Source organism: Ctenocephalides felis, unplaced genomic scaffold, assembly GCF_003426905.1.
Source record: "Ctenocephalides felis isolate EL2017-DRISC unplaced genomic scaffold, ASM342690v1 CF-g0.4_SCAFFOLD_01886, whole genome shotgun sequence".
Classification (NCBI taxonomy): Eukaryota; Metazoa; Arthropoda; class Insecta; order Siphonaptera; family Pulicidae; genus Ctenocephalides; species Ctenocephalides felis.
The window spans coordinates 69,088,881-69,216,676 of NW_020538040.1; the positions used below are offsets into that span (position 1 = coordinate 69,088,881).

At 28.6% G+C, this 127,796-nt stretch overlaps 11 protein-coding genes across 14 annotated transcripts in view; 3 read left to right on the plus strand and 8 right to left on the minus strand.

Moving 5' to 3' along the window:
• LOC113377220 (putative transcription factor SOX-14) overlaps positions 1–3,432 on the minus strand; it is a 40,914-nt gene extending 37,482 nt beyond the window's left edge. The window contains exons 1-2 of one of the 2 annotated variants that reach the window (XM_026617456.1): positions 3,287–3,432; positions 2,732–3,040 (exon numbers count right to left, since the gene is read on the minus strand). In XM_026617456.1, the coding sequence (XP_026473241.1) occupies positions 2,732–2,836 (105 nt within the window). In that variant the 5' untranslated portion in view covers positions 2,837–3,040; positions 3,287–3,432. Of the gene's footprint in view, positions 1–2,731; positions 3,041–3,206 lie in introns of both variants that reach the window. The other variant, XM_026617455.1, reaches the window with a different exon arrangement.
• Positions 3,433–12,156: 8,724 nt separating this feature from the next.
• Positions 12,157–14,015, minus strand: LOC113377942 (glucosidase 2 subunit beta). Its single transcript, XM_026618405.1, has one exon. It carries the CDS (start codon positions 13,829–13,831, stop codon positions 12,323–12,325), a length of 1,509 nt encoding a protein of 502 aa, XP_026474190.1. The 5' UTR covers positions 13,832–14,015; the 3' UTR covers positions 12,157–12,322.
• A 1,596-nt stretch (positions 14,016–15,611) lies between these two features.
• LOC113376944 (pre-mRNA-splicing regulator female-lethal(2)D) lies at positions 15,612–24,101 on the minus strand. Of its 3 annotated transcripts, XM_026617069.1 has the most exons (6): positions 23,584–23,705; positions 23,296–23,494; positions 22,160–22,327; positions 19,412–19,536; positions 17,378–17,711; positions 15,612–16,785 (listed from the first exon to the last, which is right to left on the minus strand). In XM_026617069.1, the coding sequence occupies exons 4-6, from the start codon at positions 19,424–19,426 to the stop codon at positions 16,193–16,195; spliced, it is 942 nt and encodes a 313-aa protein (XP_026472854.1). In that variant the 5' UTR covers positions 19,427–19,536; positions 22,160–22,327; positions 23,296–23,494; positions 23,584–23,705; the 3' UTR covers positions 15,612–16,192. The 3 variants fall into 3 exon arrangements, with proteins under 3 accessions (XP_026472854.1, XP_026472852.1, XP_026472853.1); XM_026617067.1 differs by lacking the exons at positions 22,160–22,327; positions 23,296–23,494 and adding an exon at positions 23,888–24,101; XM_026617068.1 differs by lacking the exon at positions 23,296–23,494 and having other exon boundaries at positions 23,584–23,688.
• Positions 24,102–27,546: 3,445 nt separating this feature from the next.
• On the minus strand, positions 27,547–32,081 carry LOC113377044 (mitochondrial 2-oxoglutarate/malate carrier protein-like). The gene is made up of 7 exons (XM_026617211.1): positions 31,933–32,081; positions 31,751–31,862; positions 29,496–29,738; positions 29,131–29,324; positions 28,902–28,987; positions 28,594–28,785; positions 27,547–27,830 (listed from the first exon to the last, which is right to left on the minus strand). Exons 2-7 carry the CDS (start codon positions 31,810–31,812, stop codon positions 27,699–27,701), a joined length of 909 nt encoding a protein of 302 aa, XP_026472996.1. The 5' UTR covers positions 31,813–31,862; positions 31,933–32,081; the 3' UTR covers positions 27,547–27,698.
• A 4,614-nt stretch (positions 32,082–36,695) lies between these two features.
• LOC113377473 (nuclear receptor coactivator 5-like) lies at positions 36,696–40,315 on the minus strand. Its single transcript, XM_026617806.1, has 6 exons — positions 39,684–40,315; positions 39,375–39,476; positions 39,207–39,315; positions 38,628–38,827; positions 37,468–37,669; positions 36,696–37,026 (listed from the first exon to the last, which is right to left on the minus strand). The coding sequence occupies exons 1-6, from the start codon at positions 40,156–40,158 to the stop codon at positions 36,711–36,713; spliced, it is 1,404 nt and encodes a 467-aa protein (XP_026473591.1). The 5' UTR covers positions 40,159–40,315; the 3' UTR covers positions 36,696–36,710.
• A 3,710-nt stretch (positions 40,316–44,025) lies between these two features.
• LOC113375271 (ejaculatory bulb-specific protein 3-like) lies at positions 44,026–45,465 on the plus strand. The gene is made up of 2 exons (XM_026615213.1): positions 44,026–44,224; positions 45,228–45,465. The coding sequence occupies exons 1-2, from the start codon at positions 44,026–44,028 to the stop codon at positions 45,431–45,433; spliced, it is 405 nt and encodes a 134-aa protein (XP_026470998.1). The 3' UTR covers positions 45,434–45,465.
• Positions 45,466–46,725: 1,260 nt separating this feature from the next.
• On the minus strand, positions 46,726–55,013 carry LOC113377465 (sentrin-specific protease 6-like). Its single transcript, XM_026617793.1, has 10 exons — positions 54,909–55,013; positions 54,736–54,836; positions 54,472–54,676; positions 54,216–54,405; positions 51,043–51,276; positions 49,855–50,069; positions 49,631–49,790; positions 48,383–48,608; positions 47,867–48,035; positions 46,726–47,101 (listed from the first exon to the last, which is right to left on the minus strand). The coding sequence occupies exons 1-10, from the start codon at positions 54,946–54,948 to the stop codon at positions 46,827–46,829; spliced, it is 1,815 nt and encodes a 604-aa protein (XP_026473578.1). The 5' UTR covers positions 54,949–55,013; the 3' UTR covers positions 46,726–46,826.
• Positions 55,014–56,140: 1,127 nt separating this feature from the next.
• Positions 56,141–57,457, plus strand: LOC113377034 (nuclear migration protein nudC). The gene is made up of 2 exons (XM_026617197.1): positions 56,141–56,251; positions 56,389–57,457. Exon 2 carries the CDS (start codon positions 56,397–56,399, stop codon positions 57,357–57,359), a length of 963 nt encoding a protein of 320 aa, XP_026472982.1. The 5' UTR covers positions 56,141–56,251; positions 56,389–56,396; the 3' UTR covers positions 57,360–57,457.
• Positions 57,458–58,352: 895 nt separating this feature from the next.
• Positions 58,353–59,962, plus strand: LOC113377463 (SH3 domain-containing protein Dlish). Its single transcript, XM_026617791.1, has 3 exons — positions 58,353–58,441; positions 58,504–59,330; positions 59,770–59,962. Exons 1-3 carry the CDS (start codon positions 58,393–58,395, stop codon positions 59,932–59,934), a joined length of 1,041 nt encoding a protein of 346 aa, XP_026473576.1. The 5' UTR covers positions 58,353–58,392; the 3' UTR covers positions 59,935–59,962.
• Positions 59,963–61,483: 1,521 nt separating this feature from the next.
• On the minus strand, positions 61,484–66,471 carry LOC113377788 (28S ribosomal protein S15, mitochondrial). Its single transcript, XM_026618208.1, has 5 exons — positions 66,219–66,471; positions 66,002–66,135; positions 63,346–63,419; positions 63,156–63,277; positions 61,484–61,809 (listed from the first exon to the last, which is right to left on the minus strand). Exons 1-5 carry the CDS (start codon positions 66,437–66,439, stop codon positions 61,530–61,532), a joined length of 831 nt encoding a protein of 276 aa, XP_026473993.1. The 5' UTR covers positions 66,440–66,471; the 3' UTR covers positions 61,484–61,529.
• On the minus strand, positions 66,455–121,641 carry LOC113375273 (DNA N6-methyl adenine demethylase-like). Its single transcript, XM_026615214.1, has 23 exons — positions 121,539–121,641; positions 120,812–121,029; positions 120,403–120,484; positions 120,119–120,330; positions 119,737–120,051; positions 119,471–119,611; positions 101,866–101,940; positions 95,077–95,445; positions 91,350–91,520; positions 88,343–88,575; positions 87,371–88,102; positions 86,801–87,120; positions 86,265–86,633; positions 85,486–85,765; positions 84,040–84,306; positions 82,458–82,677; positions 80,658–81,998; positions 76,239–76,325; positions 75,455–75,625; positions 71,273–71,341; positions 70,778–70,904; positions 68,729–68,787; positions 66,455–66,499 (listed from the first exon to the last, which is right to left on the minus strand). The coding sequence occupies exons 1-23, from the start codon at positions 121,633–121,635 to the stop codon at positions 66,455–66,457; spliced, it is 6,000 nt and encodes a 1,999-aa protein (XP_026470999.1). The 5' UTR covers positions 121,636–121,641.
• Between the last annotated feature and the right edge of the window lie 6,155 nt (positions 121,642–127,796).

Here is a 127,796-nt window from a genome sequence, read left to right on the forward strand (position 1 = left end):
AAAAAAAAAAAAAAATTTAACTATGAACAAAAAAAACATTTTAAACATTTTTGAAATTTTTGAAAAAAATTTACTTTTTTCAAAAACAAATTTTTTTGTTTGAATTTTTTCGAATATTTTGAATTTTTTTAAAAGTAATTGTGCTGTGTAGCTATTTTAGAGTTGTAGTAATATAGAAGTGCGTAAGCGCCGCCTCGCAGTCTATCGAATAAACATTGGTACAAAACCCATACAAATATAAAAAAAAAAATTGCTATTAAAATCTCTACAAAAGATCTGATAATTTGATATGCACGTGTCTAATGATTATTTTTGATCGACAAATGGCTTTTTTTTATTGGATCTGTGAAACCACTGGGCCTGCCTTCCCAAATTTTTGTTCAGTTTTTCGCTTTATCAATACAAATAAAATGTTTTTGAGTCACTTTTTCCACCGTAGTTTCGAAACGACTGGACTTGCCTTTGCCTAATCAGCACGTCTCACAATCGAATGTTTTTTTAATTATTCAAAGCGGTTGATGTGTCGACGAAAATTTGTATCCGCACACACAGATACACACATACATCATTTTTTTCTAAGGTACGCCAAAATGTTCAGAAACGTTTGAAACGTAAAGAAATATATACATTCTCATTTTCGATTTTTTTGCTACTACTATAACACCCTACGGAAAATTAATTAATAATGTTTTGTTAATTCGCTATAATAACAATATGATAAAATTTATTACCAGCAAAATTCGATATGCGTATTATAAATAAAATGATCAAATAACAGTCTCCCAGTCACATTATTTTTAAGATGACTCTAGAGTTTTATGAAATCAAATGTAATTATGATTTTCAAATCGAGTTTGTCTAAAAATAAATAAAATAATAAAACTAATAAACTAACTAATAAAACAAAATTTCTTAAACGTAAATAATTCCATTTACACTATACATAACAAAATATAATTAATTTTAATAGGCTGTGAAGTCAAATATTATTGCCAACCTGTTTTTTTTTAATCTAAAAAAAAATTGATAAATAATCGTATGATTTAAAAAAAAAAACAACGATACTGCTAACGATGAATTGTGAAGAAATAGCTCTTGCGGAACAATATACTTAATAATATACTTGATTCTCATAAGTTTGAAACTAAAACAATATATATATATATATATATATATATATATATATATATATATATTAATGTTAAAAAGTACTCAGTAGGGTGAAGAAGTATTTTCTCGATGTATATTCAAATATAGTTTTTAATGCATTTCGACGATTGGTGAGTTTGAAATTAAAAATGTTGCAGAAATCTTGATATCTTTATTCATTTATGTTATTATTTCTTACTTCATTTTATTATTTTCCTTTAGTTTCTTAATTGCTGTTACTTATTATGTATATTGTATACTTTATTTGATTGTTCTTTTTATTACCTAGGCAAACAGTTTTGTATTATAAGACTCTGTAAGTCTTGATTGCCAAAATAATAAATAAAAAAAATCTAGCAACATTATTAACATACACTAAATTATATATAAATTTATTTATAATAGTAAGGTTAATTTATAAGCAGATGAAACAAAAAATCCATCGCCACATAAGAAAAATTTAAAAAGGAAAATGTATGTTTCGATACTAAGATCCTGAAGAAGGGGACATCCCCGAAACTTTGAATAAAAGAATTGAAAAATTGAACAGAAGAATTGAAGATAAAGGTGTTAAAGATAAAGCTCTTAGTTCAAAAGTTTAACAATCATTATTAATAATAATACAGAAAAACAAACATATTATATATATATATATATATATATATATATATATATAAAACATTGGAAACATTGAAAACGAGTTTTCTAATTCTAGGACAATTTTCTAGATTTGTTGGTCGTATAATAAAATTTGTATGATCCAATTAAACATATTGCATTGAGATGGGTTCAGAATTTTCTAAAAGAGTCATATAGAAAAGTTTATATGTATGGCGGAAATATTATTTGCATGCAAATATAATTGCACACACATTTATATATAAATACACACACGCACACAAACGTATATATATATATATATATATATATATATATATATATATATATACATCAATGTCAAATAACGCCCAGGGACAGTTTTACAGAGACGCACTGTTGTCAATGATATTTGTATATTTAAATATTCCTATAAAAGTGCAGATATGTATGAATATATGAATATATATATATATATATATATATATATATATATATGCATATTATGTATGTATTCATAAAGACCTAATTGTAAGTTATGCATCTATATTGAAATAATTACAATGTAAATAATTTATATAAACATATAAGTCTTATATATATATATATATATATATATATATGTGTGTGTGTGGTGTGTGTGTGTGTGTGTTTGTAGATAATATATTACATATGGGTACTAAATTGCAGAGGAAACGAAATACGTTTAAAATAATTCTTCGCCAACAAATAACGAAGATTGCTGAAATTATATCGATACGCAGGTCATAACCGAAGTGTATTTATAAATACAAAGTTAACAATTTTTAATAAATATACCATTTTCAAATTGTGCTCTGAAATCTTTAATGTTGCCTTAAGACGATTTTCTTTTTAATTTCTTATCATTTAGCATTTTAAACAAACTTTTTTAATGGTAGGGCTTTTAAACAAAATTATATAATGAAATAATATATAAAATGAAAATATAAAATAATGAAAATACCTGTGTGGCATCAGTGTAAGGAGTTGATGATTTTTTATCCACAAGTTGAGATCCAAATACAGAAACTCCACTAGAAGCTGTTTTGCCAATTTTTGTCGAAAACATAATTGTATAATTTATAAAAATTCTAAACAAGTTTTAAGTTATAGTCCTTTTGCGTGTTAGCATTGATTTAATTTTTCATTTAATACTAGAGTTTATGTTTTTTATACTATTCAATATAGAATCAAATAAAATTTAGTAATCGTAAAAAATAATGTTATGCGATGATTCGACATATTTAGCTATATAAATCGCAGTTTCGCTAAGCTAAGGAATAAAAATGAAAAATGCAATATATATATATATATATATATATATATAAATTATTCACTTTAACATTGTTTAACCATATTAGACACATTAAGTTTTATAAACAATTATCATCTTATATCATTTTAAATCTGGGTTTATCTGGGCTAAAATTTTTATATACCTTTAATGCGTATTACTTTTAAGATTAACAATTGATAAATTCACAATAAACGATTAAAAATGCGTAAAATTCACATTAACCATTAAACATTTTTGATCACAGTATAAAAAGTTTTATCGTGGGACGTTTTGCAAAACTTCACTTGCCAAGATATAGAGTATGACTAGCGCGAACGTGAGTCGAGTTTAAGGTGTAGTAATAAGCAGTCAGCTGTTTGATTCTCGAAATATGCAGCTCGTTTATTCTCTTGTAAACAAAAACAACATGAATCATCGCTGCACGTCGAGTTCGAGACATGCGCACCGCAGACGAACGATAACAGGAGTACGAAACCTTTTGCGTCCGCGCATATCTACGTTCTAAACTCTCCGTCCCACGAAGCTTCGACTAAGCAGTTGCAGACGCCTAAACCTATTATTATTATTAACTCCCCATAGGGTAGTTATAGCAATCGCAAAAAAATCGAAAATTAATTTTTTTATATATCTTTACGTTTCAAGCGTTTCTGAACATTTTCGCATACCTTAGAAGAAATTGATGTTTATGTGTATGTGTGCGTGTGTGTATGTTTGGATACAATTTTTCGTCCACGATTTTGGTCGCACAAAGAGATTCGAATGATTCGAAAACATTTGATTTGTATTGACGGGGAGACGTGCGGATTGGTCTTTTGCAAAGGCAGGTTAGGCCGTTTCAAAGATACGGGGCAAAAAGTGCCCAAAATGGTAATTCAGTTTTTGAGAAAATGAAGAGTCCGATTTGAATAATTTAAAGAAACATTTCACTTGTAATGATAAACTGAACAACTGATTAAATTTTTGGAAAGTCAGGTCCGGCGATTGTGGAGATAAAATATATATATATATATATATATATATATACATATATATATTTAAAATGCCATTTGTCGGATTTGCTTATATCCATTTATCAGGTAATTTATAAAAAAAATTAATATATAGTACAAATTTCGTTCTCATTTATATGAGTTCTTATATAGCGTGCGCAAGCAATTCAAATATAAAAATAATACAAAGAGCGCGATCTAAAATATTAAGGTGCATTGTGAACGGTATATTACAAATGACACTCTACATAAACACTTGAAAATAAAAACTATTAATGAGGTAATAAAAGAAAGAAGTTAAAAAAACACGAAAAATTTTCAATACCAGTATTTCCTAAACAAATATTTAAAAGAAATGAGTGAAGAATCTACTACTCAAAGATTGTAAAAACTAGTGGGGCGCATGGCATCGTGCCTTAAGGCAAATTGCTGGAACTTTCCATACCGTTATTGATAATTAAGAAATCTTTTCAAAATTTTGAAATTTTTTTAGAAGTTTGAAAATATTTAGATTTAAAAAAATAAGTTTTTTCTAATTTTTTTCAGAATTTGGAAATTTTTGATTTTTTTTTTCAAAGAAAAATTTTTTTTTTAATTTTGATATTTTTTGAAATTTTTTAAAATTCAGTTTTTTTTTGAAAATTATGAAAAATTTCGATAATTTGATTTTTTTTGAAAAATTTGAATTTCTTTTTTGAAAATTTTCAAAATCACGATTTTTTTTGTAAAAGCATAAAACTGCATAACCGTTTTTACCCCCTTCGCGCTCCATACCTCCGAAACGGCAAAATTGCCTTTTGCAAAAACGCCTCGCGATCGAGTACAAAAAGAAATGACTTTTCAATCAAACTGTCGAAAATATCGAGGACATTTGTTTGAACCGTATACGTGAATTTTAAAATTAAAAATCTTGGTACAGTACCCAAAAAAATTGACACAAAATGTGTACACAGTATTAAAATGTCTTTAAAATATCTGATAACTTAATGTGCATTTGTCTAATGATCATTTTCGAACGCCGAATGGCATTTTTTTATATTTTTTTCATTGAAACTCCATAACCGCTGAACCTTCCTTTCCAAAAATTTTAACAGTTTTTCGTTTAGTCAATATAAATAAAATGTTTTTTTGAAATATTCAAATCGGACGCTTCGTTCTCTCAAAAACTGAATTACCATTTTTGGTTCTTCGAAACGGCTAGACAACAAATCGAATGATTTTTAAATTATTCAAATCGGTTGATCCGTGTTCCCGAAATCGTCGACGACAATTTGTATACGCGCGCACACACACGCACGCACGCACACACACACACATACATCCATTTTTTCTAAGGTATGCCAAAATATTTAAAAACCTTTGAAACGTAAAGATATATAAAAAATGTTATTTTTAATTTTTTGCGATTACTATAACTTATCCTACGGGAAGTGAAAAATGCCATACGATCTTATGTCAAAAAGGAAAAAAGGGAGGTTTATCTCATTGAAGACAACCAGCATACTGTCTTAAAAAATTATATTATTTTGATCGGCAATAAATATATGCATAAAAAATATTTTATGGGTTTCGTACCAAGATTTATAATAGTTAACCGTCGACTGCAACACAGCGCTTACGCGCTTCCATATTTCGTCTTTAAAATAGCCATGCAGCGCGATCGCTTCGAAAAAAGATAAAAAATCCAATTGTTTTAAAATATGTTAGAAACAAATCATAACTTTCAAAAGACTCGAAATTACCAATAATTTTTTTCAAAAATTTTAAAGTTTTTAAAAATTCCAAAGTACGGTATGGAAAGTTCCAGCAATTTGCCTTGAGGCACGATGCCATGAACCACTAGTTTAATAAATAAATTTGTTGTTATATAATTTAAAACATTTCATATATTATGCTAATAGTTGCAAGTCCCTGGCAGAAACAACTAAACTTGAATCTGCTATATGTACATGCATTCAGTTGATAATTTAATACGTATCTCTAGATTTTTTAATTAAAGATTAATAACGTAAATTGCTTGAACAGATTACTTTCATCACAAATCATAAAAAACTAGTTGAAAGTGGCATTTTGCCTTAAGTCAAGTTGCAAAAACTTCCCGATAGGTGCAATAATTGACTTAACACTATTCCTAGATTCCTACCGACATTTCATGTTTACTATTCCTACCGCGACCGGTCAAATGACCGGTCATGCAAAATCTGTATTTTTCAGTATTGAATGAAGAGTTAATGCTAGTTTAAGAGTTTATAAATACAAATACAAAATATTTCTTTTATTTTAGAATGCGAAATCAACATTTTATTCTGTTTTATCCATTTTTTTACGATTTTTTTCTTAAAGTGTATTTTCGCACACGCATTTTTTACGTTTTTGGCTGATTTTGTTCGCTCTATCATCTTTCTAAAACATTATCTGGAATATTTTCTTTTAGGGAATATGTTTTGTACTTGTACTTAGTTGATTTTTTTATGAATTCTTGTTGGAACTATTCGGCAAGTTAATTGGAATAGAAAGTTCCTGCCTTGTACATCGTCTTCCCGTAATTTCTTTATGTGAAAACAATGAATTTATCCTGAATAAATACAAAATAATGTAAATCCTTGATAAATTCTCTCAAAAATTCATATTTTACTGAATGATTTCTGACTATTTTATGAATGACATATTTTATTCTATGAATGACATCTACACCAGTCCCGACGCTAATACCAATTGAATTGACTCCTGTATTAGTGAAATTTTTTCAACATATGTGTATGTAAGCGAAAATTAGAACCTTCTTTTTTAGCTTCCAAAATTGTAAATATTATTTGAGCGAAGTCCTTGATTTTTAGTTCTACCAGTACTTGTAGCTGTTATATTGCTTCAATTGTACCTACCATCACAGTTTTTTTTACTAACAGTTTAGCTATAAGTAGGATGGTGAAAACTTTTAAATTTTTTACATCTTACTAGCGATTTTGATAATACTGATTCATTGGTTATAAATCTTCAAAGAAATTCTTAGTTTTCTACGTATACTCAAAACGTACTCAATACGTATATATCAAAATTTTACACCCTATTTGTGCGGTTTGCTGCGCATAATTATATTTACTTCGTATATTGAGCAGTTTTCCTGAATATTATTGAACATGTGTTGAATAAATTTACACCTTACCTTTATTGAAAATCTATGTTCGTCGATAGTAATACGTGGTCTTTTACAACAATTTTGATTGCTGTCAATGTAGTTGAACCAACCTTTGAATTCAAAACAAAACCTATCAATTTGTTGTTTGGATCCCTTTGTAAAAATCTGTTTATACGTAGACATTGAGCAAAAATGAGAAAACCCACTTTGTACACAGTATAAGTGCAATATTTATACCCCTTGCCTCATTTGCGCTGCGTGCATACAGAATTGAAAAAAATGCATATAAATTTGCAGAAGGCAGCTTTTACCACTCTAAATTATTCTGATTTTACATTTTCTTGTAAGGTCGATCATATTCTTAACAATTACTACAAAAAATGCCGACCGAACATCGTCTTTGTACTACCGGTCAAATGACCGGTCGCGGTAGGTAAGACAGTATAAAATTTTTTTTTCCAAAAATAAAAATTGAAAAAACAAATTTACATTGAAAAATGTATCATACTCACATATTAGGAAAAGTCTTAAAGTTTGATGACAATTCAATTACGTTTAATATGAAAAATACTAATAAAAAAATCAAAAACGGTCATTTGACCGGTCTCGGTAGGAATAGTGTTAATCAAACGATACTGAGATTTGAATATTTGATAATAAAATTTTCGCTTTCATTAAAAGTTAAACATTTTGATTTCCAGTTTATATCTCTCAACACACCTTTTCAATCACATTTTTTCAAACTTTGATGAATTTTTACAACTAAACCACTTATCGTAGGATCGTAAATTTTAGTATGTTTTATAAGACTATAATATCTATCTATTTTATCAAAATTGTCGAATTTTTTCACAAAAACTAATTAGTACAATTCCCAACCAATACCTTTCGAACAGTTTTCGAATTTTTAAGATCGATTCAGGATTGCGGACTAAAATGTGAACTAAGAATTTTTCACTTTTTTAATTCTAATCACTTGCTAATTAAAAAAACTGTCTTGGTCAATCATTGTGCAAAACTAATAAACGCGAGTCCTTATTGAGATATATTGAATGGCTTTTAAATTTTTGAAATAGGTTCAGCCATTTACGAGAAAACGCGGATGAAAGATCGAAAAATCGACTCACATACTCCCAAACAATAACACATTCCAAATACTTATTCCAAATTTGACCTCAATCGCTTCCGAAGGACTTGAAACGTCGAGAAAAAAAATTAGCGAATCGTTTTTTTTTTTGCGAAAACAGAAGCTTCTATTCTCCTTTGAAAAACTGAAAGAATTTCGGACGACGAACAGATATATCGTCGTCGATTAATACGTCGATTAATACTTTTTAAATTTAATATATATATATAAATATATATATATATATATATATATATATATATATACATAATAATGGGTAGTACTGCCCAAGCAGGTCCATGAGCTGAGATAAACCCCAACTTGATTCAGGGAAGAATAGTGTGAGAGATTTTCTATTACCATTTTACACCGCAGTGTCCGAGATGAGCTTATTTTCAAATGCAAACATATTTTTAATCTTTATTTACAAGTGAAAAAGGACATCGCTAGTGCACGGTATCAGGTCTTCCAGAGCGCGGACTCGAACTCGCGAACAGAATTGTTGACGAACAGATTTGTTAGAACTCTGAAAAAATCGATCTTTGAGATTTTTTAAATTTTTGGAAAAAAATTACCTTTTTAACATTTTTTTATACTTTGAAATATTTTGGAAATTTTGAACTTCTTTTCAAAGTAATCGCAATACGTTAGCTGGTTAGAAACGAAATATGGAAGCGCGTAGGCGCCGCGTCGCAATATAACAGATAAAGATTGGTACGGAACCCATAGATATGTACACATAATTTATTCTTATTATTAAGATATCGAAAAAATATGTGATAATTTGATGTGCATATGTCTATAATGATCATTTTTGTCTTCCAAATGGCTCTTTTTTCACTTTTTTCATTGGATCTCCGAAACCGCTAAACCTGCCTTCCCAAAAAGTTCATCAGTTATTTATTTCGTCAATATAAATAAAATGTTTTTTGAATCATTCAAATCGGACGCCTTGTTCTCTCAAAAATTGAATTACCATTCTTGGCACTTTTTGTCCCGTATCTTCGGAACGGCTCAACCTGCTTATGCCAAAAACTAATCAGCATGTCTCCTTATCAATACGAATCGAACACTTTTTGAATTATTCAAATCGGTTGATTCATGTTCCCAAAATCGTTGACAAAAATTTGTACTCGCACACGCGCATACACATACATGTATTTTTTCTAAGGTATGCCAAAATATTCAGAAACCTTTCGTAAAGATATATAAAAAAAATCATTTTCGATTTTTTGCGATTACTATAACTTACCTTACGGGAAGTTAAAAATATATTAATATTTTTGCTATGAAAATTAATAAAAGGTTAATCTTAAAGCATTGTGTGATTGTACGAACCCTTCAAAATGCCTTCAAATTCAATAAGCATTGAACAAATGGCTGTCAACTTTGAACAGAGCATTTATATAAGCATATAAGCGCGCAAAGTTCCGAAATTGGCGCCAGATAGTCTACCATAGATATATAAGCAGTCTTCACCATAGATAAACAAGTATGGTCTTCACCATAGATAATAATAGATAAACAAGTATGGTCTTCACCATAGATCTTCACATTGACTATGACATTTTATCTAAGAGAAACAAATTTTCATATTTAATACTGTGGAGTTAATCAAATTTTATAAAAAAAAATCTTAGCGTTTTGTTATTCAAACTATTCAAAAATTATATAAGTGCATACTTTATTAAAAATATAATTAATTTTTCATAACTCACACGTGTAACCGCTTATCTAGGTATTATGCTTATTTATCTAGGCGTGTAACATTTTATGAACGTATATGTATATTGTATAGGGTCGTAATGCCACTTAAAGATCGCATATGAATATAGTTACCTAGTTACCAGTTACCGCCATAGATAAACGAAGAGTATAAACATAGATAAGTAACCATGGGCATAAACATAGATAAATAAGCATAAAATATATAAAAGTAGAGTGGTTACCACTTCGCTAAAACTTAATAGATTTTGAATCTGCGTAGTTTTATATTATCGTAATTTATTCGTAAATAAAAGTATTGTACTGTTTTGTTTAAATAACTAATCATATACTCTTCTTTTATCTATGTAACTAATGAACAACATATAATTTATAGATGGACGTTGTGTTTGAATTAATCTGCATCTAAAAAATTCAAAAATAAATTTGATTTATTTTTACGATTTTACAAGTTTGAATTACTTAAATATCTTATCTTGATATCAAGAATTGAAAATTAGTCCTTTTTGAGAAATAACATAAATAATGGATGATTATAAATAATAGAGCATGAACTGACCAGAACTGACGAACTTCAGACGTTTGAATGAATCGGCATCAGTTTTGATCGTTTTGTGTTCGGATGTGCAAGTCGGAAAAAAGTACACAATACGAATTGAGTGATATTCGAGCAGAATTCAACACAATTTTGTGAGAGCTTTTAGTTTTATTTAAATTAATTCGCGTAATAAACATGTATTATAATACTGTTTTTCTTGTAAGCTTAGTTCACTACCAAGGGTTGTGGTTACTAATAAATAGGAATCACCCGACCAAGGATCAAGGTCCTTGGCTAGCCAATTTATGGTTTTGGGCAGCTACGCTGGTCGTCGTTTTTGACGCAAAACTTTATCCGGAGGCGTTCAGGATTCTCGGGTTCGTTCCCCTCTTAATGTATGAGTTTGTTCTTGTTAAATTGATCGTCGAAGTGACGGAGAGCTTAATATGGGGCTCCATAGTTCACTTCAGCTTCGACGTATTACCCGATCTCCTGGACATGATACCCCTTGCAGACGAGATTTGTATATCTCAAGTGCTATATGGCGGACGTTGCGTGCGGCGGATATATGACGTTCTAGGAGGATCTATTTTGTCGGACACCATCGTCTATTTACTGGTCTTATTATACTTCGTACTTGGACTGGTATTCCGAGCTTATGCATCGGGAATTCTTAACAAAGCACGAGTCGCTGTTCGGGCTATCATCAGAGCCGCGAACAAAATCATTTTGGCGCCCATCAATTTTGGATTAGCGATGTTCGGACCGAGAGAAGATAACAACATTAACCCAAATTAACTACTAGAATAAGTTTAATTATTACTATATTAAGGTGTTTCTTGAATGTTTTGTTCACCACAAAGTGTTTTAATTATATGAAAATAAAAAATTGATAGCTGTCTGTCGAGTACATTTTAATCAATATTTGTCCGTATATTTACAATTTGAGATTTTTGATCGATGGATATGAAAATGTGGTTGTGGACATCTAGCATAAAAATAACACTTTGTTTTTATTAATTAAGGTAAAATGTATACTTCTATAACCATTTATAAATCACGAAGATATAAATAACATTTGACATTTATAAGTCAAAAAAATTCATTTACATTTTGATAAATTACTGCAAGTTACATGCGTTTTAGACATTTGCAACAAAATGTAAATGTGCTTCAAACATTTAATTAACCATTACATTAAAATGAAATCAAACACTTGTATTCAAGTCTTTATACGTTTGTATCAAAAGCTCTGAGCATGCTTTTAAAATCAATAATTGCTACCTTTCAATTATATTTTGATTACCTCTGTATTGAAGTTTGAATTGTCTTCAACTAAAATCAGTTAATAATAGTGCAAGATTTTTATTTCACACACAAGTGTCCACATGGGCTATTTTAAATTGGAAACATATATCTAATCTGTATTTTTCAAGCAGAAGCTGATATCACTGTATGATATCTGTTTTTGCGCAGAGTAGACAAAAGTGATAACTGAATAACCTGTTGATATAAATTTAACACAAATATTACTAAAGATTTCATAAAGGTCAGATTTGAATATATTTACATGGGTGCTTCATTGAGTATATTCTAGACATTGGTCAAAAAAAAATATTTTAACATTTATAAAGTTTTGTAAAATTAATTTATTTGTATAATTGATTACAAAAGTGAACGAAGGAATGTACATTAAAAATTGCAACAGTCTTCCAGAACTGACGTACATACATATACTATTGATTTATAATTCATCATGTCCATTGGTATCTTCGCTTCGCTCAGAAAAACTGCATGCTGCTGGTGATTCCATAAAAAATTTGTACTCACAACGATTAGGTTCAGACACCGAGACCAACTTTGTTTCAAGACCGCAGACAATATCTACAGTGGTCGATCTCTGAGGGCCATTCCAGCATGCTGCCCCTTGAGTGTAAGACATTGCAGAATATTTATTACCTTCTGTGCCAGACCAATTACTCCATGTGCCTAATCTTGTTTCTGATCCGCTATTCCTTGATTTTTGAGTAACTTTATCAAAAAGGCATATTTTGTATATATATTCTCTATCCTCAAATTCGAAGCATTCTTCATTCAGTGTAGCAAACTCTTCTTGGGGACCAAAATCTTTGTTTAGGATTTCTTTTACATTAGATATTTCTCGTTCTATGGATTGCACTTCATGCTCTGCGTTATTGTAATTGTTTCTAGCCTCAGTAGCTAAGTCTATTAATTTTTGAGTCTCTTCATCATATGTAGGTTGTGTTGCCTCTTCATTTTGCTTATTCTGTTCATCATCATTTTTATCATCATCCCCAAATTTCTCTTCATTATCATTAGTGCTGTCTTCTCCTTCAATATCAATATTTTCATTTTCAGGTGGTTTAAAAAGTCCAGCACTTTTCATATGAAAAGGTTTAATTCTAGGCCATGCCTCCTCTAGAAACGTATCCAAGTCCATTTCATCCTTGTCATTTAAAAAAAACTTTGCTTCTTCCAAAGATACTATGCCATCACTATTTCTATCCAAAGGCAAATGAGCCTGTAACTCTATTACTTCAACTTTTTGATTATTATTTGTATCCATCAAGTTAAAAATATCATATGGTTCATTTTCATCATTTTCAGCTTCTTTAGTTTCTTCGATCTCCTGTACTTGATACTGCTGTAAAGCAGAACTTTCTAAGAGCTCAGCTTCAGTTTTAAGTGCCAATCGTTCTTCCTTGAGTTGATTTGCTTCGACTATTGACTTTTCGAGCATTTGCAGTTTCTCTTGTTGCTTACTCTTAAATAATTTGCCTTTCTGAATTAATTCATTACGAAGTTGATTACCTCGTCTTGACAACTCGGCCCTCTTTTCGGCTTCTCTCAATGCTTCTCTACCCAGTTCATGGCAAGTATTGACACAAACTGCAGAGCTATTATATTCATCGGACATATCACAGCAATCACAAATTCCATCATTAACACGAGATGAGGGAATCGCTATTGACTTATAGCCCGCATTATTACAAAAAAAGATGCCATTGGGGCATGCGGAAGTCCCTGGTTCATCGCTACCGTCTTCACAGTCACAATAATCATCGTTCACTTGAGAAAACGGTATTGACGTAACCCCATCTAAACATGTAAATGATGCTTCATTCGCGTATAGCGAAGCTCTCGATAATGGAACTCCGCGAGGTCGGCTAGGTTTTGCACAACTGCAAGTATGTAAACTAACAAGTGTCAATAATATTAATATAATGTTCATTGTTGTTAACTGGGTTTCTATGAAATTATAAATTATCACATAAAATTATCTATGTACCTTTCACAGTATTCACGAATTTTATTTTATTTTATATCGATCTTAAGCTAATTATCACAATAAATCATTGCTAAAATTTATGGGCCCATGGTTTTTGACGTGTATTGTGTTATGTGTAGATTAGAAATCGCCGGTTTTCCATAGATAATTTATCGTAACTTTGCTCGGAGTGGCGTGAAGTTTTTGTGATCTCTGTTCGCTTTGCGGCGATGGCGACCCATGGCGGCGACCCTAGAAACTATTAGATTCATTAGCTTATTTATCTAGGTTCATTAGAATCATATTAGAATAATAGTAATATATATATATATATATATATATATATATATATATATGTGTATATATTTCTAAATATAATATAATAATAAATATATAATATATTCATATGGCGGCGACATAGCGGAATTGGCCGAAAAACTCGGCTTGTAGATAAATAAGCGATAAAATACGATATAAACCGAAATCCTCTAGCTAATAAATTTTCCAAATCTATGCTTATTTTGAACAACCATTTATCCCATTTATCCACATCAATTATTTATAGATTTAATTTGATTTATTGAATTAATTTTATAAGCTTAATCGTTGCCAAATAATTTTATATACTTATTCAAAAAACTTAATCTTAAATAATTCAAATCAGAATTTCAAAAAAAATTCTAATAATGCTTTTATTCTATTTATGATGTAATAAATTGATAACCAAAAACAGAAACTCGGTTATAAAAATATTGATGTTAAACTATCTAGTCGAGTATAATACAGCTGCTAACTCATTTTATGTTAAAGATGAAATAAGAATAATATCCCTAAACGAGAGAACTTCACAAAAATATACGCCTTATCAATTCAAAAAAAGAAAATTGCTCATTTGAATTTTGTCAATTGATAAAATTTGTATATTTTCACAAATTGTACAAAAAGTTAATAATGAAAGAAAATAAAATATTTCAAATAATTATAAATATTTAAATTTTTGATTATTCTTTTTTTTATTTGTATTTTAAATTTACTATAAGTAAAAAATTAAATACAATTGAATCAAAATTACTTTTTATTTCATTATCTATTTTATAATTTACAATAAATGATATTTTATACAAAACTGTGAACATATGAAAATAGTTTGTGCAAATGATGTAAAACATTCAGTGAAAATGATAAAATAAGAGAAATAAGATACAATTATGTAAATGAAATAATATTCTATTTTACAGAAGAATTATCTATCAGCTTTTGATGTTGAACATGTAAAATTATCAAATATTTCATAAACTTTAGCATTTTGTGGCTACATTTTGTTGTAGACATCCATTCTCATATTTGTTTACTAAAACATTTTTGAACAATAATTATCACTCCGAATATGTCAAAGCACACAAAGTTATTAGAGACATTGTAAAACAGTAGCAACCATAAACTCAAACTAGGTCCAAACTTTTTATTTTGGATTAATTTATATGTTCTGTTTTATGAATTTCCAAAAACCTGAAGTAAAGTTCAATTATTACAATTTTTATATTGAAATGACTCCATAGTCTAGTACGGAACACTCATTGAAAATTAAGTTTAAATACTTTTATTGAAATAATTGAATATTGATTCAAAAAAAAAATCAAGAAGCATAATATTTCTGCATTTGAATAAAGAAAAAATTTCAAATCAAACTGTTCAAATTTCAATGAAATGTACTCGTATATAAAATCACAAAATATCTGAGATGAAAAATATAAACCTTAATTTAAGCCAGTTTAGTTATGCTATATGAAATCATGCTAAAACAGAAATTATGAATGTTTACAACAGGTTTATGGTATTTTATACATATTGTGTATTATTATATTTACACATAAATCAACATTTTAGAAATAACAAGAACTATAGATCAGATATACATTGTTTTACAATTGTTAAAGCTCTATAAACAAGTTTTTTTTTCGCATATAACCATGTATGTCAAACTAATTATATTTTAGTACTTTCCAATCAATGGCATGGACCCACTTGTGATGAAAAAAGATATCATAGACAAGTATGAACTGCAATTTTAAGTTAGCTCTCACACTTGGACGTAATAATAATCTAATGTACTGATTAATTGATTTAAGACCAATTAACTTAATTCTATTATAACAAATTTCAACATAATTTGTATTTGTAGTATACTTTGTGTTAAAATTAAAATATAATGCTCATTAAAACAATATGAGTTAAATAATGAAGTTCACATAGTAAATTTAAGATTAATTCAGAAATTTGTGTATTTTAATTAACTATAATTTGAAAAGCCATGATGTAACTTAATCATTCTCCATCTGAAATGTTTGTTTCACCATTTGTTGATATCACTAATGCATCATCTTCCAAGTCATTGTAGTCCAATGACAGTACAGAAGACCTTCTAACTTTTTTAACACCTTTTGTCCTTTCAATGCTATAATCACTTGAATCACTGTCATAATTACGTTTCTTTTTAAATTCCAACCTATTTGTTTTTGAAGTCCTATCTACAATAGTGCTACCAACACCATTGTTATCTTTAGTTCTTGTGATCAGTTCACTTTTTGTCCGAATTTCACAATTATCCTTCTCTTGTTCATCATCAAAATCACTGATTGTTTTCATCAGATCCTGTTCAGTAACTTTTATGATCAACTCAGGCTCAGAATCACTAGAATCCTTAGCAGATGTCGATAATCTAACAACTTCGTGCTTGGCTTTGCTAGTGTCACCGTTTAAGTGATTATGTAAATTTTGGGAATCTTTGAGTTTCTTATTTTCTGCTTCAAGGGAAGAAACCATTTCTTTAGTTGCTAGCAGCTCTTGCTGCAAGAAGTATATTGTACTTTGCATTCCTTCTACATCTTCATCCAATTCTTGTAAAAAATCATCTAATTCTGAAACCAGTATGCTTTTAGATTCACAATTTCTTTAAAGTAAAATTTAGAACTATACCTAAATATAGCAAAAAAAACAATTTTTTTTTTCATAAATCAAAGTTTCTGATTTGATTATTTTCTAATTTTTTATTAATAATAAGTGACAGTTTCCGTGGCACACAGTTTTTATGTCACAATAAATAACCTTTTTTTTAAATATTAGTCGAATCAAGACAACTTGTTTTTTTTCCCCAAACTTTTTTTCAATACCCACTGTAGCAAAAATTGAAGATTTTGTCTGATTGCTATAAAATAAAAACTAGTAGCCGAAGGGGTCTAAAAATTCAGTGACAATTTATTAAAGTCATATTAAATGATCTTTTTAAATATTAGTCAAATCAGAGAAACTTGTTTTTTTTTCCAAAAACTTTCTCAATAACCCCCTGATAAGCAAATTGAAGATTTTGTCTGATTGCTATAAAATAAGAATTAGTAGTCGGAGAGGTCTAAAAATTCAGTGACTACAGAATTTAACTGAAGAATATGAATCAGTATTTTTGTTTCAAAATCTAGAAAAATTCAAATTTGAAAATTGAAACCTGATACTAACCTGATTGGGATTTTTTCACTTCATCACTGAAGCTTTTTTGCAATGCAAGATCGCCTTCAAGCTTGGCTAACCTCCCATTGGAAGTCATTTTACCCAATTCTTCATTTTCTTGATAAAGCAAACGGCACTTTGCCATGAGTCTTTTGCCTGTATTTGAGTCAGGTGTGAATTTCCACGCCGATAGTTCATTCTGAGTCTCTTCCAATCTTGCTTTTGTAGCAGATAGTTCAGACTTTAATTTTTGAAGTATTATGTTTACAGCTGGGTCTAGCAAAGCGGATCGAAGCGCACTTGCACTGGGTACCTGATTGACTTTTAGTTCCGCGATCTGACTCTGCAATTAAATTTAAATCAAATGATATCATGCTGCTTTCATTATAATTATGTATCCAAATAAAAAAGGTAATATGAAATTTTAAAATAACAAATACTATTTAATAATTCAATAAAAATCCGTCTTTTTTAAATGAGTATTTTTTTTTAAATCAGAATTGCTGTCTTTATTATTCAATTATATGTTATATTTTATCTTATATTTTTGGATTTATATCAGCTTCTAAATTTATTATAAAATTTTGTTCAATTTTCTTCATAATTATTTAAAAATAATTAGCACATTCATTTGCATTATTTCAGGCAGTCAAAAAGTTCAATTTTAAATTTTTGTTAATTTTAGTAAAATTGACAATAAATTTCAAAATTATGAATGTGAGAGTGTTTTTTTAACCCGCCTTTCTCATATTAAGCATACTAGTATACATAACATTTTCAGATATTTAATGGGTAGTTGTAATTGTATTATAAAGTAAGAGCAAAGACCAATTTAGACCTATAATTTTCGAAAACCCTGAACAATCCGGGACAAAAATTGCTTTCAGGAAAATTCGGGATACAAAGTGCAAATTCGGGACTGTCCCGACCAAACCGGGACGTATGGTCACCTTATTTATTACTGGACAATCAGGCGACCAGCAAATATCTAAATAAATATCAATAACATAATATTTTGTAAGATTTTACTAATAAATGTCGGGTTGTAGACTTTTTTTAGTCGACTAGGCAATCTACTTCCTCAATTTCTTGCGGTGTTGTTGACCAAAGAAAAAACCGAAAACTTGAGAGTTAATAATAAATATGACAATAAATTTTATATTTCGTCAATTAAAGGAATAAACGTTCACACCTGTTGATTAAACAGATATTTCAAATTCCAAAATATTTTTATAGTTCTTCAGAATATTTAAAAATATTTGATTATTAATTTTAATAGGTATTGTAAAAACATGTATATGATTTTGTTGAAAATATATTCTATATTTAAAATATTCGGGTTTACTTGATGAATATATATATATATATATATATATATATATATATATATATAAACCTTAAATAAAATATACCATAGTGGTAAATTGATGTGCTACAAAAGCTTAGCGCCCCTAAGAATGAATAAATTAAGCTAATGGCAAATCGGCCAATCTATATCGATGATAAAAATCTATTATTATTCTATAGTATATTTTATTTACGGTACTTATTGTTTGTAACAATTTCATTGGGTCTCTGAGCCAGCATTAACAATTATAGCAATATGCTATCAATACCAAAAAATAAACTAATTTCACTATTAAAGACATGAAATTAATGAAAAAAAATTCTTTGATAAAATTTTCAATTTCATATATGAAATTATTTTCAATATTAATTTTCAAAAATAAATTAGTTTCTTATAACGCATCCTTTTCTTATAGCCAATATATCAAAAAATTGTCCAAGGAGTGCTTCAATAAATTGAATTTATCAAATTATATAAAAAACTGTTTTCGATCTTTTAGCCAATTCCGATACTGCACACTAGTTTACATAAGATAAATTAGAATAAAAAGCTATTTAAGTAAAAAACAACTACATTCATCAATTTCAGATTTAAGTCTTTTGATTTTTGTGAACAGTTAATATGTGAGTACTAACAAATATCACACAAATAGAAAAAAATAAATTTATAAAACATAAAATATTAATAAAATTTACCAGTAGAACTTGCATTTCCTGCTCTTTAGAAGCCAGCCTTCGAACTAATACTTTTTCTCGCTTCTGCGATTCTAAATGTTGTTGTTTCAACCTCGATTCATTATCCCTCAGAGCTGCTATTTCATCTGAAATTGAAAATAAAAAGAACTTAGTTCAATAAATTAACTTTAACATTAAAAGATTATAATATGATGATAATTCTCCATAAGTCAGGTTTGATAGGCCTTAAACCCTATATAGTCATTAAATTTATTGTCATTTGGAATTCATATTATATATATATATATATATATATATATATATATATTAGATTAAAAAATTATAAACCTGTTCCAAATTTGTTAATCTAATATAATTTTATAAATAAGACAAAACATTTTTCTTAACAAAAAAAAATTTAATTACTATATAATAACTCGAGTCATGAACAATATTTTTTTGTAAGAAATATTCAATTAACCTCTAGAATGAAATAATTCTACAATTCGATTTTAGCGATAATCTCATATAAATTTACTCGTTGGAAATCTTATATTGCCATAAAAAGCTAAAAGGTCGAAAATTTAAAAACTATGATAATTATAAAACTATGTCTCAAAACGATTATACAATCTAAACTAAGAGAAAAAACGTTTAGAAAAAGAATATAATTTCAACATTCAATTTTATTTATTCGTTTACCCTTTTTGATTAGAGCAATGAAATATAAATAATCCTTGAGATTATTAAAACAACCAAATCTAAAAACTAAACCATAGTTTAACTAAATGGCAATGACATTTTCAAAAGATACAATGTTCATAATATTTTATATGAAGTAGATTAACCTGGTTCAATCATGTTCAATCCATTTTATATCCAGATTCAAATAGTAAAAACTTCAATAGGATAATATAAAATTAGTGCAAATAGAAACAATAATCTATACTTCAAGCTCTTAGGTACATTTGAATTAAAATTTGAGAACTCAAAACTTTTAAAAATATTTGAGATATTTCAAACACTATGAACATATATTTTAATTTTAAGAATTGCTTGGTAACCATTTCACAAACTCCTAAATATTTTTTAAAAAAAAAATAGGGTAATAATATTCCTGGTTATAGCATCTTATAAATGAAACTATGAGTAAAATAATATTTTCATTATGAAAAAATAAACACTTTTTCTCATTCTGTATTTCCTCTATACACAATTGAATCACACGCAATTAAATTATTTTTTTTTAATGAAAATATATTTTATAGAAAGTTTATTTTGAGAAATTTTTTATTTCAGTACTAAAAAGTCCCATAACCTATTAAATTGCCAATTTTAAATAGGAATCATGGAAAAAATTGTGATCAAAGTTCATAAATGTAACACAACATTCTAAGAAAATTTCTTAAATGCACTGACTTCCCTATATAAAAAAATCGGGATTAAAATTAAAGAAATGTTGGACAAGGCTGCAATAAAATATCCATTCTTAATAAAAAGAAAAAAAACAATTCATGTTGTGTGAATATACAATGCTGTTATAAACCTAGTTATTTCATTTTAATAAACATTGCATTCAGTGGATTTAGGTAGGTGTCCTATATCAAAATATTCTCATCCTTAAATGTAAAAATGCAAAGAATTATTTTAATCTACATAGCCCTATAAGTCTTGAATTAAATGATATTGGAAAATATATTATTGTATTAATTTGTTGAAAAACAAAAACATATGTTTCTCCATTTAACATATACTAAAAGAAAGTTTTGATTTTCAAGTGTAATATAAAAGAACAACAATTCACTTAATATATAGATAACATAAAACAATATCCGAACCATTTTATGTGAAAAAATAAATTATCATTGTAATAATAATTCTTTTTATTTTAACATATTTTTTTGATTCATAAAGTGAGTACATATGTCAAAGTGAGAAGTTCATACCTTGTGATAGCTTTAATGTCAATGGAAATTAAAATTGTCTTCAAAATCTGTCTAATTTCGTTCATAGTAAAAATTGAATGTATGATTATTGGAATTATCGAGATTATGCCCAGCTAAACCAGTAACTTATTTGATCACACGTTTGACACTACCCATATCAGCACTGTGTCTTGCATCATAAATTGATGATATTTTCACATAACAACATAATAATGTAAACGTTTCAAATGCTATATAATCACCATAAAGTCCACATTATTAAAAAATAAAATTAAACATCAACAGACGCAGTATTCAGAATTATAGACATTCGACTCAACAGACTACACAATAACTATACATTCAATTTTGCTTGAGATATCTAATATGAATAAACTTAGTGTAGACAAGTTAGTGCTTAAACAATTTTTACAAGCATCATAGACTACATAGACATGAAACCCACACTTTATATGACATATAAACGTACGTAACAAATTAATATTGCTATGACAAAATTCAAAATTATGGCATTTGGCGCATTATTTATGTGAAAAAAAATCGTTAACCAAATTATATATATATATATATATATATATATATATATATATATATTAAAAATATTAGCAGCCAATTTGTTAAAAACAAATATTTATTTTCAACAACTTGACTGCTAACATATCAAGAATATGTTTCAGAGCCGAACAAAAGAATCTTACAAAAATATTATATGCATATATATATATATATATATATATATATATATATATATATAGATAGATAGATATTTAAGTATATATAGGTGAAACCATAGAGTACAATTCACTGTATTATCATGCCATACCGAGATTATAAAAATTGACTCTTGCATCTTCAAATCAAGGCCTGCCTCACCATCATGGAAACAAGACCCCACTATGTCCAGTTTTTTATGTACACTATTAATTTAGTTTAATGCTCAAATGTAACACTAATTCTAAAATCACAATCAATTATCACCACAACACTGAAACTTTAAATAACATCACTTGCATTTAAAATCTCCATAATATTCAATAAAATAAATACATTGTACATGTAGTTATCAACATTTATGATAGCTACAAAAAACATTTAACAATTTGTTTTTAGCCTATAACTTTTACTAATATAAAAATGTGTTGATAAATAAATTACATACTTGTACATGCTTAAAATAATTTTTAAATATAAAAATTTCAATTAAATTAATGAAAAGCTTATGTTGACGATAAAGCAACAAGTAACTACTTATTTATTAACACTAATAATTGAGGAATAATAGGAATAAATGGCCTCAGTACATACCACATTTTAAAATATGAACTAATATTTGTTTCCGATTTGTACTATAAACTCTATTTTAAATGAACATACAGATTTTTTTTGTATGGTAAATTATTAAAATTAGCATTAAAGTAAAATAATTGATAAAAAGCATGTAACTGTTGTAACAGCATCAGTTTTGTCATAGTTATTATTTGAGCTTTAATGTAAGAAAGTGGTCAAATATAGTATTAAAATTTTATGATTGTGAAAATGAATTAACATTATATTAACAACCATTTTATGTACATGATTGTCATTTTATCTATATCAACATTATCTTCCTTTGTCATATCACTTACAAGCATCGAAATGTTCTCTTCCCCTTAATTGAATGCAATTTGATACAATTTCACTATTCTGTTATTTAAAATCTGAGCGACAACTATATAGAGAGATTGCAGAGTGATTTATAGAACTATTAACGCATAAAATCAGGATGTGCAAATTGAGAGTATAATTACATATAAATAAAAAGAATAGTTTATAAACATATGTATATATATTTATGTCAATCAAAATACTTTAAATCGCTATGAAATTAAAAAGATACTGTTAATGTCATTATATACATATTTTTATATACTTAATAGAGTCATAAGACATAAAAATGCATCAAATATGATAATAATAGACCTCATTGAAAATTTTATATCCAACTTTTGACAAAATAACCACTTTTTCAACATTCTAATAGAATCTGATCACATAATATCTGGCATGAAACACTGATTAATTAACCCTATTTGCACTTTCACCAGCTTTGAAATAAAGTAAAACAAAAATCACGAATGATGGTTAATCACTTCACTTTTGAAGACCCATGTAAAAAACACTAAATTAAAATTTATGACTCTGGTTAAGAAAATTTGCACTATAAAATAAATTGCATATATGAATTTTGACGTGTTTTGATGCGCGTACCTTCCAGCATACGGCGACTGTGTTCCGAAGTCTCGGAGGTCGCTCCCGAAGAAACCGCCCCTTGGAAGCCTACACTCGCACTCTCCGACATAGCGCTACTACCAGCCGACCACCTTAATTACCTGTAACCAATGAAAAGTTCAAATTATTTGTTCAATCTCCTCCCAAATAAACATCAGTTAAAAAAAATATTCTCTATATATTAGAATATAGAAAAACTACCAACTGAAAGCTGTTACGTGAATAAGTAAAAAATTCATATGGTTCTTAGAAGCATTTTTACAAATTTGCAATAATTACTTACTTGATATCTTAATGAGTTGTACATCAAACACACACTTGACAACAGTATTGATTTTCTTAATTTGTAACATGATTATTCAAACTAAGCAAATTACATTTAACACGCGCAACGCACAATAAAATACCAAATATTAATTATTTTCATTTACAAAACTCGGCCATTTTTAGGCATATTTAACCATAGATCAATTTGTCATCGTATAACGAATGCAGCCATTTTGAAATATATTTAACATAGATAACTGATTATAATAAAATTAGAGCGCATGATATTTATTGTAATGTGGTCAGCGCGTAGCGGTGCAGGGCGAAAGTACTTCTTTATCTATGGCAAGCTCCATTGCACGAATCCGTACGGCGAATCTGTTCGCAGACTAAATTATTGCAAGTGAAGGCGCATCCACACCTAACGAACGAACACAAACGAACATAAATGAACGTACCAGAACGAACGGCAACAGCACAGTGTGGCGCCACAACGATCGCGAACGAACATAAACAAACATGGCTAGCAATGTTCCGCAACTTGTCGGTACATCAAAGGAAATTGTTTTTCATGTTTTAACTTGTATGTGCAGAGTGGACGCTACCACGAATGTATACACACATTTTCCTTTTTTGATGTTATAATGTGCAGTCCTGCATTAGTCTATGTTGTGTTTATTATAAGATATTGCTGTTATTGACAAATTTTGTAAATTTGATGACTTTAAATAATTTTGCTCTTTTCTGCCACTTTAAATAATAAATCTGACGTTTCGCGGTACATCCTCAGACACAGACGTAACTGTATGCATGTGTAATTGAATGAATGCGCAACCAAGCGTATTTTCACAGTGCCCACAGAGGCCTCAAGTTTGTTCAAGTATTTGCGCAAGCATATCACAAATGTCAACTGAGAAACGTCAAAACGTAACCTAAAAATATATCTTTTTTATTAATTTATATATTCGCAGCATTAGAAGCGAATTCAAAGTGTTCAGAGAGCTAATTTAATAACTTTGAATTGTCGATAACTTCATAAACTTTTATTAAAATGCGCCACACCTAGCGAACGAACACGAACGAACATGATGAATAATATGCGCAGATTAAAAATTTCTAAAAAAGCGAACCACGCGCATGTCAAAATCCATGTTCTTCGTGCTCGTTCGCTAGGTGTGGTCGCACTTTCGCTATAAAGTAAAATAAGTAAAATAAAAACGGGACATGTGCTGCCATAGGCGGCCAACGAATGTACTTGCCGACTTGAATGATTGCGCAATTAAAATAATCGAAAAGTGCTCATGTCTGCTCGCTTGCACCAGTCTGTCAAGTTGCGCAAAAAACACCCCACAGACGCTACAGAACACATGTGCAAGTCACAGGTTGCGCTGTTGCCGGCTTTATGGTATCAACGTAACCATAGATAAGGAAAATGGCTCGCTCCATTGCACGAATCCGTACGGCGAATCTGTTCGCAATGTGCGCAGACTAAATTATTGCAAGCAAAAGCAAACCACGAGCATGTAGAAAACAGGATTCGTCGTAAAAAAACATCGAAAATATAAAACTTATATTTGCAATTTTATTATCGATTTTATTTTTACTTAGGTTTTCCCAACATGATTTGATCGAGTCAGGTACATCTCGGGGCGCTGAGTTTGAAAATGCTATCCATATGCTATCCATTTTGATATGTCCTTTATCCCATCAAAAATATATCGGATCATTTTTTCGTGTATTGTAAAATTTTAGTGAAAAATTGCTTTTTTCTACTTTTAATTCCAAATGCACGTCATTTTTGAATTTGGTTTTCTATAAATTTCTCATTATAAATTCAAATATCTGTTTAGTCATAAACACGCATGTAATATGGTACATATAAAAATATATATTTCCAAAAATAACAACATGTATGTGAACAAACATTCAATTATAATAATTTAAATATACTATACGATATTTGTAAAATATGTTTACTAACATGAATAAAAATTTCAAATTCATATCAATGTCATCTTGAAATTTTTTAGAACTATTTTAAATCAATTAAAACTTATGAAAATATTTGATATATATATATATACATATATATACATATACACATAAAATTTAGTTCTAATTTAAAAATGCATAGATCATTTAAAATTATGTTAACGGATGTGTTATAAATCATTATCTATAAAATTATATAAAAAATTTATAAACCATTTTGATATATAATATGTGTAAAGTGTTTAGAACCATTTTTTTGCAAATATAAGAGATCATTTAGCTATGATTTATTATATGTTATATGTTTATATAATATGCAAAATATAGATGAATGTAAGTAAATTAATATGCGATTTTAATTTATGAACATTCATGTACCGGCAAGTTAGATTAACAAAAAAATAAATAAATACAATCTGATAGAATACTTCCAAACATAGCTGTAAAATGATATTGTGATTCATAGATAAATGATAATTTTAATGCCATTTAATTTTAAAACTTTAATGTAGAATTATAGTGCCCCCATGTAAACAATTACTTTACTAAAATTGAAATATTGGTAGTAAATGTTCATTAAAAAAAAAAATGACCCTTTCAACTCGGATGCCGCCGGGCTATACATTAACTATATTTAAAAGCAAAATTACCGCATTTAAAAAAAAAATCCGATACAAAAAAACTCCGAGTTGAGAGATATGAGAGCACTATAATATACCGAGCGCAGCGTACCAACGATTCATTGTAATTGTAAATTAAAAAAAAAAAATAGAATTCCAAACAATCAGCTAACTGCCAGTTATAACTGCCTTGTATTGAAGAAACTTACAAAAAAAAAGTATGAAATCAACTCAGCTAATTGTGATCAAGATATTATTGTTATTACCAATTATCAACATATAAAATATAGGCAAATAAAATCAAATGCAAAAAGAGATTTTTAACATCAGAAATCTTTGTTATCATATAATATCAAACAAAAATTGAAGATTGTCATTCATTTATGACAAACTGGGATGAAATGAAAGCTTTTTAATGTGACAAACATTAAAATAAAATAATTAAAATATTGCATAAAAAATGTAAGCTATGGCTCATATAGTCCATTGACTATAAAGGTATACATTAGTTTTATATCCAATTAACTAAAATGAGCAAATAAACTTATATGTTCCAATTTTAGTACATAGATTTTCTCATGCAAACATTTGCTGCTACCAGAAGAGTTTTTTATTTATCATGTGTTAAACATTTATCACACATAGCTGGTTACCTCAAATATTATACAAATCATTTTTATAAAATTTAATATATAAAATCTAATTTTGTAATAAGACATTAAATACAATATTTTCATTAATTTTCACTATGTTTTTATCAACAATTCATTAATATTGCTGTTACTTGCACATATAATTTGCCAAATAATAAAAGACGATTAACAAATGAGCATATACACGCTTAAAAGGAAAACATGTGTTTACATTTGAGCTCTCAAAACAGTAGTAAAAATTAAAATTCTTTAGAGAAATGGTACAATTACCATTGAGTACAAATTTTTATCATTATATGAAAATATAAAAAGTACTATGAATGTTAAATTTAGAATAGTGTCATATATAAAAATATTTATAATAAAACTTTAGTTCAGATAATATTTTTTAAAAAATGCTCTAAAGCTCAATCGGAGAACATACCCTTTCTCTTATTTGAAATCATATATAGTTAAAGTTATTCACATTTAAAATATATCTTAAAAAAATTGAAAATTATAGTAGTTTCAATAAACTTTCATAAATATAATGAATCATTTTTAAGATAACAAAATAGTGCGCTTACTTTAAGCCTTTATACCATTTATTAAGTTGTTCCAGGAAAATAAATGTTAAAACTGTGTGTGGTCCCAATCGAGCATAATATGGTAGAAATCCTTTCCAAAGTGCAAAGAATCCCTCCCTTTTCACAACCTAAAAAATTAAAATTAACAATATTAATTTTTATAATATTATAATTTTCTTTTTTTTTTCAAAAAATTATTTTATACAATTTATAAAAAAATAAGCTTATTTTGTAAAAATTATGAAAAACATTGATAGAGTAAAACTTGTACACTGCATGAACACCCAGAATTGAATTAATAAATTAGTTAAATTTCATTATAAAAGACAAATAAAAGATCAGAAAAGTGAATAATGCGTTACGTCACATAAATGACAGCATGGATTATTCTTTTTCATGTATATTAATCAAAAATCATTGTTTTACCTTTACAAATCTTGAAATCAGTGCAATATAAACAATAAACTCAACTGGTAAGCCAAAACTAATTATTATAATTGAATCGTTATATATAAATACTAATTTAATTAGATTTTATTGTAAGAGTTTTCATGACATGAATATAAAAAGACAATGTAATTTTGAAAAAGTCTAAGTTTGCATGACAAAATCACCCTTGTAATTAATATTATTTATGATATAAACATGAATTATATAAACCATGGTCTCAAAATGTCTGTAATTACCAAATAAAGTGTGTGTTTAAAATCTGAGTGTTGTATTGTTACTATTTAACATTTAAAATTCGTTCCACTCATATCACAAAATTCTATAATATATATATATATATATATATATATATATATATATATATATATATATATAAATATATATATAAATATATTTATCGGGAGCTTGTCAAAATATGTTGATATCAATAAATGTTTATACCTTATTTAAAACATCCAATCCACCACTGTATTCTGGCTTCCCATCAATTGTTTTCATGTTCTGAATTCGAGTTTTTACTATATCTACAGGCATAGAAGCTGCAGTTGTAACAAGACCAGATATCATACTAGCAGAAAAATGCAAAAATATTCCTTCAGAGTAGTAACCTGTTGAAAGTAAAACTTCTTTGGCCTGAAATAATAACATACATTATAACATATTCAACTAAAATTGTAATAAAAAACTAAATAGAATTACAAAAATGGTAAGTAAGTTATTGTTCATAAAAAAATAGATTTGATCATTACCTGAGAGTAAGATGCGAGTTGTGCAGCATTGACAACCATTGCACGACTCATAGTAGGAATAGCACCCCTCCATAATGTGAATAGTCCTAAGAGATACAACATTAAATAATAATTTTTATAATCAGCTATAGTTAATAATTTATTTCCTTTATTCTGAATTTTAAATTCTGATTATAGGTTATTTGAGAGATAAGCAATCTCTTTATATGTTTATAAATTTTATTTTTACCTTCTTCTCTAAATATTCGAAACAAAGCATCGAAAACATTTTTATAATTTCTTCGTTCCAATTCTGGTAATCGTCCATCAGCTGTCATTCGAATCAGAGCAACTTCAGCTGGAGTACCAATAAAAGCTCCAACGCATCCAGCACACATACCAAGCAAGGCTTTCATCAAAAATCCTGGACTAGCTTCTTTTGAACTATGGTTTAAATACAAAAACCAATTATATCAGAGTAAAATTTCAAAGAAATAATAACTTAATGATAAATAATTATATTAATAGTTTTGAACTGTAAAACTACATGCAGAACAAAATTTAATCATTAAATTACATAACATTTTATCAGAAACTCAAATCAGAAATAATTACTTAGTAAATGTGCTATAGTTGTCCATTAACCACGTGTAAGTTCCTAAACGTGCAGTGGTATATGTAGCCTGTCGCATCAAGCCAGCTGAAAGGCCAGCATAAACAGCAGTGATTCCTTCTGTCTTTACAATGGCTGAAGCACATTCAAATGTGCTCTTATATTGTTTACCTCCGGCTGCACCACTCAGCTGCATTCGATTTTTTATCAGATCAAGCGGCTGCACAAATACTGTAGCCATCATACTAATTAAACAAATGATATTAGAGAATTAATATGAATTTTATATCAATATCATTTTTATGGTTTGTGAACATTTATATCAAACCTAAAATTATTATAATAAAAATATTCTCTTTGACAGAATTTATTTTAATATGATGTATAAAATAATGATGTATGATAATGTATAAAGGCATATTATCTACATGAGATTTTGGAAAAAATTAATAAATATTTAACTGCAGTAGTTATCTCATATAATGACGTCATAATTTTAATTTTGTCAAAAAAATTTAACCATTAAAATTATATATATATATATATATATATATATATATGATTTAGTAGTTAATTTTGATGTTGAAATATATGAGTGAGTTCTTGAGGGCGATACATCAAACAAAGAAAAGCCAAAGAAATAAAGATTATTTTATAAATCTTTGGCTTTTCTTTGTTTGATGTATCGCCCTCAAGAACTCACTCATATATATATATATATATATATATATATATATATCATAATTCAATAAAAATTTATTATTTTTTTTCTTAAGAAAAATATTTACTTAATTGATAGAAAAAACGAGTTGTTTAAAAATAAAAAAGTTTATTTAATACTTTAACAGCTACATAGCTTAGTCTAAAAAAAGGGTCCATAAAATACCCAATATCAAAGTAAAAGTCCTTTAAAGATGGAAGTAAATATATTCTGAAAATATAAGCAAAATTATATTTCAAAACTTAAATCAAAACTAATAAAATAAGCAAATAATTACTATGATAAATAGTTAATATCACTTATAGATATGTATAGTCTATGCTGCATATTAAATAGACTCTTAAATAGATTGCAAGAGCAATCGATTAAATAATATTTTTGTTTCAAAAGAAAACAGAAGCATTTTACATATTGAGATTTTTCCAAAAACAAAATACTAGCTTATAAGTTTCGAAATAATTAGTGCGAAATTATGATTGGAGTTTTGATGTTTCTTGAAATACATAATATTGAAACATTGAATTTATTGATATTTTATCTGAGAATTATAGATATTCCAAAAAAATCTATTAATTTGCATTTAAATATTTGTATAAAATGTTTATTAAACATGAAATATAAAAAAACTCAATCTCAACATTTTTTAAAACTAGATATTTTCTATAATACTTTATATTTTCACAGAACTATATTTATAATTGAAGGATTTCTATTTATAACTCCAAGAAAGAAAAAGAGTAATCAAATATATATATATATATATATATATATATATATATATATAAAGTTTTTTATCCTAAGAATAAAACTATGTGTTGATACTATAAAGAAGAATTTATATAAGTGATTTATCTTATTGATCATTTTTCATCACATGCAGCTCAATAATATATGAAAGTGAATTATCAAAACTACGAAACAATGCATTTTGCTCGCTTATACATAATTTGCACAGTAAATTTAATACACTTCTGTGTCTTACAATACAATATATTTGTAAAATATTCAAAACTACTTGAATTCCATAAAACATGTGAACAACATTTTTCCATAATACCCTCTATTTAAGGATTTATCAAAGAATAGCATTTTAGTGATGTGTTTTGAAGCATCAAATAATTAATATAAAGTTTCGCAACATTCATTAAGTTAAGAAGTTAAAATAGTAGAATAGAATAGCTTAGAAACTTTATTCATATTATTACTACTTCAACGAAGTAGTTCCTAAATGTATGGAACTACTTCGTTGAAATGGGTGTTCGTGTTTTATAAAATTTGTTACAATTGTAATATCAATTTATATTAAAATAAATATTATTAGAGTAAAACCTTCAATTTAACGATTTTAATATCTAATGAGAGTTATGGGTTACATAAGTTAAAGAATATATAGATTAGTTATCAAACCAAGTTTATCTAATAATGATGTCATGTAAAGGTTATGGATCCGTTAAAATAAAATGTCAATGAATTTCAAGTTATATACACCAAATTAATTACTTATCAATAATAACTCCTCAACTAGAAACTAATTACCCGGCTGATCCTCCAAAAACGAATTTAACATAATTCGGAATTCCTCGTTGTTCTGCAGACATTTTTGCACAATTTGATTAATTGGATCAACAAAGTAAACTATGATTGAAATCTATAATTAAAAATGAGTTACTCGAAATGGTATCGCTTAAATTGGCAAATTAAAACATTATTTTAAATACCTCGGCTCAGTACATTTGATTTATTACTTCACATAACACGTGACGTAATTTATTATGAATTATTGCCGATATCTACAAAGTTCAAAATTTTAACAATAATATAAATAAAAAACATTGCAGAACTTAGAGCCGGAATGGACTGACTGACGTATGGCATAAGTCATATAAGTTAACATGTGTTTATTCCCTTGTTCCCCCTCCCCATCCCAAAAATATTCATATGCACGATATGGCGCAGCTTGTATATGTAGAGATAGATAATAGTGTGGGTCTCGACACGGATTAATAATTTCTTACAAACGCTTCTGAATGTGAACTAAATTTTGAATAGTACAAGAAAAATGTATAGGCTTTCGAATGATGCTTATGACTGTGCCTTAAGGCAAATTGCTGAAACTTCCCGTACCGTAATTAAAAATCTTGGTACGGAACTCAAAAAAAAAATTACACAAAATGTGTACACATTATATTAAAATCTCTATATCTGATCATTTGATGTACATATGTCTAATAAACATTTTTGACCGCCAAACCGAGAGTCCATAACCGCTGGACCTGCCTTCCCAAAAATTTAATCAGTTCTTCATCTTGTCAATACAAGTATAAAATGTTTTTTGAATTATTAAAATCGGACGCTCCTTTCTCTTAAAAACTGAGTTACCGTTTTTGACACTTTTTGCCACGTATCTTCGAAACGGCTATGCCAAAAACTAATCAGCACGTCTGCTTATTAATAGGAATCGAATGGTTCTTTGAATAATTGGAATCGGTTGAACCGTGTTTCCGAAATCGTCGACAAAAATTTGTATCCGCACACATACATACCATAGATAAGTAAGCATAAACTTACATGTATACATCCATTTTTTAAGGTATGCCAAAAATGTTCAGAAACCTCTAAAACGTAAAGATATATAAAAAATTTCATTTTCGATTTTTTTGGGATTACTAAAACTTGCCCTACGGGAAGTTAAAAAATATTTTAACTTTTTTACAAATTCCATTTCCGTATAAGAAAAGCGGTGGTTTTTATCAAAATTTGAATTATTCGGTTGCGCTTTTAGAAAATACTTCGAGTTGTATTGAGCACGTGTTCGATTTTCAATCATGTGTAATAAAAAAAATGGTACAGAATTTAATAATCTGCAATAGTTTCTCACATTATAAGCCCTACAGCAACTCGACAAGCTTATAAATCAATTATAAATCAATAAATTTCTTTATTATTACGATTAAGTCGATTACACAAGTCGGGCTATAACTTGTATTATATTTTAATTATTTGAAACATTTGATTCTCTGTTATTTTGCAAATAAAGGCTGTTAGCTATATATATATATATATATATATATATATATACTAGCAAACCCGACGAACTGCGTTTCGCCACCAGATGGTTTCGTGAAAAAGATGAAAAAATTTTTTGTTTGTTTTATATTTGAAAAGGAAAATTTTGATTTTATTACACAACAGTAATGCATTTATTTCGATTACAAAAATGAAGTGTTTTTTAGTTGAACTTCTCTAAGTAAATGAAAGTGAATCCGCAAATTATCCGTTTCATTGAAGTGCTCTTTGGTAAACCATGTTTTGTTTTTTGGTCTAACGTTAATACAAACAAAGCGGATGGTTTTCCAACTCGTGAACAGGCAACGTATAACTGCCCATGTGAAAAACAATGATTTTCTAAATTAATCTATTTGGAATTTATCCCGCAAACACTAATAAGCGATTGGCCTTGCAACTTGTTATTGCGAGCGCAAGGCGAACTAAATGGGTTCGTTCCATCCGAGCCAATCTGACAGTCCGAAACTGTTTCAAACTAGACCAAACTCTTACTGATTTTTTTATGGCAGTTGGCAATGGTTTGGTTTGGATACATCCAACGCGTTCGAACTCGGAGCTCACTCGATAATAATAATAATTATTATTTTATTACATATATATATATATATATATATATATATATATGTATATATTAGACATATTCTAATAAAATATAACTTAATTATCAATGAATTTGCTTTTTAATATTTCCTAGTTATATATCGTTATGTCGCTTTTAATCTAATATTCTACAATATTTGGACTCCTGTAAATTCATTAAATTTTTAATGTTCTATTTGAGATTAAATAACATTATATTTTAATCGTATTAAATTGCGGAGTTTTTGTTTGTGCCGGGTACAAACTCATCGGACTTGATGGAACGCATTACTGACAATCCGCAACAGTTTGAAATCCGAAATTTTGGATGGAACAGAAAAAAGCGTTCTGCGCATGCGCGGACAGTTCCGGACTGTCAGATTGGCTCGGATGGAACGAACTCAATGCAATCGTTTGAAGTCAAACGGAAGACCAGTCGGAATTTGGTATGTCACCAAATCGCCAGCAATTTTTAATTGAACAGTGAAATTCAGTGCGTGTACATCATTATTCTTTGCGGCAAGAATTGCTCGTTGACTTAACCAAGCATAATTCTGATAATTCTCACTAATGTCATAACTCGAATTTTTAATTACGGTGCGTGAAGTTCCAGCAATTTGCATATAGGCGCGATGCCATGCACCACTAATTTTCTTAGCTATAAACCATAGATAAAAGAAGAGTATAAACCTTGCTATAAACCTTGCGGAGCCCGAGACCAAAAATTGTCGAAATCGGCTCGTGCGTTCTGGAGTTAAATCGTCAGGAAGGAAAACCCGACTTATTTTTATATATATGTAGATATATGTAGATGTAGATATATATATATATATATATATATATATATATATATATATAGTTTAATAACAAATTAAACATTGGTAATATGCAGAGATTTAAAATATAGTCAGTAAAAAATATTCTTCTTTAAATAAAAAATTGAAATCTTTGAATTTTATTCAAAATATTTAAAAACTTACATTTATTTAAAAATAAAAGTACTCTTAAAAAAATTATTAACAATCCAGAAAAAAATTAATAACATATGTTATGCATAAATTAAAATTAAAAGACTAGATGTTTTTCTAAGATTGTGTCAATGTTTTGAAAATTATTTTTATTTACTTATCTTAATTGACTAACTGACAATTTACATTAGCATTCATGCAATATTTACATCAGAGCATAATAACTTACATTATGATATCAAAGTGTTTCCGCTGGCCATCTGGATGTATAATCCTAAATTTCAAGCGAGATTTGATGATTATTATATAATAATCTTTAATATTATATTATATAAGATCTTTACCCACATCAATATTTTTTGCTAAATACAAAATAATCAATATATATTTATATATTGTGTTGTGTTTATATGTCGACTATTTACTTTTTAATTGGTATGTACTCGCAAATTAGTTAATATGATTAACCAACTCATTAGCAGGTAGTAGCTAACTTTTCATCCACATAAGTGCAATTCAATCAAACAAAATGAAGAACATGAAACTGAAATAAGTTAAATTACTCAATAAATATTTTAATATAAGTTTGTCTTCTCCAGAAAATTCGATTTGCTATAAGTTTGTGTTTTCTCGACGTATCTAGTCATTCTTAATCTTAAGCGATAAAAATGAAGAAAAAATGCATGTGTATAAGCCAAAATTTGACTATGTCAATCAAAATAGCTCGCTCAGGTAACCACACACGACGATTATTTTTATTAGTTGGTAAATCTGTAAATATATTAATGTAATTAGGTTGTCAAATATCTCCCTTCCGCTTTTTTGCTCTTGGTTTATAATACAAAAAGGCGGAAGGGAGATATTTGACAACCTTTAAGTATAATTTTTATTGATATATCAACCAAAACATTCAAAGCTACGTAAATTGAATTTTTCTTTTGGCATCTTTATTGTAAAATGTAATTTACTGATACTTGGCCTTTGCACAGGTTTAAAAAGAACTATCATAATTATAATCATAATATCATCATATCATCATAAATATTATCAAATTGAAATAAAATTTTAGCGATAGAATTTAGTTCAATGTTCTTTATATCTAAATAAAAGGGTTATGATTCTTAAGCATTTTGTTTAAACAGTAAACTAATACACTTTTTATTTTTGATGATCTAATATCAATCATGTAAGTTCAAATATAAACAAATAAATGCATAACCTTTATTACACTAACAAAAGTTTGTTATAACTAGAAAAGAAAATGAAAACTCAGTGTTACTAACTTGCTCCTGATCTTTTTTAAAAGGGCTGTTTAAAATCATACTGTTGTTTTGAACATGATTAATTCATAATAATTTTCTTGGTACTTGAGTACACTAAAGTTAAGATATAACAAAATTTCATTATTAGTACAAAAAAATTAAAATATTCATGATTAAAATAAGAGATAGCATATAATAATGGTCATAAAAGTAATTTTGTTATGAAAAATAGAAAAATTAGCTTAAATGAATAATATATATGAATATTCAACATTTTCAATCAAAAACTTGAATTATATGTCAATCAATTAATACTTCAATTAAATTAAATCATGTAAAACATATTAACCAAGTGAACCATTATTAAACGAAACTGGAATAAATAAAAAAAAAATTATACTTAAAGTTGCATCTATTCAGAAAACATTGTATAATATATACAAAATACTTCAATTTAAAACTAATGCTATAGCAAAATCATATACTATTATTATTGCTACTATTATTATCTAGTAATTTCAAAAACATTTACATAAATAAAATCTAATAATATGTTCTTGTATCAGATAAATAAAATTACATTTCATAACAGTAAAAAAATTTTTTTTTTTCAAGAAGTCATTAACAAAATCTATTAACCCCAATATTTTGGAGTAAGTTGCCTTGCATAAGACTATCAAGAGCCTTTTGTACAGTGGGGTCATATAATAAAGGTGTATTAGGTGGTTTTGAATGAGGTGCTTGTGGAGAAGACCATTGTGGTGTACCAGAAACATCTGGAATATTTGGTTTAGAAATTGTATCTGGCTTATTTAATATACTTAAAATTCTTTGTTGCAGTTCTTGCTGAGTTTTAGTTTGTGTCGTTTCCAAAGGCATATCGTTGCAGTCACCCAACTCAATTTTTACTTGTTCTTCTCTGCGATCCTGAAGGTATCTATTGGCAAGAGTATAATTGCATAAAAAATTATAGCTCATAAATTTGAAATACTTGAAACACTAAATGATCAGAATTAAGCTAAGCAATGGTTTTACTAATTAACCATATATGTGCTAGTAATTAAACAACAAAGGAAGAGTGCAAATTTGACAAAATTTTAATTTCAGATTGTTACTTTGATTTATTCTTTCAAACACTGAATTCATTAGCAGTATAAAGACTCTGAGTTCAATCAATATCATGATTGGAAAATAATCCAAATAATCCAAACTAATTTTATGATTTCATAAACACTAATTTAATAAACATGTTTATAAATGTTATGACAAATTTTAGAATTTTATTTATAATTTTATCGAAATAAAAATAAGTAAATTGGAATTAGTAAATGGTAACTCATATATTAATAACAATGGTAATTCATATATTAATAATTACCTTATTAGCTTATCATATTGAAGAACTGTCAGCATTCTATTGTTATTAAGTATGCTTATCAATGTATGTATACTATCAGGATGTCTGTCTTTAGCAAATGGAACATTACAGAGGTTTTGAATTCGTGGTGCACCTCTGCGCATAGATTCAAAATCATTTTTTAGTAATGTAACGGCATCAGACAGTAAAATGTTTCGATGTTCTGTAAATAAACCAATTTATAAGTTGAAAATGCACATTTTTAATAGTAATAAAATTATGCTCATGCTAAAATTAATGTAGGGCAAGTACGGATAAAATATGATATGTAGACTTAATGATAAAGCTGGTTTTTAAATATTGGCTATGTTTAATAATGTTTCTGTGACAACGTGACGATACACTTAATCACATTCCTGTTAGATGTTGAGTGTAATTGTTGCAATAATCAGCGCAAACCTGATAGGTGCCTTCAAAAGTTTATTTTAGGGTTGGTTTTCACATATTTTTTGAGGACCTATTTATTATTATTTGTAGTTAATTGTATCAAATTAAAAAAACTTATGCCAGTACCAGTAATTTTATGGCAATTATTTGGTGTTTGATGGAGTTTTCATTCTTTATTTATTTGTTTACATTCTTTATTTTACTTTCGAACAAAATGACAGTGCAATTTTGCAACAACTACATGGTAGTTCATTTGAGGCCAGGAAAAAAAAGAGTCGTAACCTGTAGTAAAAAGTGATTGGCTTTTAACTTTTACTCTAGCTACTTCTAACAGACCAAAAAATCTACCAGTAAAAAAAGAGATTTGCATTTATTGCACAACCCTCTTTTCCTGTTCTGAGCCCTGCAAAGGTTGGTCATAATGTGTATAACTTGTTTACTTTGGGCCGTACTATACGAACAAAATGATATTTGTAATTAGTTGCATTATTTCATAATAAATACTTTATTATAGCTCATACTTAATTATGAGACCATGTTGCTGATAGTCAATGAACATAAGATGAGTAAAAATGATTGAGACTGATTATAATATCATTAAATAAATAAATATCGTTAAAAAACAAAACACCATGTCATTTTGTCTGTTCTTCTCCTAATAATAGTATCAAAGTATAAAATAATTTGGTATAATCATGTGCAACTTTATTAACAAATATATAATAAGGACTCACCTTGTTGTGATCCATGTAGAATATTTAAAGTTAAACTATGGTTTTCTTGATTTTGAGGCAAGACTAGAATTGCATACATGCAACCTCGACTGCAAATGTTTGCCAAAACACGACGTATTGGCACATCTTCATTAGGATACAATAAATCCACAGTTAATCCTATAGCAAGCAATTTATCTTCTATAAATTCTGCATATTTACTAAAATTTAGAAATAAATTTCTATGAAACCAGATTTTGAGAAATATTTCTATACAATATATTATAGCATTGAACAATTTTGACATTTATAACATGCTACACACAAAGCAAATAATATCCACATATTTCATTAAATTAAACACATAATAGTTAAAATAACATCACCGAATAAGTCTCGAATCTGATAAATATATGAAATTATCATTAGAAGGTAATGATTCACTAGAACACACCATGTCACAAGTCATGGTCAATAAAAAATACATGTCTAGTAATTTTAGTAATTTTAGCACCATTTTTAGAAAAAGTAATAATTCACACACAGCATGTTGTATAAGAATGAGTAACATTACAATAATCCATAACAATGTCAACATACGTGAGTGCTTTTGATAGTACTATAATTTCACAATCGTTTCGGTCTCCATCCTCTCTGTGCTCAGGATGTTTGATTGGAGTGTTTGTGGAATTCATTGAAGCATAAACATCTGTAAAAAAATTCATTATATAAATAAGTTATTAAATATAACATTATTTAAGCACCTACTTCGAGGTTCCATTGGCGATCTATCTCGAACTGGATTGCCTCTTCCTAGCATTGAACCTTGGGGATTTGGCATCATACCCCTATTTGCAAGAGGTCTAGCATCTAAAAATTATAAATTAAATCATCAGATTGATTTCTATGGATAAATATTAAAACATTAAGATTGAATTACATTATTCTCTAAATAAAATAATAATATATTTATAATGTGTATTTTGTAATCAAATTTTCAAACTTAAGTTCAAATTTATGCTAACATTGCTTGCAGCTGCTCATAAGTGCAAAGAGACTGAGAATGATTGAAATTACCTCCACCACGACGCCCACGGCCTCTGGAGTCCCCAAAACCACCTCCGCCTGCAAATTGCGGAGTGTCAACAAGACGACCAGGCCCGGGACCAGGACCTGGTCTTGCACCCTCATGTGCTGAGTGACTTGGAAACGGTCCCGAATCACGATTCGTGAGAGAACCTGCGTTAGCAGGGCCTGCAGAGTTACCACCTGCTCCTCCTACATTGCTTTGCGCTCGTCTCACAATCATGTTTCGGCCATGAAACATATTTTGATGTTCCATTTTGATGGCTTCATTGACAGATTGTTCCTTTTCGAATTGGATAAAGCCAAATCCCTTGTGTAGCAAAACGCCGAGAATTTTTCCATATTTTGCGAAATGTGTTTCTATTTCTTGAGAATTCACATGCTCGTTTATATTTCCAATATAAATCCTACAATTCGCAGTATGAGGGTCTTTCATAAAAGCTTTTGAATTGTCTTGCCGAAACATTTTTAATATATTATATTGTAATTCTCACAATTCTACATCACAATTAAACGAACAAATAAAACAAATACTTAAGACCCCTTAAAATAATTTAACTTATCTAGAACAAATATTCTAATAATAACGAATGTTTTATCGAAATATTAATTTAATTTCATATCAATAAACAATTGCCATCACAAACATATATACAGAATAAAACATGGATGCTTGACTGACTGAGTCAAACTCAAACATGTCGTCAAATCGATAGTCTTAAACCCACCGCGTTATCGATATATCAGGAAAACATCAATTGTTGTTTAATGTTAGGCTCGAGCAGGGATTATTCACATTATCAACGGAATAAATATGAAATAACTGAATTGAGACATTCACGCATATAATAAAAGAATTTTTATGTTTTTTAGAGAATCAACGCACACTAAAAAGTCTAGTCAAAATAGTCCAGATATCAAAGAATTATAAATTGATTTTATATTTATTATGAAGAATTACTTTAATTAATTATAATACACAAAAATAATTTTAATTACATTAATTGCTCATATCAAATATATTTACTCATAAATTAAATAATTATCGATGCAAGTGTAACAAAAAATTGCCGATGAAAATTTAAACGATAAAAACGATGTAGTGTGCTATTGCCTAAGTTTTTTGTTTTTTGGTTTTGGTTTTAGGCTTATACTCTTCTTTTATCTATGGTTTTAGGCCTAAAGAATATTAGAATATGATGTATTCATATTTTTGAGTAACAGTTACGTATGGAAGAAATCTGATATATATATAAGTATACTTACTCCCCTTACTTCTCTGTCTGAAATTTTAGACAATATAATAAGATAAATGTTATGCAGCACAAATTATTAAGAATATGATCGTTATTGTAAGGATAAGAATCTGTTATGTATGAAAATAATTTAGGTCGCACAGTTTCATGTTATCCTGTCAGACAAATGGAATGCAATTATAATTATAATAAAATTAATTAATAATTGAATCAGAATCATTTATTTGAATCATTAATATATATATATATATATATATATAATCACTTTATTGCAGTTTAAACAATTTGTGAATCAATAAATTCACTTTCACACAAATCTATAAAGCATTAAAATAAAATAAAATTATTGTTTGTATACGTAACAGTTCAGTAAAAAAAAAATTATAAATTATATAAGAATTATTTCTAACTTATTGTGATTAACAAATAGTATGCATTCTAACCTTTATTAATACAAGAAAACGTATTTTTTTAATAGATGTCCGCAACCACATTTTTATATCTTTCAATTGAAAATCTCAAATTGTAAATATACGGACAAATATTGATTAAAATGTGCTCGACAGACAGCTATCAATTTTTTATTTTCATATAATTAAAATACTTTGTGGTGAACAAAACATTCAAGAAACACCTTAATATAGTAATAATTAAACTTATTCTAGTAGTTAATTTGGGTTAATGTTGTTATCTTCTCTCGGTCCGAACATCGCTAATCCAAAATTGATGGGCGCCAAAATGATTTTGTTCGCGGCTCTGATGATAGCCCGAACAGCGACTCGTGCTTTGTTAAGAATTCCCGATGCATAAGCTCGTAATACCAGTCCAAGTACGAAGTATAATAAGACCAGTAAATAGACGATGGTGTCCGACAAAATAGATCCTCCTAGAACGTCATATATCCGCCGCACGCAACGTCCGCCATATAGCACTTGAGATATACAAATCTCGTCTGCAAGGGGTATCATGTCCAGGAGATCGGGTAATACGTCGAAGCTGAAGTGAACTATGGAGCCCCATATTAAGCTCTCCGTCACTTCGACGATCAATTTAACAAGAACAAACTCATACATTAGGAGGGGAACGAACCCGAGAATCCTGAAAGCTTCCGGATAAAGTTTTGCGTCAAAAACGACGACCAGCGTAGTTGTCCAAAACAATAAATTGGCTAGCCAAGGACCTTGATCCTTGGTCGGGTGATTCCTATTAATTAGTAACCACAACCCGTGGTAGTGAACTAAGCTTACAAGAAAAACAGTATTATAATACATGTTTATTACGCGAATTAATTTAAGTTTGGTTGATATTCACTTAATTCGTATTCTGAACCGACATGCACATCCGAACACAAACAGAGAACTTATCTGACGACCGCGCCTGCGCAAACTGATTCAAACGACTGAAGTTCGTTCTAATCAGTCGGATTGAAGAAATTGGCGGTAATCATAGATAAAAGTATCAGTATTGGCGGCAATATTACTTTCCTAGACAATATGTATTATTAGAATATGACGATATATATGATTATTCTGTCAATTCCAACATTACAACTTACTTAATTAGTACCATTAACAGAAATGAAAACCCACAATTATGAAAAAAATAAATGTTGGCAAATGTAAAATATAAAAATGCAATAAAGCATGCATATTATTTAAGAAAATGTCCTTTGACAATATATTATACTAAATTACAATTACATACCTTATCTAATTACATTTTTTATTTATTTAATTATTTTAAAGTTTTCTTTCAATAATCAATCATGTAATTAAATCAAATATGATATTTAATTTTACAATAATTTAATAGGATTTACTCCTGATAAAAAATCATGGAATAATGCTTAATTAAAATATTTATAGGAATATACATTGTATGTATCATAATTTCACCAGTCTTTCACATTTTTTAATTTAAATAAACAAATTAAAAAAATCAACTTTTGCTCAATTGTGTTTTAAATAATTTATGATATACCATATAAATGGTGGACCGAAAAGATTGCTATTTGCTTATGTCATCTTGTTATAGATTACCTTGAGTTTCACGCACAAGTAATCTATAGTAATGAGACTTATCATCATATCCTTAATCTTTTCGCAATTATATTCTATTTGAAAGTTAGCATTGAACGTACTTTGAATTTGCTAAAAATAAAAATTAAATTGCTAAAACCAAACATTATTGTGAAGTTCATTTTGTTTATATTTTTAGATAGAGTTCTTAATTAAGAATGTGCATATTCATAAAATAGATATGTTTGATCAAAAATAATATCACTTATTCAATAGTAAAAGATTGGATAATTAGCATGTTCATATTATATAATTGAAAATTTATATATATTGTGAATGTTTGGAGAAATATATAGTTTGCTCGTAACGTACGCATTAATATGCGTAAGCTTATTTAATGAGACTTGAAGTGAAATGTATTAATATGGCACAAAATTCGGTTCTGTACTGTCTATTAAATAATATTGAAGATATACACGCAATGGCGATTTAACAAAAAATTGTTACAGCAATTTTTGTCTTTTATTAAATTATATATAAAATACATTTTTATTAACCAACATATTTAGTTTTTCGGTGCTATTAGAACATAGTGTACTAACTGTAAAAAAAAGGTTCGAGATTTTTACAAACATGTATCGAGCACGCTTTCACAGTGTATTTGAAGTTAAATATTTTGCCAATTATTATTTATTATTTTAACATCGCGAATTATTTATCAATTTTGTCGGTTATGTAACCATTGTAAAACAATCTCTTAAGTGTATGTATGTTCGACGCAATTTTCTCAGAAAATACTATTACACAGTTTTTTACTGTCTTTATAGGCACATTTTGTAATAGAATAAAATCTACTGTATCATTTGCGTGAATCAATCTAGCTAAAACTGAAAAAATACTAAAATATTTTCAAAAAAATACTTTGAATCCATCCCAAAACTTTTACCAGCACTCAGTTCGATGAACATTTTAGGACTTTTGTTCCGAACAGTGCCACAACAAAAAATGCCGCAATAATTCTTAACCGTTGCTTTTCTCTTATTTAATTTTAGGTCAAAAATGCTGCTGAAAGTTTTCACAATCATTATTCTATGCGAGCTTGCTGCTTGTGATATTGATCAAAAATCAAAAAAATATACCTCAAAATATGATAACATAAATTTAGATGAAGTTCTACATAACAAACGTTTGCTGGATGCTTATGTTAAATGTTTAATTAGTAAAGGACCATGCACAAATGATGCTGCAGAGTTGAAACGTAAGTTAAAACTATCTTTTGAGCTCCTTTGTAAAGAATTTTTATCATCTTTTCGAATGAAATGTTTATGTTTTTGCCAGAATATTTGATTGACCAATTTTATGTTTTCTCGACGTTTCAATTCATTGTGAATCGCTTGACGCCAAAATTGGAAAAGATACAGTGTAGTATACAGGGTGTCTCAAGCCTTGACGTCAAGCCGAAACGAGGTGATAGATTTGCCTGAAAAAAATTAGAATTTTTTTTTTCATGTTTAGAAATTACGATCTATTAAGTGGAACCTAGAGTTTTGTCGGAATTATGATCATTTTTCGGTTGTGGTTAATTTTTATTAATTTTGTTCATTTAAACTTTGGAACCGTAACCGTGAATAACATTTCTAGAGCCACAAATAAAATATTAACACAATTGCCGCTGGTTTTCAAGAATAAAGACTTTCTGTTGAATTATGAATTATGAAAATGTTTAAAATCGGTCGATTTTGAGAGAGCCATCTTTAATAAAATGTACTATTAGTGTGCTGGCAAAATTCATCAAAAGTTGGCGCATTTAATCAGGATTGTAAAATGGTATAATACTTGAAAACTTTATTATTGAAAAAATTCAGTAAAAAATGAATACCTAAAAAATGACATTATTTTTGTTAGTACATTTTACTCACAATTAGTTCAAATGCTTGCCGTACGCGCAACCTTCAACATGCGAGCGAGAAATGTTTGAAATATTTTTTTAATTTTAATTTTAATTCTGAAAATTATTTAGAATAGATATTTTAGAAAGTTTTATTGTTTAAATGTCAAAATAATATTTTTGTATAACTGCAAAGAAATCAATATGTTGACTAACAATAAGATTTTAAGGAAGGATACAAAATCGTTAGCATTGCCGAAAAATACAAAATATTTCGTATCTTTACTATTGATTTCTATTTTCTGCTATTTACAATTGTTCATCTTGTTTTGAAATAAAACTTTAATTATTATAATAATAATACTTATTATAGGTACATTACCAGATGCTCTAGAAAATGATTGTGCGAGATGTACTGAAAAACAAAAGTCTGGATCTCAATACGTGACGCACTATTTGATCGATAATGAACCAGATATATGGCCCCTTTTAGAAGCTATTTATGATCCTTCTGGAAATTATAGAAAGGAATATCTCGCTAGCAAAAAATATAATGAAACCATTATGGATGAAAAATAGGAACACTTGAATTATAGCAAGAACTAGAAATTATGCACCTAAAATTAAAATAAAAAACAATAATAAATGTAAATAAAAATATTGTAGTCATTTTTAATAATAATCTCCATTATCTATAAGTACTTGTATATAAGTACATAGTTCATATATAAAATTGTAGTTTATTTTAAAATTTCGTTTTGATATGGAATCAATATTTTTTAATGAATTGAGATACACCAGTATAGTTTCAGAAAATCTCTTTTATTAATTATGTTATACATGGAAGAAGTTAACCGGGTAAATAAACGCTTATATTAAAAACTTATCAAACACGCCACTTTGTATTATTACAGTTTCACAGTTTATATATAAAATTGTGGTTTATTTTAATATTTCGTTTTGATATGGAATCAATATTTTTTATAAATTGAGATACACCAGTATAGTTTCAGAAAATCTCTTATTAATTATGTTATACATGAAAGTTAACCGGATAAATGTATGCTTAGTTTTGTGTCAACTAAAAATGAAATAAATATTACACAAATAAAAGTAAAAATTCAATTTTTTGCTGTAAAGTGATATTAACATTATAAAATATTATAGGCTTATAAAAAGTAGTTTAAATAAAAAAAATCATTAAAGTTTTGAGTTAGTACTCTTTAGTGTGCACTGTATACATATTCCGTGCTGTGTTTTGTACTTATCACTGTTGGTGATATAAAATATATTTCTTATGCTGTACGAGTGCCAAAGAAATGTACTACTGTCAATGACAGGTACTGTTTCTCCAGTTCGTGCATTTTTGAACCTGCCCTATATACAGAAAAAATGAACCTCTTCCGGAAGTTTTCACTTTAAAATGAGCAATATTTTTAACATGTTAAGAAAGAATCTAGGCCTAAATGTTTTATTTTATCAATAAAAAGATTTATTTTCATAAACATTTATATAAACTCTAATTCTCATTTACTTGATATTTCATTTTTATCTTTAAACCAATGCATCTAGTTATTTTGAGTACAATGTAAGTGAGTAGGACACTTTTGTTGCATCTAAAGTTTTTGCTAATATAAAAGAAAATCCCATGTTAGAATAATAATTATATTCTTTGAAGGATACATTTTCTTAAAGAAATAAATAAAAAAATATACTGTAGAAAATATGTTCATTAATAAATACTTATTTTTAGCTAATTTTAAGAAGTAATCAAATTCACAGTAGTATCACTTTTGTTCAGTCTGTATTAAAAATTATACAGTAAAATAATAAAAAAAAATAATAAAAAAAACATTAAAAACAAACATATACATATATATGCCAGTGAATTAATATTACCTTAAAATTAACAATGATTATACTTATGTGAATGCCAACTTTTTGTATGTACTTATCTTATCAATATGTCAAATTATGCTCTACCATTGTAAACTGTTTCATCCTCAATATTTTCTTTATATCGCCTCCGAATGCGACTTTCACATTCAGATTCACTGTCTGTGGCTCTGCGTTTCATATTTTTATGGTGTGTTTCATACATATCTTCTTCAAAATTCTGTTCATTTTCATCATCATATTCAGATTCATTATAATCATCATCTGCGAATTCGTCATCTAATTCTATATCAGCAAAGTGATCCTTGAATTCATCTGCAGTTTCTAATGTCTCTTGTTCGACTAATTTGCCTATAATATTTTTTATTGCATTAAAAATTCAAGCATAAAAAGTAAAATATTGGTTCTTACAGCAAAATATATTTGTACAGTATCTAGCTTTTAAAAATGGCTAATTAATAGTGTTCATGTTTCTCAAATGCTCTTAATGTTAAAATATAAACATCGTGCATTATTAAAAAATCAAAAATGCAAGTCTCTAACAGCTAGTAAGTAATTTATACTGATGCATTTGCAGTTGCAAACTGCAAAAACGTGAAATAGTATTCACATAATTATAATTAAAAAGTGGAATTATATTTTAAGACATAAAAGTTGTTTCAATTTTGGCATACCTCAATTTTAATAAATTGATATATCGTCGTAATAAGATCATAAGTGCTCCTAAAAATATGATTATTAATAATATATTTTATATCTATTATTAGAAATTGCCATAAATTAAAAAAAAAGTCTATTAATGAATATTAGAAGATTTACAGTATTTCAAATTAGAAATATACCGGAAAATAATTTCAATTTTTATCGATTTCTTGTATAAATTAATCATATAGAAAAATCAATTACAGAAATGTTTTGATTATTGGATGCTAGTGAAAATTTCATAAAATATTGGAAATAGTAGAAAAACTTTTAGATGATTTCAATCACTGGAGGTGTCGGTTTATCAAAGTGTAGGATTTGCGAAATAATCTGAATATGCATATACATACATGCATAGATATATACATACAGTGTATGTTATTACACATGAAAAAAATATTTATTTTTTCTCACCATTTAATGTAGGAAATATAATATCAGGCAATGGTAGATTGTCTGCATTGTAAGTAGCTACAAGTTTCTTGATAAGCTTAGAAATATCCTCCCGCTTTCTAGTCACAACAATTGTTTCAAACCAGTTTTCTAATCCTCTGATTGGAATAGAAAAATCAGTGATAGGTACCTGGTGAAAATTAATACAAGTCAATGAAAAAATACACACTAACAAAATATTTAAAGATTCTCCAATATGGTGTTCTTTATTAAGAAAGACATTTATATTTATTGAAAAATATATTATATTCATAATTATTAAATAATCTAGAAAATAATAGTATAGGTGTGTCTATAAACTATTATATTTTAAAAAGTAGTAATTGATCGAAAGAAGTTATACAAGCCATAAATGCCTGAATATGTGATAAGAAATAGTCAAACAATTCCACCAAATTTCATTATTTGTTATGAAAAATTCAGTTCTAAATGATAACTATACTCTACCAAAAATAACATTTTTAAATAATGTAATACCTTAAAAAAGTGCTCTACATATTGAAGTACAAATAAACCACAGTCTGTTAAATTATCTTGTTGCGGAACTTTCACACAATGCCCTTTAATAGAGTATTTATCAAAGTCAGTTGTTCCAAATTTTGACTGATGCTCACAGGATAAATAATCTCTTATTACAGAAATAGTACGTTGTCTTGATATTATTGCACCACCAGATAATGAATCAAATATCAATATGCATGGCCTGAAATAATAAATTTCTATATTACTATATTACATAACAATTTGAATATTCATACAAGATCATTATGTTTACATGGAGTCACATGATAAAAAATGGTGTATTGATTGTCTCACGTTAATATAAAAAAAGTTTTTATTTGTAACTATTAAAATCAAATATTTTATATGTTTGATTGATTTCTATCACCATAATTTAAACAAACTCTGCAATAATTGATATAAGGATTATTCAAGACTTGCATATATGTCGACAAAGGACTACTATCGTGCAGTGTTTACACTTTTCAGCGAGGTGCCGTGTTCAGTGTTTTCACTCCGGCAGAATGAACTGCCGTATAGGAAGGGTTAAACAGATAACTATATACTCTATGTCACAATAAGACTCATTATTCCAAGGTCCAATAATTTACATAATTAAATTAATTTTCATAGGATTATAAACGATGTTCATTTAAACCATGAACTCTAATTACCATGTTAAGTTTCCAAAAAAAAATAATTTTCAAAGTGTTCTTTAAACATTTTGAGTTTAATGTTGTGTTGTGTAAATAAATTCAAATTATTAAATTTCCAGAACAAAAATCAATGTTCAGAATTTGAAATTTTCAATTAAATTTCGAACAATATTTTATAAATGAAAATAGTATGATTTTGGACTGACAATCAACTAGTTTTGAAAATCATTGTAAGATGATATAAAAGCATAGATTTGAATATTGAATAGGTGATCAATTCTGATTTTCAGAATCATTAAAAAGAAAGTTTTGAACCAATAATTAAAAAGATTTGTTTTTGTAAATATTTCATACAAGCTAACTTATTTTGTATATTGGCACAGAATTATAACTTAGATAAGAAGTCAATACAAGCTTTTATATACTACATATAAATGACGCACCCAACAGCCTTACTGAACAAAATTCAAAGTTTTAACTTTTTATATATATATATATATATATCAGCATAAGAAGAAAAAGTTAAAACTTAATTTGCTTATGTCGCATGCCAAAACCCAAAACTTACTGTTTAATAGATCCTGATTTATTTGTGCCTAAATCTAAGTAGTTTTGGTTAGATTCACTATTATTACTGTCATTTTCATTGTCATATAAATTGCGAAAACCACCTGTTGGAAATGCATATTCAACATCACTTGTAAATCCCGAAGACCTCAAATGATCACCTATAAATTCAGATAATTTTTGAGCAAAAGAAAAATAACAATAATGTAAAAATTATGTATTTACCTTCTCTTTTATTTATATTGTTAGTATTTTTTTCACTCGTCAATTGTCTGTGTGTTAGCCCAGGAAAGCATACTATTGCTAGATACCAATGCTGATTCTCATTAATGGGAATAATAATAAAGTCTTTTTCAAATATATTTACATTTTTAGTCCAATTTTTGACTCGGTTATAATGTTGTTGAGCACAAAAATAATCCATGTCAGAATTATCATATCTGCCATAATTTATAATATAAATATTATAATTTTACTTAATAAAAAAGCATTTTATTTATTTTAGACAATAGCAATATAGTTTACATATTAATTGTAGTTTAAATTAGTACACCTACTACCCGTTTTACCCAGACGATATGTTCCAAAAAAAAGTTACTCAAAAAATTCACTTTTACATGAAAAAACAGTGCTAAACAAAAATTGCTATAAAAAAGCCCTTTTTGAAAGATTTTAATATGATGAATAACAATTACATTCGAAACGAAAAATAAATATTTATATATTTAATATTAAACACATTTAATAAATTATAAGAATATTAATTTATTTCAACAATAAAATAAATAAAATATCTTTATATTGCATTATCTTTTTAAATATAAATTCAAATTGGTTTGTAAAGATATAAACTTCCTTTTAGTCTCTAGTTTTTCATTTTCATCATTTGCCATTGTCGAATTATAATTTTCTTTATAAATTATAGATTTTGTAAAATATGATTCTGTGTTTTGCTCACCTTAAATAAATTTACACTATCAATTATATATGAACAACAACAGTTTAAAAACAATGATGCTCTTTGTTTTAGTATTTCAAACAAACCAGCTATACATAAAATTTAGTTTTGATCATGAAACTGGGAGTGCTCGTTTCATCTACACATTTCCATCAGAGACATAGATTACTAAGAATTCATAACTGACATTATGTAGTGTTGTATTTTGACGGTAAAATAATAAAAACGTTATTGTAAATATAAGCAAATTATAATTTACCGTTTATAATTTTGTGTAAATGCATAATTAATAAATTTTGTTAAAAGAGGTTATTTGCAAAAACCATGTGAGAACCGTGTAAAATGGGGATAGGTGTATGCAAAATGTACATATTTATTTTCGATAAAACAATATGTTCAAATCAAATATATATATATATATATATATATATATATATATATATTTATATATGTACCTGCTCATATTATCAACTTTTGAAGATAATCTCGTGTAAAAGAATGTACTGAAAACATGAATCTTATTCCTCATTTCTTCTGAAAGTATTTCATTGCAAAGATATTTTAGATAAAAATCTATTATAACGTCATTCAAGTACTTGTCTTGCTCCAGACTTCCATAATCTTCAGTATTAATAGGAATCCCACCTTTTCCAGGAGGATAAATTAAAATTTGGCGTATCTCACTATTCCTGTAATAAAAAAACTTTAAATTTTCACTCCTAGTAAAACTGAATAATGACAGCAGTACTGCTAATTACTTTTGTTCTCTCTTTAATTTCTTAAGAAAAATATATCAAAATTCAATGCAGCCTTTTTTTTAAAAAAAAAAAAACTAATAATTATCTTTTTATCACTCAGAAGTGTTCCTCATATTCACTAATACATTTTATTAACTTCCCGTAGGGCAAGTTATAGTAATCGCAAAAAAATCTAAAATGAAAATTTTTATATATCTTTACGTTTCAAACCTTCTGAACATTTTGGCATATATTAGAAAAAATGAATGTATGTGTGTGTGTATGTATGTATGTGTGTGTGTGTGTATGTATGTGTGCGGAACTGCGGATACAAATTTCGTCGAATATTTTGAGAACACGTGTGAAGCATTTTGAATAATTCAAAAAAAAACATTCGATTCGTATTGATAAGGAGACGTGCTGATTAGTTTTTGGCGAAGGCAGGTCTAGCCGTTCCGAAGATACGGGGCAAAAAGTGCCAAAAACGGTAACTCATTTTTAGGAGAACGGAGCGTCCGATTTTAATAATTGAAAAAACATTTTACTTGTATTGACGAAGTGAACAACTGGTGAAATTTTGGGGAAGGCAGGTTTAGCGGTTATAGACTCTCAATAAAAATAAGTTGAAAAATTGCAATTTAGCAGTCAAAAATGTTTATTGGACATATGTACATCAAATTTTCAGATATTTTATAGAGATTTTAACTATGTGTACCAATTTTGCGTAAACTTTTTTTGGGTTCCGTATCAAGATTTTTAATTTTAAGTTTCACGTATATGGTTCAAATAAATGTCCTCAACATTTTCAACAGTATGGAATAACTGATTTGAATAATTTAAAAAAAAACATTTGATTTGTATTGATAAGGAAACGTGCTGATTAGTTTTTGGCGGAGGCAGGTCAAGCCGTTTCGAAGATACGGGGCAAAAAGAACCAAAAATCTTAATTCAGTTTTTAGAGAACGAAGCGTCCGATTTGAATAATTCAAGAAACATTCTATTTGTATTGATTAAACAAAGAACTTAAAATTTTTGAAAAGGCAGGTCTAACGGTTATGGGCTCTCAATATTTTTTTTTTTAATTGTAATTTGGCGGTAAAAATATTCACTAGACATATGCACATCAAATTATCAGATATTTTATAGAGATTTTAATAATGTGTACACATTTTGTGTCAATTTTTTTGGGTTCCGTACCAAGATTTTTAATTTTGAAGTTTATGTATATGGTTGAGGATATGGTCAAACAAATGACCTCGACATTTTCGACTCGACAGTATGGAATAATCGATTGGTATTATTGAACAAACATTCAGTACTCGATCGCGAGGCGTTTTTGCAAAAAGCACATTCTGCCGTTTTCCGCAGGTATGGAGCGCGAGAAGAACAGATCATCCGATTAGATTAATTCAAAAAACCTTTTGCTTTAAAACTAGTTTAACAAAATATTTCGTCGTTTTGAAAATTTTCAAAAAAAAAAAAAAATTAAATTCTCAGAAAACTCATTTTTGAAATTTTTCATCATTTTGAAAAAAATATCTAAATTTCAAAGAATTTGAAAAACTTCTAAATTTAAATAAAAACGATTTCTTATAAAAATTTGAGAATATTTCGAGATTTTCAAAAAAAAATCGGACATTTTCAAAGATTTCCAAATTCTCAAAAATTTAAAAAATCAATTTTTTTTTAAATTTCAAAAATATAAAAAAATCAAATTTAACATTAATTACACATAAGTTGTTCGTAAAATACGCTCGTCGCACATATAAATTTACAGTATGTATTTATAATAATCTATTTGAAATTATTTAAAACAATTATTGATTATTTTCATTCCTCTAATTTTTAATCACGGTACAGGAAGTTTCAGCAATTTGCCTTAAGGCACGATGCCATGCGCCCCACTAGTTTTTATTATCATTTAATAAAAATACTTATCTATTTCTAATATCAAATGATAATCATATAAATTTTCTAAAAACTATATAACTTTTATATACAAAGATTTATTTAATCATTTAACTACTTGATTTTTACACCCAGCACAAAATAAAGTTCTTTTTGTCAAACTAGCATAATTATACAGTGTATGCGATACTCTATGCGGTAACTTCAGGCAAGTTGCATATAATACAATACACAAAAAAAATCCCACTTAATAAACAAAAACTGAATTTTAGCAAGAGTTTTATAATTTCAAAAATTTCTAAAAATCAATCGTACCTAATAATTGATTAAAAAAAATAAAATGATTGACTTCTGTTCAAAATTAAATGCCAATTACAATCAAGATTTGGTAAATAGTTTTGTAAATTTAAAAAACTGAATGAGATACATATCATGAACTGTTTACAGAAATATTTACAGATTTTGGTTTTGTCCAAAAGGTTTTTGGTTAATTAAGAAAATAAACAAATGACATAACCATTTAGAAACATCTCCATCAATTTATTCACCAGGCTAAAAATTTACTTCACTTATTAAAAAGGAGTGTCATACATTACCTCGTGCTATTATAATAGGCAAAAACTTATTGATTATTACGACAGAAGATATGCAAACTTTCTATATATATAGAAAGCACACGGTTATAGCACACTATAACCGAAGTAGACTATTCAAAAATGTTTAAAGTTAAAGTTTACCACGCAACTTTTTTACACAAATTTAAGATGTAAATAATAATTCACATCACATAAATACTAGTGCAGGCATTTAAAGCTTTACACATTTCTTCATTGAAATAATGGTGTAAAAGTAACAACAAGCTAGTTTAAAAAAAAAAAAACAATACAATTCTGATTTACATTGTGCAAATTTTTGAAGATTTGGAAATAAGCAGTAGAAATAACCAAAACATATAATTTTTTTTTTTGGTTTTTTCAACTTACAATTCTGATTCACGTTGGCTAATTTTTGTCAAAATTTCATCTGCTTCTCGAGCTGACAATTCATCTAAAATAGTTTGTGGTTTTCCGTAATATTTAGAAATTTTCTCTTTAAATTTCTCTGTAAATCCTGAAGGTAGAAGTGCTATTCTTTTATATATTTCTTCACTAGCACAACTATCAAAATAAATACCTAGAAATACACTTTTAAAAGATTTGCTACAATATAGTAATAAATAATTATTTCAATAAATCTTACCAGATCCTGGGTTTGTCATACAAAGCTTTTTCCGAACATATCGAGCACACGATGGTAAAGTATATATAAAAATAACTGGTGAAATATCACCAAAATGTATTAATATTTTAACTATTTCCCTATGCTCAATGTGCAAAACTTCCTTTGCTAATGAATCATTAATTACTGGAGCTTCTATACAAATCCCTTTTGGAGTGAATGTTACCTAAAACAAAATTGATTTCTAATTAACATTTTACTTATCGAGAAATACAATCAACTTACTTTTTCTGTAGGAGTAAATTTATGTGAACCAATTCTAATAGTTCGACACTCTAAAGACGTAGACTCGTCAGAAGAAACATCAATAGTTACACGTTTGGAAGCTGAAATTTGTTTTTGAAAAAAAAAGTAATATAGTGAAAAAATATTATAACTCTTCTGTCGTATTGAATTACCATCTTCATTTAAATCTTCATAATATTGTGAATTATTCATCGTTATGCGATAACCAGATTTATTTACTCTAAACAGTTTACAAATGCACAATAAATAAGTCAGAAATGGCTATGGAAAATGTAAATATATAGGTTATATTTCAAGCAAAACGCATAGTATTGCCAGAGTGGAAAAATATAAACAAAAACCGACAACTTACGAAACAAAAAGAGCACAGTTGTCATAAACAGTTATCAGATAAATAGACAGTTATGACAGATGACAGTTATGCCCAAAGATAAATCACATAAAGTAGTTTGGACCCATTTGGACGCATTGGACGGTTTGAACTCTTCTTTTATCTATGGTTTGGACTTAGTCATATGTTTACTTATCTTTGGACATAGTTTTTTTTTATTTTTTATTATTTTAATAGTTTTTACAACTGTCCTGAAACGAACAACAAGTAAAATATTTGACATGAAACTGAAGGCGTTGGCAAAATACAAATCATCTGACCATTGCCAGTGATTTGTCGGAGGTCTTATCTATTATTGATTAATGCAGAAGAAATTTTCTTTTTAATCGGGTCCTGGTAGAGTTGTTCTGAAGTTTTCTGGCGAGCAAGTTCGAGTAATCAGCTAGGCGATTTCTATATTTGTGGGAGTAAGCGATTATTTCATCCTTAACTGTGCTAGTGCCTATGTCCTTTTGTATTAACCAATTTGGAACATACTTTGGTGCTTTCAAAATTTCTTTTAATAACTTGTTTTGAAATCTTTATAGCTGTATGCCGTATGTCCAATTAGGTTTAATTATGGCTTTATAGAGGTAAATTTTATTATGGTGTAGAGTCAATAATATCTTATTCTGGTTTCTTCAAGCTGCTTCCTCTTTTTCTTAATGTGTTCTTTCCAGGTTAGTCTCTTATCCAGGTGTAAATCTAGATATTTGACTGTATCCGTTTGATCTATAATTTCGTCATTAAGTCTTACTGCAGGACAAGTTCCTTTGCAAAGAGTGAAAGTGATGTCTTTTGACTTGCTGCTGTTAACTTTATCTATGAACATTATCTATGGACTTAGTAGTAGTTCAGTTCATAGTTTATGTTTATTTATCTGTGACTACGACTAAATCATACGACTCTTCTTTTATCTATGCGACTCGTGTACGATGACGAAAACGATATGTCAAAAACAGTCAAATTTATTATCGATATGAATTAAATCGATTAAATATAATCGAACGTATGTTTTTTAAAGAAAACTTCACACGGTTGTTATCATAGAAATTGCTGGAATATATGTTGTTATTTGTTTCTCGTTAGCAAAAGTAAATTAAACGTGATTGCATATTGTTAAAGGTAATTGATTAAGATAGTAATAGGCATTATATATTATAATATTAAATAATGTTTAAATAAATGTATTTTACAAGTCGTCTTTTTTAATGTAATTTTTCAACTTCTTTATTTGTTAACCTGTATCGGCTTTTTTACAGTATCAGTAATGAGTTCGGATCCAGAAAGATTTGATGGTATGCTCCTGGCAATAGCAGAGCAACATGAAGGAGGAGTTCAAGAATTACTAAAAACCATTGCTAGTTTCTTGTGTCGTAAAACAGATTTCTTTGTCGGCGCTGAATCCGGCGTTTGGGAGAAGCTGGTCATGGATATTTTTAAGGCTGAAGAAAAGAAAGCTCGAGCAGTGCATGATAAAAAGAAAGCAGAAAAGGAAAAATCTGAAATAAGGCGTGCAGCACATGAAAAACAGCAAGTTGTGGAACAAAACTCGTCGGCTCAAATTACAGAACTTACAGAGGAAGAAGCCGATAGTCTACAGAAGGAGCTGAGTAATAAAAAGTCTCAAAAAGAACCAGTTAAAGTATCAAAACCTATTGAACAAAGTGAGGTTGATGAGGAAACAGAGAAAAGCGAAGTAGGGAAATTGAAGCCCAATCTAGGAAATGGCTGTGACTTAGAAAATTACAGTTGGACTCAAACTTTATCTGATATTGAATTGCGTGTTCCATTAGATGTATCTTTCTATGTTAAACCAAGGGATGTTGTTGTCACTTTCAGTAAACATAAACTGACAGTTGGAATTCGAAATAAGGATCCGATTATTAATGGCACTCTTGATGCAGAGATCAAAGTTGAAGAATCTTCATGGGTTATACAAGATGGAAAAATCTTATTGATATCTTTAGAGAAGATCAATAAAATGAATTGGTGGAAAAGATTAGTTGATACAGATCCTGAAATAAGCACTAGAAAAATAAATCCGGAGCCCTCAAAGTTATCTGATTTGGATGGCGAGACAAGAAGTTTAGTAGAGAAAATGATGTATGATCAAAGACAAAAGGAATTAGGTTTGCCTACAAGTGAAGACCAGAAAAAACAAGAGATGATGAGGAAGTTTATGGAGCAACATCCTGAAATGGATTTTTCTAAATGCAAATTTTCTACGTAGGACTAATGTTTGCTTACGTACACGTTTTAAACAAACTTGCTGTATTATATGCATACTTTGTTGCATACATTCATGCTTATTTATATATTATAACACACACAAAGATTATATATATATATATATATATATATATATATATATATACAAAGCTTGAATTAATGTTATGTTTTTCACATTATTTGTTATGACATTGACCTCAGATTTGTATTGAAAATATATTCATATTGATTCAATTCAAATTGTTATTCTTATTAATTGGCCTTTGTTGATTTAAAGTCATTCTTTGCTTATTTATTATATTAAATATTTATATGCTGTATTTAACCCGTTTATGTATAACATATAATAAGTTATCCACAGTGATTATCTTCAATTTGTCTGATTACAATTACTTTTTTTAAATTCGAAAGCTTTATCCTTTAGTAGTAATGTAGGACATAAACTATTTACTAGATTTGTTTTTGTTGACCCACTTGATTCTTTTAAAATCATATATATATATATATATATATATATATATATATATATATATATATATATATATATATTACACACAAATACCTTTGTATTTTTTAATTGTTATTTATGAGTAGCATAAGTTAACATAATAATTAATACCGACCTACCGTATATTATTTATTAGCCTAACTGCAAATTACACAATTCTACTCGGTGCTTACTGCCAGTTGTTATAATTGAAAAAAAACCTATATTTTTTATGCATCTCGAATACAATAAATAATTGGGACAGATAATAAATAATAAATTTTCCCACAAGAAATCCAACATGAATCTGAATCCAACTGCCTTCTTAGGGGAATGCGATGAGCGGTGACCATAGGCGGTGACAGTAATAGATAAGAATAAGAGGCAGTGTTTATCTATGGTGTTGCTCATGCATTATTAACGGGAGAGAAACGGTTGACAAGAAGCGGCTCGTCGATTAAACGACAATCACACTCGTTCGTATTCACATTTTAATCCAATATTTTTGTTTTGACGTGTATAGTTTGCAAATAAATGATAAAACAGAATGGCATTCTTGTGTCCTGTAAGGATTCGAAGAGGAAAGAAAAAGAAATGTAATTGTTTATTACATTATTTAATTTTTATAAATTTATTATAACATGTTTTTAAATTTTAGCTTTAAATAATGACGTCGAGAAGGAGTTGAATAGGCCTTCAAATGGATTAAGTCCAGGTATTGGACGGATAACTGGATCTTCTAGTGTAGAAACTTTAGTGCGAGTAGGAATCGAGAAGGAACATGGTTTAAGTCCCGATTCTAAAATGGTTGTTCTTCACAATTTTACACCTTGTGTAGATGATGAGTTAGAAGTACAAAGGGGACAAATTGTTAATGTTTTATACCGAGAGAATGACTGGGTTTATGTTATTGGTCATGATTCTCAACAGGAAGGCTTTATACCACATTCATATTGTGCCCCATATAGCAATCAAATTGCTGATTTAGCTGTCAAGAAAAAGTTACCAAGAGATTCTTCGGTTGATCCTTTGGCCTCTGATTTTTCAATGGAAGGATTAAATGACACATCTGAAGAAATGGGCGACAATATAGTGGGTTTGCAAAGTTCATATTCACGGGCTAGTTTAGCTTCAGAACCAGACTTTGTTCCATTCAGTAAGGATCCTTCTGGCCGTTTTATAGTTTTGTACACATTTATTGCTCGAGATGAAAATGATGTGTCTGTGGAAAGAGGTGAATTTGTTACTGTATTAAACAGAGAAGATCCGGATTGGTTTTGGATTGTGAGAAGTGATGGACAGGAGGGTTTCATACCATCTGGATTTGTTTATCCGGCTGATATTATTCAAGGACATATAAATGTTGTTGACAATCAACAAATATCTTGCAATACTGATAATGCCATTGTGCAACAAATAACTAATCTCAATAGTGATGACTTGAGATATCATGGAACAGAACTTGTCATGCTTTACGATTACAAGGTATGCATATGAAATATTTATTATGAAATATAACAAAAGCTATGGAATATTGCATAGATAACACATTTTTATTGATCTTTTATATGGCCCATTTTTATACAATTTATTTTATTTTCTCATTGCAATGTTATAATAATAAATATATCTAGTTTAAACAATAAATTAAAGCCGAATTTTGTTGAGCAATTTAAATGCACAACAAAATGTTACATGAAAAATATGTGTAGTCATTAAAAAATAACCTTATATATTTCTTCAAGATATCAAATATTTTTGATATCTGTAATCTTACATGACACCGTTATTGTTGAAAATTGAATAAAAATTGAATTTCATATTTTTTTTATCTATGAAAACATGTAAAAAATTGCATTTGCAGATTAACTTATTTTATACATTTCTTCACCTATTTAAATTCATTCACTTTAATTTTTTTTAGGCTCAAGCTCCTGATGACTTATCTGTTAGACGTGGAGATTGGATATATGCTGATCTTAATAATCAAACTGTCGATGGTTGGCTTTGGGCATTTGCCCCAAAAACAAGAAAATATGGCTTTATTCCTAAAGCATATGCACGACATCCTGCTATGACAAGTTTATAACTACAAGACTGCTTTTTATGTGTATATATATATATATATATATATATATATATATATATGTCCCAGAGCTTGATGTCAAGCTGAAGCAGGATGATAGTATGACTGCCCTGAAAAAAATTCTTGCATTGTTGGAATTTATGAGCTTAAGCAATCTAGAGCTTTGATGAAATTATGACCATTTTTCAGTTATTGTGTTCAACTTTCATTAATTTTGTTTAAACTTTGGAACCGTAATCATGAATAACACTTCTAGGGCCATAGTAAAAAACAATACCACAATTGTTTCAAGTTTTCAAGAATCAAGACTTTTTGTTGAACCATGAATTTGCATTTTTTTCAAATCGGTCGACCTTGAGATTATTTTTTCAAAACATTACCCTGTTTTGGCTTGAGGTCAAGTTATGAGATACTCAGTGTGTATGTATGTATGTGTGTATATATATATATATATATATATATAATATTCTGTGGTGCATCTCTTAATGTACTTAGTTTATTTGAAACCATGTTTATTATCAGAAAAATTCTTTATGCAAAAAGTGCTCTTCCATAGTCATGCGTATTAACAAAATAATTAATTTTGTAGTAAGAATAATGTCTGTTTAACATAAAACATATTAAACATGTAATTAAGAAATTTAAAATGAAAATATTTATAATATATTTATGAAGTAAGGGTAATTCAGTTATGCCCTTTTAGCTCCTAAATTCTTGAAGAAACTATTAATAGTTGTTTAATTTCTCACTTTTTTAAGAAATACCAAAAATGATGAGTAAAATGAATCACATTTATAAATTGCATTTCAGTCCATTTGACTTGAAAATTCAGATGGCACTAGAAATTGCCTAATTTGTTTTTTCTCCTTGCTTATTGCAAAATTGCTGTTTGTTGATTACCATACAAAATTCCTTTGTTTACTAATTATCTTCCAAAATCTTTGGGTAGGAAGATGCATTACTGACCGGCATATTATCCTATTTCTCAGCAGTAGTAAAAATTGCCAAGCACCACTCATTGAATAAAATTTAGGTTACATAGGCTCTGATTAGGCTAAACAGGCAATTTATTTTACTGCAAATGAGAACGACAAAGTTCATTGTGTAGTATGTTCATACCAAAAAAAAGTTGCACAAAAAATTTATTGTGAAACATACCATCGTTTTCACAAGCATAAAAAACATCACTGGTTCTTATATTAAACATGTTAATTGTTTTCTAAGCACCATATTAGTAATTAAACTATCGAATTTCCGTCCTGCATTGTTAAATATTTTATAATGTTAATTAGGGATTTCTAAAAAAAAAACTGGTCTAGATAACTAATTAATGAATAATTGCATAATAATACTGGGAAAGTATTTTAATAATTAACTTACAAGATTAATAGCATGTATAGCGATATTGTAGTTTATTCATATACAAAGATTTTTCCACTATTTTTTTTTATTGAGAAAAATATTGAACAGCTCCTAGTTTTACGCTTGTTAAGATTTGTGTACTTGAAACTATTCATTTTAAAATAACTGTGACAATCTCATATTATATTATTCACATATTTGTATGCTAATATAGATCTTATATATTATATTCATTTTTACAAAGATGCTTCTTTAGAAACAGATTTTTTTTCAAACAGATTTTTTAATTGTCTTTGAACATTTTTCAAATTTTCTTCTTTAATTGTAACAGGTAGTCCACATTCTTTCTGATCCTTCATGATTTGTTCCATAATAGAAATTTTTCTTTTTAGAAAGCCTTCTTGCTCTGCTTTTAATAAGTTTTCATAGGCTGCCAATCTTTTAGCTTTCAACTCATCACAATATATATTAGTTAGTTTTTGCAATGATTCTTTCCTCGTTATCCAGTGAAAATGACTATATAATTAGGAAGGATGAATTTCAATCATAACTGAATTTTAATAATTACACAATGTATTATCATCTTGCCATTTCATAAGTAATTGTATTTTTATATAAATCATATTAAATATTGATAGAAACATAATGTGCAAGGTATTCATAATGAATTAGAAATGTTGGTAATATTTTCTTTTACTTATATGTATGTGTAGAATATTTAATGAAAGAGGACAATAAGTATAATAAGGTATGAGATGGAAGAACATGTAAATAATAATCTATTTATATATATATATATATATATATATATATATATTTATATGTATGTATGTATGTATTAGGGTGGCCCTTAATAGAGACATTTTCGAATTTCCTTGCTCCCAAGGGCTCCAATAGTTCCAAGTTGATAAAAAACAATTCTCTGAAAGTTTTAGCTCTTAATATTGTCTTTAAGATAGTGCGCAATTCAATCAAAATTTTGTATGGAAATAGCACGAAAAATTTTTCAAAAATTTTAAAAATGTTCTTTTATATAATTTAGAGAACAAATGAATGAGGTCTATTCAAAATTTGTCGCTAAGTTATACCTAAAAATTTTTTTTTTTTAATTTCCAAAATTTTTTCCATGCTATTTCCATACAAAGTTTGATTGAATTGCGCTCTATCAAAAAGACAATATTAAGAGCTAAAACTTTCAGGGAATTGTTTTTTATCAATTTGGAACCATTTGAGCCATTGGGAGCAAGAAAATTCGAAAATATCCATATTAAGGACCACCCTAATATATATATAATATGTGTGTGTGTGTGTAAGTATAGCTGATAAATACTGACTCTAGTTTATTGGAGTTTTAGTTGATATTTTAGCATAATTTATGCAGATATTTTTAACACAATCATAATTATGAAAGTATCAGTTTACTAAAACAATATCAAGATTTTATAGTAGGATATAGTATTTATGAATACCTAGGAGGCACTCATATAATTGATATTCATGAAGTTGTATGGAATAAATTTCACGAACTTTATCAAGGTTATACAGAGATATAATTAAGTATTTCTACTATTTTAGATATCCCATACTTACATTTGATCAAACATTATGTGAAACAAAATTAATCTTAGTTCTATTAATGATCTACATTAGTCTCTATTCCAACATTATTAAAAAGGCAAATAATAGTTTCCCTAACCTTTGAGATAAATAAAAATCAAATATTGAATTATCTTTCAATATTCAATCAACTTTCACATGAAAGATCTTTGCCAATCAAATTTAGTTTCAAAAGTGTACTTTCATGGAAATAAATATATTATGAATCAAATAGAAGAAATTAAAGCATATAATTGAGTACTTACTTTGGTGGTGGTTTATATACAATATTCAATTTTTCTAATATCCACTCAAATCTTTTGTAGTCCCATCTCCTAAGGTATTTCAAAAATTTCTTACGTTTATCAATTAATTCTTTAAGTAAAGCCTGAAATAATTTATTCTGTTTAATTGTTAAGAACTATAATTATAACATGTGAGATTTAAATGTTATACCCGGCATTTGCCATCATGCGGATTTTCCTTCATTCTATCTTGTAAACAACGAATTCTTGCTGTCATGTCTGCAACTAATAAACATAATTTGTAATAAAAGCATAATATAATTAAATTAATTTAAAAAGATTGGGACATAAATTTTGATTTTTTTTTTTTAAATCAATAGTATTCCTCTCAATTTAACTTAATTTTATTTCACCTAAGACATAACTTTTACTTAATTTTTATATCTGATTATAATTTTAGTAAACAAACTTTTTTTTGACAATTATATAATATAGAAAATAAACTATTGCTTTTATTGAAAATTCATTACTATCCTTTATACAATCATTCCATCAAAAGTCAAAACAAAAGCATTTTAAGCCCCGGTTTCCTGATTAGTGCATGCGGGACAGTTTGTTACCTAGCAACGATATGATAAATCATAATTTACGATCTTGCCTGACATATTTTACAATCTTGCCAGCCAGATTTCCCGTTAAGCTCTCTACTCACAACTAGTGTTAGAAGTATCGAGGCAAAAGATCGATATTGAGTACTTTGAAAAGTATCTAATCAAAATATCGATGCCAAAAAAATATCGTGGCGAAAGTATCGATAGTACTCAATATCGAATTTTGAGTACTTTTCATAAAAATCAAACATAAGTGCAAGAAAGATCTTTAAATATTATATCACAATATTAGAATGAATTCTATTGCTTGTAATCTGATGTGTTAAATCAGAATCATTTTCAATATTGTAAAATTTTAACAGTAATTTTTCAATACTAATTTCTAATTCTATAATTTTTCAAATAAAAAAAGACAAGTTATAATAGTTGATTATTTTTGATTAAAACAATATAATAGTCTGATACTATATTCAAAAAGCAATACTTTTTAAGTATTTTTAAGCACAATCATATTTTTAATATTTTTCAGTGCAAACAATTGCCACAAGAACCAAATTAATTTATTATTTCCTAAAAGTTTTTTGCCCACTATACTAAGGAAAGTATTCTTTAGTTTTGTTGTCATTCATTCAGAAAGGGTCAGTTGAAATCCGATTCCTAAAATATGTTCATAATGTGCACAAACTGATAACGAGACATTTTAAGATTCACGTACCACAAAGAAAATATTGCTCTTCTGTTCTTTTTTAAATTGTTTATTTAATTTTTAATTTACAAGTACTTTACTTCAACTTACAATTCACATACTTTTAGAAAGAAAAATAATAACGCATTGAAATCGATGAGTATTATTATTTGAAATAATTATATTTCGATTCTTTTTTACGCAAAATACTAATATATTGAAATTGATGAATATTATTATTTGAAATAATTATATTTCGATTCTTTTTTAAGCAAAATACTAATATATTGAAATTGATGAATATTATTATTTGTAATAATTATATTTCGATTCTTTTTTACGCAAAATACTAATATATTGAAATTGATGAATATTATTATTTGAAATAATCATACTTCGATTGTTGAATATGTTTTTATAAAACATTTTGGTACTTTAAAAAGGCGTTTCATTTTACAAAAGAGTAATAAATAAACATCTTTATTTATTAGTGTGGTCATATCCATTTTGGGTTTTTGAGCAATAAATTCTGAGACTAATGACCCTTCGTGATCATTTTTTGACACTTCTCTGAACAATTATGACCACCTAGAGAGACTATTGCATTGCATTTGGCAAAATGGTTGGTTTTCATAGTTGGTCGATAAGTGGGGTTTATAGATTACGCTGTCGATTCTTTTTGAGTACTATCGACGTAAAAGATCGATATTGGCAAATATATCGAGCTAAAAAATCGATACCAAAAGTACTCACTATCGACCGCAAAGTATCGATATTTACTCAGTACTCGATATTTCGTTCTAACACTATTCACAACAGCAGTATCTTTAACATAATTTCTGTCTATAACCGTTGCCTAGTAACGTTGGAAACTGATTTCTTAACAACTTCTGACCTCAAAAATTTCTTAACAACTTCTGACCTCAAAAATTTCTGCCGTATTTTACGAATAGAACATGTCCTATTGGGCAATAGATGAATTGTTTTGTGGCCGATACTTTCTGTGTCCAATGAGAAAGCTGTATTTTGTCACGTAAATATCAATGTGTACTTGATTCATGTACTTTGCAAGCATTCAGTTTTTATTTTATCGAATAGCTATTGTGTATATATAGCAATGTAAAAAAACGATTAGATTTTGGGAAACGCAGATCAGTAATTTTAAAATATTCACATTTCCAAAAAAAATCAAATATGGATTTTTTTCAAATTTTCGTAATTTTATCTGAAATATCAATTGAGTACATTTTATGTACTTATATTTTAGAAAATGCCTACTTACTCCTTGTTTCTCGGGAACTCTCATCATATTTATGCCTCCGAACCCTGTCTTTCATATTTCTCTAGTTAGTTCACATGTAAGGCGTCGGCGGCTTTTTCCTATTGAGAACATATCTAAATATAGCAATGTAAAAAAACGATTAGATTTTGGGAAACGCAGATCAGTAATTTTAAAATATTCACATTTCCAAAAAAATCAAATATGGATTTTTTTCAAATTTTCGTAATTTTATCTGAAATATCAATTGAGTACATTTTATGTACTTATATTTTAGAAAATGCCTACTTACTCCTTGTTTCTCGGGAACTCTCATCATATTTATGCCTCCGAACCCTGTCTTTCATATTTTCTCTAGTTAGTTCACATGTAAGGCGTCGGCGGCTTTTTCCTATTGAGAACATATCTAAAACCGACTCCTCCACACTATATTGGAAACATATATATATGTATATATATAAAATAAAATATGTTGTTGCTTATGCAATAAATTTAATATGAGTATATACTTGCTAACTATATCTGAATCTTTAAATTCAAGTGGCAATTTTTTTGAATTTGGGTACATTACAGGCTCTACATCGCCACTTTTTCTAGGATCAATGCACGGTATTTTCTCGGGTCTAACCCACTTAATTTTTAAATCACTTTTAAACGTTCTCGTACTGGGTATAAAACGTTTGATTAGGGAGACATTTCCTTGGCAGGCAAATCTATATATTGTGTTCATAGCTCAAACTTTAACTCAATGTCTATTAGTATTTAAAGATTGTATTTGTGTTAAGATAACCTAAAAAATAATAATTTTGATAGCACATAAATGACACATGACAGCATGACCACACTGAAGAAAGCAAAGCAAACGCACAAGTCACCAACCATGAAACAACCCACCAATCCTAAATGATTTGAGAAGTTTGTTCAGTTTGGCACCATGACATATTAATGACATTTGCATTGTTAGATGACTCTCAGGTCTGTTTTTTCGGAAAGATTTAAATCAAAATCCGTTTGTTTTAACATTAATATGCATTTATATAACCATCATTATTATAATACTTAATATGAGTTATACTCCAATCCATGTGCTTTGTAAATTTATTTTTTATTATTATATTAACAACATTCAGAACTTAAACAGTGCTTAAACAGAGTTTATAAAGCAATGACAAAATACCATTGTAATATGATACTTTTACAGTTAGTTGTACATATGTTGACACTTTGTGATAAATATTTCTTAAGAAAGTGAATCATTTATATTCTAGACACACAACTGAAAATTAAAAATTTGTTTATTTCTTTTGTTCGCTGTTTTGTGATTAAAAAATATATATTACCATAGTGAGCATGCTTATATAAGCATATATATATATATATATATATATATATCATTATAGATATATATATATATCTATGATGGTGAGCATCTTTATATCATAGACTTAATATAAAGCAAAACAAGACCTGTACTAATTGTAAGCAACAAGCAACAACATATATCAAATATATATATATATATATATATATATATATATATATATATATATATATATATATATATATATAGAATTTTGTGATATGAGTGTAGAACCTCGATTATCCGGACCTCGGTTATACGGATTGTGATTATCCGGACTACTAACCACGACTAATTTATATGCATGTACATACCTACAATTCGAATTTTGCAAGATTAATCCTGCAGTATAGTATATGTATGTATGTAATCTAAGAAAATATATATGTACATACATAATTTTGAATTTCTTAATAAACATTATTTTTGTTGATATCTATGTAGGTATTTGTTATTTTAAAAATACACAACATTATTCTTCATACTTTCAATTATCTGCCTGTCGACAACAATTAGTCCGGTTAATCGAGATTCTACTGATAAATATATATATAAATATATAAATAAATATATATATATATATATATATATATATATATATATATATGCATGTATGTATGTGTAAACATTCGATACAAAGTATGCATTCATATTTATAGTTATATATTTGTACTATATTTACAAGCGCATATAAAGTTATATTTCATATATACTATTGAATATATACATATTGATATATCAAATAAAATTTTATTTTATTGTTTTTAGTTAAGTATAAATGTAGTGTTAGAGCTCAGTAAGAGTGAGAGTTCATTGTTCTTAAGTGCTCGTCATCAAGGTGATGAAAACGAAAAAGAGTTGAGAGAAAGAGTAGAGAGTCCACAGAAGAGGAGGTATTTTCAGTGAAAGGAGTGCTGAGACAATAACTAGGTATATTCATAATACTTTATAAAGTTTTGCATTCTTGATTTAGTTCTTCTTCTGATAAAAAGAAGGGCACCATCAATTGAAACAAATCATATACTTCACATTCATCTTCATTTCATGTATATGTACTACTTCTAACGGCTCATCAGCTGAGGTTTTCAATAAAATCTGTATATAAATTGAACATGTATATATATATATATATATATATATATATATATATATATATATGATTGAATTCTTGGAGGGCGTAACATCAAGTAAAAAATATTGAAGTAGAGATTTTTGCAACATATTTATGGATTCTACTCTTTATTTAGTTAAAATTAATTTTTTTTTATCCCAACATTAAAAATACAAATAACACATATAAGCAGTTATTTTTATAAGGTTTAACAAAATGATTTTCACTTTACTTTCGAATTGTAATAAATATTAAAATTTTATACTTAAATATATATTTCAACCATTATTTTTTACTAGAGAAAATATGTGTACGGCTGACACAAATTAAAATAAAGTTATTATACTATATAAAAACTATAGTCGGAACATATGGGTTTGAAAAAAAATCATACTTTTTATTGATGTTGTGCCCAGGCATCAAATATCTGTGTATACCTAGATACACATTATTATACACAGGAAATAAAATTTATTTTTGTAATCTATTGTTTTTCAACAAGATCATTATTATAACTTGCATATAATCTTATCTTTAAGAGAATTTACCTTTATTGTCCAAACTTCATTATTGCAGTGCAGTTCTATCACATGCATGGCACCTCTGCCTGGATAAACGTTTTCTAAAATGCATTGACCCTTATATTTTGTATCTTTAGTCGAAAATATAGCGATTTGGGAAGCCAAAACGCATTGGGAAGCGGTCAAAATAGATAATTTTTGACGGTTTGAATCACATGTTGCGTCAAAATCAAATTTTCAATAATGATTTCTACTATTTCTGATAAAATGCTTGATAATCTTCTACCTAAAACAATGAACTATATCAATTTTATTTACATATTTGACTAAAGAAATCTATTAAATAATATCCAACAAATGGTGTACTAGTTGTTTAATCGTATTAACTAAAGTAAATCCGAAAGGGGATTTTTTACGTACACTAATAGTAGCAATATGCACACAAATTAAAACTGAACTAGTTGTAAGCAGCATTTTGCCTTGAGGCAATAAGAATTTTTCAAAAATAATCTTTATTTTTTTTACTAAAAACAAATCAATGCAAGTTTCAATTCCTATCTTTACCATCTAATTCAATTTTTTATTGGTATCTTTTAAACAACTTATAATATCTGAAATAGCAAGGTACAAGGTATAGGAGTTTTTATAACTAAACCACTTCGTAAGCGTTGTAATTATTTTACGCTTTACGTCGTAAGCACATACAGTAGAACCTCGTTTATCCGGACCTCAGTTATACAAATTATAAGCGATTATGTACATAGCTACAATTCGAATTTTTGCACGATTAATGTTGCAGTTCAGTATAGGTATGTAATGTAATCTAAAAAAAAATAAAGATTTACGTACATAAGGAAGTTTTAATTTTTTAATAAACATTATTTTCGTTGATATCTATGTATGTTTTTGTTCTTTTTAATAAATGCACAACATCATTCTTTATACATTTAATTATCCGGATGACTATCGACAACAATTAGTCCGGTTAATCGAGGTTCTACTGTAATATCTTAGAATGTCCGTTAGAACCATGAACTCTATCCCGAAACAAAATTTCATTAAAATCGTAAAAAATATAACATTCAATTACAAAGAAACGTCCCGGCCGATCTTTGCCAAAATTAATTAGTAAGTTTCTAACTAATTTATTTCGAACTGTTTTTGAATTGTTAAAATCGGTTGAGAATGTTTAGAAAACGTGGACGAAAAGCTTTGGACTTTGCTGCTAATTCTAAAAAAACGGTTCGACAGTAACTCGCGAAAAGCTAATCAATGCGAAACCTTATTGAGTTACCTTGAATGGCTTTACGTTTTTGAAATCGGTTTTTTTGAGTATACGTCTACGAAAGGTCAGTTTTCGGCGCACATACACACAGAAGAAAAAATATAATTTTGACGAATTTTTAAAATTAAACGACTTGTCGTAGGGCCGTAATATTTTAGTATGATCTATAAGACTATGGTTCATTCAAAAAATTCATAAAAATCGTCGAAAAAAATCGGCCCCGCACGATTCCCAACCAATATCTTTCAAACAGTTTTTAAATTTTAAAAATCGATTCAGAATTGCGGGCTAAAACGTGGACGAAAAAATTTTCACTTTTCGGCGATTTACAAAGAAACGGCTCAGCCAATCGTCGCACAGAAACGCTAGTCCTCATCGAGATACATCGAAAGGCTTTTAAATTTTTGAAATCGGCCCAGCCGTTTTTGAGAAAACGTCGATTTACGGCAAAAAATCTATTTATATACACACACACACATACTTTTTTCAAATTTGGTCTCATTCGATTCAGAATGGCTTGAAACGTCAAGAAACATAAAATTAGCGAATCGAATTTTTTTATTAAAACATAAACTTCTCCTTCGGGAAGTTAAAAATAAGATTTTCCTCCGTGCAGCATATTTTATAATATTTTAGTAATAGCAATTAAATAGGATAGCGGGAATATAAGATATAAAGTAGATGTTATATTGAAAATAGAAAAATAAACAAATTATACTGAAATAGATCATTTTTGCTTTGCACCCTGATTATTATTAGTATTATACAATATTCATAACCGTTATTTTTACCTCCTGACAATCTTTTCAAAGTGTCTTCTGATCCCGCAATTCTAAAGAACTCTTTGCTAAACAGTTTCAAATCTTTTATCACTTGATCTGTTGCCCAGTCTGGCATTTTCACATCTTTGTTGGATTGCTACAAAATGGAAAAATTATTTGCACATCGAACCAACGCAAATTTATCAATTCACTGTAAATTTTAGGGTAATATAATGATTATATTATATTATATTTACCATTGATTCTAAAGTGAGAAGTGTGAGCCACAATTTTTTTGGATTCTGTATAGAATTTGCACCAAATTTTTTTACTATTGCTGCCAAAGATTTTGATTGCATACGTTTTATTGAAGCAGAAAATTCAGGTGTTTTTTTCTTTAATTCCTTGAAAAATGCTGGACATTCTTCTTTATTAAAAAATTTTGTATACTGTAATTATTATAACTTTATATTAAAATTTTTCAAATTTTTATAAGGTCAAACAGAACATAATTTATTTTAATACCTGATCAGTTTCATTACAGTAAATTGTTGCTAGTTCATCTTTTGTCCAATTTTTATACTTGTCAACTTCCTGCAAAACGTAATTTTACTTGAAGATAAACATTGCATTTTATCTGTTAATTACGAAGAATTCGGTCAGATAGTTTCCCATCAAAACTAATATATGTCACGAGAATCTTAAACTACAGACAAAATAAACAATCTAATGAGAAGAAACGGTTTAGCTGATATTTGCACAAACTTAATCAACAAGGTCCCGAATTGCTGTGTTTAGAAAAATCAAAAATTTAACATTTAATTGTAACGGAAAAAGTGGATCGAATTATATAATTTATATTAATCCCTATATATATATAATATTGGCCTTTAATAATAATAATATAAGTACCTTTGAAAGAAAAACTATACTTCAACTGTTAATTTCAAATAAACGACTCGACCTATTTTGGTTTGATACCATTTAGCGTTTAAATAAATAAATTTATTATAGTTTTAAAATATTAAAAAAATTTCAACAGTTAATTACAAAGAAATGGCCTGATCAAAATTTACAAAAAACGAATGAGCATGATTTCTACGTGATATTTTACTCTTAATTACAAAAAAAAGCGGTTCGACCGATCTACTCGCAATCGTATAATGAACTACAGTCGATATTGAGTTTTTGAGAAAATGCGTATATATATACAGTAGAATCCGATTAGTATGACGCCGGATATATTGACAACCGCTTAATATGACGTAATCGCACTAGGAATTTGGTTTTCATATAAAATTCCTTAAAAAAACAGCTGTCTAGTCGGATATATTGACCTCGCTTACATTGACATGTCGCTTATAATGACCCATTTTTGCAAAAAAATATGTCCAATTATAATGACCGACATGATTTTACATGATGTGGCCAAGTCTACGAAAGCGATTGCTATGCCTTTTGTGCACAGTAGCACCAGGGACTGTTTTTACAATAAAATTATGCAAAGAAATCAATCAAAAATTACTGATTACTTACATTAAAAAAACACATTTGTATGTTTATGGGTAGGGTAGACTAATTATTAATGGCCCACCACGAATATCTCATAAACAAATAAAATTAGATTTTTTTTTAACAATTATATTTGATAGTAGAGGGCGAAAAATGTATAAATTCATAACCAGCCATCACCTTTATTCTTATGATTTTGCTATCAGAAGATAAGCGGCACATAACTGCAATAAAAAGGACCAGCTGAACCTTTACTTTGGCAAAGGTGTAAGCAATAAAATAGTAAAGTTTAAACAAAAACAATTTTACAAGAGATTAATTGAATAAATTTTTATTCCGGCTCTTCTGATGAATATTTCTGACCAATAGCAGATCAATGTAATATACTGTGTTGTCTTTGTAACAAATGTACCCACAGAATTAATATTTTGCATTGGTTCAATAATGTAGCATAAAATGCCTTTAAAATTTAATAAAAGAAATTGCATCTGTTCGCCCCCTGATTGTTCCACTTTACCCTGTATGTGAAGTAAGATGGGTCAGATACCGAATGTTTAAAAAATAGTAAAAAATATAATATTTATATAATTAGGAATTATGTACGTATATATGTATGAAAATTTTTCTGAATATAGTTCGATAGATGCTTCTTTGATGTATGTTATTTGTTGTTCATTGGGTTTAGACAGTATAATTACCGTAAGTCAAATTGGACCGTTCTGCCCCCGCCCTACCCTATGTAAATTTTAATGTGTCATTTTTATTTTTAATTAAAACGTTTGTATAGGCTTTTCTTTTAAATTACTGAAACATGTAACATATTTGCATATTAAAAAGTTTTTCTTCAGTACGCTTTTAATGACGACCGGTTAGTATGACGAGATTTCGGCGTCCCTTCGATGTCATACTAAGCGGATTCTACTGTATATATATATATATATATACATGGTCTGTTCAAAAAGTACCCGGAATTACTAATAATTAAATTTCGCGGGTCTGGAGTGTCTGATTGTCAAAATTTTTTTTTATTGTGTTGGTATACATGCCCCTAAAATATGATGAAATTTTCAGCTATATTCACTGTTTACTTTGTCTGTGGTAGTCGACGTGTTTTTCTGAGCTCGGCGATTTTTACAATGGAAGAATTGAAAAAGTCAAAGAATTTGTATTAAATTTTGCGTAAAAAATGAAATAAAGTGTTGCAAAGTGCAAAAATTCACCAGATATGGCTCCGTGTGACTTTTTCCTATTCTCAAAGTTGAAGAGACCCATGAAAGGACGGCGGTTTTCCTCGATTGAAGAAAATCGCCGAGAGTGCTCAAGGACATATCAAAAAGTGAATATCAAGGGTGCTTCGAAAATTGGAAAAAACGCTGGCATAAGTGTATTATATCTGGGGGGGACTACTTTGAAGGGGACCACATTAATGTAGACGAATAAATAAATAAAAAAACGAAAATTACGAAAACTTTTTGAACAGACCTCGTATATATTGATGAGTTATTTAGAATCGGGCAGTAACACCAAGTAAAAAAAAACTAAAGTAGTTCTGAAATACTTGTTAAAAAATTGTTAAAAAATAATTAGTTTAAATGTTCCAGTTATTTATAGCCTGGTTTATCACAGTGTAATAGTGTAGTTTATTTTTGTATAATTAATTTTGTTTTTTCCACTGAATGACGGTCTCGATGAAGACGGAAACGTATGGATAAATAAAGTATTTCAGAACTACTTTAGTATTTTTACTTGGTATTACTACCCGATTCTAAATAACTCATCAAAATATATATCAACACGAAACTCACAAATTTCAATATATATATATATATATATATATATATATATATCTTCTATATATATAAAAATAAGTCGGGTTTTCCTTCCTGACGAAATAACTCCAGAACGCACGAACCGATTTCGACAATTATGCATTCATTGAAAAGTTTTCGGGCTCAGCAAGGTTTATAGCTAAGAAAATTAGTTGTGCATGGCATCGTGCCTTAATGCAAGCTACTGGAACTTCACGCACCGTAATTAAAAATTCAAGTAATAAAAATAATCAATAACTGTTTTAAATAATTTCAAATAGATTATCTTCTATATATATAAAAAAAAGTCGGGTTTTCCTTCCTGACGAAATAACTCCAGAACACACGAACCGATTTCGACAATTTTGCATTCGTTGAAAAGTTTTCGGGCTCAGCAAGGTTTATAGCTAAGAAAATTAGTTGTGCATGGCATCGTGCCTTAATGCAAGCTGCTGAAACTTCACGCACCGTAATTAAAAATTCGAGTAATAAAAATAATCAATAACTGTTTTAAATAAACTCAAATAGATTATCTTCTATATATATATAAAATAAGTCGGGTTTTCCTTCCTGACGAAATAACTCCAGAACGCACGAACCGATTTCGACAATTTTGCATTTGTTAAAAAGGTCTCAGGCTCAGCAAGGTTTATAGCTAAGAAAATTAGTTGTGCATAGCATCATGCCTTAATGCAAGCTGCTGGAACTTCACGCACCGTAATTAAAAATTCGTGTAATGACATTAGTGAGAATTATCAGAATTATGCTTGGTTAAGTCAACGAGCAATTCTTGCCGCAAAGAATAATGATGTACACGCTCTGAATTTCACCATTCAATCAAAAATTGCTGGCGATTTGGTGACATACCAATGATTCTGACTGGTCTTCCGTTTGACTTCAAACGATTGCAATATCCAGTTCGCCTTGCGTTTGCAATAACAAGTCGCAAAGCCAATCGCTTAGTGTTTGCGGGATAAATTTCTAATAGATTATTTAGAAAATCATTGTTTTTCACATGGGCAGTTAAACGTTGCCTGTTCACAAGTTGGAAAACCATCCGCTTTGTTTGTGTTAACGTCAGACCAAAAAACAAAAAATGTTTACCAAAGATCACTTCTATGAAACGGATAATTTGCGGATTCACTTTCATTTACTTAGAGAAGTTCAACTAAAAAACACTTCATTTTTGTAATCAAAATGAATTCGTTACTGTTGTATAATAAAATCAAATTTTTCTTTTTAAAATATAAAACAAGCAAAAAATTTATTCATCTTTCTCACGAAACCATTTGGTGGCGAAACGGAGTTCGTCGGGTTTGCTAGTATATATATATATATATATATATATATATATATATGTGTGTGTGTTGTGTGTGTTAATTATTACCTTGTTACATAAGCCAGCGGCTATGACCAGAGCTGTTAATTCGCAAATTTCATCTTTTGTTGAGCAAATTTTAAAATTGCTTTTATTTATATCAGAAGTGTTCCAGCCCAATGCAAATCCATAAGCATCTGCCAAGAATCGACCAGTATTATAAGCCATCTCAACACCGTTCTAAAATAATTAATTGTTATGTGTGGTTTATGATCAATAATCATCAATACATTTTGCAATTTAAATTCTATTTTATACAAGCATAATTTTTGAAAAATCCTAATTTTTTTCATTAAAATCTTAATAAGACAAGTTTAGGTCATATTAAACTGAAAGTCGCATGAAAATATTGCTATCAAATTAAAAAATATACTTTTTACCTCAATAAATTTCATTTTTACCCCATTTCGGTAATTTACCTCCGTTTTCCAACCGCTACATTGAAAGATAACTCAATAAATACAATTTACTTTTGTGTTAAGATTGTCTATTTGGCTTACAATATTAATAATAGTGTTATTAACGACGAAATGACAAATAAAAAATAAAAAAATGCTATCATCATCAGCTGTATTATTTACTTTGCTTCCTCGCGGAGTTTTCAAGCGGCGCCTGCTAACGTAAGCGATTTTGCTTTTTAGTTTTCAATCAAAATATATAGTTTCTGGGCCAAAATATATTATTATGTACGATTTCACGCATACAATATCTATTGTATTAATTTTTTACACAAAAATATTCAATTGCGTTATTTTATAATCGAAAAAACTTTTATATTTGAATTTTAACTTACAGTTGTTAAAGCGTTTCCAAAATCTGTCTGCAGAATTTGGTAAGCGCCATCATAATTTTTTGGCACGTGTTCCGCTTCAGTTACAGTCTAAAATAAAAATGATTTAAAATAATACATTTGAAAAGCTGATATATGTAAATAATATAAATATATTTAATATTTTATATTTAAATATTATTAATATTATTAATTATATACTTACAACGAAAACATGTTTTAATTCTGCTTTACAGTATGCGTCAAAACTAAGGGCACTAAATAATATATAAGTTCCGAGAACATTTTTTTAATACAAATTATAATTGCTAGTTCATACGTATTTCGTAACAACAATCCAAAGAACAATGTCTTGGTTCTATATATACTTTTCAAATGTTTGTTAACTTAGGATATGTTATGTAAACAATTTAGAAAATAATACTTAGGATATGTTATGTAAACAATTTAGAAAATAATACACACATCTGCTATTTCGTATAACAATATGCTGTTAATATATGCCATTATATTAAAAAAGGTTGTGTATTTCCTGTTTATTAACAATATTTTTACATATGTTTAAATATGTATCAAGGTGAAATAGTTTAATGCTTTAAATAATTTTTTACAAGATCCCTATTAAAGTTGCAAGTTGCGATAAATAAGTATGAAAAATATGAATCATCTAATAAGTGGTATAATAATAAAAAGTGTAAATAATCAAACTCAACCTTTAAGTTGTTTGTGTACTATTTATATATGATTATTAAATTTGGTGTATTGTAATGGAAGAAGTGCGGTTCAATGGCATTCAATTTACTTATTTTTAGGTAAATACTAAATCATCTTTGTCTAAAATTATTATTTGTTAAATATATAAATTATAATTTATTCCATATAATAAGAAGCATTAAATTTAAATGTTATAATATAAATGAAGCGACTTCTGACAACAAAACAGAAAAAATAGGTTTCAATTCCGAGCTTTTTATATTGAACTCTGAAAAAACTAATTTTGGAAAAATGGACTTATTCATGAACTAGTTGAACGTTTTAGTATATTATGTAGTTTTTATATCACCTACAATGAGGAAAATTTATTCATACAATAGACAGGTTAGTATTTATATTTTTATTGAACTAATGATTTAAAATATAATAATCTTATATAAGATAAGAAAATAAATTCTTATAAAAAATTAGTCAATCTTACTTAACTTTATATATACTTTAATACACGTAATCACCACCTTTAATTAAATTGAATCTTATTGCAGTAGCTCTTTAATATATGATTAAATTCGATCCATCAGGTGGTGGCATAGCATCAAATCAAATTAAAAGTAACTACACAATTTAACTAAGGAATGGAATAAGCCCCTTTGCATATGGCACAATTTTAACTTTTTAAACATGTGCTGTTTTATTACATGTATCTACTATTTTATTATACTAATCTTAATAAAAAATAGTTCACTAGCGTAAACTAATTCGGCTTTGAAAAATTAGATTTTTTAATACTGGGATATGTTACCGAAATATAGAGTTCACCCTGAACGATGTACGATGCATTTAAATTATTAGAAATATCCACACGCTGATTATTACTTTATTTTGAAAGTTTCAAAAATGTTACTGCTAGACAGAAATAAATTTGTTGGAATAATGAATTAGTACACCACATTGCATTTTTAGTAAACAATCGAAACTCAATCGGACTAGATACATAGTTCGAAAACTTGTGTCTAGTGATAATGCAATATATAACAGAATATTGTATTTTCAATAAAACTTTTTTCTTTTGATAAGATCTCTTAATTAGTCAGTATAATTCGTTGATTTTCAAACAAAATAGAAATGGAAATATCTATTATCGCTTTTTATCATAGTTCTTTAAAAAAAACAATTGTTTTAAGGGTTAAATATATATCAAATAAAAATATTGCTTAGTATTTGTAACGTACAATGTAAAATATTATATTCTTAAATTAACTTGAATTAATTACTTCATTACCGATTTTTTTTACATAAAACACTTACAAGAAGAAAAAATACTTATATATATATATATATATATATAACATTTAAATGAAATTTACATGCGATCATATAATTAACATTCTACAAAATAAATTATGATTTACAAAAATGTGAACGTATTAAAATACTAAAAGTAGCACGTCAATAACAAACTCACTTTAATATAAACATTTCATCCTTGTTATCTACATAGTAGGATATGTACATATTACGTGATTTATGTAGTTATAAAATTGGATACGTTTACTTATATGATAATTAATCTTAAGTCCGCAATTTAATTTTAAACTGATTCTATGATCAAATGATCCTTCCAATTGGAGCGAATTCGTCAGCGATGCCTATTCAAATAAAATAGCACACTCTCAAATGCGTTTGATCCATACTTTATAAAAATGATGCAATTTTTCAGACATATTTATTTAACAAACGATTTTCAACAAAATTTCACGCTTTCGTGAGGTTACAATTGAAAACAACCATTACGCGCGATGTAATCGGGCGCGATTGCATTTTAAAATATGAAAAATGAAAGCAAATGCAACACCAAAAACGTATTTAAAACTTCAACACGCCTATTTCTAAATTAAAGTTCAGTTACAATCGACTGTTTTTGTCGCGTTTGAATATCGGCTGTTTTGTATAATCGTAATATAGTAAAATAAAATATTCTCAATAATAAAATAGCTATTAAAATAGATTAGAAACAAATCCCGTATTTAGTTAATTATTATAGATGCGACCTTTTTATATGATCAAGTATTTCTTCGTGTTGACTAACAATTAACATCAAATATATTTTTTTAATATTCTTACGTTTGATGATTTTCGCATATATTTGAATAATTAAAAAAACATTCGATTCATATTTACAATTTGTTGAGGTATTTAGAAAGGCAGACCAGACGTTTCAGAGATACGGGTCAATAGTGCAAAAGAAGGGCACTTGTTAGCCTAAAACAAATATTGGACTTGGTTAGGAATAAGATTTTTAATAATATGCAGCATTATTGTTTTATTAAATTTGATGTTGTACCTGTATATGAAATTTTATAATTCACTTCCAAAAAACGAACGTTTTCTACATGCACGGATATTTTGAATATTGTTTGAAGATTAAAAATAAATCTTTCGTGCTATTGCGCAAGAAATTTATAGTTTGCGAAGCAAAATTTAAAATAAGTAAATGTTAAATCTTTTAAACACGCTATCGAAATTTAAACTTTTTCGTTTGATATTGATATCAGAATAATTGTGCTTGTAAACAAGTGTAACAAATAAAGTAGTATTACACAGTAGGATAGGGCGAGGCACTAAGGTCCAATTTGAGTTTGAGCAATTATATTGTGAAAACCAAACCAATTATATTACAACAAATAACACATATCAAACAAGCAACTATCTGACTATGTTCATTGTAGGAATTTTTTTTTTCTGTTTTTCAAAAATTTGTAATCAGGTCCTTTTTACTCCATGGACAGGAAGTTGGGACGGTCAGTGGGCAAACAAGTGCAATGTACTATTTTAATTTCAAAGGAATTTTACAAAATAATAGCTACATTATTCAACCAATGCAATAAATTTCATGGGTAATTTTTTACAGAGATAACACAGTAAATAATCTGATCTGGTATTGCGTTAGAAATATTCATCAGCAGAGCTGGAAAAACTGTATTCAATTTATCTCTTGTAAAATTGCTTTTTTTTAACTAATTTACTTTTTTCTTTGCTATTTATTATTTTTTACAGTTTGCCAGGGTAAAGGTTCATTTGGTTCTTTTGTATCCTTTTGGTCCAGGTTGTAAGTTTTATAGAGGTTATATAAAAACTGAATCTAACTTTAAAATCAGCAATAAATCTTATAAAACAATTAAATAACGTAAACCTAAAAACTATATTCAAGTCTCGTAAAAATAAGCAACAATCAAAACAAATAACAACGAAAGAAAATACTTTTGTTATGGATTTTCAAGCATTGCCGTTTTTCTCCGATAGCAACGTCGTAAGAATCAAGGTGATGGCAGGTTATACGTCTTTTTCCCTCTACTTTCAATTATTGTTGTTAAAAAATTCTGTTGAAAAATGCTTATAGAAATGATTTAGTAGTATATCATATGGCAGAACAAGATTTATTATATAATAGTTATAACTTTAAAACAAAGTGAAACAAGTTTATTTACATTTTTTATATGAGTAAATGATAATTCTTATTCATATCCAGAAAAAAGTTGAAAATATGCTAGGGCCATATATAACATATGAAATTAGAAATATTAAGAGGTAATTTATTTGATGAGTTCCATATATATTTTATATTAGTAAATTTTTAGTCTTGTTCTGACGTGTGAAAAAACTTCGAAATAAATGATATTTATTTATTTAAATAAACTAGGTTAAAACGTTACTCTCCTGATAAGGTCCTGTCACAACACATGGATGCATAGGAAACAGAGTCGTCCAAGACATGGTTGTTAGTGTAGGAGCGCGAATAATAATTTGTTTGTTATCCCCTGTAACCAAGGACTTAGATTCTGTTTCGCTTGCAACATCACATTCAACTGAAGCACTCAGTTCACAATTTTCTGCATTTTTGCCATCGTTGACAGCTATGCTTTTGTTCGCGGAGTCGTTATTTAACGCATTAGGAGTAACGTTGTTAACGTTGCTATTGCCCATTTTCTTCAATCTCATTTTTTCCTCCCATTCTACTAGTCCATGTTTTGGCCTATTTAAATTTCGATGTTGGTAAAACACCAACGATATGCGAGAGGGATTCAGACGATTTGGATTCTTTAGCGCTGTTGTAGCATGCATTTCGTGTTTAGCGCACTCAAATAAAACACTTCCGTGTCCCAAAGCAATTGCGACTCCGCCCATTTGTGAATCTTTAAAGCATTCTAAATTATCAGAAATTTCTGTTAGTTCGCCAATTGGTTCAGGCTTTGATGTGTCAAGAACACATGGCATTGGAAAAGGTGGGTAGTAACACCAATTAGCAGAAGCTGGGTTCTGATACAAATCAGGAGGTCCTAAGCCATAGTTTTGATATGCATAAGGATTATAACAATTACTTAAAAGTTCTTCACGTTTAATTTTATCATTATTATAATAATCCACATTGGAAGAATAGTTATCATATTGCATATGACCATAATGAGCACTGAATTGATAATTTCCCAAATAATTACCATAGCTATGTTGAGCATAAGAACCATATTCGGAAGTATCTGATTTCAAAATGTGGTGTTCCTTAATGTAATTACGATTTTCAACTCTATGAGGTGTTGAAAATTCGTATTTTGAATAACTATCAATTGAAATATCATTATATGATTCAGAGGCCTTCATTCTGGAGGGTGTTTGAGATTCGTTTAAATCAATTTTATTATCATCAATATTAGAAATTCCAGTTTTCAATAAAGCAGTAGTAGAATCTGGGTAGAAAGCGTTACTGTATTCGGTCCATTGATTAGAGCTATCAAGAGAGCTATAATAACCACGTTTCTGTGAATCGATGAAATAATTACTATTGTTTTCGCTCGCCATTATTGCATGGTGATTGTATAAGGTGTTATTATACATATTGTGAGATTTGTCATAATTACTATATGGTACATCTAATACTGTGCTACTAATTTGATTGCTTTGAAGTTGAGCCTCTGTCATATTGGATGTCATATCTAATAAACTAGAATACCCGCTGTGCATTTGCTGAGGAGTGATTCTGTTTGATGGTGTCACCTGCATAAAAAATAAATACAAGATGAATTTATGGTTTATAATAATTCTTTTAGCAATAAAACACTGACAAAAATATATATTATAAGACAAATTTTGATTTAGTAAACATTTTTTTAGTAATATTTCAAATAGCATCATAGTTTATATATAATACTTCTCTATTTATCTTCATAGTTTGAAATACAAAATTAGTTGAATATGCATAATTGTTTACTACTTATCTACTTATTTTGCACATTTTCGATACGATTTTTGGTGGTGTGTGAAAGGATATGTTTATTTCTACAATTCAAACTTACATATCACCATCCCTTTAATTTTAGAAAAAGCAATGACTACAACACAAGAATAAAGAAACAAAATGATATGAATAATATACAATTGATATAAGTATATCAAGATCAGAAACTAATTTTCGTCTCGAAAACAAAGCATAACGAAAATTAAACTATATCTCACCTGTGGTGAATTTTGACCCATGTCCTTTCTGGAAGCATTATTGGTAGTTATATCTTTATTGTTGTATCCTCCCAACGCATTTCTATTGGATGAAGGGGTAGATGATTCGGACGATGGAGCGGAGGGCTGCTCCGCTGGATGTGCGTCGTCTTTACGTTTTTTTCCATGCCTCCTACAAGGCTGCAGTGGTACGGTGCGTACACGCACTTCGCTAGAATACCTAGTTACATAGAAAAATTGTCAATAAGTCATTTAGGCCATATGTTCCAAGAGGTCTTAATGATTTGGAAATATAAAACAGCGCTTACTGCACAATTAGCTCACTCTTCTCACCACGTCTTACATAAGAAAAATCATTAGTTGACATTATGATACTGTAATATGGTAAACACTAGACACAATCGAATTATTAACTTAAAACATGGCTTGTAAATATCTATTGGCCCTAATTTAATTAATAAAAATTAATTCCCAATAATAACCAAAGCTAAAATATACATAGAAAAGACGAGATTGTGTAGCATTCGCATTCAGCCCGGCTAGTTGATAAAGTATTTCTAATTTTAGTATTATTAAATGAATAATAATTTATAATTAACTTCCCGTAGGGCAAGTTATAGTAATCGCAAAAAAATCGAAAATGAAAATTTTTATATATCTTTACGTTGTAGAGGTTTCTGAATATTTTGGCATACCTTAGAAAAAAAGAGATGTGTGTGTGTGTATGCGTGTATGTATGTGTGTGCGGATACAAATTTTTGTCGACGATTTCGGGAACACGAATCAACCGATTTGAATAATTCAAAAAACATTCGATTCGTATTGATAAGGAGACGTGCTGATTAGTTTTTGGCGAAGGCTAGTCTAGCCGTTTCAAAGATACGGGACAAAAAGTGCCGAAAACTGTAACTCAGTTTTTAAGAGAACGGAGCGTCCGATTTGAATAATTCAAAAAACATTTCACTTGTATTGACAAGATGAAAAATTGATCAAATTTTCATGAAGGCAGGTCTAGCGGTTTCGGAGATCTAATGAAAAATGTGAAAAAAAAATGCCATTCGGCGGTTAAAAAAGATCATTAGACATATGCACATCAAATTATCAGATATTTTATAGAGATTTTAACAATAAGTATATTTTTTTTTACATTTCTATGGGTTCCGTACCAATGCTTATGCGTCAGACGGCGGCGCGGCACTTGCGCGCGCTTTGACATTTCGTCTCTTTGCAGTTCAAGCAGTACGATTGCTTTGAATAAAAGTTCAGAATTTCCAAAATATGTCAAAATGATAAAAACATTTTTCTTTTCAAAAAAATTTGTTTTCAAAAAAAAAATTTTTTTTTCAAAAAAAAGTAAATTTTTGTCAAATTTATAGTTTCTCAAAAATCTAATTTTTTCGAAGTAATTTTTTTTTCAAAAATGTTAATCGTTTTTAAAAAAATAATAATTTTTGGTACGGGAAGTTCCAGCAATTTGCCTTAAGGCACGATGCCTTAATTGCCTTAAGACAGAATTCCAGAATATAAATAAAATAATACTTAAATAATATTGAAACAGCTTCAAATACAAATATATAATCACCTATCCAAAACTTCAACAGCACCAGCGCGAACTTTTTGCTGCTGTGCCTCTTTGCTGCCGTGCTCGTCAGACGAATCCATCACATACAATGGCAGAACATGCAGCTGCTCGTCACGTGGAGTTGACCTACCAGCACCGGCTATGTTTGGACCGGCTCTTGATCCGTTCAAGCTAACGACCACAGTGCATCCATCGCTTAAGTTATGCAGATCGCGATGTGAATGGGCACAAAAATCTACGCAAGCCGTCACACCAGAAAATGGACGCCTGGTAATCAAGAAAATAAATAAAATTAATTTAGAAAACAGTAAACGGTAAGTTGAACTTATTCACTAATATTATATAAGTGCAGTGGCGAGAACTTATTACATTATGTACTTATTATAAAAATTAGAATAGAAAAATTCAATAACTTAGGTTCAATAATATTGACTCATATCTGAACTTAATTATTAGATTCCTTGTTCGCGCAACATTTACAATTCCAAGATATAACTATCTAATATTATATATATATATATATATATATATATATATATATATATATATATTAGGGTGGTCCCTAATAAACGTTAATATTAAGAACTAAAACTTTCAGAGAATTGTTTTTTATCTATTTGGAACCATTTGAGCCCCTGGGAGCAAGGAAAATCGAAAATGACTATTTTAAGGACCACCCTATATATATATATATATATATACATTTAAAAAAAATTAGGGGTGGACAACCCTTGATAAAAATAAATAGTTTTTTGAAGTAAAAAGAGTTTCATGTATTTTTCAATTTCGAACTAGGAAATTAAAATGAAGAAAATTGGTTCAAAAATAAAAACAAAATATCGAGGGTGGACAACCCTTTAGAAAAATAAATAGTATTTTGGAGTAACAAGAATTGTATGTATTTTATTTTGATAAGAATCGGTTTCGGAGGAGTACGAGAACGAACTTTGTGACACGAGAATTTTGTATATTATAGATGTCTATATATTATTATTTTACTGGTTCAAAAACGGCAGATACTATTTTACTTTAAAAGTTTTTATAATATAATATTGTTGATCATCTAATGCCAATCCGCTAATTACAGGAAACCAAATCGAAGTAAGCATCTAAATAGAATTTTAAAAAATGCTACGCCGATGAAATTTAATAACAACAACGAGCAAGAAAAAATCAAGCAAATGTTACTAATATGTTGTTAATATTTGAAAATCATCTTATAATTGATTTAAATTTTATTTATAATTAAAACGCAGTAATAAGTAATAATTTTGGAACATTTTCTGACGATTTTAATGAAACTTCACTTAGTCATAAGATTCGTGGTCCAAACAAACACTCTAAAATATTATAGGTCCATGAAAAATGGTTTACTTATAAATGGTTACTTAGGATGCTGTTTGATAATTTGAAGAAATGAGTACTAGTAATAGTTGAACTACTTACCCTTCAGAGATCATTTGATCTGAGAATCCGAGTCGGCAATCAGGCGCATCTGATTCATAGCGACATTGGTTTTCAAATGCTTTTGGTGCCAACTTTTGGTAAAGTGGAGCCAACCTGGCAGCGAGCCGATGAACACGTTCTTCGACTTCGCTCTCTTCTCCGCGGACAGATAATCGAAATTTACGAACGGTTTTAGATCGTGCGTACTTACATCCGTTGTAGTACATAGACCAACTGCAACCAAAGCTGAACGATGCGCCGCAAGTATCGGGGTTTAGGCCTATCAATTAAAAAATAACAATTTCACCGATTAAATCAAGAACAGAGATTTGCATATGCGGGTGGTAAAAATGTGGATTTTATTTTTAAGATATTGAAAATAGTACTTGTAATACTTCAATACTTTTATAATTTCGCATCTCGAAATGCGGTGTCGAGTACTTCTAACGAACAACACTGTTACTTAGAGTGTAACAGATAAACGATATCTGAATATAAGATCTTAGTCCAATAACAGAAAATGAAGGCACGGAAGCCTACAACTATCAAAGTTTGAAATTAAATGTGAAACTCACAATTGCATTGCCTTTTTTTTCACGTAGCTATGAGAAAATGATTGCCAAACATCCGCATCAATCAATCCGCATCAATGTTGATTGAGGAAAATATCGATATTGAAAAATTTCTTTTTCACAAAATTACTTCCTTATTTTTATAATTATATATATATATATATATATATATATATATATATATATATATATAAAGAACTAACTCACCTTGGCACGCACAGGTTCTGCTTTCATTCGTTGCGCATCTCCTGGTCGTAGGTAAACCGAATTTGTTGAGTTTTTGCGTCAACACAGAATACGTTATATCAGCTTCTTGTTGCGGCAATCCCTCCCAGGCAACAATACAAACAACAATATAGGCCGTAGAACATTTGTGTCCATGCCTATGCTTAACGATACATAGTACTTTCTCCGTAGAATCTGCCCTTCTTATTATCCATTTTGCCATTGGACAGCCCTGTGCTGTTTTTCCTTCCTTGCCGGTGTAGCAAACTTTTTCAATACGCAACTGTCCAGCTGTCAGACCGGCTCGACACTCGAGTGATGAACGGAGTTCTACTAAGTTGCCAGCAGCGCCTATTATAAAAGTTTTCTAAATAAATGTTTTAAACAAATGTAAAATTCAAATTTCAAAATAAAGTAAAAAAAAAATTTATGAATTCATTTTGCAGGATATTTCTTAGCAAAAAGCACAACAAATAACGAAAACTATTTTGAATGGATAGATATAATAATAGATATACCTAATTGTGTGTAATAGTTTCCAGGTTCCGGTGGGTTCTTATCAGTCGGAAAACAATCACATTCCGGAATTTCGTTTTTTCCATTGTTAGTAGATGGTTTGTTTTTTTCCGACGTATTATTAACTGGATTCTCTGACGCCGTTCTACCTAGAGTTGTTTCTGATAATGTTGAATTGATGGACGACTGCTTTGCCGCATCAGGCGCTTCATTTGCTGAAGTTTCTTGAATTGATTCAACAAAGTTCTCGTCTTCCGTGCGTAGACCAGAACACGCTCCGTCACGCAAATGTTCCGATGTTGGTCGTCGCGTACTACCACGCCTGTTGCAAATAAAATAAAATAAAATAATACTACGTTTGATATTGAAAATGTTGAAAACAAAATCAAGTACTTTATCTGAAATAAAAACTTGTTGCAAAGGAACATGTTTAAATCAAATTGCATTTACCAATAAACCAAAACCATGTAGAAATATAACAATTCTTTGCAAGCATCACAACACATACACACACATATATGTGTATATATATATATATATATATATATATATATATATATATATTAGTTTACCTGCAACATGAAAATCCCACTAAATCTTTCAGCTCTGCGGGGCCACCATCTCCTGCAAACTTGTAAGGTTCATCTTGCTTTTTGAGTCCTTCATAATCACTGATCCAGTTACCTTGATTATTATTCTCACTGTAAACGCAGCACAATCTATCTTTATCCACCCAATTAAAATCGCCACCATCCCTCGTGCTGTTCACCCCTTGAGGGCTATTTCCGAGTACGCTCATCGAGGAGCTCACCGGTGGTAAGAACCTATCTAAATCATCCCGAAAGGATCTTTCCGCCATTGAGATCGACGAATCTAAATTTTGTGGATGGTGGCTATGCGATAAAAAATTATCAGATTTATTGCTTTTTAGCTGATTGTTCTGGTTGGTCTTATTCGAGAGATCGACATACTTTCTCTCATCATTTTCTCTTGGACTGCATTTGTCAACTCCATCATCCCCTTGCTTGTTTAATACTATAGACTTAATATGCGTGTTCAAATTAACGTGGTCTGGTTGGGAAAATTCTTGTTGTTCATTCCCTCTAGGAGCAAGGTTTTGCCACGAATCACTTTGGCTGCCAGCACTCTGATTATAACTGTTGTTAGGTTGTTCAGGCTGTTGCGACAAGCCGTTTATGTTATTTTGAATTTGTTTGTTGCTGTTAACACTGTTGTTAAATTCGCCCGGGTATCCGTTACAAGTGCGTGAATGCGGCCGTGACGTGCCGTCCGCTTGCGGATACCTGAGGGGTATAATCGATTTTGCAAATTTTCACGAATCACATCTTACAATTTTATCATATATGAATTCATACATATACACAGACGCACACACACATATATATATATGAATATAAAATAACATATATTAATTCAACTTCGCATGAATGTGAAAAATATTTTAAAACTATTTTGATTCTGAATATTTTGTATCCTCAATTCTATATAAAAATATAAGAAACTTATTGAAGATTAGTATTTACCCAGGCTGGGCGTTTTCCGATAACATGCTAGAATCACGATTTGTGGATTGGTAGCGGAACTCGGCAGTCGCCGTTGGAGTTTGACTGCTAAAAGTTGACTGACTATTTAGTTGAAATGTTTGATCATGTCGCACTACGTTACCACTCGACCCAAGACTAAATTGACCAGTTGAACTGAGTATACTTGGGTAACTACTTGAGCTGTTTACTCGACCACTAGGCGATCGCTGGACCTGATATTGTTTCAAAATTAAAATTAAGTTCATTTTAACCCTTTGAATGCACATCTAGATATTTGGTGATAAATTTTATGTTGAATGGGAAATAAAGTAGTAAAACTGCGTAATAAATAACAATGACTCGTAAAAGAGAGACCAATATAATTTTTTTTTTGTGAATGAATTATATTTAATATAAGAAACATGGATGAAAATCTAAATCAACATAAATGAAATCAAAGGGTTAACATGAGAACATAAAATGGCAATATGATATGGTGATTCTGATGAATATTGTAGTATACCTATTAAATGAATAGGCAATAAAATCTAAAATGAAATTAAACAATAAAAAATAAATTGATTATAGAAGAATATTCTAGCATAATCTAATAGTTCGCAGATTTTTGCATTAAAATATTTGTAAACTTCTATGACTTCTATTATGTTATGTTATCTTGATAACCAATCCTAATACAGTGCACGATTAGTAGCCTCATAATCAATCTTATTAACGCAGCATCTGTGACTAATATATCAACAAAAATATTAATACATTCATAAATAAATAATATATATACAGCATTGTAGATGATTACAAAAACATAGTTGTTCATCTAGTATAATGCCTACAAAATTCATATAAGTTTTGTCGTATGCAGTAATAAAATTCACTTATTTGTCATTTCTAGCTATTCTCTAACTTTAACTATAACTAATTCATACACCAGAACCAGACAGTACATGTTCTAATAACAAAAATTCAAAAATTATTGCTCAAGACATTCTTCAAATAGAAAAATTAAGAAATCGTTCTCGTTTTTTAACAATCTACTGTTTTAAATAAAAGACTTACTGATTTGTTTCAATATCTACTTTAATTTACTAAAAAAATAATGGCACGACATATATTAAAATTTTATTTTATACAATTTATTATATTTTTTTAAATTATTAAATATATTTTAAAAATATTCAGTGGCGGATTTAGATAGGCAAGGTGCAACAGCAACTTTTAATAATAAATAAATAAATTTAAGATAAATATATAAAATAAATAATTTGCGTTACGTTATTATAATAGTTTTAAATGTACATTTATGTAATGCTTCAATTCAATGAAGCTATATTTTTTTAAAATATGGTAACAAGATATTAAAATTATCACCCCGCGCAAATAGAATTATAAATAGCGCCTCACAAGAATAAATAATTTTTACCATAAATTACTCTTAACTTAATTTATCCTAAAACTGCAAAACTAAATGTTTTAGTTACGCTTAGTTATTTTAATTGATTATTTTCATTCGGTACGAGTCGAATACCAATTATATTTTAAATTAATCTCATAGAGTTTGTTTATACAAAAATATTGTTTTCGAACAAAACACAATTTAATATCATTACGTTTTATCTTATTCCCATAAATGAAATTAATACAAATAGAAGTAGCTTTTAGCAGTTGAATTATGGGATTTATTCTTTCCTTCGCGCAAAATTTTGTATACTGTTATTCATTATTTGAATAAGTTGATTTAAATCAGGTAAAAGAATATTAAAATAACTCAAAATGTGAATAAAAACTAGAAAACAAGAAAATAAAAGATACAATTTGATAATTAATTGTTTTGACTATAATTTTTTTCTATATAAGAGAAAAAGTATCTTGATAGCAAATTATTTAGGTAAGAGCACTTTGGTCTTATAATCATTGAAATTTATATATAATTTGATTTTAGAATAAATAGTAAAGATACATCTAAGTAGCATTGGATGCTTGCATTAGAAATCATAATTACCAGTACACTTTTTTTTAAATTCCATTAAATTGAAATATTCGTTCAAAAATGCGAATACTTTAATTAATTTCATTGTAAATAGTTAATAAAGTTCCAATGACAGTCAGTTATACAATTATTGTCAAACGGTCACCTATAAAACTATGTAATAAAGAAATTAATAAAAATTAAGGAATTTTTTATATCAGATTAAGCTTTTCAGTTTTCGAACTATTAAGATCCGAATTCCCTCAATATTATAAATATGAATTAAATGTTATTCATATCACAATAAAATTAATTACTTTTAATATAATGTTACAAATACATTCATCTATAAAAATTATTTTTATTCAATTTTATTTATAGTGTTATAAAAATTTGCGAATTTTGTCAGCAAAAAATCGCTGATAAAATTCAGAATTAGTATTCATTATTTTGGTCATTGCTTTGTTAAAATGTTGTTTGAGTACAGCCGTTTGCTATCATTCAAATGACTAAAAATACTAAGTTAAAAATATTAGGGTCGAACAAAATAAATAATACAATTAAAATGATTAAATCCCTACCATAAATAAATAGTGTCTTAAAATTGTAAATAAATATATATCATAAAAAATGATCATAATATTCAAAGCTTGCATAAAAAGTGTATAAAATAAGGTTTTATATACAAAAATAATAAAATAAGCTTTAAAATAATTATTAAATCCGCCACTGAATATAATACGTAATTCACTTAAACTTTAATCTTATCCTTAAAATTTGTCTTAAAATTCTTAAGTTCGATCTTAAAATATTTTACATACTACAATAATTTATTAATGCTAAGCTAATAAAATATCAAGTTGACTATATTTAAATATCAGTCATGTTGTTTTTTTTTGTTGTGAAAGTAAGCTTAAAGTAAATGTAGTATTTCGAAATGTTCGTTTCATTAAAAAAGAAAAACTATTAAAATAAAATTGAATTCTATCGTATAGGTACAATACTCGATAATAATCGCAGTTAATTTGTCATATCGCGGCTACACACCTGAGCCGCGCTGTAGAAGGATGGCGTTTCAAATGCCACGTTCTGTACGTAGCCATTCGTTTGATACAGGGGTGTAGCCGTATAAGCGGTCTGGTGATAATCCTGCGTGGGTAATTGCTGGATAAACTGATTTTGCCAAGCCTGCGCCTGAAAATAATCGTAGTCATAAGCATGATAAAGTTTTTAATTATTTGTTACAGCTATCCAATATTTGTATAATTATATTGGCCTGTAATTAATCTTTTGGATGTAGACAATGAACAAATAATAATAATAGCAATCAATTTTATCATCTAACTTTTACCATCAAAGCAACGTTATCCAGTAAATCATTATCAATGATTACTAATATAAGAATATGCAAAATAAGATTCAATAGAGAATTGTTTCATAATTTTTATTAACATTTAATTTGTCAGGTCGAATTAAATAGAGTCTTACACAACTTATAGCGATCTACCAACTTCTCTGATTTTTAACTTCCCGTAGGGCCAAAAACGGTAACTCAGTCTTTAAGAGAACGGAGCGTCTGATTTTAATAATTCAAAAAACATTTTACTTGTATTGACAAGATGAAGAACTGATCAAATTTTCATAAAGGCAGGTCTAGCGGTTTCGGAGATCTAATGAAAAAAGTAAAAAAAAAAAGCCATTTGGCGGTCAAAAATGATCATTAGACATATGCACATCAAATTATCAGATATTTTATAGTGATTTTAACAATAAGTATAAATTTTGTTTGCATTCCTATGGGTTCCGTACCAATGTTTATTTGTTAGACGGCGACGCGGCGCTTACGCGCTTTGACATTTTGTCTCTATGCAGTTAAAGCAGTACGATTGCTTTCAAGAAAAGTTCAGAATTTCCAAAATATGTCAAAATAAGGAAAACATTTTTTTTTTTCAAAAAAAAATTGTTTTCAAAAATAATAATTTTTTGTCAAATTCCTAGTTTCTCAAAAATCTAATTTTTTCGAAGTAAAATTTTTTCAAAAATGTTAATCGTTTTTAAAAAAATAATAATATTTGGTACGGAAAGTTCCAGCAATTTGCCTTAAGGCTAGATGCCATGCGCCCCACTAGTTTGTATATTTTTTTCATTACAAACAAATTTTCAATAATGAGGCATAACTAGCAGATAGTAGAATCAATAGAGATAAAAAGTGATTTTTTCTCAAAACGTGGAATATGACAAAATTCTTCAATCGCCATGTTGCATACATTGCATTAAAATTATACTGCTATTTAATACAACAATATATAAAAAAATAATGCATTATAAATTATTATATATTATTTTTTATATGAACTATTGCGCTAGTAAACGATTATACCATAAATATGCATATAATTTAGTATACATGTATGTATACGAAACTCTAGAAGCATATTATCAATTTATTGTACGGCTCTTCTTATATAATTATATAATTCTTAATAGTCTGTCATATCATAGAGGCTTTTTTCAAAATTCAGTGTAAATAATACATACAGGCAAAAAAGTTGCGGCAATGTAAATTTAAACTATATGGTCTGCCAGACTATTACCGTAAGACAATTCTGTACGCATCATATTTAATATTTATCATTTTGATAGATAACCCTGAAACAACTTATTCAAGTCTGGCGATTATAATATAAATAGTTAATAATAAATTTTGAATGATCCTTGAAAAGGTCTAGTTTACTGAACCCCAGCCCCAACTAATTAAACGGAACTTAAATTTGGTAAAGAGATATATTGCAGACTTTACATTTTTGACTTAATGTTTCTTAAACATACTCATAAGCATGCATTAAAATTACTTTAATCAACGAATAATTATGAATGAATATGGAAACGCATATTCAAATTGATAAGAACGACAACAATGCTGATTATGATGATTGTTCATAAATTTTGTTTGTTATTGCTACACCAAATATGGGTATAATCGACAACGTCATGATTTCTAAATGGATTATCCACCGCTAAAAATTTCAAAATACATACTTAAAATTAGTTTCAGCTAAGACATATGCCGACAGACGGACAAACAAACACCAGTGACGATACCAGATAATTTTTTTAGCAATATTAATACTACTAAAGATAATGATATTTATCTATAACAGATATTCGTATCTATGTTTTTTATTTGAATGGAACGGTAGTGAAAGCTATGCTGTATCGATACTTGTATGAAATATAAAAAAAACGTTTATAATTTTTTGAAAAATAAAAAAACGCTAGTATCATTATTAAATCTTTAACACTAAACCTACCAAGACCGTTTCAAACTTTGTGTATAACTCATTGTCAGACAATTTTAAACATTAAAATACTAATATCAAACTATATGACAATTCTTAGAACATACTAATATTTTTTTCACTCTTTGATTTAAATAATGTTATTTGGGGACTTGTTTTCATAGAAATATAGGTGCAAAATACAACATATGCCAAATGAACCAGACAAATTTATAATAAAGTGTTGGGCGGAGTGTGAAGTCAATAGTAAATATTCCTTATTTGGGAAATGACGAGAGAGAGATTGTTGAATTTTTCAATTGGATAGTTCGTTCTTCTAAAACTAATAAATTCATTCACAATTTTTGAAAAAAATTGTATAAATCAAATTTCATTACCATCTCGGTGTATAAAAGTAAACCGAAAAAATGCTTGTCCCAAGTTTCAAATATTATCCAATAGAGATAGGAGAAAGCAGCAAAAGGGTTCCGAAAAGTATTAGAATTTGTATTAGTACATTTCTTTATGAAAATGTGGTAGACCAGATGGCTATAAAATGTAACATAAAGTCGAAAACTTCTAGTTGGCAACTTTAGGTATATTTCAACACTTAGGTCCTAGATGGATGAAAAAGTGTGTATATAGAGACGACGAGTAAACGCATTTTTAGGCGAGTTTTTGTTTTATATATAATAAATATATATTTTTTTAACTCGAGATGCATATTCAAAATCTAAAGAAATTCAACACTGACCATAAGTTCGGCTTTGTGTTGACGAAAAACTTTTTTTTTGTATTTGTTGGCTATAAGCTGTTGGTTAAGACTTATGACTACTTATTTCATGAGAGGCAATCCATCGATTTACCATTCTCTTATATGTGGGATATTTTTGATATTAGCTCTTACGTCTAATAGTTAACATGTGATTGGATGTTGCAGCTATGTCCACGAAGGACGATTTCCACTTGGAATTATAAGTGGAAATTTGACATCAAAGCTGCCTGATGTCGGGCTACGGCGGTAGACGAAAAACTTGCAAAAAAATGTGAAACAACAAACATATTTGCAACGACTAAAATAATTGGCTAACAATATGAGAAAGATTAATGCAGTATATTATTTATGCAGTATATTATTTAATATTATTTATGGCTCTCTGTATAAATATTTGATTTTATTCGTTTTTTACTTATAATTTCTTTTAGAAATTGTATAAAAATAAATTTAGATAAAAGTTCATAAAAATTTCTATAATTTTTATACAGTGAAACAGTAAATCAATTATTATCTGAATTAAATAAGAAAATGAATCTTTTTAATAGTAGGCCAATTAGGCCGCGGTGCCGCGGTATAGGTATATACGAATTGTCGATAGGTTTAGTGTTAATTACAATAGTAATTGATGTTGCATATACAAAATTTGTGGGGTAAATCAAAAGCTTTTTAAAATATAAAAGAAATTAATAGTTACCTGATCCGGAGGTTGCGGCATTCCCCACGTTGGTGTAGGATAAAAAGCCATTGGCGTCGGCATTTGCTGTTGCTGCAGCGTCTGCTGTTGCTGTTGCTGCTGATTGTCTATGTGATGTTGTTGTTGAATTTGTTGCTGCAGCTGCTGTTGCATTTGCTGTTGTAAATTGTGTTGCTGCTGATGTTGTTGCTGCTGCTGTTGCTGTTGCACTGCACTATTATCGTGTTTCATTGTGGTAGGCGGAGCGGGACTGTTTGATGCCGGAGCAGGACTGACAGTCGACGACAACGGAGGTGGCGGCGTCGAAAGCGATGTAGGCAATGGCGTATTTAAACCGTGCGACAGCGCCGCCTTTCTTCCACGATAACTCTGAAATCGAATAAAACAAATATAATAACAATTTAACACGGAAGCTTTTTAAAAGATATAGACGCGAGTGAATGAAATAACAATGTATATTTTATATTTTATTTTAAGATTCATTTTGCTGCAAGATTATTTGATTGTAAAAAGTTTGCATGTTTTCTCAAAAAATTCTTATTGAAATAAATAGCCTAACGTTTTACGCATTCTATATCAATGTAAATATGGTATATAATAATAACATATAAATAAACATCGAACGATTCCAATACACATTAAGTCAAGTTACTTAAGAAATAAATATACATCAAATAACAATTGCAAATGCTTGAACGAAGTTCAAAAACAACGATATAGATGTAACTTCTAATGGGGCCTTCGTGGCGAAGTGGTTACCGCGTAGGTACGCATTCAAACGACGGATTGCGGATTCAATCACCGTCACGAACAATCCCGATATCGTGCAGTAGCGATATCAATTTTCACTTGAAAAAATATAGGTCTTAAATATGTTTCCAAGTAAAAAACGCCCTTCCCAGGCATTGCTGGATCAAATCGAATAATATTTGTCAGCTCTATTAGATAAATTCTAATAATAAAATAATCAAATATGAATGAATCAACCGTTGGGTTACCATCTAAAAATACGATGTAAGGGAAGATTAACCCCAACAGCTTATAAGACGTAAGGTTTTGATTGCTGTTAAAATATGATAAAAAATATGCGGTTAATGTAAATAATTTCATTATCCACACACACAAATACACACACATATGGAAATGTGTGTGGATAATGGAAATATTGGAAATATTTACATTAACAGCAAATCTCATTTTTCATCATATAGTGTGTGTGTATGTGCGTGTGTGCAAATGCTCCTTAAATTGTAAAATAAAATTATAAAATATTGAAATTATGTACTATTATTTATTTTTAGTCATTGTAGTTTACTAAAGTAACACAAAACTCTTATACGTTGTGCTTTGAAATGAGAAATTCATATTTAAAATTTGTTTGATTTTACTCGATAGAATATGATGAAGATTACTAGTGAGTACACTCAATTCATTTTATTTTTATTGCAAAGAATTCAAAACATGAAGATTATTACAGTTCAGTTGTCAGTTATTATGAAGAGCTTTTATAATATTTTTCATAATTCATCCGCAAAATTATTTCGAAGTTCGATCATATTTTGAAAAAAGAAACAAACACGCTTCAATGCTCCGCTATGCATTATAAGCAAAGATCCTATTATTATCCGATTAGTAATATTTCATTTAACAAATAGATATGTATTCCTTTAACGTAAATAATGCCTAGGATAGATAAAAAATCGCAGATGTTTTCAAAAGCAATTTAATACTTTTACAAAAATAATAATTCTCTTCTTTGAAATGTATTGTTGATCATATTATTTTCAATTTTTCTTACAAACACCATATCTAATATTGTTTATTTTTTATATAGAGTAAAGCGGGAGTTGAAGGCCCTAAGGTAAAAAGGTCCACTACCGGTATCGTAAAGTTAAGAATTTTTTAATAATATTTAGAGGAGAAAAAATGTATAATCCGCCATCACCTAGATTCTTACGACGTTGCTATCGGGAGATAAATGTTGCTATCGGGATGACAATCGAAAATCCATAACAAAAGTATTTTCTTCCGTGGTTAGATTTTTTGATTGCGATCACTGCTGTTTATTTTACGAGACATATAATTTTTATCTATACGTTATTCAATAGGGAAAGGATAGTAATTTTATTTAGATTAAACCTTTTTTTTATATAACCTCTATGAAAACTTACACGTGGGTGGGGTAAAACTGAACATAATTCGAGCAAAGGTGTAAGCAATAAAAAATAGTGAATAAAAAAGTAAATTAAGTTTAAAAAAATGAATTTTACAAGCGATAAATTAAATAAATAGTGGTTCCAACTCTGTTAATTTTTTCTGACAAAATACCAGATCAAGGTTATATACAGTGTTGTCTCTGTGAAAAATGTACCCATGAAATTTATATTTTGCATTGGTTGAATAAAGTAGCTATTATTTCGTATAATTGTTTTACATATAACTTCTATAAATTCATATAAAAATCTATAAATGTTTAATAAAAATATCAATTACAAATTTAATGAATTGATATAAAGGTCACCTATTTCATTACATTACAGTATATAAAAATATAATACACACACTCACATATATATATATATATATATATATATATATATATGTAATATTTTTGCAGCCCAACCGTCGAATTAAAAAAAAGATTAAATAACAAAATTATTTATTCCATTAAACGTTTCGACCCTTGATGTGTGTCATCATTCAGTAATCAAACCAGGAAAAACAACAGAAAACATTAATTATGATGTATATATATATATATATATATATATATATCCTCATGCCATGGATTATTGCTTTTTAAGTTTCTAATATTATAATAATCAAATTTTAAGTAGTATAATCATCAAACACTATCGTTGCATATTTTAGTTTTAGAGTTTTTTTAGTGTAGTTAATTGTATTGATGTTATGCTTATTACATATATATATATATATATATATGTATGTATATATATCATTGTGTCATCATTCAGTAATCTAATATATATATATATATATATATATATATATATATATATATATATATATATATTGATGTTATGCTTATTACATATACGAGGTCTGTTCAAAAAGTACCCGGAATTTTTGTTTTTTCAAAAAAATATTTATTTATTCGTCTACATTAATGTGGTCCCCTTCAAAGTAGTCCCCCCCAGATATAATACACTTATGCCAGCGTTTTTTCCAATTTTCGAAGCACCCTTGATATTCACTTTTTGATATGTCCTTGAGCACTCTCAGCGATTTTCTTCAATCGAGGAAAACCGCCGTCCTTTCATGGGTCTCTTCAACTTTGGGAATAGGAAAAAGTCACACGGAGCCATATCTGGTGAATTTTTGCACTTTGCAACACTTTATTTCATTTTTTACGCAAAATTTAATACAAATTCTTTGACTTTTCAATTCTTCCATTGTAAAAATCGCCGAGCTCAGAAAAACACGTCGAACCTTAGCGACTACCACAGACAAAGTAAACAGTGAATATAGCTGAAAATTTCATCATACTTTAGGGGCATGTATACCAACACAATAAAAAAAAATTTTGACAATCAGACACTCCAGACCCGCGAAATTTAATTATTAGTAATTCCGGGTACTTTTTGAACACACCTCGTATATATATATATATATATATATATATATATATTGATGTTATGCTTATTACACATATATATATATATATATATATTTGTAAATTTTTTAGCAGCCCAACTCAAGCAAACCCAGCTGCAACAATCTCTTTTTGATAAAAAATTATATATATATATATATATATATATATATATATATATATATGTATATATATCATTGTGTTATCATTCAGTAATCTATATATATATATATATATATATATATATATATATATATATATATAAATATATATCACAACTTGCGTAAACCACGTTTAATTAGGAACGATATATCAACCATATAAGCAGTTTTAGATAATATCGAAAAGAGGTCAATGACATGAGAAAAATAATGCTAGGCATATAGCATACATTAATTAATTATGCATACATCATTAATGAAATTGAAAAACATAAGATTTTTCAACTCACCTAAAACAAACCGATCGCACAATAAATAGTAAATTTATTTCACTCAACATCACTATCATAAACACGGTAAAGATAAACTGCGCACCAAAACACTATCAATTTTATTTTTAAAAAATAAATTTGAGTTCTATAAGAAACTTACACGAACACCGAACACTGTATTGCGACGATAAGAAAATAAATATAAATTATCAATCATATATAAATATTATATACAGATTTATATATATATATATATATATATATATATATATATATATATATATATATATATATATTAGTTTATTTATTTATTTGTTATAGTGTACCGAGAAAAAACGAGATGAACGCGCTGTACCGACTACTGAACGGCTATAAAAAATATTCTGACAAAAACACAAATATTCGTTGCGGCGGCGCTAACCTCCTGCTTCCCTATTTCTAATACAAGATGGCATTTGAACCGCGTACTGAGAACCGACCTACGTATTATCTCGGATTTTTCCTCGTGCTCGGTGGAAAGCGCGCATGTTTGTGTCTGAACTCGATTCGATCAGGCAATGTCTCGGCGCGAACGCCCACGATTATCTCCGAAGTACCATGGATCGCACCCTCAACCATCCACTGTTTGACGGCGCCAAGTGCAACGCGAATCCTTGCGCCCTGCACCTACTACCCTTCGAGACGTACCCGTTGCGACCGTCTCGAAAATATCTGATATGGTTCAACAGCACTACCGAGCCACTTAATTAATTTGAAAACCCCCAATTTTACTTAAATAAAAAAATACACCACGAATAATTAAATGCCCGTGGGGTAAGCTATAGTTATAGCAAAAAAAATGAAATTTTTTATACATCTTTACGTTTCAGAGATTTCTGAACAATTTGGCACACCTTAGAAAAAATTAATGTGTGTGTGTGTTCGGATACAATTTTTCGTCGACTATTTCGAGAACTCGGATCAATCGATTTTAATGATTCAAACAACATTCGATTCCTATTGAAATAAAGGAGACGTGCTTGTTAGTTTTTAGTAAATGCAGCTCCAGCCGTTTCGATGATACGGGGCAAAAAGTGCCAAAAATGGTGATTCAGTTTTTGAGAGAACGGAGCGTCCAATTTCAATAATTCAAAAAACATTTTATTTTATTTGTATTTGGAAAAAATGAAATTTTTTATACATCTTTACGTTTCAGAGATTTCTGAACAATTTGGCATACTTTAGATAAAATGAATGTGTGTGTGTGTGTTCGGATACAATTTTTCGTCGACTATTTCGAGAACTCGGATCAATCGATTTTAATGATTCAATCAACCTTCGATTCCTATTGAAATAAAGGAGACGTGCTTGTTAGTTTTTAGTAAATGCAGCTCCAGCCGTTTCAATGATACGGGGCAAAAAGTGCCAAAAATGGTGATTCAGTTTTTGAGAGAACGGAGCGTCCAATTTCAATAATTCAAAAAACATTTTATTTTATTTGTATTTGGAAAAACAGCGGTTTCGGGAACACAGTAAAAAAAGTAAAGAAAGAAGCCATTTGGCGGTCAAAACTTATCATTAGACATCAATTATTAGATATTATTAGACATTAATTATTAGATACTTCGTCTCTGAAACAGCTACGCAGTGCGATTGCTTTAAAAAAGTTTAAAATAAATTTTCAGAAAAGTTCAAAATTAAAAAAAAATGGATTTTTCAAAAAAGTCAATTTTTTTAAATATTTCGAAATTCTCAAAAAAATTTTTTTCAGTTTTCAAAAAAATATTGAAGCTTTTTTTTTAAATAAAGAAATGGCTACTTGTGAATTTAGTTTTTGCTGGATGGATTAGTTGATCGTATAAAATCTTAGAAAGACCGCTATTGCAACTTCTTCTATTATCTCGAGAAATTATGGAAAATTTCTAGGATAACATTTTCCGGGATCTCATCCGCCAGAAATTGTAAAAAAAAACAAGGAAAGCGCGGATGAAATTCTAAAAGGTGCATTATACATAAAAAATAACAAATAACAAAATACACTTCTAACTACGATAGAACAGTACTATTAAAAAGTTATATTATATTGATAAAAGCCGAATTATGCAAAATTGTAAAATACACTAATATATTTTACGATATTTGTTAAGACCATGAACTGTTTTGTCATATAAAGTTTTATAAAAATCGTCACAAAAAATCAACAATTGGTTCAGACAAACCGGTTCAGATTTTTTTGCGAAAACGTGACATCGACGAAAAAAATAAAGGAACGGCCCAACCGATCGTCGCAAAAACTAATCAACGTGAGTTCGTCTTGAGTTACTTAAAATGACTTTAAATTATATGGTTCAGACCTTTTTGAAGAAATTTTAGCAAACAAACAAACACACATATATTTACCAATTGCGTCCAAGTATTCAGAATGACTTGAAACGGCTAGAAAATATAAAATTAGCAAGTCATTTTTGCGAAAACATAATTCTCCTTCGGGAATTTAATAAAAGTATCAAGATGAATAGGTATTTTCCGCAAAATTGAAATCTAACTTTTATACATACATCCTCTTTCATACATAAAATGAAAATATTATTTCAACTTGACTACTATTCACTTTTCAAATGAATGGTAATTTGAAGTCAATGCTTTTAATATTGCTTATTTTTAAAAAAAAGTTCCGAGAGACTTCGAAGTCATTTTTCATATTAAATCAATATTTAAAAAAAAATAATAAGTGAATATATCAATGCATTAGTCTTCAACTTACCCCAGTGCCTCGACCTTTGCCTCGACCCCTTCTGCTTTCTTGGCGTATAAGGTTACCATCCGGTCCGTAAACCAACTGTAACAAAAAAGATTATAATTAAATCATATTATTCTAAATCAGTCGAAAGTATATCATAACTCTTAGATTTAAATTTTCACTAATCCGACACTATTAAAAACCAGACGGTGTCGATTAGTGGAATGTTCCGATTACTGAATTATATATAGGGGGTCCCAGAACTTAACGTCAAGCCAAAACAGGGTGACAGTATTAACCTGAAAAAATTTAGAAACAAAAATTATCTCACGTTGTTTGGAAATTATGAGCTTTTAAGTGCAACCTAGAGCTTTGATGAAATTATGACAATTTTTCGATTATTGTGGTTAATTTTAATTGTTCATTTAAACTTTGGAGCCGTAACCGTGGATAACATTTCTGGGACCACAATAAAATAATAATACAGTTGCCCGAAGTTTTTGGGGGACAATTGTGTTATTATTTTTACTGTGGTGCTAGAAATATGATTCATGGTTACGGTTCCAAAGTTTAAATGAGCAACATTAATCAAAATTGAGCACAATAACCGAAAAATGGTTATAATTTCACGAAAGCTTTGGATTGTACTCAAAAGCTTATATTTTCCAAACAACGTGAGATAAATTTTGTTTTCTAATTTTTTTCAGGACAGTTAAGGCTAATACTACTAATCACCCCGTTTCGGCTTGCCGTTAAGGTCTGGGACACCCTGTATTTATATTTCTTATAATGGATCTAAAAAAATATATTATTTTCAGTCATATTGTTTGTGATAGTTAGAATAAGCTCATCAATTTAATTGGCTTTTGAGATCTTCCATAGTATCAGTGTTAAAAAAATCAACTTCAATTGTGGCAAATATGTATTAAATTATTCTTAATACGGTTGCGCACTTGCAATAACAAGCATGTCCGCTTACGACATAAATTAACTAATAAATCTGTCATCATAGACATACAATTCGATAATATTATTTTAGTTTTCAATGAAACTATATTACTATTTTTATTTCACATAGGTGAACAATAAAATCATATTTAAAGTAAAAATAGCTCCGAGACAATGAAAATACTTAATGCAAAATGATGAAAAACTATTTGCAATGAATAATAGCAAATAATTGATAACGACATATCCATAACTCATTTAGGCAGGTGAGTGAGGTCTCTTTAATTACTATGCTCCGGAAACACTTTAAATATTTGAATAACATATGAGATATAATATTAAAATTTTATCAAATACTAGTTTTTCAAAAAATCATTAATAAAATTGAGATTTGCTTACGAACAGTAAAATTGTTTTAACGAAACTATTATAGTGTTCTAAAGAATATTATTAAATAAGATTTTATATTTTGTATAATATGATTCTGATGATTCTGACTTGTACTCAATATGATTATGAAAAAATCTTTTGGTATATATTATTGTAAATACTAGTATATATATAAATATATATATATATATATATATATATATATATATATATATATATATATATATAACACTTATTGCAGTCTCATATAAAATATTATTAACTTCCCGTAGGGTAAGTTATAGTAATCGCAAAAAAATCGAAAATGAAAATTTTTATATCTTTACGTTTCAGAGGTTTCTGAACATTTTGGCATACCTTAAAAAATGAATGTGTGTGTGCGGATACAAATTTTCGTCGACGATTTCGGGAACACAGTTCAACCGATTTCGATTATTCAAAAAACATTCGATTGCTGTTGATAAGGAGACGTGCTGATTAGTTTTTGGCATAAGCATGTCTAGCCGTTTCGAAGATACGGGGCAAAAAGTGCCACAAACGGTAACTCAGTTTTTAAGAGAACGGAGCGTCCGCTTTTAATAATTCAAAAAACGAAGGCAGGTCTAGCGGTTTCGGAGATCTAGTGAAAAAAGTAAAAAAAAGCCATTTGGCGGTCAAAAATGCAGTTAAAGCATTACGATTGCTTTGAAAAAAGTTCAGAATTTCCAAAATATTTCAAAATGAAGAAAACATTTTTTTTTCAAAAAGTCTTTTTTTCAAAAAAGTAAATTTTTGTCAAAATTTTATAGTTTCTCAAAACCTAATTTTTTCAAAGTAATTTTTTCTCAAAAATGTTAAGGCACTATGCCATGCGCCCCACTAGTTTATATTATAATGTAATTTAAGTATTAGGAAGGATGAGTAAAAGACCGCGTCGTTAAATAGCATAGAAGCAAGATTTTGCACCGGTTACAATTCAGTAGAGCGGCACATAGCCAACAGATGGTAACACAATATATTGGGAACTTAGAGCCGTTAAGCGTAAACTGTGTTGATCCAATAATTTGAATGCAGTTTTCTTTTACAGTTAAATCTTAACAAAAATTGTTTTCATTAATATATAATACAAGCACAGTATGTAATTTTTTTCTTAATATTGCTCGAAACTTTTCGTTTCGTGAAATATGATTTTTTTATATTAAATTTTGATATTATTTGATGTTGATTTGTTGAAAAAGTTGTTTTTATTTGAAACTTTGTTTTCTAATGTTTGAATATAATATAATCGAATATTATACAATAAAAATTATGATCGTTTATTCAGTAATATTTTTATAGATTATATTTTTTTCGTAAATAGTACGAAACTCTAGATTTTATATAAAGTAGTACGGCTTATATTGCCATTAAATACCATAATCATTTCATTTTCTGATATTTGTGATATTAAAAATTGTTTTTTTTTTAATTCTTCGACTAATGGAACGAAAATTTAACTCGAATAGTTGAAATGCTTGTTCAAAAAAATCGTACTAGAAGTCTTTTAAGAATTATGTAAAATTTAATGAGTAAAATGTATGTGCATTTTCTGGAAGTGTAAACATGAAAACAAATCCTTTTAATTTTTTGCGATTGTATAGGTAGTATAATGATAATTCATTGAATAATATGAATATGATGATTGAAATGCAAGAAACAAAAAAAAAAGGTTTTGAATGAGATCTCAAACTTAATCTTTACATTACTTTACAGATTTTGAAATCAACGCAATTATGACAAAGATTATTTCCGATTTTATGTGCGCACTCATTTGTTTTGGAACTCATGTCCGATTACACTTAATAAATTTAAGCAACAACTATGAACGATTGTTGCTGTTTGAATTGAGAAGGCACATCCTCTCCAGTACAATTTATTCTCACATACGCACAGATATGTATATGTGCACATATTCGTGCACACATATGCCGAACTTAATTGTACAGATTTAAAAATTGGTACAAAGCATTTAACTTGATACTGTCGGTATCATATCAGATCCAGGCAGAGCTTTCAAAACTGCGACATTTCCGTGATATTTATCATAACATCAAGGGTATTATTACACATTTAATGTTATTGTCGAGATAAATCTGCTCTAAATCGTTGACATAAGTATATTAAAATGATCATTATTGAATGTATATATTTAAATTCTCATTATTAATTTTTACCGTAACTCTGTTATATACAGCTTCAAAACAAAATATAATTTCACAGCAAAGATAAAAAATGCAATATTCAAGTAATATCCCAAACCTTTCGATAATTTTACACTTGCCAGCAATAAACTAACTCATCTCCATTTTTGTCATAATTCAATATCTCCAAATATATAAACCTGAATGACATTTATATATTTTATCAAATATTAGTTCAAAATAATTGATTCGTAATAATATTTTTATATACTTTACATTCATGAGCAAGACAGTGTAGGTATGTATAAATTGAACGATATTTAACTTTCTTATTAAAAATTAGAATGCTTTATGAAATCGATTTTTTTTTATTTTAGATAGGCCTAAGATTTTGAACAGTTTTTGTGTAATACATTGTAAAGAATTTAATCTATTTAGACATATATAATTATATAGTAAATCCATTTGTTGCGAACGGACATTGCTAAAACGCGTATAGTATAGTAGCCCTATCTGTCGATTATATACTTAAGATAGGAATAAGTATTAACCATTAGTTAACAATAATATATATGTTACGTTTCAAATTAAAATGAATATGACACATGTTTGCAAAAATAATATTATATCCTGCATACGGATTATATTGAACAAATATGAACTTAAAAGCATTTTATCAATGAAACTTGTATTGCTGCCTGCCATTTGCTTCACACGTAATATGCATAGTAAACTGACGCACTCGGGTTTCAAATATGACATCCCGTATTAACAATTTATTATTGAAAAGTATCACTTACATTCCTAGCATACCACCCTACAAGTTTTTTCAAAAACTTGTCCGTTATGAAATTTATATCACATAAATTTTAATTGAATTGCGTTTTTGATTTATGAAAATTTAATATCTGACGTTGCTAGTCTCCAATTCAGGGGCGTAACCACCGTCGTATCAGCCGTATCAAAAATACGGGGCCCCGAGGCAGGGGGCCCCCCAACGAGCGTAACAGAAAACAAAACAACAATTTTTTTAAAAAAATTGATAATTTTAAAGTAGTTTGCATTTCCTTTTGTTATCGAGAGGTATTGACGCTTTAAGAGATTCTGCAAGCTCTAGTAATTCAATTAGTAAAGCTTTTGCACATCCCATAAATTAATATTTTTGTCAACAAATCTATGAAACTAATCCAGTTTATAAATTCTTCATCGAAAATTGGAATTTGGAATTTTTATAGTTAAATTTCTAATATTGTTATATTTGTTTCTGTTACTAGTTGATTGTCTGCATGATGCATCAGTTTAATAATTAGATTTTGATAAATATGATCAACTAAATCATTTTCAGATTTATTTCTTCACTGTTTCCAATTATTAGTTATTTTCTGAAACTTCCATGAAAATCTTGAAGTATTGTATATCCATATGATCATAACTAATTGATAGTTTTAGAAATAAGTTTGAATACAAAAATCTAGGAAATTTAAGAAATGCAATAAGGTTGCTTGCATCCAGTTTTCCGAATGAATAAACAGTAACCATTTTATTCCTGGTCCTTCTTCCAGTTACAATTGAAACTAATTAAAAATTACGTAAAAACCTTAGGACAGAAATGTCTACCAGACCTGTATGTTCCTAAAAACAGAAACTTTATAAAATTTCAAGATTATTCAATAATTCAGTTTTTCAAAAAAGGCAAGAAGAGTGAGATCTGGAATCATTTGTGAAAAATTGAGAAAATTAAAGAAAATTGTATAAATAAATAATTAGAATGATAAATGAATATTCTTTTAATTTTATGTATTTTTATATATCGTAAAAAAATTTCTTCTTGAGAAAATTTCTCCCCCAAACAAATTTTGATACGAAGCCCCGTCAAGGCACGCTACGCCCTTGCTCTAATTATTTGATTTTAAACATAAGTTGATGTGTGAAGGAATCAATGATACATTGCATAATTTTAATTGACTTGAAATCGCATAATATTTTTCGTAAAAAGGAATTTGATATAATTAGTGCCCTTTCATGAAAATCCAAAATTTATTTATTTGTATTTATATCTAAGCAATTAATTCGGAATTGTGTCAAAAATGTTTAAATTTGAACACAACATCGTGTGGTAGTGGGCAGCATAATGAAAAATATAAATTTAATTCAAAACGGTATCGCAGGGGAAACGAATGTATTATGATAGTTGAAACGGCACAGCAGTTTTATCGATTTTGCGAATGCATTATTCGTTCACTTCACACTCTCGGTCTCTTCGCACACACGGGCGAACAGCGAACAGCGAACAGCGAAAAGCGAACGCGGACCCAGAGAGCGCGCCAGTCAGATCGCGTCGCTCTGCAACTTTCACCCTCTGTGCCCTTGAAACCGCGATCGTGTATATATATATACATATATCGTGTACTATGCTCGCCGAACAATCATCAAACTGTACTCGCTTCGAACACGTACTTGGAAGTTGTACTACGATCAACCCTATACGACAAAATAGCTATCAGCGTTATAAAGAGACAATTCAAACAAATTAAATGAAACAAGTATATGTATATATATATATATATATATATATATATATATACATATATATATCTTCTATATATATAAAAATAAGTCGGGTTTTCCTTCCTGACGAAATAACTCCAGAACGCACGAACCGATTTCGACAATTTTGCATTCATTGGAAAGGTCTTGGGCTCCGCAAGGTTTATAGCTAAGAAAATTAGAGGTGCATGGCATCGTGCCCTAATTCATATTGCTGGAACTTCACGCACCGCAATTAAAAATTCGAGTAATAAAAATAATCAATAATTGTTTAAAATAATTGCAAATACATTATCTTCTATATATATATAAAAATAAGTAGGGTTTTCCTTCCTGACGAAATAACTCCAGAACGCACGAACCGATTTCGTCAATTTTGCATTCGTTGGAAAGGTCTCGGGTCTCCGCAAGGTTTATAGCTAAGAAAATTAGTGGTGCATGGCATCGTGCCCTAATGCATATTGCTGGAACTTCACGCACCGCAATTAAAAATTCGAGTAATAAAAATAATCAATAATTGTTTTAAATAATTGCAAATAGATTATCTTCTATATATATAAATATAAGTCGGGTTTTCCTTCCTGACAAAATAACTCCAGAAAGCACAAACCGATTTCGACAATTTTGCATTCGTTGGAAAGGTCTCGGGCTCCGCAAGGTTTATAGCTAAGAAAATTAGTGGTGCATGGCATCGTGCCCTAATGCAAATTGCTGGAACTTCACGCACCGTAATTAAAAATTCGAGTATTAAAAATAATCAATAATTGTTTTAAATAATTGCAAATAGATTATCTTTTATATATATAAAAATAAGCGGGGTTTTCTTTCCTGATCAAATTTTTCCCTTTCAAATATAAAACAAACAAAAAATTTCTTCATCTTTCTCACGAAACCATCTGGTGGCGAAACGGAGTTTGTCGGGTTTGCTAGTATATATATATATATATATATATATTTCCTTCATTTCTTCCTTCATTTAGATACGTCACTTTCGAAATTGTATGCATAAAAAGAGTAGTTCGTAGTTTTAATATTGTAAATAATATTAAAGGAGCTTTTCATCAAATTATTCGAAAAATTTAAAATTAAATTTTAAATGTTGAATTTAAGTTGATATTGAATTTCACAAATATAAGCGGAGCTATTTTGCTTATTATAAAAGCCAAAAACCTACTTCGTCTAAAATCATAGATTTTAATAATATAAGTTTAGTAATATAAAAAACTATAGGATTCTATTTATGTTAGGTAAAGCGGTGCTTAAAGCTCCTCGTGTAAAAAGCTTCACCACTGATATCTCAAAAACAAGTAAAGTCAGGATTTTTTTAACAACATTATTTGAAAGTAGAAGGTAAAAGATATCGTCACCTTGATGCTATTAGGAAATAAACGACAATGTTTAAAATTCCACAACAAAAGTTTTTTTTTCATTGTTAGTCTTTTGGTTGTGATTGAGCACTGTTGCTTATATAGTGTACGTCAATTAATTGTTTCATATGATGTATTGTTATTTTTAAGTTAGATACAGTTTTTTTTATAAAACCTCAATAAAAGCTATGTGGGTGAAGTACAAAGAACTAACTAAACTTTTACCCTGAGTTTTTTTTCATTGTTAGTCTTTTGGTTGTGATTGAGCACTGTTGCGTATATAGTATACGTCAATTAATTGTTTCATATGATGTATTGTTATTTTTAAGTTAGATTAACAGTTTTTTTTTAAACCTCGATAAAAGCTATGTGGACGAAGTAAAAAAGAACTAACTTTTACCCTGGCAAAGATATGAACAATAAAAAATAGTAAATAAAAAGTAAATTAAGTAAAAAAGAGCAATTTTATAAGGGATAAATTAAATTAATAGTTATTCCAACTCCGCTGATAAATATTTCTGACGAAATACCAGATAAAGGTTTTATAAAATGTTATATTTGTAAAAATGTACCCATGAAATTTGTATTTTGCATTAGTTGAATAATGTAGCTATTGTTTCGTAAAATTCCTTTGAATATTTATTGTATAGAAAAAAATGCATGTATAAGCATAATATATAATAATTATTTATTTATTTATTCATAAGTAAGCCAGGCATAATATGTATTAAAAAACAATAATTTAGATTTGTAATTTATTAAAAAATCACTATTTTTTATTATTCTTTTGAATAAATTGTATTATTAAAATAATTTATAGAGGCTATTAATAAACACAATATGATTTAATTTAAAATATCGTTTAATTAAATTTAATTTTGAAATTTATGAATTCAAGAATAGGTTTTCATGAGCACATTGAATTTACTATGATGCATAGTACGATTTTCGCTACTCCTCTTCAGCCTTGTGCTTTCCCCGCCATATGAATGACTCATGCAAACGTTGGCTATCGATTATTTTTTGCAAAGCCATAAATACGGTTTTCTGAAAGCACGCCATTCTGCTTCTGCATTCCCGAGAAACTAGCATGCCAGTGGCAATAACAGTATTATGAACATGAATTAGTGTAGCATCTGTTACTAATAATTTTATTAAACAATATTATTCACACGGTAAATTAACAATATTAACACACGCGATATTCTTCGTCAATATATCGCTTTAATGGTTTTGCATATTTCTTTAAATAGTCCAAATGCCTAAATTTATTATAGAACAAGATTAGTAACAATTTCCGATCTGAATTTTTGCATTTGATGTGATCTCTGTGAAAAACGATAGTTTAAAATAAAGATTCGAACATGCAAATAAATTGAAAAATATTGAAAAAATATTTCATATTCTTTATTGTTATTAAAATCTTACGAAATAATCGTCCTTTATTATGTTTTATATATTTATTTTACAGCATTTTAATTGTATATTTTCATTAATAAATGAACTGAGCTTATGTAAAAAAATAAGCACTAATATGAGGAAGAAATGTACTTTGAATTAGTTTTAATATTTCTAATAAGAATAAAATCGACAGTTTTATTGCTGAATATTACACTAATATTTTTTCAATAAATATTTTAAACATTTTTAGATGCAATATCTTTTTTCGGAATATTTAGTATTAAATTTCATTGTAGAGAGGAAAATTTATTTATTACATATTTAATTATTTATCAACTCGATCTTTTTTTTATTAAAAATAGCATAATGAACGGTTGTTAATCATGACGATATGATTATTAGAAACGTTGGAACTTAGAATTTGAATCGTAGAATGCGACTGATGTACTATGTTAAATAAAAAACATCCAAACAGTAACATATGGATCTTTACGTTTATTAGGTTCTAGATATCACATAATTATTTTAAATGCTTTATAAAAACTAGTATTATTTATTATATCATTAGACAATAATAAATTAACTGTATTTTTCACAAAACCGAAACAAAGTCGATGCACACAAACTATTAATATACGGACTCACATTTTTAGATTACCAAAATAGAACATTTATTTTAGTTAAAAAATATTATAAAATACTTAAAAACGTAGTCTTTCATAACTGCTGAAACATAAGTCAATCGACCCTTGGTCAACATCAATATATGAACTCTGCCCTTGCCCTTGAGTTCGAAATCCTTACCAAACAACTGACACAATTTTGTCCATCCCCATCGACTGGGGGTCCATATATCAGACCTACAACACATTATCATCCATTCCTAACCAATACTTCCATATCAAAGCTATGACTCCGATAAAAGCACCTTTGCAACAACCCTTATCATGAGTGCTGGTGGTACGGAATCATCCCCAGTTGCAAAGCCACACTTTCGACGCCCACCCGCCAGACAGACAAGACATTTATCCCGAGGGCTCGATCTTTATCGTGCAAGCCCCCAAAAATAGACCAGGACCTACCTCAATTAGTCAAGGTTTGTCCGCCTCACGAAGTATCCATGTTCATGATAATATTATTCGCATCTACCCAAAACCGACCTACGGCCCATGACAATCTTATCACTCGACCCTCTCACGCACGCTTTGACATGTGACTTGACTTTATTTTGTTTTATATCAGGGCGTTTCAACAACACTTACCATGCATCGAACGGGATGAAACCACCGAAATTAATATCGGAAAAAATGATTTTACTCGAGATGATGCCGGTTAACTAATCATTTTGCGGGCCGAACATATAACAAAGATCTTGGCGCGGATTACTCTATTTGAGATGGCGTACGTACATTTCAATACTATTTTGTAAGATGTACAACGTACATAAAATTAAAAGCCACAAAAGTAATATTTGCCATTTTTTTATTATTCATTCTGGAGTTATAATAAAATTGCATTAGCATTTAGCTACGTATATAATAAATATTAACCCAAAAGTAACTTATTTCGAAAGTTTGAATTCTTTTAGATTTTAAAATACATACAAACATGTATATGTGAATTTGTAAATACACAAATACATATGTAAATTTCAACTCAAACTAAGACGTAACCTTAAACAAAATCTAATTATTTCAGAAATTTCATACCAACGGTTTTGAAAATTTAGCTTTTTTGTAAGTAATTTTAAATAAAAACTAATAATATATGGTATTGTGCTTTAACACAAATTCAATTTGATTTTTTTTTATAATAATTTAATAATTTTAAAATTAATAATTTAAAAAAAAATATGCAAGGTTACGAAAATCGATCGCGTAAGAAACATATTAGTTTCAATTTACATTTTAATAGTTAACCCTATTATTATATAATTAACTCTATTATGCATATTGTTAAAATCTCCATAAAATTTCCGACAACTTGATGTGCATATGAAAAATGATTCTTTTTGAGCCATTTTTGTACTTTTTTTTTCTTTTCCCAAAAACAATTTTGTCATATGAAAATAATATAGTGAAATAATCAAAGCGCTCTTTATTAGTATACTATAAACTTCAATTTAAAACATTTGAAAAATATTAAAAGCAAAAATCTCATATAAAATCCATACTAGTTGTATTGAATCTCGAAACAATTTTTTTCACAGTAGGTGGGCATATTATATTAGAATCTACTAATTTATATTTGTTAAGGGTGGTTTCCTATATAATTAGCATCGAGGTGTTATTTCCCTCTTGATAACGTGATGATATTTGTCACATTAGCGCAAGGTAAAACGTACATAATGGCATTTAATGTTAAATGTTGCATGGTCGTTCGCTCATACGTCTTATTATTAGAGCTTACTACAGAAAAATTGTTAATCATATCAACATTTATCCTGAACCACATATAACTGGTCATGAACTGAATAGAAAACTAACTCATTATTGTCATATACCACAAGAATTTGAAGTAAAAAGAGTGTTGACGAATTATAGTAAAAATATGAATTTTTTCAAGAAAACTGTAGAAAACATACATAGAATGGTCCATGGGGGGCGAGGGGGGTCATAACCTTGATAAGGATTAAAATGAATGAATTATAAAAACATTTGTTCGCCGGTTTCAGTTTTGCGGCGACCGGCAACGCCGCTGTTAACACGTGCGTCATACGTCATAGAACGCATAATAGGACTCGTGCAATGCAATTAATTTCATATATGCGCAAAGAAACGTTCTCTTGGATATGTACATATTATATATATATATATATATATATATATATATCGCATATATGTATATATATATACATCCATATGTGTGCGTCGCTTCGCTATACAAGACCGGTCACGTTACGACCCTGATCCGAGCAGCTGCTAGGAGGGTACGGCGATAGACAGCCGCGCTTCCTATGTTGCCAGCTCACGGGGTAGTTTTTATAAACTACCATTCTTATTATATCACGCACAAACCGCACATAGCACTGTTAGCTAGCTTGCAAGCGGAGAGCATGGAAGTCTAAAGGAAACTATTACAGCTAAAAGTTCATGAAAGCTCTTTCCATCATTGCAAGGCGGTATCCAAATTACAACACTTAATATTTTTATAAAAAGGAATAACAACCATTTGCTGGTTGGCTTAATTATAAGAAAGGGCTGATGATATTTTTTGTACGTTTGGTTTATATGTAATTGATTTATGCATGCTTTCATATTTTGCATGATCTTGTACAAAATATGATTTAAAAAAAATATCTCAAATATTGGTGAATCGGAAAAAAATCTAAATAAAATCAAATCTATTAATCATCACGTTCTGATTTGTAAGAGCGGTGCTCCAAAATATCGCGATTCCCTTTCTCTAGAGTTAATCTCGTCCTATATTTGGTGTGCTCATGAATGATGAACTTGCGTCAATCGATAAACTATAAATTCTAAAATAATTCTTACTTTTTACAATAATTTTATGCGATAATATATAAAACAAAAAATGGTACGAATTACAAAATAAAATTGCTGCGATTGACTTATTTCATACATTAGAATAAATAATAATGATTGAAATAGTATAAGAAAAGTAATCAAATTATCAGTAAAAATAAAATATGAATAAAATATACAGACATAATCTATAATAGGGCATTATTTTCATAAGAAATTAATTTTTCGTTATATGTTTATATAGAAGCATATTAAATACATAATATTATAACTTGTTGTCAAATATTATTAAAATTATAAATGCGATTAATGGTGGTCGGAGGAGTCCATCGACATATGTTATAAACCAGGGTTTCTTAAACTATGGGTTGCGATCCCAAATGGAGTCGCGTAGCAAAATCTGCGGTCGCGAGAAATCTTAATGTTAAATATTGGCGGATTTAACATTTTATAACATCACTAGAGTTGGCAGTTTTATATGTATTTGCATATGTATATTGTAACCTTATAAATAAATCAGCAAATAATATTAATTTATTTTTCTTTTATATTTGTATGAGGTCGTCAAGAAACTTGCGATCATAATCGGGGTCGTGAATGATAAATTTTTAAGAAGCCCTGTTATAAAGGAATCTTTTGGAAAACTACACATGGTATATTAAAAGAAGTATAAAAGGCTGTGGAAAATGAACAGAAATAAAGATCCTGACTATTAAATGATAACGCATTCTTCAAAAATTTTGCCCAGAAATGAACAATTAATATAAGGGAGCCTACATTAACCACGTGAGGCTTAAAGGGAAAGGAGGGTTTGAAAAAATTTAATGAAATATTCATGGATGAGGGGAGGGTCTAGTAAGATATCACGTGTATTTATTTTTGACCTCAATTTACAAAAAATCTAAATTTTTCGAAAAATTCCAAAATCTTACGATTTTTTCTAGGTACTAAAAATACACGTGATGTTTGGTGGGGGAGGGAGTGATTTTAAATATCACAACGTATTACCAAGGGAAAGGGAGGTCCAAAAATCCTTGAAAATCGGTCACATGATTAATGCCCCCTAACAGTTACAACTAACTTCAATTGACATCAACTTATAATATCAATAAACAGGTGAATCTTTGAAAATATTAAATAACTCGTATGGTAATAAAACTGAATGTGCACTCACATGTCGTAATAAAAAATCTAATAGTTTCTAAAATAAATGAACAATTTATAACAAAATGTAATTTATTACCTTTGAAAGTACCACATTTAAATCCAACCAGCTGGTCGAACAGCTGATAAGGCAAACAAAAAAATATAAAAGAAGTAAATAAAAAAAGTTATATCACAATAGCCAATAGAGAAAGAAAGTAAATAGTGGAAGGTCCAAAGAATTGATATTCTTTGTTGCAAACAACTGTCATCAGCCATTCTATACACATATTTCTTACTTGATGTAAAGATGTATAAGGCAAAAATTAAAAAAAATCAAACATGCTGAAATTGTGAATTTCATAGCTATATTTGCTTTAAACCAATTCTTGAAAATGTCCGCATCGTATTTAAACAAGCATTTTAAAACTGGAAGATATTAAAAGACGTGTGCCGTCTTATAAAAATGTAATGTAACATCCATATAAAAAATAATCATGTTAATAACAACTGATAGAGGGGATTTAAAAATTAGTTGCGCTACAAACTAAAATTTATGTTCTTCCATATTATATATATATATATATATATATATATATATATATATATATGTATATTTATATACATATTAGGCACGTATAAGAACATCTGTCTGCCAAAAGCCAGCTGCGAGTTAGAAATACATTAGGAAAAAATGTACTCGGCTTTAAATCAACAATTTCTGTTATAATTTGATAGAAAATTAAAGCAAATGATCACATATAATCACGAAAAATATATGTGTACTGCTAAAGTGCATAAAAGATGTTGACGGAGAACATAATTTTTCGTTTCAAGAATAAAGAGAATTCAAGAATAAAGAAAATTGTAAAATATCCAATGCTCACAAACACTTGCATGTTTCACAGAATGTCATTAATTTATTTAAATTTTGCAGCTGAGTGGTACGTTAAGTTATTCAAAGAATGAAAGTTCTTAAAATGATTTGACAACACAGCGTTGTGCTTTTCGCGTATACGACCGTTAGCCAATTAAACATCGGAATACAGAGTATCATGCAAATATACCATAATAAAAATCACTTGAATAAATATTTCTTGTTGATTATCAATAATTTATAAGCATAACTTAAAATTCACTATTCAAAATGAAATCGGAGTCTGCCTAACATAAAATTAAATTAATAATTTCAACATTAAAATGTACCACATCCTGGTTGGTAATCTTTTCAAACTTTTATACAATTCTAGAAGTACTGATTGTTGATAATATATGAAGTGATTATAGGGTGCGAGTAAATGCTTTAATGCTTGATATTTATACCAACATACATTTGTGAATGTTTATAAATAATGATACTTCATCTCAAACATGAAGTAAAATATTTGGTACACTAATCATTGAAAAAATCAAATATGAACCGTTTAATTCAATTTTGTTAAGGAATTGCATAAGTTCAATGACATAGCAAGTTTTGAGTAGAAGCAAATATTGTCTGATCTTGGTCAGTCCCAGTTTTCCATTTTTGCAAGTGATTGAGAATGTATCGAATTTTGTGTTTTACCTTCATTTTGTCAGGAAACAAACTGACCACATATAACATTGTCAAAAAGCTCTAAATACAAGGTATACTACGCGCAATTTACGTCAGATATGGTTCACAAAAAACATAAAACTTAATCATTATTTCATATTTATGCAATATAGTTTATATTTTTAACATAATTGTTTACTTTATTGTAAGCTGTGATAGACAAGTCATAGCAAATCGCAATATAGTTATTGGTACAATATGAAACCATACTAAAAACGCTTATCATGTTATACGCATAACAAATAATGTATGATTTAATTAAGTTTAATATAATTAAAAATTAATAATATAGTATGTCTAATGAATTTTCGGATGTGGAGTTGTATATCCTATGCAAAATTGAAAAAAGTTACCTATTAATAATAGCGTCTGCTCCGCGAGCGGAATTTGAAAGCTCTAAACATTATGGTTCATTCACCTTAGTTGAATTATAAAAAATATTTGATCCCTGTGCCTTGTTGATCTAGAACATAATTTGTTCAACCGGCATGAATCATAAAATCAAAAAATAGTTCCATATTTTGTCAAAATTCAATATGTAACAAATATACATTTTATATAGTTCAAATCGTCGTATGCGGCAACGAGCTTAGTCTAATATATATGAGTGCACACACATATATATATATATATATATATATATATATATATAGGAATATATACATATATATATATATATATATATATATACATATATATATTGCCCGATTCTAAATAACTCATCAATATATATATATATATATATATATATATATATATATAATATTAAATTTATTTACTTAAAAAAATACAATAATTTGGGAAAACTGTATTTCAGTAACTCGAAGTAAAGCACGTGCTTCTCTCTGTGCTCCGGAAAAGCCGATAACTTTCACGAAAGCATTTTAATATTTTTTTTAATTCAATGTCAAACCGATATATCAAAATGTATAATAGTAATTTAGTAAAAAAATAATGACATAATAAAATTATAACCCTGGTTAATTTCACATAGTAGGCAATTGAAAATCTTTACGCATGGTCTGCCTGTAAAAGCACAACCTTAGGGTAAAAACATATATGATCTTGAAATGATATTACTGAATCTTTTGCGGTTTTGAAACGCTAATGATTAAATTTGCCATCTCAATTTGAGAATTTTCAAATTTTATAGTTAAAAAGAATTAAAACTATTTTATTGTTTTAATTTTAACAATAGTAGCGAAAGTATTTAATGAATTATTTCTTACGTAAAAACATCAAAACTTTGAAAAATAATTTCTTGTAATAAATATACTGAATGCCTGGCTGATGTTAACAAAAACTCAAATAATTCTTTCGAGTAACTTGAGCGACAAAAATCACCTCGTGTTTGCGGCGTCATAAATTAAAATTTTAAGTTAAAAAACAGCACATCTGGCAGAAACTTCTTCGGCTGGTAGCAAGAAAAATCTCTTTCATTTTGTACTGTGTGGAGCGCATCGTGTATTTTGTCACCGTTACAATTTTGGTAAAGGATGTTGTTTGGCGTGTGCTTAGCGCAATATACACAACGACGAAAAGGTCCAGCTGTCGTTCGAAAGCAACGACAGATGCGCGCTGACGCACACAAATGCATAGAACATAACGTGTGTTAATGCGGACACATATGCGTTACTATACTACATATGGCACAAGCATCTTCTATGTATTAGTAATATGTGATAGTTAGATACGTTAGATGATAATAATTTATGTGCTTTACTCCGTATACTTAGTTTTGTTACAAAATACACCATATGTTGTGCTACGAACTCTGATTAATATTGGATCAAATTTAAATTAACGCTCCACATAATATTAAGTAAGCACTAATCTAGACTACTGCATCCCACAAAAATCAAATCACTATGATACAACTGCAAATACAAATGATGCAGCGCTAATGCAATGGGCTTATGACGAAAGTTCTACTTCATAAGTTCGAGCGAATTAATTTTAATATAGATTCTTAATAATTAAAATTTTAAATGAATAAAATAAATATTAAAGAAATTTAAGAACATGGTGATAAACAATTGAAAATGAGAATTATCACAAATAAATAAAACAAAAAAGTAAGAAATACCTTATGATATGGAAACTATGTAATACTAGAGAATTTCCCTCAGCAAATTCTCCAAGTTAACAAATTCAGTAAAAAGGAAAAAGTTTGTATTTTCCCGAAAATCAGATTCGCTAATTTTATGTTTTCTCAGTTTTTAGTTTTTGTTCGATGTAAATTTAAAACCTATTATAAAAAAGCCCAATTGCCCTTCATGATAGTGTTGATTTAGTCTTGATCGAAAATTGCTGAATTGAATTCTGCGGAATTATTGATGAAAACAATTTTGCGGTAATTTTGGAAATTAAAAAATATTTAATAATTTTCGACAATGCAAAGTTCAAGCAACTTGACTTAAGGCAAAAATACTTACAACTAGTTTATATTTAACTTCATTTACGCAATCGTATCCACATGTGCTACATTTGACGGGTGATATAAACTTTAATTATGAAATTAAATTTATTACACACATATACTATATATGTATATATATAAATATTTATATATATAAAATAATGAATAAAACATACCTTTTTCTCAGTTAACTTTTCACATCGGCGCTGCTTGCAGATTTGATGCGATTTGTCATTACGGCACGGAGCGCAATCCCCACAATTATCTTTGCGCTGACAGCCGACGCATTCTCCACAGCGTTTACGTTTCTTTTTCACCTGCAAAGAGATTATTATATATTACAATTGATACATATTCGCTTAAATTTATTTAATTACTATTATAATATATCACATAAAAATATTGAGGCGATAGCAAACCAGAATATCTTATAAAAAATTACCTGTTTATCCGGCCCCAAGTCGTCAGTGTCCATCATCCGGCCCATACCGTTACCTTGACCATTCGTCCCATTGCCGGTACTTAGTCCGCCGTGATGTAATGGTGACTTAAAACTTGCCGTCGAACTGACTGCGGCGACTTGTCCTGAATGCGTCTCATTTTCCACATTGGAAGACACCTGATCATCGGACTGATGACTGGAAGTAGCTGATTCCAGACTAGACGCCCGGGCTTTCCGTCGCTCTTTCTTGCGATTGTCACCAGACGACGCAGGGCCGACTGATGTTATTAAGTGCGGTGATGAATAACCATTCTCCTGTTTAGTGGTATTAATAATAAAAATATAGTTATTTACTTAGAAGTTTAATCTTATCACCACAAACCTGTTGCCTTAGTTTGAGATCAAAATGAGCTGGTTCATTCTTCAGAACTGTGACTAGACCGGTTTGTTGAAATACTGGTTGGTATAGCTGTATGTGCCTTTCATCCAGGTATTGTTGATTGATTGCCGGAACCTCCCTGGCTTGAACTGGTGCAGGAACCAAGGGGTAACCTCGTGCAATCGTGTGAAATGCGGGCGTCATAGAACCCGTACCTAACTGTGTTATTTGCGTCAAAGTCGAAACAGGCGCCGTGCTTAGCGGCGTTAAATGGGGCGCCGAAAGACCTGACGGGCTAGTACTGGAGTTAGGACTCACGGGCACAGGAGTTAACGTCGTGAGTGAAGGTTCTGGAGTCATTCCTGCGTCCTACAAAAAAAAACATTGCTTTTGCATAAAGGATAGTACCTCAAACGCACATAAATTTATTGATCTTAGATTAGAAATAGTGTATGTTTGTTTTGTTCTTTGAAACTAACAAAAAATGTTTATAATTAATGAACTTGATATTATTAACTAGCAAAAGAGATATGTAACAATATCAAACATTGCTGAGTTAATACTAAAAACAGTATAAAAACATATAAAAATGTATCTTTCAGGCACTTCAACCATAATACTTACATAGATAATATCATGTTGAAATATACAACTAATATTATAAAGTAATAATTCAAAAAGAGATTTCTGACAAACCTGGAATGCATTGAATTGGCTTTGAAAAGATGGAAGTTTGCTAACAGGTTGTTGTAAGTCTGGAGGAGGTTGACTGTTACCCATCACTCCCGAAAATCCTGTTCTCAATAAAACCTCCTTGGGTGTCCCCGGAGGCAATGGGCCGCCGTCAACAGACTCCCACGGTCGGTACTGGGGGGCATTATTGTCGCTAGATCGTTCACGTGAGTCGGCTGGACCTATAAAAGCCGATAAAATGCATCGAGGAATACTCATTTTTCATTTAAATTAAAGCGACTTCTAAAGACGTTTTGTGATTTTTGTTTCAAATTACTAACTTACATAATTGCCAACACAAAATTTAAGACATACATAAATTAATGGCGACCACCACAATGTTTGGATAAGTAGGAATTGCTAAGCTTCTGATTTCTAATATTTCAAAATTCATTACTTTATTTATGTTACTTATTAAAATATTGATCGTAAAAACATAGTAATTCAAAAATAAACGTAATGCTAATAATTATATGAATATGCAACATTAATAACAGTTAGTAAGATATTAAAATCATATAAGGTACGCCATCTGGTCAATGTAAATCAATAGCACTATGATGGTAAATATAGTGTTTAAACAAAAACGTGCCTTCTGTTTGTTTATTCTTTTTCAATGTAACGCACAGGATCATAATCCGCAGCTTATTAAAATTTATTGTGCCGATATTAAAAATTCGCAAATTCTTACCGAGCAGAGTTCCCGCGTTTGCTGAAGACGTGTAATAATCTCCCCAACTGTTGAGCTCCGTCGCCGTGTAAAGACGCTGGTTGTCTGTCGTATCCATTTCAAACGAAAGTTGTGGTAGAATGGTCGGATTATGGTGCTGTGAGTTCATTCCTCAGCCGATAAGCCAAAAAGGCACTGACAGGCTGTTCCTTTATCCCGAACATGTTCAAGACACCATAGACAAATTGCTATACTTTAAGCGCATTTCTTAAACTTCTTGAGTATTTGTACAAATATTTCGAACCCGATATTAAAAATTAATCTCAATATCAATAAATAAATAACTTAATCGATTACGATACACTATAACACAGTGACACTACTATTTTTTATCACTAATCACTAGACGGAGTCTTTGGTGGTAATACTTGGAAAAATAGTATTTAAATGCTTTCGATTATTCACCAAAATTTATCATGAGGTATATTATTCGTTACGCACTGTCGGTTACACTATATTATTAAATTATTATTTGGCATTTTTTTGATCAAATCACTATTAAATTTATATTTGAAGTCTTATTTAAATAGTTTATTAAATATGTGCATTTATGTAACGAGGTATACAATGTTGTACTTTATTATAAATATTCTTATATTTAGCTTCTGAAAACCGTGAACTATTTTATTAAAAATAGGATTTTTAAGATTATATTATATTTCGTTAAATTGTATTATAGATTTGGTTTCATTTATCAGACTTTCTCGTTTATTTGTACTTTTATTTTTATTTTAATCTTAAATAACTTCGATAATTTTGCAAATTTTATATTGATTCTTATAAGTTTTGTAATTACTCAGCAAAAAACTCTTTTTTTAATTTAATGTGATTTATATGCGATGCAACGTAGAATATATTAATTTTCATATATTAAATATAAATCTCTTAAGTTTATGAACAATTTTCTGATTGTTACATTATCGTTACTTTATAGTTACTATTCTAAATAATTTAAAATAATTATTAAAATGTTTTATAGTTACATTAAATTTCAATAAATTAAATAAATAAATAATTATAAATAATAAGTTTACTTTGGTTTATTATCTCATCCTCTTTAAAATATACAGCATCTGAAACAAAAATAATAGTAATATTAAAATTTAACAATAAATAATGCGAATGTTTAGCTTACTGCTAAATAGTTACTAGAAGCTTGTAGTGCTTCCAATGATGTGATCATTTGTGTAGCTTTTATGCGCTAAATATAACGCATAATAAAAATGTAAGAGCTTTTATATGCGAACAAGTTACCGTCACACGCAGCTGGAGCGAACAACGGTATATGCCGTACACAAAATATTTTCAATCATTCATGTTTATACAGCTTGCGATAAAAGCTTTTATAACGTTTGAAATATGTCTTTTACATTTTTTTAAAGCTGAATCTTTTGAAATCTTCGTCATTAAGGGCTAGTGAAACATAGACTTATAAAATATTACATTTGAATACGAGTGCATCGGGCGACTGCCAGGACGTTTGCATTAGAAAAGCATGGGAAATCCGGCTACAGCAATGCTGGTGGAATCCTGTGATATGGTAAGAAACCCTAATGATCATAGACGATTTTGTTCAATAGCAATCGGTAGAGAATTTTGAAGCTAAATTTATACCATTACTTGTTTATTAAATATAAAAATATTTTCGTATTATTTTTTACAGAATTACATATATAATTATTATTCATTCGACGATAAATGGATTTAAAAATATAAAACATCTGCCACAGTAATAAAATAAATATAATAACTTAAAGTTAAAAACTTTGATATTATTCATACCGAGACAAATTCTATTAATGCAATAGAAATGCAAACGAATATATATATATATATATATATATATATATATATCTTATATATATATATATATATATATATATATATATATATGCTCATGATTATCCATATATAGACGTTTTCTGTTAAGTCCTCATTTCCTTTTTTTCAACAATGTATTTGTGAGAGGTAGATTTTCCATCACTCTGCAATAAAATCCAAATATAACAACCGACTTAATGCCACAGCTGCTATACAAACGCAGGGTTGTAATATAATTTTTAATAAATATAAATTAAATTTTTGATTATAAAATTTAATAACATTTTTTTAGAATTTTTTTTAATAAACAATTTTTTATAAAAAAAATCAGTTTTGATATTTTATACATTCGAAATTATTAAGTATATATAGCAGAACAAACAAATATTATCCAAATATAAATACAATATTATATATATAAACACATGAAGAAACAAACATACGAATGTTTGTAAACTTTTTCATTTGGCATTTTATATTAGAAGGGTTTAAAGTAAAGATATACTTGGGGTAATAATAATGACAGATTTCAAATGAAATGACAAAGGGAATAAAAGGGACTCAATATGCAAATCCATCCATGACCTAAAGTAGACATGACCTAAAAGTTCAAAATATCAAATCGTACCATGGAATTGTAGGGTATTGCTCAAAAAATAAATTGAGAGTCAATTGAGAAAGTCCTGCTGTTTGATTTGTAATTCATTTACGAAAGCTAATGTGGTAAATATGTAGTATTTGTTTTTTATTTAATTTCAAATCCATCACATTGATTCTAACGACGTTTCTATCGGAGGAAAAACGACAATGTTTGAAAGTCCATAACATAAGTATTTTCTTTCGTTGTTAATAGACCGAGACCGAGACCTTAATATAATTTTTAAGTTATTTTTAGTGCTATCTCTGTAAAAAAATCGCCCATGAAATTTATATTTTGCACTGGTTGGATAATGTAGCTATTATTTGGTGAAATCCCTTTAAAATTAAAAAAATACATTGCACCAATTTACCCCCTAGCCGTCCCAATTTACCCCGCCTAAAAGGGGTAAAAAGGACCAGGTTTCAATTTGTTGAAAAACAGCCAAAAAACATACACATTTCTACAAGGATAAATTATTCGCTGGGATTTTCACTGAAAATCGTCAGATAGTTGTTCATTTGATATGTGTTTTTGTTGTGATATAATTGGTTGATTTTAACCATATAATTACTCAAAGTTAAATTGGACTTTTGTGCCCTGCCCTACCCTATATGTAATGTGAAATGAAATTTTCTTTATATTAAATTCGTTACTAAACTTTCTTATTGTACCATCTTTCTTATACCATTGCAAACCTAGTAAGCAAACCTTTAAAATTAAAAAAATACATTGCACCAATTTACTCCCTAGCCGTCCCAAATTACCACGCCTAAAAGGGGTAAAAAGGACCAAGTTTCAATTTGTTGAAAAACGGTCAAAAAACATACACATTTCTACAATGATGAATTATTCGCTGGGATTTTCACTGAAAATAGTCAGATAGTTGTTTATTTGATATGTGTTTTGTGATATAATTGGTTGATTTTACCATATATTAGGTTGTCAAATATCTCCCTTCCGCTTTTTTGCTCTTGGTTTATAATACAAAAAGGCGGAAGGGAGATATTCGACAACCTATTAATTACTCAAAGTTAAATTGGACTTTTGCGCCCTGGCCTACCCTATATGTAATGTGGAATGAAATTTTCTTTATATTAAATTCGTTACTAAACTTTCTTATTGTACATCTTTCTCATAACATTGCAAACCTAGTAAGCAATGCTAATTTGTGTTACCCGCTACCCGCTAGTGTATTCGTTTGTATAAAATTCCTCTCTGAATTGAATTACATCTATGTGATATATTGTTCTGAAGCAAGTTACAAGTGTGTGTGTTGAGCACGTCACTATAATTTAATTTAGTCTCTGTAGGTACCGTCGTTGCTTCCGGTTTGTGATTTTGGCAAAATTCGTGAGTTTCGTTCGGCAATCGGCGCCACAATCCGGAAAAATTTGTTCGCTTCCGGTATTATCGATTCGCGCCCGAACTTGTAAATGCGCGCGCATTCTCTTCATTCTCGCGGGCGTAAGAAGCATCAAGTTCAAAGAACCAAAACAACAAAACCATAACAAAGCGTCTTATAGGTATATAGTTATATACGTTCACGCACTCCCAAAGCGCAAGCTCAGGTATCCAATATCAGAATTCGCATTCACATATCACGGGAACCAGGATGCGCCTGAACCATTTCGAAATAAAGCGCGGATTAAATGTCAACGAACAAATGTACTATAACAAAAAATAGACCTGGGTTTTACAAACTAGGCTCAGTTATTTAGGCAAATTGGTCAAAAAAATATTATATCGGCATTAATGATAGATACAAAACATATAATATGAAAGTCAATATTTTATAAATTCTGTCATTATTGAAAAATATGATTATGGTATGAGTTGTTCTAAATTTTCATGACTTTAACTTAACCCTCCGTCGGGCGCAGCCGATCTGACAGATACAGGGCCAACATTTTAGCATGTTTCTCCACATTTTGATGTCATCGAGATCTCCATATCGCAGTAGCTTCGTAATTTTATGTCTACTATTTATTCGTCCATATTAGATTGTCTTTGAACTTCGCATATTTTGCTAGTAGCAATTTTGTTAAAAAAAAAACACACTAAGCCAAATTCTATTTGACGTACAAAAAGACAAAAAACACCAAGTTTTTACTGTTCTAATTGTTTATATAGTCTTTGTATAAACATTCCAACAGAATCTGACAATTCTTTTTATATAATTAATTAAATTATTCATTTCAGAAAAAGTAAGGTTTGTGCGTCTAGCATTTTGAGCGCATGTACGGATTTTTATATTTGCTATATTATAAAAATAATATTGATCTAATATATATTTTGTTTTTGTTTACATATAATATGCATATTCAGCATTGTAAAAGCGCAAATTAAATAAAAATATATAAAACTGTAAGCCTCCTGTTAATATATTTATAATCTGTATCTGTCATATACACTGCGCCCGATTCTGTACATATTTGGACTGCGCCCGACGGAGGGTTAAACATCACACTTATTTTGTAAATACATTTTACATATATTTGTATTTGATAAATAATTTGACAAAAAGTATAAAATATATAAAAGCTTAATATTCGCTGCATAAGTTATTTTGCTTCGGTGTAAATTTTAACCGACATCGCATTTTTTTTTTTTTTTTACTCGTTTTATTTAGCAATCAGAAATACATAAAGATTCCTATGAGCTAAAATGACAATGTAAGAGTGATGCCTAAGAAGAGCTCCAATGAGATCTTCTCAGTTTAACAATTATTATAATATAACATCGCCATTTTCGCGCGCATTATAAGTACGCAATATGACAAGCAGATTGTTACTCAAAGTTACGCATTATGTACAAGTATATGTTTAAATTTACATATATATATATATGTTTGTATCAAAAAGTTTACAAACCCTAGCCAATAGTTATTAATTTATTATTATTTTTACCGACAAATACTGATATATTCCGTATATAAATTTTACTAAAATATGGTTAATACATTACTAGCTAATAAATAACAGTTACATAATGAATATACTTTTTAGTAAAATTTGAATAATTTATAATTTATTAATTCCGTTACATCTGGTTATTATTATATTATTTAAGTAATACCCTATTACATCAAAATATTAATATTATATTAGCTTTAACGTATAAAATCTATCAACCAAAACGAAAGTAAAATACCATAGTACATACGTACTTCTAAAGTTGTTTGAATAATTTATAACTTATTAATTCCATTACATCTGGTTATTATTATATTATTTAAGTAATACCCTATTACATCAAACTATTAATATTATTATTAGCTTTAACGTATAAAATATATCAACAAAAACGAAAGTAAAATACCATAGTACATACGTACTTCTAAAGTTGTTTGCTATTGAGCTTTTAGATTTTCGTTTTCACACTTTCGCGTTTTTGGATCGATAATTCCACTAACACATTTTAGAGTCCAAACAACCGCGCGAGCACGCTGATACAGTCAGCCTCACCACAACCCCCGTGCTCTCGAACGCATTTATGTTTATCACGATAGATGGGAAATCGTTCGAAATGAAAATGAAACAGTTCTATTTTAATTTTAATTATTTTTTTGTGAATTATGTTACAATCCTTCATAATTATTTAATTTAGTTAATTAAAGTTTATTCTTCATATTTAATCATCAGTATTTTAACACTAGTTAATTATTTAGATCCCAGTACTTTTCAATTATTTTTGTGTTATCTATTTCTCTATAATTAAATCTTAATAAGTGGAAGTTCTCATTGGTGTATGACTACTAC

What these genes read in the sequence shown, in the direction of transcription:
- LOC113377942 (XM_026618405.1), bottom strand. Translation starts at nt 13,831, where the DNA reads ATGAACATTATATTAATATTATTGACACTTGTTAGTTTACATACTTGC.
- LOC113376944 (XM_026617067.1), bottom strand. Translation starts at nt 23,674, where the DNA reads ATGTCGGAGAGTGCGAGTGTAGGCTTCCAAGGGGCGGTTTCTTCGGGA. An exon ending in CAGTCGCCGTATGCTGGAAG is followed by an intron (nt 19,537 to 23,583) that starts GTACGCGCATCA and finishes TTTCAATTTCAG; the next exon opens with ATGAAATAGCAGCTCTGAGG. An exon ending in AGGAAATGCAAGTTCTACTG is followed by an intron (nt 17,712 to 19,411) that starts GTAAATTTTATT and finishes ATTTAATTGCAG; the next exon opens with AGTCAGATCGCGGAACTAAA.
- LOC113377044 (XM_026617211.1), bottom strand. Translation starts at nt 31,812, where the DNA reads ATGTCTGCAGAACAACGAGGAATTCCGAATTATGTTAAATTCGTTTTT. An exon ending in GTTTTTGGAGGATCAGCCGG is followed by an intron (nt 29,739 to 31,750) that starts GTAATTAGTTTC and finishes TTGTTTAATTAG; the next exon opens with TATGATGGCTACAGTATTTG. An exon ending in TCGAATATTTAGAGAAGAAG is followed by an intron (nt 28,988 to 29,130) that starts GTAAAAATAAAA and finishes TGTATCTCTTAG; the next exon opens with GACTATTCACATTATGGAGG.
- LOC113377473 (XM_026617806.1), bottom strand. Translation starts at nt 40,158, where the DNA reads ATGTTTCGGCAAGACAATTCAAAAGCTTTTATGAAAGACCCTCATACT. An exon ending in ATCGCCAATGGAACCTCGAA is followed by an intron (nt 39,316 to 39,374) that starts GTAGGTGCTTAA and finishes ATTTTTTTACAG; the next exon opens with ATGTTTATGCTTCAATGAAT. An exon ending in GTACTATCAAAAGCACTCAC is followed by an intron (nt 38,828 to 39,206) that starts GTATGTTGACAT and finishes TCTAAATTTTAG; the next exon opens with TAAATATGCAGAATTTATAG.
- LOC113375271 (XM_026615213.1), top strand. Translation starts at nt 44,026, where the DNA reads ATGCTGCTGAAAGTTTTCACAATCATTATTCTATGCGAGCTTGCTGCT. An exon ending in TGATGCTGCAGAGTTGAAAC is followed by an intron (nt 44,225 to 45,227) that starts GTAAGTTAAAAC and finishes TACTTATTATAG; the next exon opens with GTACATTACCAGATGCTCTA.
- LOC113377465 (XM_026617793.1), bottom strand. Translation starts at nt 54,948, where the DNA reads ATGAATAATTCACAATATTATGAAGATTTAAATGAAGATG. An exon ending in CAATATAAATAAAAGAGAAG is followed by an intron (nt 49,791 to 49,854) that starts GTAAATACATAA and finishes CTGAATTTATAG; the next exon opens with GTGATCATTTGAGGTCTTCG. An exon ending in AAATCAGGATCTATTAAACA is followed by an intron (nt 48,609 to 49,630) that starts GTAAGTTTTGGG and finishes TTATTATTTCAG; the next exon opens with GCCATGCATATTGATATTTG.
- LOC113377034 (XM_026617197.1), top strand. Translation starts at nt 56,397, where the DNA reads ATGAGTTCGGATCCAGAAAGATTTGATGGTATGCTCCTGGCAATAGCA.
- LOC113377463 (XM_026617791.1), top strand. Translation starts at nt 58,393, where the DNA reads ATGGCATTCTTGTGTCCTGTAAGGATTCGAAGAGGAAAGAAAAAGAAA. An exon ending in AAGAGGAAAGAAAAAGAAAT is followed by an intron (nt 58,442 to 58,503) that starts GTAATTGTTTAT and finishes TTTAAATTTTAG; the next exon opens with CTTTAAATAATGACGTCGAG. An exon ending in TCATGCTTTACGATTACAAG is followed by an intron (nt 59,331 to 59,769) that starts GTATGCATATGA and finishes AATTTTTTTTAG; the next exon opens with GCTCAAGCTCCTGATGACTT.
- LOC113377788 (XM_026618208.1), bottom strand. Translation starts at nt 66,439, where the DNA reads ATGAACACAATATATAGATTTGCCTGCCAAGGAAATGTCTCCCTAATC. An exon ending in CGCATGATGGCAAATGCCGG is followed by an intron (nt 63,278 to 63,345) that starts GTATAACATTTA and finishes AAATTATTTCAG; the next exon opens with GCTTTACTTAAAGAATTAAT. An exon ending in GTATATAAACCACCACCAAA is followed by an intron (nt 61,810 to 63,155) that starts GTAAGTACTCAA and finishes CTAATTATATAG; the next exon opens with TCATTTTCACTGGATAACGA.
- LOC113375273 (XM_026615214.1), bottom strand. Translation starts at nt 121,635, where the DNA reads ATGGATACGACAGACAACCAGCGTCTTTACACGGCGACGGAGCTCAAC. An exon ending in AAAAGTTAACTGAGAAAAAG is followed by an intron (nt 101,941 to 119,470) that starts GTATGTTTTATT and finishes TTTTTGTTACAG; the next exon opens with TTGGTTTACGGACCGGATGG. An exon ending in TTGGAAACGCTTTAACAACT is followed by an intron (nt 75,626 to 76,238) that starts GTAAGTTAAAAT and finishes TAATTATTTTAG; the next exon opens with AACGGTGTTGAGATGGCTTA.